Source organism: Clarias gariepinus, chromosome 17 (assembly GCF_024256425.1).
Source record: "Clarias gariepinus isolate MV-2021 ecotype Netherlands chromosome 17, CGAR_prim_01v2, whole genome shotgun sequence".
Lineage (NCBI taxonomy): Eukaryota > Metazoa > Chordata > Actinopteri > Siluriformes > Clariidae > Clarias > Clarias gariepinus.
This window is the reverse complement of record NC_071116.1, coordinates 3,689,590-3,819,897: the sequence shown is the minus strand read 5'-3', so window position 1 is coordinate 3,819,897 and position 130,308 is coordinate 3,689,590. Positions and strand designations below refer to the sequence as shown.

Genomic DNA, 130,308 nt, shown 5'->3' with positions numbered 1-130,308 from the left:
ATTATACTAGTGAGAGACGCGCACACTAAGACCCTTTGCGTTGGTCCATGTCATAAAATCCCAATAATCATTTAGTGTCTATTTGTGGTTGAAAAATGACAATGTGGAAAAGTTCAGGGGGTATGGATCCTTTTGCAAGGCACTGTAAAACTGTCTTGGCACTGTTTTTTCCTAAATTCCACCTTAAAGATTGGCTATAGTTTTCATTTAAGTAGGTTGGTGTTGGACACAGGGTATATAGTAGACTCTTCCTACTTGTGTTGGGGAGGACTATATAAAGTGGTTAGTAAGGTAGTCTGGTGTCTCGAGTCCCACCCCCTTTGTTTCCACCGACAGTTAATCTAAACATGGTATAAATGTAGAGAGCTGGTCAACTCGGCACCCATTCGAGTCAAGGCCTTCACTTTTACCGGGTCTCCAAAGAACCTCATTTTCTGAGACCATGGCTTTTATAAAGAGTAAGAAGAAACACTTTTCCCTGTTTGATGATATTTAAGTTATTTTACAATAAGATCCTAATGATGTACAACAGTTTGAAAAGATTTGACTTCTATCTTCTGTTGACTTATCAAAATAGTTGTAAATGTACTTCCTACTTTTAACTGATTGTTAAATTCATAGATATTTTTTATTACAGAGTAAGATTTCTTGTAGGATATTGTTACAAATTAACACAAGTTAACTAGGTAATTTATTTTGTCTCATAGATGTGTAGTAAAATGAAATTGTTGCAATTTCCGACGACTAGCTTGAAATTACAGCGCATAACTCTTCTTTACAAAGACCCATAGCAACTTCGAGACCTACGCGTGAGTTAAAAATAAAAGTATAAATACTCAATACTATAATGTAGTTTGTTTTGTTTTTTCTTTCTTTTGCCTATTTATATTTTTCATTTATTGCCTTTTTTAGAAATTGTACCAGAAGAGGAAGTCGATGACCGAGTACAGCGAAATAACCCTACCCCATATCCAGTATTTACAAACAACACGGGTATGAATTTGTTCTACCATACTAAACCACCTTTGACGAAAAGAATACTATGATTTTAACATTAAGCCGTCTAGTTTACTCGTAATATATTTTGTCCTAGTTATACCTCATAATTCCGTCTCCCTGAAAATATCTTCAAATTCGGTATCAAGTGTTTCAGGTGAGCTGCTATTACATATTTTGCTTTTATTTATAATGTCAGGTGTCCTTTGAGTGCAAAGATTTGAAATATTTAATTTTCTCTAACACTCTGTTAGGTGCGAACAGTGTCAGACATGCCAGTGATGTAGAAGAGGATTTTCAACCAGAAAACCACGCAGCTGAAGAAGGACGTGGACTTAATGCACTGGATGATTTTCGGCATCCAATGTATGTTATGAAATAACGTGGTTCATTATGGTTCACCTGCGAAGATTGTTTCATTGTTGTATAATCTTGAAACGTCGAATAGGTGTCAAGTATTGTAGATTTGTTAAGGAGATATAATTAGCTATGGCCGAGAAGCGTTCTAATAACACTTCTGACGTAAAAAATCTGAACTGATAGAGTACACAGCCCTGAACCCTTTCTTATCCGCTGTAATCAACCAGTTAAATGAAAATGTAACACCGGTGGTACGGGCATGTTATTCCACAAGTTCTGATGTGCATCTTTCTTATTGAACTGAATTACTCACGACTCGGACGTCCATGAATTCTTTCTCCGCATTTATTTTTTTAACGTCAAACGTTTAACACTTCTTACAGTTTTCTTGCATAAATCCACTATGGTTACAGCAACTTAATTGCTGTATCTTATTACTTTTTTTATTTTTTTTTAATTAAGTCCCAAGTCTGGATAAATGCAGAGGGTTGTCAGGAAGGGCATCCGACGTAAAACATTTGCCAAATCAATGATGCGAATCACGAATATAGATCCCATACCGGATTGGTCGTGGCCCGGGGTAACAATGACTGCCGCTGGTGTTGTTGACCTACAGGGTGCCGGTGGAAATTGGGCTACTGTTGGTCGAAGAAGGAGAGGAGGAAGGTGTGTTCGAAAGCAGAAAGAGAAGAGGAAAGGCAAGAGTTTGAGTAATGGTAGGTACTTTAAATGTTGGGACCATGACATGGAGGGGAAGAGAGTTGGTTGATATGATGCAGAGAAGAAAGGTGGATATACTGTGTCCAGGAGACCAGGTGGTAAGGTAGCAAGGCTAGAAGCTTAGGATCAGGGTTTAAATTGGTTTACCATGGTGTGGATAGGAAAAAAATGGAGTAGGAGTTATTCTAAAAGAGGAGTTTGTAAGGAATGTTCTAGAGGTGAAGAGAGTATCAGATAGGGTGATGAGTCTGAAGCTGGAAATTGAAGGGATAATTTCAATGTTGTTAGTGGTTATGCCCCACAGGTAGGATGTGAGTTAAAAGAGAAGGAGAAATTCTGGAGTGAGTTAGATGAAGTGATGCAGAGGATCCCCAGAGGTGAGAGTGGTGATTGGTGCAGACATTAATGGACATGTTGGGGAAGGGAACAGGGGTGATGAAAATGTGATGGGCAGGTTTGGTCTTCAGGACAGCAATGTAGAAGGACGGATGGTGGTGGATTTGCAAAGAGGATGGAAATGGCAGTAGTAAATACTTTCTTCCAGAAGAGACAGGAACATAGCATGACAAATAAGAGTGGAGGCAGAAGCACTCAGGTCGACTACATCTTGTGTCGACATTGTAATCTGAAAGAGATCAGTGACTGCAAAGTGTTGGTAGGGGAGAGTGCAGCCAGACAACACAGAATGGTGGTGTGTAAAATAACCCTGGTGGTGAGGAAGGTGAAGAGGAAAAAGGCAGAGTGGAGGACAAAGTGGTGGAAGCTGAGAAAGGAATGTTGTGTAGTCTTTAGGGAGAAGTTGAGGCAGGCCATGGGTGGTCAGGAGATGCTTTCAGTTGACTGGACAACTACAGCTAATGTGATCAGGGAGATGGGTAGGAGGGTACTTGGTGTATTATCAGGTAAGGGGAAAGTGGACAAGGCGACTTGGTGGTGGAATGGGGAAGTCCAGGAGTGTATACAGGGAAAGAGGCTAGCTAAGAAGTGGGACACTGAGAGGACTAAAGAGAGTAGACAGGAGTACAGGGAGATGCAGAGTAAGGAGAAGGTACAGTAGAGGCAAAGGCCAAACAAAGAGCATATGAGGACTTGTATGCTAGGCTAGACAGTAAGGAGGGGGAGGTGGATCTGTGCAGGTTGGCAAGGCAGAGAGATGGGAAGGATGTGCAGCAGGTTAGAGTGATTAAAGATAGAGATGGAAATGTACTGACAGATGCCACAAGGGTGATGGGAAGATGGAAGAAGTACTTTAAAGAGTAATGAATGAGAAAAACGAAAGAGAACAAAGAGTAGAAGAGGGGACTGTTGTGGAACAGGAAGTAGCAAATATTAGAAGTGAGGTGAGAAGGGTGTTGAAGAGGATTAAGAGTGGAAAGGCTGTTGGTCCTGATGACATACCTGTGGAGGTATGGAAGTGCTTAGGAGAGGTGGCAGTAGAGTTTTTGACTAGTTTAACAAGATTTTAGAAAATGAGAGGATTCCAGAGGAATGGAGAAGTGTATTGGTGCCAATTTTTAAGAGCAAGGGAGATGTGCAAAGCTGTGGCAATTATAGAGGTATAAAGCTAATGAGACAGACAAAGCTGTGGGAAAGAGTAGTGGAAGCTAGGTTAAGGGCAGAGGTGAGCATTTGTAAGTAGCAATATGGTTTTATGCCTAAAAAGAGTACGTCAGATGCAGTATTTGCTTTAAGGATGCTGGCGGAGAAGTACAGAGAAGGTTACAGGGAGTTGCATTGTGTCTTTGTAGATTTAGAGAAAGCGTATGACAGGGTGCCAAGAGAGGAGCTGTGGTATTGTATGAGTAGGTTTGGAGTGGCAGAGAAGTATGTTGAGAGCTGTAGGACAGTGGTAAGATGTGCTGTAGGTGTGACAAAGTTCAAGGTGGAGGTGGGTCTGCATCAAGGATCGGCTATAAGCCCCTGTTTGTTTTGATCTGGTGATGGACAGGATGACAGATGAGGTAAGACAGGAGTCTCCATGGACTATAATGTTTGCAGATGACATTGTGCTTTGTAGCTAGAGCAGGGAACAGGTGGAGGGATGCTCTGGATTTAATTGATCCCGTCAATCGTTTGAATGAAACCTTGACCTTACCTTCTCAATATCACATCAGTAACATTACATTTCCAGAAACATTTCAAGAACAATTACCTCCTCTAGATTTGTTTCATGATCTTAATCAAAGTCTAATGTTAAATGACTTAGTTACAGAGTTTTGTGAAATGTTGACCGGGATATCGATTAAGTTAACCAGATTATCAACACATCACTGAAATGTCAAACCCTCAAATGGATAATGTTGAGAGTGTACCATCACCTGTTGTTCAAAATGTGCCAATGGATGTCGAGGAGAATGTACCATCTCCCAGTGTTCAAAATGCACAATTCGGTAACTAGTTAGATCCTAATATTAGGATAATTAATCGTGACCGATTCAACAACACTGAGATAAGGAGAAGGGTGAATCTTTCCTCGATCGTTAATATTCACAGCTTTGCAGATTTTTATAATTTTAGAGATTTTAAACAGTTTGATAAATGTGGCAAATGAAATGATTTCGCCCAAGGATACGGTCACTGTTGAAATTAGAGGTGATGTGCTCAATTTGGCATCACGCATTCAATTAGTCGATGACTCCATCAATTTGCAGTCTTTTCTGTCCATGCTTGAAAATGCAATTCAAAGTAACCGTAAAATTTTTTTTGGAGGAATACCTGAGTGTAGGACAATACTCTTGAATTAGTAATCCAAATAGGTCGGGCACCTTGCGGTGGTACAGGTAATAGAAAAATGCGTTCGGTCTTTAGTTCAGAAGTTGTTCAGAAAAAAATGAAACATCTGTACCTTTTTTTTTTTTTTTTTTTTTTTTTGTCTTGCTTTATGCGTTACACAACTTTCGAATCCAGGAAAAAGTAGTTTGCAAATAGAAAAGATCGCTAAGCAAACCCAACACGATGTTGGGTTAACTGAAGACACAGCGGTAACCTTCGCTGATGTATAAAAATTTGGGATGTCTTTAAATTGTAATCATTTACTTTTCTAACAATAAGGCCGGATATATATATAATGAAAATACATTGTACTTGTCTTTGCACAACAACCACTATTATGGTGTTAAAAGCATCACAGGGCTTTTGGGGTTTAGTTACGTTTCTCGTTTCTGTCACGCAGGGTTTAAAGATTAATGGAAACATCAATGCGAATTTAACTAACATTTGTCGTAATTCGGATTGTTACAAACATGTCCAAAAGGTAATTAAATGCCCAGACTGTCAATTTTGTTTGGACGTACATGAAGCAAAGCTTCAGTCGAGTGAGGGTGAATATTCATTGTGTGAAATGGATTTCTACTGTAGTACAGTAACTGCAATAGTGTAAAAACACCAGAACTCTTTTAACCATAAACATGTCATGAGAGGATGTAAAAACTTGACACTGAACATGGCTGTTTTATACAACTGGTAAAGAAAGAATTGCCAAATAGCTAATACATATTTTATGATTTTGAAACGAGACAGGAAACAGGAACTCGTATAGCTAATTACTTATGCTGTATTAATTTTCATGAAAACGAGTGGATGTTCGAAGGAGACGGGTGTGTTGCTGAGTTTAAGACTTTTCGGTGTAACAAATACAAAGGCTATACCTTTTATAGCACATAATGCTAGAGGGTTTGATTCATACCTTTTTGTTTAATTTGGTAAAGGAGGGAATAACGCCAGATGTCCTTGCGCAAGGTGGTAAAATTCTATGCTTTAGCGATTCTGAGTTTCGTCAGTCTTGCATTGATAGCGTGTCTTTCTTACCCATGAAGCTGAGCAGCCTCCCTTAAGCCATGAGGTTTTCAGAAAAAAAGGTTATTTTTTTTATATATTTTTGAAACACCATAGAATACTGTGTAAATTATGTCGACATTTCAAGAAAGGGGTGCTTAGCTTTCAGGAATTAAATTCTCCAAAGTACAAAGGTTGACCCTTTTAAATGCATAACAATCGCTTCTGTCTGTATGAAAATCTTTAGGATCATGTTTCTTCCTAAAAAAAACGCCTTAGCTATTTCGCTGCTTGACAAATCAATGGGCAGAAATCTCTCAACATCAATTCAGTGGCTCAACTACATCTCGGTCATGCAAAATCTACCCATTCAGCATGCTTTGAACAAGGGAAGTCGGGTTCGGTAACTTTTTCGTTGATGGTTACTATGAAGCGGGTCAGACGCGAAAGGCTTGAGTTTCTTGGTTGTTTTTATCACAGGTGTGAAAAGTGTTTTCCTTCCATGACCCCGCATCCTCTTAGCTCATCTCACACTAGCTTCGGAGATGTCCGTCAAAAAACGATGGAAAAAAAATTAACTTGCAAGAAGTTAATAATTTACTAATAAGTCACAGTGATTTACATTGCGTTGCACAGCCGGGTGAGAGAATCGACTCTTTGAATCAAATACTTTGGTATTATTAGAGCAAATGTTTTACCACCTCAAGATCCATGGGCACCTGTTCTTCCCTTTCGGGTAAAAAGCAAACTCCCCTTTCCTTTATGCGCAATGTGCGCTGAGCACCAGCAGAAGCAGTGTAACCACTCAGATCAAGATAGAGCCCTTATTGGGACATGGGCGTCTATCAAAATTGCAAAAGCTGTGGACAAGGGGTACAAAATTTTAAGTCTTTGAAGTTTGGCAATACAGCCGACACTCTTTTTGCAGGCTACATTAAAATGTTCCTAAAGACAAAACAGAAAAAATCTGGTTATCCATCCTGGGTAATTGATTAAAGGACTAAACATGAATACATCAACAAATACCAGAAAAATTAGGATATCGAGTTGGATCCGGCGTGCATTTCTGTTAATGCAGCCAAAAGATCTGTGGCTAAACTAGCACTAAATTCACTGTTGGGAAAGATGTCAAAGACCTGACAGGTCGAACACCACTTTAATCAGTAACTCTCAATTTTTAGAGTTCATGTTTTCTGATATGTATAACGTGAATCGGTTCTCTTTTTTTTTTTTCTTTTTTTTTTTTGATGGTGTTGCAATTGTACAATGGCATCATGCAGATGAGAGACTGATACAACCTTGGAATGCTAATGTATTCATAGGCATTTTCACTACGCCATATGCGAGACTTGAGCTATACAATTTGATTGATTGATTACAGGAAAGGTGTTTATACACTGATGGTGTAATTTTTTTTAAGTAAGAAAGGTGACTGGATGCCCCCGTTGAGCGGTTATTTAGGTGGTTTACCGAGCAAATTAGATGACTAAGATCAAATGGTTGAATTCATAAGCGTCGTTCCTAAAAACAAAACTGAGGTAAAACAACAATGAAAGCTAAAGGTATCACTTTAAATTACAATAAAAATTTAATTGTGCGAGATAAAAAGGGCTTACATTTGAAAAACAAGCCACAGTTGAAAAGGATCAGGGTTGTGTACGATAAGCGCGTTTTACTGTCTGACTTTACAACTTACTCTTACAGCTATTAAGACTATGTGTGTGTATATATTATATATATATATGTGTGTGTGTATAAATGTATTTCTGATTTTTGCTTTTGTTGTAGTGTTTTAAAACTTGATCGAACATGGATGTTTCTGCTTTTGATGCAAGGATGTATGTGTGTATTTTTCATGTATTGTGTGCAGACCCAGTAATGGTGGAAAGTCTTATTTTATTAAAATGTTGTTGGAAAACTGTGAAGATGTAAAGTCACTAGTTCCTGAAAACATTGTATGGTGTTACACGTGTTGGCAACCTCTGTACGATGAATTGTTGGAGAATAAATATAACATTTCTTCAAGGAATCCCTGATTCTGTGTGATGAACTGTTTCCCCCTAGCAAAACAAACTTATTGGTAATCAACGACTTGATGGAATCTGCAAGTAAAAACGACTAAGTAGAAAAGGCATTTACTAAATACACGCATCATCGCAACTTATCGGTTATTTATTTGGTTCAGAATCTTTTTTTCAAGACGAGTAGAACGATCAACCTGAACACCAACTACATGGTTCTTTTTAAAAACCCTAGAGAAGTTACAGATCGGCATACTAGCGCATCAAATGTATCCCGGTAACAGCAAGTATTTTTATTTATTTATTTTTTTTAAAAAGAGTGTTTTCAAGATGCCACTTCTAGACCTTTTTATAGGTACAGTATTTATTTGTTGACCTGAAAGCACAAACACCAGAAGAACTCCATCTCCGGTCTGGGGTGTTTTCACAAGAGAATCCTGCCATGTATGTCGCAAAGAAAGTCTTTAAAGTATTGATGTCACTTCGCTTGAAAAAATCCCTACCGTTGTTAGTCATGATGTGTCTCAACCCCGAAAGAGGTCATTTTACGCGATGCATCGACCGAGCTTGTATTAAGTATATGTGAACTGGCTTTAAACGTTCTCGGAGGAAACACACCGCTGACAACCAAACAGTACCAGACTTTGAAAAAAATGTAAAAAATAAAAATAAAAAATCATAACGTTTTTTGCAGATAAAAGAGCATCTGTTGAAACAAAAAGGAGACCTATTAATCAGACTGGTGGATTTCTTCTGCCTCTGCTCAGCGTAGCGGTTTCATTAATAAGCAGTTTAATTGCATCCCGTAACAGTTCCTAAACATCAACTTGACAAACTTAAAAACATGACCGCAGAACATGAAAGTCGAAGAAAAACAGTTGAAAACAACTTGGATAAGACAATCCGGCACATTTTGTCAAGGACCGATCTGAACGAATATGAGAAGGCAAAGCTCTACACGGCGGCTCTGCAAAAATTTTTTAACTTGGTTAAGCTGGGTGATCAGGAAACCGCTCAACTAACCCGGTCACTACCAAATATACTGGAAAGTAAAGCAGAAGTACAGCCACTGAAGCTCCTCACCCCTAAAAAGATGGAATTTTACAAGAAGTGCTTGCTAACATTTCTGCAAGGAGCAAGAAAAATGCTTTGTACATTATGGATAAAATTTTACAATCCAGCAATGATGATGCTTTCACCCAGATGAGAATGGGTTCCCTGTTGAGTCTGGTTCCTCTCAAGGTTTCTTCCTATTACCATCTCCGGGAGTTTTTCCTTGCCACTGTCGCCGTCGTCCTCCGCTTGCTCATCAGGGACAATCATATCATTTTGATTCATACAAACTTAATTATTTTGATTGTGTAAAGCTGCTTTGTGACTATGTAAATTGTTAAAAGCACTATACAAATAAAATTGAATTGAATGCTTCGTGGAATGATAACGGTGAATTTGTTTTAAAAGGAAAAACTATTGAAGGATTTCACATGGTGGGTTTGATTAAGAGTCACCACCCCTCATAAAGTAACCGATGAATGAAGACCATTAGGGTGGAAAGAGTTATTACCCACCATAGCTAAATTAAACATAGCATTTTCAACAGTACCTAACGGAGATGTCCGACGTAAACTGTCTCACATAAAAAGATCTAAAGCTTCTTACCACCCATCACCTCCAACTTATTTTTTTTTTCCCATCTTCACACCCTAAAAGTGATGACGATTCATATAACCCTCATACCGTGTTTAAATCTACCCCTCTTAAACGATCTATCTGGGTAGATTTTTACATGACTCGCAAAGACTATGACTAATGTATTTTATCATATATTTTAATAAACTAATTAAAATTTTTAAAAATTGTAAAGCGTTTTCATTTTACATTTCACTACACATTCAAACATAAATTTTGTATAAACTAAAATGTTTTTATTTACTTAAGGGTACATAGACATAATATGATTAATCAAAAATACATACTTGACTAAACACAAAGTCGAGATAAATCTGAAGAGTTAAGACATTGTATACAAGCAACTGAACAATTTCTATTTACTCTGGGGTACATTTCTTAAACAAAAGACACAACATAATTGTCATTTCTGTTTACATCTTTGCTATACATGGACATATGATTAAATGAATAGCCTTTAGCTCTGTGACAGAAAAAAAAAAACAATGCAGCATACTGAAGTAAAGTTTTGGACTTGTACATGGTTATATTTTATATTGCAACAGTTCTTTTGTAGAAAATCATTAATCAAGTGAGGAAAGAGTTCATAGTCCGGTGGAGTTCCATACGAGTAAAAAAAAGAAACTCTGAGGTCGACTTATCATTAAGGTACAAAGCTAACCAGTGCTCGCCCAGCATGTGTCTCGGATGTGTATCCTCCACATCTTTTTAAAGAGTTGGCTCCCATTCTAGGTCCTATAGTCTTAAATATTATAAATAGCAGCTTGGGATCTGGGGTGGTACCCATACATTTTAAACATGCAGTTGTGCAGCCTTTGTTTATAAAAACCCTAATCTTGATCCGTCTGTGTTGTCTAATTACAGACCAATCTCTAAGCTACCATTTCTGTCTAAGATTCTGGAGAAAGTAATTTATACACAATAAGTTATCTTGATGAGCATGAAATGCTTGAGGTCTTTCAGTCTGGTTTCAAGGCTCTTCACATTACTGAAACAACTTTGTTACGAGTCTTAAACGAAATTTATCGTATTACAGATTCCAGTAACTCTGCGATTCTTCTGATGCTTAATTTAACAGCGGTCTTTGATACAGTAGACAATAAGATTTTTCTGTCACGCTTAGAACACTGGGTGGGAATTAGGGGGACAGCTCTAGACTGGTTTAGGTCCTATCTTATTGATAGAACTTTTTCTGTTAGCCTTGGAGATCTTGAGTCATCATCAGCTCCTCTTACATATGGGGTCCCACAGGGGTCTATCCTTGGACCCCTTCTTTTCTCGTATTTGTTGCCACTCGGCTATATTCTGAGAAATCATAGCGTCTCCTTTCACTGCTATGCAGATGACAGTCAAATTTATCTCCCGTTAAAACAAAAGGAAGGCTACTCTGTCAAGGCGCTGTTATCATGTCTAGATGATATAAAGGCATGGTTAGACCAAATATTTTTTTATTTTAATGATAAAAAGACAGATTTGGTCCTGGTGCCAGGGGTAAAGTTTCACCTTTGGATTTAGGAGATTTGGAGCAGTATGTGAAACCGTTACATTTGATCTTGGCCTTAAATTTGACAAACGGATTAGTGCTGTGGTTCGGTCCAGTTTCTTTCAGTTAAGGCAATTGACAAAACTTAAACCTGTTCTGTCCTTTAGGCTGTTCGAAATAGCCATCCACGCCTTCATCACCACTCGCATTGATTATTGTAATGCTCTGTATTTTGGGGTTTCTTAGACAGCATTACATCGGCTACAGCTTATCTAAAACTCTGCTGCTCGACTATTAACATCTACGCGTAAAAGAGAACATATCTCTCCAGTTCTGGCTTCTCTTCATTGGCTCCCGGTACAGTTCCGAATTAATTTTAAAATTCTCTTGGTCACGTTTAAATGTTTACATGGCCTTGCCCCTCCGTACCTCTCGGATCTTCTTCAGCCCTATGCCCCACCCCGGTCTCGCAGATCATTAGATAAACGTTTGCTGATGGTACCCAATCCGGGTATCATCAGCAACCCTGATTGGGTACCACCATTGTCTACCATTCCGAAAATGATAGTTTTAAGTAACGGACCGAGGAAAAGATTCTCCTGTGAACAAATGCGGCTCCCTGCCGCTAGACTGAAGGTCTTTATGCAAACTCTCTTGATAGGGTACTTGGCTGTAGCGGTAAGTAGCGCTTGTGCATGACCAAGTTTTACTGCTGGAGAAACAGATATTTTCTTCACAGAAAGAGATGCGCTGGTAATTTTCAGAATGAAATTGGCATTTCCTTCCTTCATCAAACAAAATTCATCTTTACTGCAAACCATTTTAATCCTTAAATCGACGCCGCTCAGTAAAAGTTTTCCTGAAAAATATATCTGAATGAGTGTGTCCAATCAAGTCAAAGGTGTTGCTTTTAGCGCTAAACTTGGACCTTTAAGACCTTTATTGCAACCTTCTGTATCAGTGGCATCCATATGCTCTGCTGTGTCTTTGTAGAACAGTCCGGAGGAAAATTGCGTTTCCAATGTATTTTTTCCATGGTTGAGAAGACATTCAAAGGCAGCCCGATATGGGTATGTCCTGCTAGATTGTGAAATCAGTTGGTCTCCGAGCATGACATCCACTTGTGAAAAAAGCGATGCTATAGGGTAATCAACTACCCCCACCTTTGCATCATTGGCTATGTTGGAGCCGTCAGGGTTAAATATTTTACAGGTGTGATGTAAAAATTTATTTTTGATGTCCAAATAAGATTCTGAGGTTTCTGTTATGTAGAATTCTAAAGGCGTGTTGTCTGACAGAGCGGAAAGCAGTGGATCTATAACATAAATGTAATTTTCAATACTTATTTGGGTATAAGGTAGTGTAAAAATATCCAATTTCGACTTTGTACACTCTGGGGACAGATTGTGTAAGAAAGCCATGATAAGAAAAAATGTTTAGTTGCTTCCTTTTGTGAGAGATTCGATGAGGCTTGCTACCTCTCTGCTTCTTTTTTACACTGGTCTTGATTTTAGTTACCTTGCGCCTTTTATTAAAAATCATGTGACGTTGCCCCATAGGTCTTTTAGATTGTTTACGCGCAATCATTGCAAGACCCAATCCGTCTTAATTCTAAAATTGCATCTTGGTCATGACGTTGCTCATTACATCATTAACAAAACCTTTGGCAGCTGTTTTTAAATGCGGTTTAGCGATAAAGAATCCTCTTTTGATAAACGTGACAGCAATTCGAAAAAGACCCTTGAACAGACCCGCCCCATACATGGTGGGAGTTCCATAGAACCCGGGCAATCCAGTTCCGGCCTGTTCGTGTAATATTCGATGTAGGCTTGCGGATCAATATAATCCCTATCTATCATTTTTACAGACGGAAAGAATGCTTAGCCGGTCGGAAGTGTAGTTTAGCTATAAACTTCCCGTAGCTAAACTGTATTTGTGTGTTCTGGTCTGATTTAACTTTAATTACTATATCAGTGATGTGGTTCTTGGTGAGTGGGACGTAATGTGGCTTGTCGTAAGTCATAGTGACTACTTTATTGTTTTTCCCTGTAATATGTATGCATCTCAGTAACGGGACAAATCTGTCACCAACTCTTTGATACTCAATAATGTTCAAATATACATACATTGTGTAAAAACCTGCATGAATATCAGCAAGATTTGGCGCTTCTTGATGACGATGTGTTAACGGTTTGTCCGGTATCAAACCAAGCATGTGGGCTAAGCCCCCACTGGTTTTAAAGTTAAACTGTTTCAAGGTCTCCATGTGTATTTCATTTTTCATAGGGTTATAAGATAACGCCATGTCAAGATTTACTGTTTTTATTGGTTTGTTAATTTTATCAACCATTTCTTTGATACTTTTATAGTACCCATGGCTGATATTAAAAAAAAATTTATGTACTTCATACCTTCATAGTCTTCATAGCAAGACTGATCTGACATAGAGAGTCTTGTTGTGATAATGAGTACCAACTATGGACATATTGAACCTCTGAAAGTGCTACCTCCCATTCGCCTTTTAAATCGATTGGTTATTTAGGGATAGCTAATTTAGTAGTATAGTAAGAAATCTTGTTATTAGGGTAAATTTCCCGCGATGCATTGCTTGAAAGGGTTAAATAGAATCCGCTCTCTTCCATGGTGTCATACACACCCGCTCCGCTACCGGCATTAGGACCCGGAAGTAGTACGGTCGCGGCACAGGAAGCATAAAAGGAGGCAAGATGTCGCATCACATCGCTCAGTCTTTGAGTTTCGCCCATGTTGGTCCAGATTGTCCGTCTGCCAAATCGTGAGTACTCACTTTTTTGGGTCTGCTTTCTGATTCGAGTGTGTGTTTATAGGATGCGGGTTAAATTTGTGTTTTTCCCTTGCCCCCCATGTGTGAGAGTCCTTAGACAAAATTGCGTGGTTATCCTGCCTACTCGCTTACTTCCGCGTTTGGGTTTACCATCCACGCTACAAAGGGCTAACTGCTAAGTGCTAAGTCTTCCGATCATCCCAGTTAGTTTGTGACACATGGTTAAACAGTTATAGATTTCTAATTTGTTCATGGCGGTCTTTTTTTAATCTCGGCTGACATGTTAACCACATCTTTGGCAGGAACATAGGAATTGAATTTATCAGGCCACCCCACCCACATCACCAGACAAACTTTGTCCGGTTTTGGATCTTGACAAGATTTTCTCCATTTTGAATGCGTTGTCTTTTCCAATGATAATCCTTGTAACTCGGGCTCATAAAACGCGCCCTCAATTTCTTGATTATCGTAATCACGTAGTTTATAGACCCGAGGATCTCTCGGAATCCACTCAGAAATTGTAAAATATTCATCATTAAAGTTTTGCTCATAGCCTTTTTCAACTGCCTTTTTAAACGAGAAATTCTTACAGTATTACCGACTTTAAACTTAAATTTTAGTTTCTTTACTTCTGGTGTCGATAGTCCATAGAGGGTTTTAAATTTGCGAAAAGAATTGGCTTTGTTTACCATCGTAGGTTTCATTTTATTGCAGGAATGGTGACTGGTATTGTAGGCATAAATCAAATCCTGTACTACGTCAGTGTATTTTCTTGTGTTAAAAGCTGTAAAATATTTCCACATCCTAGTCTTTAGGGTTCTGTTGAATCTTTCACACACCGAAGCCTTTTGACCCGTACCAGTGACAGTAAGTAATGTTGTTTCTTCATTAAAGTTTGAAACTTTTTGTTGAAATAATCGGTTTGCAGTTTTTTTAGGACCTTTCCTTCCTCCAGAATAGAGTCCAAAGCTTTAGTGACTTTGGATCCAGACTTGTTTTGTAACACCCGCACCCAGGCATACTTGGATAAAATATCTATACATGTTATAATAAGTCATTACTGCCTGACAAATTGCTCATATCAACTAAATCAGCTTGCCATTGTTCATCTATGTTTTTTACAAAAAACAGTTTTGTTTTTTTTTACTTCGTAGATACCGGTTTATGTAGAGTGTATGCATCCTGCTCCGCTAACCAATTTTTTATCTCCGTATCATTAACTCTTTTTCCTATTTTCTCAATGATGGCTCTTTGAAAACTTTCAACACCGCCCTCTGACCCTGGGTCTGACGGTGTGTAATATACATTATTCAACAAACGCTCAGTCATTTTGGGGTATCAGGACAAGAATGACCAAACATCGGTGTAGACTATGCGTTTATTCTCAGGCAACATATAATGTGGGTAAAGTTTACATTTTTGTGCATTAAATATTTAAACAGATAATCAAAAATATTAACAACAGTAATGTTTTCCTTTAGAAGTAATTTGGAAACACACATATCGGTTACATACAGTAGGTTAAGATACATAATACATGACTAGTTTTGCAGTCAAAAGGTTCAGCAAACATAGCAGATAGAACTCGGTGAACATAAGTGTGTAAAGGATATTCATTATTTATATTACGGTATTCATGAGCCTTTCTAGTCGATTAACCATGTCTTTATCAACAGGAAGTTGATTAGAAAAAATACTTTGGTCATGGACTCTCAGTTCAACGATTGTTGGAGAGCAGAGGTGAATTCTGTCTTCACATCTTTCTCTGAGTCAGAATTGATGTAGCACGTTTTGAAGTTTCCCATGTATGTGGCTGATCAAGGGGGTCCAGAGATAAGTGAAAGGTCCAGTAGTCCACGATGTCTTCATAGTGTCCTGTGGAGATGACTTGCTTGTCTATTTACGTTTGAAAGCCTCTGGTGAAAACACGTCCAATACTATGTAATATTCAAGGTCCTTACACCATTTACGAAACTTTTTCCAATTAGCCTGATCAACAGTCATTCTCTCTGTGGCTTTACTCCAGTGTATCTTTCCTGGTCCCGATAACTTAAACAATGTAACGTCTTCTTTTTTTTGTTGAAAATTAAGCCAGCGGTACATCCATTTGTCAATCCCTAATATTAAATCTTTTTATGCTCTGAAAATGTTTGAATTCTTGTCAAAGTAGACTTTGCGGTGCATCTGGACAAGCAGCTATAGTTAAACACACAAAAAAAATCAACATTATTCCTTACCCCAGAGCCACCATATTTAAAAGGAAACTGGGTGTAACGCGGTATCAGGTGATCTGATTGGTCAAAAAACTTAGAAGGCAGGGATGGTTGTAAACAACTGTTTAAATAATTAAGACACAACTACTTTAAATTACCCCTACCATATATTGACTTGAGCTGTGAAAATTATTTTGATGTTTTTATATCTCAGGTGGGAAAGAAGTAAAAAACTTTTACTTTCACGGGAAAGGAGACAACTACCCTTATTGGCCATTCCATACAGTATGTCACCTTTGACCTTTAGCTGTCAAATTTTTTTTGACGTTTTGTATACACCCAGATGGGAAACATTTACTTTCACAGGAAAAGAGACAACAATTTTCTTAATGACTAACACGTGTAAACTTTCACAGGAAAGACACAACTACTCTTAATGACTTAAACATGTGTAAACAGTTAAAACACAACTACTCCTAATTACCCTTCCTTATGACACCTTTGACCTTTAGCTGTCAAAAATTAAATATAGTAATCGTAATATATCAACTTTGACATGACCTCTGACCTTTAAGCAATCAATCAAAATTATTATACTTTTGACGTTTTCACCCAGGTATTCCTCTCTTATGTGGAACGAACGAGGGGAACGCAGTCTATTTAAGGACCCTTACTGTATTTTGACTGGTGGTGACATGTTTGTGGTGTCTGGGTTCTCTTTAACCTGGCGTGTCCCTTTTCATTCCCGGTTCCTGGTTATTAAAATAGGCTTTGATTTTGTTGACTGTGTAGCTAGGTGAATAGCTTAATGCTAATCGATACTATTTACTTGTTTAATTCGGCATGGACGTGTGGATTATTCGTGGCGGAGCGCACTTTTAGGTATGCCAGTATTTACAAAAAATTTTATCACTTTGGCAGTAAGCATATTTAGTGTTTTGTTATGGTGTCAGCGGCGCTAGCAGGCTGAGAATGCCGGCCGGAACTGCGGCATCGGCGGTGAGTACTCATGCAGCTTCTCGCGGGCAATTGTTTAATCCAAGTAAGTATACGTTTTGTGTTTTTCTTTCCATGTGGTCAATAGATTGAGGTTAATGTGTTTATTCTCCTCGTATTAGGAATGAGATGGAATAATATAATTCCCTCGCCTTAGTCCTAGTTGATAATGCTAGCGGCGACGCCATTGCTGTTTTGCTTATGAGTAGGAAAGACTGCTTGCTTGTGACTTGGCTGCTTTGTAGGCCGTTGGGCTGTAGCTATGGTGTGCATGCGGATTAATTCTTTGTTTTTTAAATATTTTTATTCTTGATTTACTTTTCTATTTAGTTTTTGTTTTGTGTGAATAAAATTGTCTTTACTGTATGATTGTTTTGCATGTCTGCTTTGTGTATTATGTTGTGACGGCGTGAGTGTTTTTGTTGTTGTTGTCTCTTTTTGGTTATGTTGATTTGGTGCGTTTAGGCACCGGTCTGAGTTGTATATAGGACTGGGAGACGACTTGGTGCCTTGCTCTATATGCTACTGTTTGTGAAATTGTTTATTTTCTTTTTTTCTCTTATATTTGATTAAATTATTGTTCAGTGTGGAGATCATTGTGTAGATTTTGTGTGATTACTGTACATGTTCTTTTTTTTTTTTCTTTATTGTTTTGACCAGGAGCCATGAGCGGTGCAGGACAGGGGAGGCTGGCTGCATGCTTTGGGTGTGTATTTAGAGTGCACGTGTACCAACACAATTCTTTCTTGTAGTGAGTGCAATTGGATGTGGATTAGGGTGGGTTTTGGATGATTTTCTGAGCTGCAGTTCCTTTATTTATTTCCCCCTCCCTGAGGAGTGTTTTATCAATTCATTTTTTAGTTTATTGCTTCAGTGTCTTTTTGGGAGCAAAGATTTGATGTTGCTTGTTTTAATAATAAAATATCCCTTTTGTATTAATACCCACATCTTTTTTATCTTTATCCTTGCTTTCGATAGGCAGAGCTTATCTGTGTGTATTTATTGGGAGTTTTCCCCTGGGACCCCACCAGGGTGGCGTAGTCGGATTAAGTTAATTAGCAAAGTCCCGCCTTTCTGTATTTTTCAGTTCAAATTTCAAATTCAAATTTTGTCACATACACAGTCATGTTGGCGCAGTAAAATATACAGTGAAATGCTTATACGACCGCCAGGGACCTTAAAAAGCGAATTAAAACTTATAATAAGAAATAAATATGAATAAAAGAAATAAAAAAAATACGATAGAAACCTAAATTTAACTAGGATAAAAATAGAGATTAAATTAGAAATAAACTGTACATTAAAATAGAAATATACTGTACATGAACATTTTCAAAAAAATTTAAACTTGGTGAAAGAAAGATGGTGTGCAAATGTGCATAAAAACTGACTTATTAAGTGCCTTATTAAAGTGTCTTTGTGAATGGTCCAGAATGTAAACATAAACATGTAAGTGTAGATGTGATTGTAGATGTGTGTGAATGTGTCTAGAGTGTCCATGGATGTTAAAGGATTGTACTAGATCTGCATGGTGATGTGGTTGAGAGACCTTATCGCCTGCGGGAAGAAGCTCCTCCTCAGTCTCTCTGTGTTGGTCTTCAGGGAGCGGAATCGCTTTCCTGACCTCAACAGAGAGAACAGTCCATTGTTGGGATGGCTGAGGTCCTTCACGACCTTCCTGGCTTTGGTCCAGCACCGCTTGGTGTAGATTGAATTCAGGTCAGGGAGCTCGGTGTGGATGATGCGCTCAGCTGATGGAACCACCCTCTGTAGAGCTCGTCTGTCCTGCATGGTGCTGTTCCCGAACCAGGTTGTGCTGTTTCCCATCAGGATGCTCTCTATGGTGCAGGAGTAGAAATTCCTGAGCACCTTGGAGGGCAGTCTAAAGTCTCTCAGTGTCTGTGGTGGTACAGATGCTGTGGGCCTTTTTTACCACGGTGTTGATGTGACAGGACCATGACAGGTCCTGCGTGATGTGTACACCAAGGTATCGAAAGCTGTCCACCATCTCCACTGGGCTTCTGTTGATGACTTGGGTCTGGTAGTTCCTCTCCTGCTTTGTACTGAAGTCCACTATCAGCTCCTTTGTCTTGCTGACGTTCAGGAGGAGATTGTTCCTCTGGCACCAGTTCTCCAGATTTCCAATCTCCTCCAGGTAGGCCGTCTCGTCGTTGTTTGTGATCAGGTTGACCACGACGATGTCGTCAGCAAACTTGAGCTGGTAGTGGCCACGCAGTCATAGGTGTACAAAGAGTACAGCAGGGGGCTCAGAACACAACCCTGGGGGGCTCCAGTGCTAAGAGTGAGTGGGGCTAAGACATGTTCGTCCATCCTTACTGCCTGTGGTCTGCCAGTTAGTCCCAGGTGCTCCAGCTTGGTGGTGAGTGTGGAGGGAATTATGGTATTAAATGCAGAGCTGTAGTCGATGCGTTTTACCATAATTCCCTTTCCTGGTGTCCAGGAGAGAAGATGAAGAGTGATGTGTGTAGGAGATGAGAGATTGCATCGTCTGTGAAGCGGTTTGGGCGATATGCCATCTGTAGAGGGTCCAGTGTGTTGGGCAGTGAAGAAATGAAGTCTCTGACAAGGCGCTCAAAGCACTTTATCAATACTGAGGTGAGGACTACAGAGCGATAATCGTTGAGAAAAGCAGGATGAGGTTTCTTCAGGACAGGAACAATGATGGACTCTTTGAAGCATGTGGGGATCACGGACTGAGATAAATAGATGTTGAATATCTCTGTGATCACAGGTGCTAGCTGGTCTGCGCAGGCTCTGAGAATATGGCCTGAGATGCCGTCTGGTCCTGCTGCTTTCCTGGTGTTCACTCTCTTGAAGGCTCTCCTCACGGACTTGATGATTAACGTGCTTCCGGTGCTGGCAGTGTCTTCCTGTCTGCAGCTGTTAGTGCCGCTAGCATTAGCATCGCTAGCGTCTTTAGCTGCAGCCCTGAAGCGAGCATAGAAAGTGTTCAGCTCGTCTGCCAGAGTCGCGTCTGCGTTCGTCATACTGGATGTGGGTGCTTTATAGTCTCTTATTGTCTTTAGTCCCTGCCACAGGCTCCTAGAGTTACTCTGTTGGACCTGCGACTCTAGTTTCCTCCTGTAGCGCTGCTTCGCCTCCTTTAACGCCCTCCGGGTGTTATACGACACAGCCTTGTATGGTTCCATGTCCCCCAACGCGAGTCTCGTGTTGAAGGCAGCGGTGCGAGATCTCAGAGCATCGCGGATGGTTTTATCCACCCACGGCTTCTGGTTGGGAAACGTTCTGATGCGTCCTGTAAGGCGGCCACCGATTGGTCCGTCCAGCGCGTGACCTCCCTCTGAACCGGAACTTCCTGTTTTAGCCTTTGTTTGTATTTAGGCGTGAGGAAGATGGTGGCGTGGTCGGATTTCCCGGTGGATGAGATTGTGCCTTGTAGCCGTCCTTGACCATAGTGTAACAATGGTCCAGTGTCTTTTCGCCCCTGGTGGGGCAGGTGATGTGTTGAAAAAGTTTAAAGGTGCTGCGCGTTTGAGGTTGGCACTATTAAAGTCCTCCGCCACAGTAAGCGCAGCGTCCTGCTGCTGTGTCTGATGCTGTGTGAATGCCTCATGCAGTTCGCAAAAGGCAGTGTCCATGTCCGCTTGTGGTGGAATATGAACGGTGCTGATTATGACCGATGTACACTCCCGAGGGAAATAAAAAGGATAACACATGATGGTCAGTAGTTCCAGGTTGGGTGTGCAGGAGCGTGTAAGAGGAACAATGCTCGCGCTGTTGCACCAGTTGCTGTTAACCATTAAACACATGCCGCCTCCCCTTGACTTCCCCAAGTCCCGTGTCGTGTCCATGCGGTGAACCGAGAAGAACTCGGACGGCTGGATGGCGTGGTCCGGCAACGCTGGGTTCAGCCATGTCTCGGTGAAGCAGAGGAGATTGCAGTCCAGAATGTCTCTCTGGAACTTTACCCTGGCCCTGAGGTCATTGAGCTTGTTTTCCAGTGACTGGACATTGGCGAGCAGGATGCTAGGCCGAGGTGTGTGGTGTGCACGGGCTCTCAGCCTGTTCCTGATGTCGGCTCGTTTTCCTCGGGGCCGCCACTTCGCGTCCTTTGTTCTCCCTCAGGATCTCAATCGGCCAGCTCGGATCCGGAGTTAAAAACATCGAATTATGATTAGAAACAAGAGTGTCTCTATCATACCTAATGTACTGTAATTAAATGGTGATAATTTGACTGGTTTTAAAACTCTAAAAAAACTGACTTAGAAAAGGGGATTCGGAGCAGTCGTGATGGCAGCCGACCTCACCAGCGCCTTCTTGGAATGTTCAGTTGCCACAATATGATTTGCGTGTTTTAGTGGTGCTTCTCCTGTGGTATTTAATTATACAGACTACTCGAAAATTAGAATGTAAATGGCGTCAAACTAAAGACTAGACTTTTATTTAATACCAGTAAAATTACCATGAAATAAGACCACTACAGAAATCTCCACAACAGCAACATACAGTAGTGAAATTTCATATATATTTTCAATAACTAAATTGTAAATATTAGGAACATAAAAAAACAGGGTCTGAAACCAGACAATGTATTTGAGGCTAACCATATCAGAGGAGAACCTAGAATTCTTTCTCCCCTGGAGGAGAATAAAATAATTTCACTTATCTGTTCTGCAAAATCATCAACCTGTGTATTAGATCCTATACTGACACATTTTATGAAGCAGATATTACCAGCAATAACAGAACCTGTTGAAAATAATTAATTCTTCATTCAGCAGTTATTAAACCACAAGAAACCTGACCTCGACCCCAGTCAGTTGTCCAATTATATGCTGATATCAAACGTTCCCTTTATCTCTAAGATTCTGAAAAAGATAGTAGCACAGCAGCTATATTCATATCTACATAGAAATAGCAAACATGAACTGTCAGAATCAATCAGGATATAGGCCTCATCACAGCAGTAAAAAATGCCCTCTTATTGGCCTTTGATGTCGGAAGGGGTCGACGAAGAGGTGGCGAGATAGATCCAGATGCAGAGTTGCAGGTGTGGTGGCGAGGTCAACAGGGCAGAAGCGTGATTTCCAAACCATGAGGTCAGTAAGCGAGTGTGTCGAGCAAAAATGTGAAGCAGATTCAAAGTCGAGGAAATGAGAGTGAGAGTTCAAAAACCATTAAATCAGAGAGAAGCAACAAATCCAAATCGAGATGGGAAACGGGTTCCCTGGCACCTCCCCTCCCAAGGGCTGACTATATTATCTCTCCTGCCCTGACATAGAAGCTATGGAACAATATATTAATGAGTCACTTGCAGCAGGGATCATTCGACCAACCTTCTCACCTGCAGGGGCAGGATTCTTTTTTTGTAGAGAAAAAAGAAAAAGTCCCTCAGGCCAGAGACTTTCTCAACGTCTCCGTGTTTGCATACCTCAGTGACATTTTAATCTTCTTGCACTCTAAAGAAAGGAACACAAGCTCCATGTTCGTCAAGCTACGTCTGCTAGAGACCAAGCTGTCAAGGCAGAAAAATGCGAATTTTACTGCACCTCCATCTCTTCCCTAGGTTATTTTATCTTACCGTCCGGCATCCAAATGGACCCCACCAAGGTGCAGTCCATCACTGACTGCCATCATCCAGACGTGAACTTCAATGCTTCCTGGGATTTGCCAACTTCCATCGTCACTTCCTTAAGAATTACAGCATGGTCCATCTCTCTCGCCTTTGACCACGAATAAGCCCTGCAAAACCAGCCACCAACCTGTGCGACTTAAGAACTCCATCATATGCCAAGCCTGTTTCAAGCTTTACTTCCCTGCACTTGGATCCATTACGACCTGCGTCTTCTAACAACAGAATGCAGTAATGAAAGTCATCACTAGAAACAGAGGATACAAGCACATCACCCCTATCTTATGTTTATTCCATTGGCTCCCTGTGAAATTTTCCATAGATTTTAAAATGCTACTTTTGATGTATAAAGTATTAAATGGTGTTGCGCCACAGTATCTGCGCAAACTGCTAGTGTCCGCCATGCCTACTTTGATCAAAGGATGCAGGCTTCTTGTCAGTACCACATATTATAAAAACTTCAGCAGGGAGCAGAGCTTTTCCTCACAAAGCCCTAAAGTTTTGGAATAGCCTTCCAATTAACGTTCAGAATTCAGACACGACCTAAGTGTTTAAGTTTAGACTGAAAACCCATTTATTTAGCCAAGCATTTTTGTTAATAGATTTGCCATAGGTAAATGAGCAGATCTGGGGGATTCATGGACATAGAGTATTATGGTGAACTGTATGTTTAAATGCTGTCTTCCCCACTCTCATTGATCACTCAGGTTTAATGATGGTGAAGTGACTGGTTGTTTTACATCCCAGAGAGCCCTCATATCCGTTTTCCATTGGCGCTCTATTTTAGTTAAGCTGTCTCCTGCTTGCACTCTGCACTAAATATACATTCACCTTATGCATTGAGACTGTGACCATACCTTACTGTTCTCTCTTCTCCTCTCTTCTCTCTCCATGTGATCCAGACCCCCGCTGCCATCTGGACCTTTCTGACTCGTCCTGGTGCCCAGCTTCTGGTGGTAGATCTTATATGGATGCCCCGTATAGTGACTGGCCATGATTTAGATTTTACCACAAATTATGTGGTTCAGCTTCGGCTGATGCAGACTGATATCAGAGGGCTTGTGACTGCAAAAGTCAGTTAGTTAGTTGGCTAGATATTTTTCGACACGTCTACCTGACTTTATTTACATATTAAATGAGGATGAGCTCCCTGTTGAGTCGCAAGGTTCTTGGGACTCAAGGTTTTTTCTTTTCAAGGTTTTTGCCTATTGCCACCTCAGGGAGTTTTTCCTTGCCCTCGGCTTGCTCATCAAGGACAATCTAATCATTTTGATTCATGTACATTCATGTTGTATCCAAAATTCCATAATTTCTTTTGATTGTGTAAAGGTGCTTTGTGACAATAACAATTGTTAAAGCACTATACAAATTTTTTTTATTGAATTTAATAATCTTAGTGTCAAACAAGACTGATTCAGCACGATGGATACAGGTGTTCGCCTGGCGTTACAGCCACATTTTGTCCCTCCGTTAAATTCCATTTCCCAGATAGACTCTACCAGAGTGGGTTCTTAGCTTTCCAGCACATGGTTTGTCTGCCCCACTGATTGGAACTTGGAGCTACGTCATACAGTATATGTTTTTTAATAATGTGTCGATGTTTTAATCCTTTTTATGTCAGCATTCGCTGTGGGTTGCTAATTTTGTTTTAAATGTAATTTTATTGCAGATGGATTAGTGGCATTGCTAAATATGATTTGCTTCCCTGTGAAGGTTGCTACGTGGGAATCATCATTGAAAGAAGCTGCTGTTTTGCTTTAAAGCTTCTCTGAGGTTGCATTATAGTGTGGATGCATACTGTTTTCGGTTACTAATATTTAATGTTATACAGTATTAGCATTGTTATCGGAGACACTATGCTTTAAAAATGTCACCTTCAAGTGGAATAAAATGACTGCAACAAAGTTCAAGGACAAAAGGAAGCAAAGAAACTCAATTAGCAAAGTTTGCTCTGTATCTTTTTAAGTGCATCACTTTGTGCCATTTTCTTTTTTGTTTCTAATCAATTTCATGTCTTACTGGAAACCTGATTCAAGAGATGGGTGACTTCTTTGAGTCAACTACAGAAAGATGCTGACCAATCACAGGGATATAGTATATTTTAAACATATGCCAGATGCTTAGCAGTCAACATCAAGATTAACCTAATTTACTGTTTATTTTTTTTATTTTTATTAAAGCTGTATTATGTGAAGTATCCAGAGGCCATGGTTTACTGCACAAACATGGCAAAATCCTTGTCATTCTGCTCACAAGTAAACACACTCATTTACTTTAATTTAAGCCACAGAATGGCTATGTAATGAGTGTAACATTTACATCATTTACATTTAGGCATTTGGCAGACGCTCTTATCCAGAGCGACCTACATTTTTATCTCATTATACATCTGAGCAGTTGAGGGTTGTGGGGTTTGAACCTAGGACCTTCCGAACCGTAGTCCAATGCCCTAACCACTGAGCTACCCCTGGCAACCCTTCTAGCACAGAACATCCCTTGCAGAGGAAAGTGTATGGGCCAGACTATTTTACATCTACGAAGAAAAGCCTTCTGAGCTGAAGCATGGAGTGGTGGAGTTTCTTAAACATCCAGACAACTGCCAAGAAGTGACTGGCAGGATCCTGTTCGATTGCTGATCGATGCATAGGGCCAGAACATAAGTTACACTGCTAGTAAAATAATGAGGAGTAAGAAAATTAATAAATAGTTGTTAATTTTTCCATTAGACTGTCTAATCAGGTTTATCTCCAAGTGCGTCACTCGACAAATTCTCCTTGTACTGTGCTACGCTGTAGAAGTTATGAATGAATGCACTTCAGATTTTATCATAAGTCACTGTAGAATACCTCAAATTCCAAACCATGTACTTCTGTTTCTACTAGTAAGTTTGTTTTTTATTTACAGGATTTTCATATATATTAATAATTTGACTGCTTGGTTTAGGCATGACTAGACAGAGGAGTGAACACTGCATAAGTTATTAGACAAAGGATATCGCAGTTAGAATGTTAAATAATTTGCAGCAGTGGTGAGATTTAGGGATAAAAAACTGTTAATAAGGGCTTTTGTATAATAATTTGGAGATATAACACATATCCTTCATTATTCAGTATTCACCAAAATTCTTGATTTTTCCCAAACCAAACCACAAATTGTCTTTTGAATTGAATTCAGACCTGTCTAAGCCAGGAAAGCCTGTGCTTGCTAAAAACAGTTTGCACTTTAAAAGATGTCTCATTTATTAAACAATTCATAATTTCAGTTTAATAAAAAATATATAAAATATAAAAATGTAAAACTTTAATTATATTAAAGTCACTAAAAAAATCACACTTAGCACTACTTGACTCTATAGTATGCAATGTTTCATCTCCCTTTCTACATTCACAGGAATTTAATTTAAGAGGCTACGCTTCAGACAAAGCAAGGCTTGTGAACAGATTTATACATTTTAGAGGGTTTGTTAAACCATAATACTGGTGGAGAATGTACACATTTGGCACAGTGGCCTGGATAAACAACACAGGCTCGCTATACAGGAAAGACCAGAAAACTCTTCCTTAAAGAAGCTCAGAACTTTCTCTGGAATTTGGTTAGTGAAATGTGTTTTACATATGAATATGAATTTTAGTTTGTGTATGTCTGTTGATTTTTGGGGGAGTAAAACAGGATTTTAAAAATAATAAAAGTTGATGTTAATAATGTAAACTGAGCATGCTAGTACAGATTTGTTTTCTGCAGAAATCTAAGAAATCTTTAGATTTTTAACAGTATGAAAGTATAAATTAATAATGAATAACTTGAACGATTATTGAGTTCTTTAAGGAACATAAATGGACGCACTGGCCAAGATGCCATGAATCATTGATAGCAACACGATTTGGCATTAATTAAATGAATGGTGAGTAGCATTGTAAGTGTACTTAATTACTTCTTTAGTTAAACGAGTTAGTACCACTGCTCCCCTGTATAATGCAAGTATTCTACAAAATTAAACATTCGCCTGCTGCAACCATGCAGAATACAATGAAGTTACAGTAAATGACCACTACATTATAAGCTTGTAATAAAAAAAATCGTCATGGTTATTTGCAGGAAACACAAGCCAAACTTGAACTAGAAGTTTACAACTCCTTAGTTGCCCAGTATGCTAAGATTAGAAGTGATATAGCTACTGTAACTATCTATCTTAATAAGTGCAACTGTCGAGATGCATGAAAACAAGCCAGAATAACACCCAGCCAGGAGACCAAGTGTGCCCAGATAACTACTTTGTATTCTGTGCTTTCATATTTATCTGCCAGTCATTACTGTAACTAGGATCTGTGGAATGGTTTTGTTCCTGTCCTTGTCATGTGGGGGATGACAGCTTATTCATGATAAGATTCTCTGTTTGAGTGACAGTATAAAACAAGGGTTATTTTTGACCCATTTTAGAAGTGCTCAAGGACCCCTTAATCTAATTCTAGCATCATTAAAAAAAAGAAAATTTATAATAATGCATCATGATTTTCCAAAATTATTTTAAGCGCTGTACAGTTACAGTTTAATCTGCTGAGAGATTCGACAAGTGGCATTGTTAGGTCTGATCATGATATATAGGGAACTGTTAGGTTTAAAAATGAAGAAGAAATGTGTCTGGGCTAAGTTTTATGCTAAGAGAAGAAGAGTTTTAGCTTGTTGTGTCCGCCACACCTTGATACACTTACCAGTCCAGGCCCGATCGACCGGAGGAGACAAACACACACACACACACACACACACACACACACTATGTCTGAAGATCTCTGTTTACTCTTAGCAAAGAGAGCACATTTAAACGGTGATACAGCCTAAACATCAAAAGAACCAGTCATTAACATGTCAGTCATAAGGGGACCCGGAGACAGACAGGTGAGAGGAGGTACATTTGCATTCAACAAAACAAAAGAGTACTAGCAGACGAGCCATTTGGATGTATCCTCGTCTGCGTACAGGATATAAAAGGTGTTACCACATGAAGCATTTGTCTGTTCTCAGAGCACTGGAATCTTCTTATTAGTCTACAGTGTCTTACTATATTATAAAACCTTACAGGACCGCTCAGTCTCGTTTTGACTTGAACGCCCCTCATATGTGTATGTAAGGTTCAAGTCAAACCAGAACTAAGTGTTCCCTTAATTTTTTTGTGTAGTATATATACGTATATATACAGTATCAGTTTCTTATTTTAAAAGAGTGTACAGTATGTGTACAAATGGCAAATAAAGCCTCTTGAATCTTGAATAATATATTGTATAACAAATAATAAACTGTATAATATTTATTAGCTACATTGTATATTAACACTATAATGTTTATTATATTAAACAATATAGTGTTCAACACAATAATGCAATCTTCCTCCAACCCGCCATCAAGCTAGAAAAAAAATTATGAATTGATATGGACCAACTGCATCTATATGTTTTATTAGTTAGAAATTCTCTATTTTGTTGTTCTCACAAATTCTTAACTTTTGGAGGAGAGAGAACAGTAGGGAGAGAGAGAGGGAGCAGGGTGAACACAACAGAAAGCGAGTAAAAGAGCAAGAAGAAGCAGGTACAGTGGAACTTCGGATTACGAGCATAATTCGTTCCGGAAGTAGGCTCGTATTCCAAAACACTCGTAAACCAAATTTAATTGCCCAATAAGAAATAATGGAAACTCGAATAATTTGTTCTACAGCCCAAAAAATAAATACATAAAAATAATTAATACAAAATATAAAGTGAAAATGAAATAAATTAACCTGCACTTTACCTTTAAAAAAAGTAAAAATAAATCCTGACAGATAAATGTTTCCGTTTATGTGCGCAGGCGCTGTGTGTGTGTGTGTGTGTGTGTGTGTGCACGCACATTACACACACATTAACGGAGAGACTGTTTTATTGGAAAAATTTGCAAGGAACATCAATAGTTACACTCGCGTGAGCGCATACTAACGGAATCCCTGCTGTACAGTAAAAAAAAAAAATTAAAAAAAAAAAGAGCCGGGGGTGGTAGGGGGTGGGCAGGATTGCCTAAAAAGTCAGCCTAAAAATACTATAGGTTTATTATTGAGAAAGGATTTGACGGGTTCTAGCACAGAGCAATAATTTCATATAAAAATTTAATTTACCACATTTGAAGAGGTTTGCAAGCTTTGTCAGAACATACCCCATACAAGGGTATTAGTTTTACCCCCAGGGCACGACAGGTGCCCAAATTTGCCCCAGTGATTTATAACGGGGGAATTTGGTGCATGACTAGTTCCATTCCGTTTATCGTAGATCTATTAAAGAGGTGTCATATCGTTGGGCTTATTCGGGAATGGGGAGCTTGAGATGACCAGCAGGGGGCAATTAACATACAACGGTAACTTCCACAGGAACTTTAAGAGTAAATTTAACTGTGGATCTCACTGTCGTAGAGACACAGGGGAGGGCTCATTTAACTCAGGCATTCTTTCAAATTTATCATGATGCTCACAAGCCCTGGCAACCTCATTAACATGCTGTTAGCATGATGCTAACATGATTAGCATGTCGCTAGGATTATGCTAACAATATTAGCATGTCGCTAGCATTATGCTTATTGTATTAGCATGACACTAGCATTATGCTAATGATATTAGCATTAGCTAGCATTATGCTAACAATATCAGCATTTCGTTAATAACATGATTGGCATGTCACTAACGTGATGCTAGTGCCATTTACCTGTTGCTAGCATGACGTTTAGCCGATTAGCATGTTGCTAGCATTATGCTAACTATATTATTATGTTGCTAGCAACATCATTATAATGTTGCTAACATGATGCCAGAGTACTTAGCATGTTGCTAGCATGACGTTTAGCTGATTAGCATGTTGCTAGCATTATGTTAACTTGCCACGGCAAGCATCACTCACATTTTCTTCAGAAAATGTCCATCTCTAGTTATAAAATAAAATAACTAATTATAGTAAGACATTAAAACTAAGACACTATACATGTCACATGCTCATTAGGGGCTGATCCCCCTAAATGTCTAATCCTCAAATCAAACCTAGTGTAAACACTTTAGATAAAAAAAATCATTTGTATAATTGTCAGCTAAAAAGTAATAAGTCTTGATTTACAATGTAGTGAGTAAAAATACAGTTTAGTCAGTAGAACATGTAACATGTACTGGCCACCTTTGAGTTTGGTGGAGATGTTGAGAGCCTTCATAAACCTTTGGATACTTATAATTTGTTCAACTTTGACACAAGCCCAATGTGGCAGTGTTGATTTCTGTGGTCTGGCTTCTGTTTAATACCTTATAGCCTGTTATGCACTGTAGGAAATGAGAAGGATTTAATGTGAGTGATGTACTGTTTTACTTTTACTACATTTAAGTATTTGGATGGCATGAATTTCATTGCAGCAACTTTGTCAGATTGTATTGTTAGTTAAATGAGATGGAATGCTATGTGGAAAATCCTGTCAAAAAACAGGTTTCTAAATTAAAGGTTGCACACATTGAAACTGGGTGGAGCTGCAGCTTTAAAAGATCTGCAATAAACTGCAACAAGTTGTGTGTCCAACGAAGAACATCTAGAAGGTAAGGTATCTGTTTCTCTCTCTCTCTCTCTCATCTGTGTGTGTGTGTGTGTGTGTGGCTGAAAAGTTGTAAGAATTAAAATCAGCTGGTTCAGTTAATGTATGAAACAAATATTTGGCAGGACTTTTACTTTCTGAGGCTGGGGTGTCCACTTCTGCATGAAAATATAGAAAATATTAGGAATTCTCAATTCTTTCGTGGCAAATTTCTGTACATCAGAGCTCTTCAACTCTGGTCCTGGTGGGCTAGTGTCCAACATAGTTTGGAGAAACCTTTGCTCAAAAAGAGATGATTCAATTAACCTGTTACCAGCTTCAGTAGATGTGTTTAGAGTTTGGAGAACTACCTTCAACCAGGACTGAAGTTGAAGGTCCATTCTGCACAGAGACTGAACGAGTCTGCAGACATCTTTTGACTATATGCTGAGCCGGATTCAGCAGATTTTGAAAAAAATAAATGACTTTATACTAAATATTGATTATTGTACTGCAATTCCAATGTATATAATATCAAATTATTCTGATTATATTGATTGTTATTATCTTAAAAAATTAAGAATGAAATGAAGACATCGAATTTCGTTTTTCTTTCAATATTTTTGGTCGCCACCGTAAGATATGTGGATATAATCTCTCCAGCATATCAATGTGTACGTTTTATATATATATATATATATATATATATATATATATATATATATATATTATTATTATTATTATTTTTAATAATAATAATTTTTGTAAAATACACCTGCTGTCAGGAATTATACATCCAAATAAAGAATGTCATATGTTTAACTTTTAAAATATAAAAATATTAATTCATAAACCTAGTGAGGGTGAGGCAGCAGCTCCTTTCAGTTTTCAGGTTTCAGTTTCTAATCTGATATGTGTTTTAACACCAGAATTCCATGCAATCATCAGTGACAGTTGCAATGTTCCTGTGTTTCAGAGAAATAGCTAAAGATGGAGAGCCAGTTGAATGACGATTCTGCCTACTTGCAGTCCTTTGAGTTGTTTTTGGAGAATTCCACGGAACATCAGAGCATTAAAAATTTCATCCATACGACGCTCCCAGACATCCTGGCCAGGTACACACTCACTACAACTGTATATACACAGAAACACACAGACACACACAAGAATTGATATTAATATATTGATACGGCTGACGACCAGCATGCCTTGCGGGGATGTCGGTGTGTTCACCATGTTGGGGAAGGGTGTTTGGGTTAGTGGCTTCGGCCCTGTTTGTGTGTGTGGGTGTGTGTGACGTGTGGAATGTGCTCCGGTTCATGCTGAGACTGAATTGGATGTAGGTTCCCGTGTGAATGTGCTGTTCATGCTGTTTGTTTTGTGCTGGAAGTGAAATAAAGTACTCGCAGCCATTCCATTGGGCAGCAAATAAGCTCACTCGTCTCTCCAACATTCTTTCCGGCGGAAAAACGTTACAATATCATATAATATAATATCTATATAACACTATAACAAAACTAGTACACTTTATAAAGTGCTATCGCAAACATTATTACAAACATTAGCTATGTTTGAGCTAGAGGTTCATTCAATGAACTCAATTTATGAATCAGTACTGAAGGCCAAAATATGCAATAATCTCTTTTAAACAGTTGATATTGAGATGTATATCTGCTACTCCTGCTCTGTAAAGCTTCATAACAGCTCTAATCTGAGGTGCTGGTTGTTAATTAGTGATTTCTGAGGCTGGTGGCTCTAAATGAACTTCTCCTCTGCAGCAGAGGTCAGTTTTGGTCTTGATTTCCTGAGAAGGTCTTCATGAGAGACAGTTTCATCATAGTGCTTGATGGGTTTGGCAAATGCACTCGACAATACTGTTCTTGCAAGAACTGGTCCCGAAAGGCTGACTTCTGTGCCTTAAAATACCTGATTGTTGTTGTTGTTACACAATTAACTGATTCCATGTGTGTTATTTCATGGTTTTGAAACCCCCAGTATTGTTGTAGAATGTAGAAAAAAAATCACTAAACAAAATCAAAGAAGTTTGCAATAGATTTCCAATCTTGTTCTTTTGAGCTTGTGCTTTATACACTATACATTTAACAGTTGCCCAATCTCCTCACATTATACACTTACTATCCCTATTACACTTTGTCAATTTTTATACATTTAACCATCTATGCCACTAATAATATACTTTTTTTTCTACATTCGACTACACTTTTTTTTAAAATTCTACATTCTTAGCTAATAAATAACAGAAATAACTGTTCAAAAGTATTGTGCTCCCATAACCCCCCCCGCCTTTTTCGTCAGATTTTGCTACCAAAGAGTCAGACGTCTTTGTAATTATTAATGTTGTCTTAAAGAATAGTTTTCTAGTCAACCTGAAGGACCTTTTGTATAAAACTTTTGGCAAAATTCTGTCTCTCATTTTTAGTCCCCATAACTAAGCAGTTTCAGAGGCATCTTGTTTGTTTTTTAAGCCACATAGTGACATATGAATCATTCAAGCATAAAAAAATAATTTAATGCATGAACCAGCAAAAAACTGGTGCAGATGATGACGAATGAGCAGGGCGGTGATTAGTATACTGGTGTTGCTGAATGCTTAGTAGTTCAAATGGACGAGAGGGGAAATGAGGTCGCAGCCGAGGTTGTTACATAAACAACCAGTTTTTAATTTCTTTATTTACTTTGCTTAGCCTGTCATGGTAAAAAAGAAAATCCCATTTCTCTCATTTAATCTATTAACAGTAAATTCATTTAATAGTAATAAATTGGGGGCTTAAGAGATTTGCACAGTACTGTGTGTTGTAATACCTTATTGTGTGTGATTATGAGAACTACAGTAATGCACTTCATTCCACATTTGTACTGTAATTTAAAATAACACAGTACACTATTTACTCTCACTTGTCATGAATAGGGGGTATAGGCGGATGTTGTCGCCACGAAGACACGAAGAGACGAGGGAGGCTCATAGCTAAACATGCACCTAGCCAAACACACACTTAGCTAAACTCAACCAACTAGCTTGGACACAATAACTAGCAACACACTGGGAAATAACAGGAGGACACAACCAACAGTACTTACATAAACATTAAACACACACCACACTTCACATGACCGAGTCAGCTCCACAACACTGAACATTAGACATAGCCAACACATCTTTTTTTATCTTAACAAAACAAAACTTAAATCAAAATACAAATTAAACTACACTAAAGAAATGCCCAGTAATCTTTAAACCATGCACGACCCAGTTTCCCAGACTAAACAGCTATTTATAGATGATCTAATGCGCTTCAGGTGTGCACCCACATCATCTAACCGAGGTGCCTTCTGGGAAACTAAGTCTAAAAACAGAAACTACAAAAAAAAAAAAAAGTTATCTCTAGTGGTGGTCCCTCACATCACTGTTTCTGCCTTGTACAGGATCGGAGCAGGAGAATCCACTCTGAATGTAATGGGAGTGGGAAGTGGATCAGGTAGATCTCTTTATTAGTCTATGCTGTTGTAAGTCTACAGTATATGTGTATCTGCATTATCTGTATTAAAAATAACTGGTATCTTTCTATAGGTGAGATTGATCTGGAAATTCTCAAATTGCTGCATGAAAAGCATCCGGACGCCAAAGTGGAGAATGAGGTGGTGGAGCCCAACAACGCCATGCTTAACAAATATAGAGGTAAAGTAAAAAAAAAGGTTTTTATTGTCTTTTAACTAGGGTATATACTGTACAGTATAATGCCATTGTAGCATGAAAAACTTTTTTAATATAGTCAAATTTAGTCTGCTTACATGACTAATCAAACTAGTACAATAGTAAGAAATAGGCTTTAGAGGCATGAATTTAGTTTAATGTAATTTTATAGGAAATTCCAGCTAAGGTAATTACAGTGTAATAATAGAAATTGTTCTAGTAGTTGACTGATATTCTAACATGCTTGCTACTGGAACCATTCCCTTGTGCTTTCAAAAATTTAAACCTGCATTAGTACAATGTTTTCATAAGCTCCACCTTAAAGCCTAGCTGTATGTGCATATGTGTTTAGGGCCTGTAGGGATTAAAGTAAACAATAATTATTGTTTAATCTGTGTGTTAGGTTGTAACGCTTAGGTCTTATTTTTAAGCTAATTACACTATTTCGGGGTCTTAAATCTAAATATGGGTTAATAGTACTCACCTCCAGTGTTGCGCAATCTTCACGGAGCAAGACAAGACACGCGACAACAAGTTCAAACCAAACCCAAAGTGTATTAAATTAAAAGGACAAACAAACTATTAAGGTGCACCAACCAAATAATATATACAAAATATATACAAATATAAACAATGTCAGTAGTGTATGCGTGTGTGTGAGTGCGTATGTGTGAATGTCCAAGTCTGTGTTATTGTGGGTGTGAAATAAGGTCTGACAGGTGGGAGCACCCAGATCTTCCCTCCTGTTGCCTGGGATGCGGGGCTAGGGGCGTGGCCGATCTTCGGTGGCCTCTGGTTTTCTTGACTCGGCTCCAGGTGCTCTGACAGACCTCGGCCTTGCATATGGTGGGCCACCAGGCGACGTCTAGGAGGCTCAGTAATGTTTTTGCCCCCCCCGGTGGCCACCCGCGGGCTTGTAGTAAAAATCGTGCAGGAACCTCTGGGTCAAAGATGGTGGGACGACCAGCTGGAATGCTCCTCCTTTCTTCCTTGGCACTCTACGATGTAGAGCCGCTTGTGGTGTTCGAAGGAGACCCCTTGGTTCAGGGACTCTCCGGGGACCACCACAGTGGCCAGTAGTAACATAAGTTAATATTGCAGTGTTTGTATAACATCAGTAAAATTAGACATCTGACAAATATCCACAACCCCGTCAAGTCTATCTGATATATATAATGAACTAAGCAACGCTGTAGGGTTACGCCGTGTAACAAAAGCATCTACGTCATCGGCTACATCATCCAGTATATCCCTATTAACAACAAAGTTGGCCCTCCCGGCACTACTAGCATTAGCATGCTTGTTAGCCTTAGTGCTAGCCATGTTAGCGTCTATATTGCTCAGCAAAGTCACACAACACCGGAAGATTACCCATACGAGCCACCACTATGTAACGCTTAGGTGTTATTTTTTAAGCTAATTACACTATCCAGGGTCTTAAATCTAAATATGGGTTAATAATACTCACTTCTGGTGTTGCACAATCTTCACAGAGAAAGACAAGACACGCGACAACAACAAGTTCAAACCAAACCCAATTAAATGAAAAGAACAAACAAACAAATAAGGTGCACCAACCAAACAATATATACAAAATATATTCAAATATAAACAATGTCAGTAGTGTATGCGTGTGTGTGAGTGCGTATGTATGAATGTCCAAGTTCGTGTTATCGTGAGTGTGAAATGGTGATCGGGAAAGATGGCTCGGCCTCACCGGTATATGATGGTTAATCCGGGAGCACGAGAAAACGGAAGGAGATGGGTATAGAGTGAGTCCTGGGAAAATTAATTCACTCAAACCACAAACAATCACTTTTTCTCTCATCCAACATTCATCTCCTCATCTCTCCACCCCGTGTTATGCCGGTTCTGGCTTTATACCGGCACACGTGACCCGATAGGTCATCGGGGCTCCCCCGCGTCACAACTGCGCAAACAGTCTTTTTGGGGAACAAAATAACCCATAGCAGGGTTGCTAATAAGACCCGGTAGTTTTATTTTTATTTACCATCTTATTTGGCCTTTAAAAACAACCCCCTTATGTGGCTGCGCTACAAGGTTTAGAGTTTATATTTAGGTTAGGTTTACTGTAGTGGGTTAGTGTTGTGTGTAGGGTATATGGTAAACCTGGACTGGGCTAATATTAAAGAATATTACAATAATTTGTTTAAATGCATTGAAATTAAATAAGAGCAAAAAAAATGCAGACTACTCATGCAGAAAAGTTTTCTTCTAGCGTTGTTATCAGAGACGCCAGCCCTTAAAGATGTCACCTTCACATGGAATAAAATGACTGCAGCAGAGTTCGAGGATGAATGGAAGAAAAGGAACTCTAATAAAAAGATGCACTTTATTAGCCTGATTCAGGTTTGTACACAAATAGTATTGCTTTGTGTCATTTTCTTTTTTGTTCCTAATCAGTTTTATGTCTTTTTGGTAATCTTCAAAGGCTTTCCCTTTTGTTTCCCATTCTTTTTGTGTCAACTACACATAACTTATCACAGGGATATAGTGTCCAACAGAAGAACATCAAGACTAACCTAATGTACTGTTTTTCATAGATGCTGTACTATGTGAAGGATCCAGAGGCCACAGTTTCCTTCTATCGGAGTTTACTGCACAAAGATGGCAAAATCCTTGTCATTCTGGTCACAAGTAAGCACACACTCATTTACTTTTTCCTAACACACACTGGAGGGGAATTCCTGAATGTGACAATTGCTAACACATAACACCCCCCACCCCCCACAGGTGAAAGTGCATGGGGCAGACTAATGTATGCCTTCGAAGATCAGCTGGCCCAGGAAGGAGCTACCCTGCATGTTACGACTACAGAAGTCAAGAGTTATCTGGATTTCAAAAAAATTCCCTACCAAAGCTATAAGTTCAAATCCCTGTTGGACATCACAGAGTGTTTCACACCTGAAGATAAAAAAGGAGAAGAAATACTGGACCTCCTCACTGAGGTGATCGACTTCAGTAAGACTGCTCCTCCAGAGCTGAAGGATGGAGTGGTGGAGTTTCTGAAAAATCCAATCAACAATCTTGAAGTGAATGGCAAGATCCTGTTTGATTGTAGCATGGAGGCCTTGCTGATTGATGCATAGGTCCAAAACATTCAGATGCACTGTGCAGAAAAATACTTGTCCAACTGCCATGAAAATGATGAGCAATAAGAAATGAACAAATAGTTCAGTGTAATTAATAATTCATACATCAGGCTGTGACATCATTTGTACTGTAAAATGAATGATATGCAAAATATAAAGTAGAAACAATACAGTGTATAAATACAAAATAAAAAGAACAAACATTAATAACAAATATTTATAGACATGAATGAATAAATGAATTAATGAATGAATATACTTATGATTTTATTAAGTAATTGTTGCATACCTCAACTTTCAAACATTGTCACTCATTGTTTCACAGGAATACAGTATCTTTACCACTACAGTATGTTTGTTTGTTGTACTCTGTCGTGATGATACCAAATATTATAACTGTAATTGAAAAAAAAGGGATTACATAAGTAGATCCAAATATACTTTAATAAAATCTATTTATTTTATGACCAAAAGTGACATGTTTGTGCTGTATTTAAAATATACTTTTGTAACGGGTTCGACCCACGTTGCACAGACAGCACCGGACCAAAAGCCGAAAAGGGTCATTTATTTAGGAAAAATTGGGAAGGAAATGGTTAAAGAAGGGAGGATGAAAAGTGAGGGATGGAGTTTTGTGCACATGCAGGTATGGTGGGCAGTGCCCCGCTGGCATGCAGGCACAGGCTGGTAAGTGGTGGGCAGCAGGAAGATTGACAGCGTGGGCCCGCGTTGACAGCAGCTCCTGCATAGTTCGCTTACGCTGACTCTCCTCTCTGGAGTTGGCCGGAATGGCCCCTTAGCAGCTCTCTCTGTGGGCGTGGCCTCAGACGGGAGTCCTCTCTGACGTCCGGCGGCTGGACAACTTTCCCTGGCTGGGAACAGGGGCCATGACGTGTACCTCCCCGCGCTTCCCGGTCCCCGCTCCACAAAGTCCAGTGTCCCAATAGACAGAGGGGTAATGGCCAGTATGACATCAGAAGAAAGTAGCAGTTCGTTATTGTGACCTCGTTTGGCCTTTTGTAATCAATCCATGGTCTGAGGGATATTTTTTTCTAAAAAGAAGAATCCTGCCCTCACTGGTGAAAATGATAAATGGATGATACACATGCTGTGGGTAATTCGTTAATGTACTGTTCCATGGCCTCTATCTCACGATGAGAGAGGGAGTAGAGTCGGCTCTTGGGTGGAGAGGTGTCAGGGAGGAGGTCAGTAGTGCAGTCATAGGGGAGGTGAGGTGGTGAGGACAACGTCTGTGACTTACTAAAAATTTCATAGGTCGTGATACTCAGTGGGCACCTTCAATGGGGATCTCCTCTCATGGCGTGAACGAGGCCTGACCCATGGAGGGGGAGTATAGACATGAAGAGAGGCAAATATGGCTCAGATCGAGGATGCTTCTTTTAACCCAAATCAATGTGAAGGTTATCCAGTCTTAACCAAGGGAGGTCCACAACATTGAGTGCATGGGCATTTTGAATGGTTAGGAACTTGATGATTTCGATGTGGTTGTCTGAAAACTGCAGGGTAATGGAGGTTGTGCGCTAAATAATGGGGGTGAACTGCTGCAGACAAGGCCCTGAACAATATAAGGTTTTAAGGGGTGTGAGAAGAATTTTGAAATTGGAAGCAGTAGAAGTAGTGCTAAAATTCTGGTCAGCTCATTGGACGCTCATTTCGTCAAATCTGCTTATTGGCTTCAATTCGGAGGGCTAGGTTAATCTATGGTGTAGACCGAAGCAGAACAAACTCTCTGGCCTAGCTGAAGCATTTGACTCACTGCCCCGTAAAGAAACGGTCAAAAACCATTCTCATTTCATCATTAAAGATCTTGCAGGTAAAACAGCATGGAACTTGGGCATCCCATAATGCTGTTCCCCTCTCTTTCACCTTTCCTGTAAGGAGGGTGATAATATTGACGACCTTGGAACATTCTGTGGGAAAGGAGGCAGTCTGCAGTTCCAAAACAAGGGAGCAATTAGAAAAAAAAAGAACAATGTGGCCGGGTCCCCATCATAGGTGGTTGGGGCAGGAAGGAGTCTCTTGAACAGATTTTCTGTGCATGAATAGTGCACAGGTGATCATGGTGGGACTGTGGCTTGGCGTGTTGTGACAGGTAGAGAGTTCTGCTTTACAGAAAGACAGACAGACATGTTCAGTATGTGGGCTTCAATCCAAAATAATAATATCATTGATTACTTTAAAGCTGATCAGTTTGTTTTAAGCTTTACTCTTTTAACTATTTCAAAATACTCCTTTTCCATCAATGACGGGTACTAACGCTAGTATTTTATATAACTTGTACTCATGCCTTGTACATGTAATGTAATGTGATGTGAGTGGGAAGTGGATCAAGTCTATATAGTATTATTCCATACATGTATCTGCATTATATGTATTCAAAACTGCTATCTTTATGTGAGTTTGATTAGGAAATTCTAAAAGTAGCACATGAAAAGCATCCGGACGCCAAAGAGGGGAATGTGGTGGTGGATCCCGAAAGCACCATGCTTAACTTAGGGGTAAAGATGGAAAAAAGTTGTCCTTTAACTAAAGTGGACAGTGCAAAAAAAAGGCACTAAATTGAGTCCTTTTTTCTAATGTCATCTCAGGGAGTTTTTACTTGCCGCAGATGCCTTCGCTTGCTTATCATACCTTTTTTAACTTTATTTCTCTAAAACTTTAATTCTGTTTTTATTATTATTATTTTTCTATTTTGATGTCATGGTCTGCTCTTGTGTGGTGGATCCAGAAGCAGAGCCCGTGTTGGAAAATGAGCTGGTTGCTTTGTGGTAACAAGAAGTAAGAAGTTGTATAGCAAGGTGAAGCATGAGCTCTTTGGATGATTTGCATGCAGAATAAAGAATACATTTTGGGGAAGTCACAGAGCATCCATATCCATATTAGTGGTCAAGGAACAAGGTCGGGGGTAGATATCCAGAAATCCAAATAAACAAATGTCTAAAAATGAGAAACGTGAGTATGATCCATATACAGTAGCAAAGTGCTGGTCAAGATTCAAAAAATGAAGCAGGTAAATTGCTGGAAATATGGGCATGAAGGTATACAATATTCTGGCTGCGAATGGTTGTTTGGGGGAGTGTTATATCTTCCCGAGACCCAGCAATTCACCATGCATGCAGTGTGTTTGTGTCCTAATGTACTGGAAAGAGTACATACTGGGCTGTCTATTGATGTCACACAAGTGGGGATGTGGCCAACAGATCACATGTTTTGTCTTTCTAAATTGGCGGCAATTGCAGCAAGCACATTCTATGGCACTAAGTGAACAAATTTTTAAATACAGTATGTAGTTATTATTTCCTATGATATTGTTTTTTTTTATTTGTAAAGGTTTTAACTACATTATATTACAATTTTATAAGGGCATGTAAATTTTAAGCCTTTAAAAATACACATTTTATTCCATGTCCTTTGGAGGGAAAAGTGGGCTTTGCTTTTTTTCCATTTTCAACCCTTGCCCTGTCTCAAATACTGTCTCAGTCGACAATTGAACAAGATCCTTTAAAGCTGGCAGAGATGAGCAAATTATTCCTTTTACAGGCCAGTGTTCTGTGCGTAAATGTGAGCCTGGGAAACCAAATCTCACAGATCGCAGGACCTTTGTGTTTGCCAGTCCAAGTGGTTTAGTGCTTAATTTTGAAGTCTACAGGGGTCAAAACACATTTCAAGACAAGCAGGAGGGGATTGAAAGAAATGCTGTTGTTTGCATGGCAGGGTCACTACCAGGAGGATTCCACCTAATTACACCGGAATTTCACCTCTATCAAAGTGCTGGATCGTTTCAAGGAAAACGCTCTCCTGGCAACAGGGAGTATTATGTATAATCGAATCTTCATTTTTTTATGTCTGTAAGTCTTAAATGTCCAGTGACAATGAGCTTAATGCAATAGGAGAGAGGCGCATCAGAGATGATAGTCAGGAAACCCTTAGAGATTGCTATTACAAAATGGCTGGACAACAAGAAAGGTCCTTTGGCATCTTCCTTCCATGGAATAGAGCCTCAGGATATCTGCCCAAGATGGTCAACATCTGGTGGTTGCTGCATCTATATCTGTTGTTGTAACAGAGTTTAATAAAAACCTGGGCACAAACAGTTGGATCCAGTACAGATCCGCCAGACCTCTGGGAAACTGGCAAAAGACCAGACTTTTTGTATACATATCAAGGGCATAGATTTGCTCTGGACATTAGTGGGGACCTATGATTAAATTATTGGTGGGGACATTTCAATGGTCGGAGGATATTTTCATCCACCCTAAATCTACGCCCCCGATACATATGTATCTTATTAGGTCCCAAGCACTATGACATCAGCACTATGTGGTCATAGTGTGTGAAGAGCCCTATTGTTTTTCTAAAAAAAAAATTTTCATCATTTTGGGATATTGGGTATATCAACATGCTTAAAAACTTTAAAAAAAAAAAATGGTAGTCATTGAAATATGCTCACACAAGATTTTGCTGCATGACTCATACACACTTGCACAAATGCACACAAAACCTGGTACACATTAACAGCTCATTGAGCTATACAAATTTCACATTGCATGTCATGTCTGCCAAAATGCACCCAAAGGGATTCAATACACTTTTCCTAGGGAATTATGCAATTGACAAAGAACCGAGCCTATGTGATCTAAAGACATTGTGGATGCAAAATTGCAGAGGGATTTTTGATATCTCAAACAGGTCAGCTGTGACGATGCCTTAAACATACACCAAAAAACGGTTAAGAACCTTTTGTGGAACATCATATTGAGAGACATCATGTTCAGTGACATCACATTGAGTGACATCACAGCTTTTTTACAACTATTTTACTTATTATATTATATAATAATTATATTACTTTATTATATATTACTACATATTTTATGTAGTAATATATAATAATTACTTTATTATATATTGTACATGCCTCTTCACCTCCTTTCCACACTCTTCATTGTGCTGGACTGTTGACCTTAAGTACCTAAAGTCCTGCACCTTCTTTACCCCTGCTTTCTTTAGCCTCACTGTTCCACTTGTGCCCTTCTCATTCGCACACATGTATCTTGTCTTAATATGGCTAACCTTCATTCCTCTTCTTTCCAGAGCAGACCTTCACCACTCTAGATTTTACTCCACCTGTTCCCTGCTCTCAATACAAAGCACAATGTCATCTGTAAACATCATAGTCCATGGAGACCCCTATCTAACCTTATCTGTCATCCTTTCTATCTCCAGAGCAAACAAGAAGGGGCTCAACATTAGTCTCATGCATAGTTACTTCTTATGCCATAAATTGAACAAATCTAACAAAAATTTTACAAAAATTTAAGCAGCTGTGTAAGAATCTGAAAATGAAAGTTATTGATGCCCATAATGCAAGAAAAGGCTACAAAAAGATAGCAAGCTTTGTCAGCTTGCAGTTTCCACAGTGAGAAATGTAATTGAAAGATGGCAGTTTAGGGGAACTTGGAGGTCAAGATGAGATCTGGAGGACAACTCTCGGAGGAAACTGCTTGTATGAGGTTCTGCAGGAAGATTTGGCAGACTCAGGAGTGATGGTGCACTGTTCCACAAGACCTTTTTGGAAGAGTCAGTAGAAGAAAACCTTACCTGCATCCCCATCATAAAATCCAATGTCAGAAGTATGCAGGAGAACATCTACAGAAGCCTGATGCGTTTTGGAAACAAGTGCATTTTTTTTATTTCTAAGAGAGACTGTGTTAACATCTGTTCAATTGAAAAAACCACCAAAATCTGTTATTTATCTAGGGGTGTCCATGCATAAGACAATTTCTTCATATACAAACATTATGTTCCCTTTTAAAAGCTACACTTGATGCTGTGTGAAAACACTATGGGAACATCTTTTTGTGTTACTGGTTGTGAAGCATGTGTGTATCAAACCTATACAGGTCAGGTGACATCATCTGATGAAGTCCACCAGCAGGTTATAAATAGGAGTGAACCGGAAACTTGTCTTCAGGACTCCATTGTGTTTGCGTGTGTGTGTGTGTGTAAGCGAGTTTTAAAGTGTTAACTTACCGATATGGTGAAGTTTGTTAGGAGATGCGCACCTCCATGTGATAGATCTTTTTCGAAGGGTGATCTCCACACTTTTTGTTTTGCACATTGCACAATGTCCCCCTTTACTACTCTCTGACTCCTCCAGCTCCCAAGGGTTTGGATGCGGTGGCCCATACATGGCCCGGATTACACCTTTATGAACACCGCCACAAATAAATAAATAAATAAATAAATAGAAAAAAAAAGTACTAGGGGTTACTAGGGGCAAGGGGTACTAGAGTTTCCAGACAAACCATCCATTTATTGTCTAAATTTGTGAGGTAATAAATATTAAACTAATGAATATGGTGTTTCTTCTCATATATTGTTAGTAATATCAAAATATCAAAAGGAACTTATTTCCCTCAACTTATTTCATTCAAATTCAGAGCAAATAGGAAAAGCACTCATGTAAATAACAATATCCCTAACTTATGGTGAGTAGTGTATATTTTATAATCCACAAAAATTATATTAGTCCCAAAAAACTCTTTCAGAATACTCTGATGGTGGAGAACTTTCTTCTAGCATTGTTATCAAAGACGCCAGCTCTTAAAGTGAAATAAAATGACTGCAACAGAGTTCGAGGACGAATAGAAGAAAACAAACTCTTAAAAGATGCACTTAATTAGCATGATTGGGGTTCGTACACACATTTCTGCGTTTCTGTTTTTGTCCTTTTTTATTGTTCCTGATCAATTTTAAGTCATATTGTAAACCTGTTTCATGAGATGGGCGACTTTCTCTTTTTTTTTCACTTCCTTGTGTCAACTACAGAAAGATCCTAGCCAATCACAGGGATATAGTATCTCAACCACTTCCTTTTAAAAAAGGTTTAAATTGCTTAGCAGTCAAAAGAGGAACATCAAGATTAACCTAATTTACTTTTTTCATAGATGCTGTACTATGTAAAGCGGTTCTGGACCACGGTTTCCTTCTACTGGAGTTTACTGCACAAAGATGGTAAAATCCTTGTCATTCTGCTCACAAGTAAGCACACACTCATTAACTTTATCCTAAGACACAAGGGTGACCTTTGCTGATGTCAAGAGTTATCTGGATTTCAAGAATATCCCCTTTCAAAGCTACAAGTTACAGTCACTGTTGGACATCATAGAGATAAAAAGGAGAGAAAATACTGGACCTCCTGATCGACTTCAGTAAGATTCCTCCTCCAGAGCTGAAGGATGGAGTGGTAGAGGTTCTTAAACAACCAATCAACAACAACCTAGAAGTGAACGGCAAGATTCTGTTCGATTGTAGAATGAAGGCCTTACTGATCGACGCATAGGTCCAGAACTTTAAGATGCAACTTGTCCAACCGGAAAAAATTATGACATATAATAATTTATACATCAGACTGTCTGACAATGTGACATATTATTTGTACTGTGCTAAACTGGAGGGGTTGGAATGAATGAATAAATGAACAAATGAATACACTTATAATTTTATTAAGTCATTGTTGCATACCTTACCTTTCAAATATTTGTCATTGTTTAACATGAGATATCTTTACCACTATGGTTGTATTCCCTGTACTCTTTCTTGATGACAGCAAACTTTTACCAAAAAATATATATATATATATATATATATATTTTTTTTTATTAATTACATGAGTTGGTCTAAATAAACTTTAATAAAATCCCTTTAATTTATCCCTAAAAGTGAAATACAACATTACAAGTGACATGTTTGTGCTGTATTGGAAATATAGTATGCAATAAACTAATCATTTAAATTTTATTCTTCACAACTTGTAATAAGAATCTGATTAAAAGAAAATCTAAACACCTAAAAAGCAGGGGAGATTTAGTGAGACCTGCTCGACCAGCCTGGGGCATGAATTCTGAAGTAACGTCATTAATTTTATGGTAATTTATTCAGCAAAATCAATTAAATTAAGGATGACGTGTCTGAAATCTGACTGTAAACGTAAAACCTTCCAGGTTCTAGTGCAGAACTTCAGCCCCTGACGAATCATTCAGATGAACTTATTATAACGAATACAAATACTGTACAATAAACGAAAAGTGGTTCTTCAGAGCAGAGATGATTCTCGGTTCCTGATGTAGTTCAGTAAGTTCACACTGACAGGGTTCGAGTTGTGTGTCATATTCGGTGTGTGTTGATCAGTCTTTCTTTTCGTCCACTCGTCCCATTTTCGTGCGCATGTTGCGGAACATGAAGAACCAAACAGTTGTCAGGGCACAGGTCACTTCCGCTACCCAAAAGGCTGTGTCCCAGCTGTAGCGCTTGGCGATGGTGCTAAATGGCAGGCCGGCGAGAAATGCCCCAACTGATAGACACACAAACACACAAATAGTTGAAGTGTTTATGGAACACTTCACAGCATGTACACTAAACAGACATATTTAACCATTCCAAAAGACATACAGTTCTTTTTTTTGTACAAACTTTGTTATACACTTAGTTAAAAATGATTAACAATTCCAGTAGTATTCCAGAAAAAAAACTTATTTCCATCTTACAGGAAAATAACTGTAGACCAGAAAAATATTACATACTGTAAAAGAGCACTTTTCAGACAAAAAAAAAAGCTTGTAGATTTGTGTCAAAGGCATATAAGACTCAAATCCGAGACTACCTGTCTTATTTATAAACTGTTTTTTATAACCATAAATAAACCTATATAAATATATAATTAATATTGTACCAAGATATAAAAACATGATAGTAACAGAACATAAGCAGCTTAGGTATCGTTATAATATTGGGCTGCAACAACGAATCAATTAAATCGATAAAAATCGATTACTAAAAGAGTTGACAACAAATTTTATAATCGATTCGTTGTGTCGCGCGACGCCGAGACATTTGATGGAGCAAAAAATAAATAAAACGAGCGGAGGTAGAGGAAAGATACATGGCGGAGGCAGAGAAATCCTAGCGACCCAGGTCATCCAAGGTGTGGGAGCATTTCATACTAAATAAACAGAAAAGGTGTGTTAACTGCAAAATATGCAAAAGCGGCATGGCATGGCACGGGAGCACCACAGCAATGATCCAGCAGCTAAAATGCAAGCATGTGTTTGATGAGGAGGAAGGGAGTTCAACAGCAGGGTAAGTCACTACAGAATCCTACTTTTGTTGCGTTTTGAAGTGAGGAACGTAATGTCCCTGGTGCTGGTGCATTCATTTTTTAATCTGTTGTCATGTATAGCTACACTGCAAAAAAAGCTTTTCTTACGTAGTACTGTAATTTTGTCTCGTTTCCAGTCCAAATATCTAAAAAGAAAAATCTTAAATTAAGATTATTAGACAAGAAAAAGGCATGAGAAAATTAAGTGATGCTTAAAGCTTCTGCTTGAGATTATATCTCATTAAGATAATTTTTTTTACCCCAATGGCAGTAAATTTTGCTTGTTTTAAGCAAACAGTCTTTATTTTGAGGTGTTTTTTCAAAAAACAAAACATAGTTTTTTGCTATTTCATGTGTCTAGTATATGTATCTTGATTTAAGATTTTTTAGACATTTGGACTGAAAACAGGACAAAACTACTAAGTTAGAAAAGCATTTATGGCTTTTTATCCGGTTCATCGATTAATCGGATAAAAAAAAAAAGCCAGATTAACCGATTACTAAAATAATTGTTAGTTGCAGCCCTATTATAATATCATATCAGCTGGTTCATGGTGCTTTCTGTCCCTACCAGCTACTGACTTTGTTTCATTAACTTCCATTTACCACTTTTAACAGTTTGCAAAAAACACTTTTAGCACAGTACTGGATTCACATTATAAAGGTGGAATTTAGGTCATTTTTTACTTTCTTTGTGATTTACAGGATAAAAAAATATATAAAAAAGTTATAAATATCGACTCTTACCTCTTACTCTAACACTTCTGACATCAATACTGTTTATTGTGCTATTACTGTATTGGCTCTAATGCTATGTTGTTACTGTATACTGTATTTATTCAAATTCGTCAACTGGACGCAAGACATACCGTTTGCCATAAGCGCGACGATTGCGTGCGATGTCCCGCAAAAATTCGAAGGGGCGCTTTCGCTAGCGATCACTCCAAACAGTGCGATCGGTCCGTAGGACGAGAATCCGAAAGCAGCACCGAGAGTTAATATCCAGAGCTAGGTGGAAGAAAAGACAGGGGTTTAATTTTTTTAAAAACAACTCTTTATAGACTGGATACTATGGCTGAAGAGGGGCGTGGCCTCTCATACAGCATATTGGGTTCCGTACAATTCTATATCATGTTGAATCAGTGGCTTCAATAGATTGCATCAAATTTAATGTACAGGCTAAATAAATAATATTAAATAGGAGATTAAATAATATTAAATAAGAAACCTCTTTCTCAGACAACCCAGTGAGGACAGAGACTGGATGAAGAGCAACAGCCCAGAGAGGAGCTTCCTGAAAGAAACAGGAGATACAGGATTCATTAATTAATATACAACATACAGAGATAAACATAAATCACAAACAAGCAAAGACAGACAAGGAGAAAGAAAGGAAATGATAAGAAGGTTTCTATCATACTAGTAATAATATATAAGGATTTAGGTTTTAAGAACTTTAAATTCTCCTAAAATATATAATAAATTGCAATGCAGACGCCATACTTCTGTGACATCTGGAGTGATGGTGACTCGGAAGAGATACATGGACACGGCCATGCCCGCCATCATGGTTATGAGCAGCGTATGCCGAGGGTTGCCATGTGTACCCAGTCCTTGCTGTTTAAACCACAATGAAAACACTGTGATAAGTTTACGCTGTTGAGCCATTACAGATTGGGCTCTAGTGAAAAGAAAACACAAAATGAACACACACACACGTACACCCACCCGTGCAACAGCTTTGTCAGAGATAAAGCCTGCTGCGATGCTCCCCACAAATCCGCCGACCTCCAGGGCACTCATATACGAACTGCCTGCAAGAAAGAAGCGAGGGCACGACTTTATATCTGATTATAGCTAATTAAATTTCCTAAAATTTTATTAAATGTCCTTCTAATGCGAAAAACAGTCATGTGTAAAAGTTTGTGGCCTCTCTTTGTCAGCATGAAAAAAATGTTTATTTGTTCTATGTTGTTGTTGTTTATCTTGGTACAAACTTTTACACATTACTGCAAACCTTTTACTATGTAAACATTACTGTACAGTATACAGTTACTACATAATATTGATATGTGAATATTTCTGTACAGTATATAGTTGTTATTTCTGTAAACTCTACTACTGTATGTGAACAGTTATTGTTGGATTGTGGTTGTGAAATGTCGCTGGAAATTTTTTTGGTCCATGGTGCTGCATCGTACCCATCATGACGGACTGGCCTTTCTCCTGCATGAGAAACAGCTGCCCCCAGTCGGTGCACGCGATCTTCACACCGAACACCACCAGATAACCGAAAGACAACACCCACAGGTATGGAGAGAGCACGAACTCCTTAAAGGTGCTCTCATCATTCGGGGCTTCAGGGAGCAAAAAGAGACAGAACAGGTTAAGGCAGGAAACTTTTTTTTAGAAAATCAATAAACGTACATAGAAAAAGTATATTATTATTTTTATTGTTAATATTATACAACATTTTACTTCATTAAAACACAATAAGATGCAGTTATCAGACTCCCACCTGACTGCACTATTGTTAACAGCTTATGATAGTATTTTGCCTAGCCTTAAACAATATTATATAATATTATTAAATATTATATACTGTATTGATTGCCTATACTAATATGTGTTTATGTTGCATTGAGACAAATAAAAAAATGCTGAAAAAAACATGGTTATCTGCCATCTTCAGGGACGTTTTTTTCCTTTGAGAGCCACCTGATAATAAATAAAGGATAAGCATTTATATATATTTTTTTTATACTTGTTTTTTCATACTTTTTTTTTTCACACAAAAAGATCAATTTTAGTCTGTCTATTTTTTCTTTGTGTGGTCTTTTGAGATAATCGACTTAAACACAACAATAACAAAAAAATCTTTTTTAAGAAATCTGTAGTTTCAAAATAAAAAAAATATATATAATAATTTATAATAATAAATAATAATAAATAATGGTTTAAATGTATCAATAATTAATAAATAGCTGGATTGCATCATGTAGCAGGTTAACTTGTAAGAGAATGACTGTAGAGTATCACTACGGAGACCTTACTTCCTTTCCTGCCTTTGCCCTTCTTGGTCCCAGGCTCGATGCTGGGCAGGCCCACGTCTCTGGGCTCGTTCTTCACCAGCAGCAGACAAATAAAAGCGAAGGACATGCAGATCACCCCAGAGCCGCAGATGATGCTTCTCCAGCTGTAGTACGCAGCCAGCAGTGTGGTGATGATGGGACCCAAACTCCCAGCCAGGTTCATGCTGCAGCACAGAATGGCCCACCACGTGCCAAACTGGGATGGCTCGAACCACTGTGAGGGGAAAAAAACACTGGAAAAATGTTATAGAGTCACTATTATTACTGGTATAAATACTTATATACAAATATACGTATGTACATATACTATTTACTATAGTACTAATTATAGTAAATATACGTGAACAGTACTGTATTCACATAAAAAAGATTTCACACATTTTTATGTACAAGGAATATAACATGAAATAACTGTCCATTTATTTATTTATTTATTTAGAAATTATTATATTATTTTTTTATTTTGAAACTACAGATTTCTTTAAAAAGATTTTATCGTTATTGTTGTGTTTAAGTTGTATTATCTCAAAAGACCACAGAAAGGAAGAATAGACAGATTATTTAAGAACTCATCGTAAATACAAATGCCTATCGTTTATTTATTATCCGACAGCGCTTAAAGGGAAAAAACAGTCCTTGAAGATGGCAGATAACCATTGTTGGGAAAAATTTTTCCCTTTGTCGAAGTAGAGACCAGGAGACGTTGGGATATCTTTCAAGCAGAAGTTACTCTTTATTAAGAACTCGCCGAGTGTGGCTGTGGTCATCCAAGTCTGACTAAAACTCAGCTCTGGAGAGTTTATATTTCTTGTTGTAGTTAAACCCAGACACAGTTATTTTACTACTAAACCGAAATCTCTGTGGAGATTTACAGTATATGGTTATAGGGTTCAAAACATTTCTCAGCAGCGTGTGTGTGTGTGTGTGTGTGTGTGTGTGTAAATAGCCCTCTTTGAAACCCAAGACATTCCAGAAGACTATTTATACTCTATCCTCACATACATACAGTGCTTTGCATAAGTATTTGCCCCCTGAATTTCTACACAGCATGTCATGGATGTATGCAAAACAGCACATAATATTAAAGGGGTGAATATCTATGTAGTCTACAGTTAATGCAAAATTCTTTACAAATAATAAGGATAAATGCTGTGGCTGCATATAGTAGATGTCATGTGATCTGTACATGTTCTAAACTACAACTTAAGCTGTAGTGTGCTGACTCTGAACAACAGGTGGACGGTGACCTTGTGTAATGGCAACCGTTCAGGGATAAGATCTAATTATGTCAAATGGTCTTGAGCTGTTGAATAATACCTTGGTTTAGTTCTGGTTCTGGTTCTGTCCAGACCGTACAATTAGTGAGAACCTCACCTTGCGCAGCACTTTGCCGCACGGTGGCCAACCAAATCCCTGGCCGAGGCCGTTCACAAACCAGAGGAATGTGAAAGCTGTGACGGATGAGGACTGAGCGAAGAGAACGTTGATGCCCCCGACGATGAGGAGGCCGGAGGAGAAGAGCCAGCGGGCACTGATCTGATCGGACAGCACCCCACTGATGAACTTACTGATGGCGTATGCCAGAGTCTGACTGCTCGTGATCAGACCTGAGACAGTCAAACAGCAAAAAAAGTTAATAACATGATCACCAGCACACCTTCTGACAAATCGTTTGACAAAATGTGGAAGCGCTCCACGGCTACAACTAGAGCTATCAAGACTCACCGAGTTCCTCCTTATCCAGCTCGATCTCCGCCATGACTGACGGCATCAAAAAGGAGAATGTCTTCCGGTTAAAGTAGTACAACAAGTACCCCATGAACATTGAGGCAAAAATGACCATGCGGTAATAGCCATAACCGCTAGCCCCCATGATTCCCACCGCTGAGATGAGGAATGATCTAAAGGAAAAAAATGCTGCAGAAGCCTTAAGAAAAAAAAAGGAAGAAGAAGAGCTTTCAGTAAACAGGTCGGCTCAGAGAATCATCTCTGCTATTCCGAGAGAAGCAGGTGGAGTTTGGAGAAGAATCAGAAGTTCCTTTAGCTTCTTTTGCTTGTTCTTATGCTTATCACAGATGGCTCATCTCTCTCTCTCTCTTTGTCTCTCTCCAAAGCACCTGAAACAAGGAAGACATCCACAAAGAAATAAAGGTTATCGTAGTATCAAGTGATCAATTTCTACCCGGTTCTTAGCAGATGTTGTAAAATCACACCTCAGTCAATGAGAATCCTGGAGGTTAATTACTATAGAAGCTTGTGATGAATCATATTAATTGAATTTGTCCTTTGAAGCCACAGCGAAAATGAGGCAGATGTTACTAGTGCTTAAACATGGCACCATCTGCACACGTATGACTCTTGACGGTAGTTCGAGTTACGTCTCGCTTTACACATTCGGGTGGGTCGTCTGGTGAATCAGATTTTGCTACTTGATTCATCTGATTCAACTCTCAAAGCAGGCATCAAGAAGTGAGTATTTCAAAGTGAAATGCGTAATTGTATACAAAAGTCTGGCCTAAAGCAGTGTGTAAACAAATGTAAATTTTCTTATTTATTAAGCAACTGAAGAGAGAGGGAGAGAGAGAGAGAGAGAGAGAGAGAGAGAATTATTTGCAATATATATAGTGCTTAAATGTTTTGGATCGAATTTCTGGCAACTGTCCGAAAAGAAAAACAGAGAGCTGCTGAACCACCCCAAAAACATTTTTCAATAGTTTTGCCTTAATTGTCAGTGCTGCACAAATATCTCATACAAGTCTGTCCTGTGTATTATATTTACCTGAAAATATGTAGGTTTTTTTTCCAAAAATTAATACAGGTAATCGTTTATTTATTAATATTTTTGACCTATTATATTTAACAGTAGCATTAGTGACAACATGCGAACTAGGACTATAGTTTCTACAAGGAAGTCGTCTCATTCACTCATTGTCTATACCACTTTATCCAGTATATAGGGGGCCTGGAGGGCATAAGGTGGGGTACAACCTATGCGGGGTGCCAATTCAATGCAGGGCACACATTAAACATGCTAACACATTAAACACGCTCAGGTTAACTGGCAATCCCAAATTGCACTACGAGCAATTTGGGAATGCCAATTAACCTAATCCGCATGTCTTTGGACTGGAGGAGGAGACCGGAGTACCAGGAGGAAACCCACCAAGCACAGGTAGAACATGAAACTCATGGACACAGACCCAGAGAGGGGAATCGAACCCAGAGGTGCAAGGGGACAGTGTCAACCACTAAGCCACCGTGCTGCCTTGTATAAGGAAGTAATAATAACCCTTGAAGATTTATTCAGACTATACATATACACAATGAATAAGAAGAATATCCATAAAAATGACAAGTAATATTGTTATTGTCTTGGCTTTGCACATCTATCTATAAGGTTTCATTTTTTCTTTTTTGAAAGTTGTTTGGTGCAGCCTGTATTTATTTGTATTATGCTAATTAGGCCCAACCTTCAGATCACTTGACCTAATATTACATTAGAATTTTCTTTAAAACAACCATCATGGCCGACACAGAGCCAACTTGCATTATTAAAAAAATAATAATAAATTTAAAAAAAGCTTTTTATAACAACCTGCCAGGAAAAATCTTCATTTGTCGGGGTTTCCAAAATCTTATTTGTTTTGACACCTTGTCACATGACTGTTCATTCGCATACTCATTAATATTCATTAGTGTCTGCCAAAAATGGGCGTGTACTCAGGATCAGTCCTGTCAGACACAAATTATTTAAATTATTCAATAGTGTTCAATTATTTCAGTGTGTATACAATACATTGTCTTTGCTATAGTGACTTTATTTTAGAATTTCTCTTCATTTTAACATACACTCCTACTCATTTAATATAATTTTTTTTTTTTTGGGGGGGGGAATAAAATAAATCAATAAATAAAATCAGTCAAGTTTGTTATACAGCATTTTTTTATCCAGTCACATTTCTTTACAATGAGAAAGTAAATCTATTATAATAAGAGAGTAAATTTTATACAGTGCAAACATATTTATTATATTGACTCATTAAATGGTACATATATGAGGGTAAAACCAAAAAAGAAAGAGCACAAGTGCCAAAGATTTGAGAATTGTGTTTTTTCTTCTTCCAGCTCGAGAATCGAATCGCCTGAATCGGTTCGCGTAAATGAATTATTCAAAAGAGTCGGTTCACTAATATGTTAGCCAGAATAAGGGTGTACATTGTTCATTACGAATTAAAGACGACTCGATTCTTGTTTACACAAAGAGCTATGTAATAGCGCATCGGAAAAAACTCCAAGTTTTATTTTCATTTTTTAAATATTTATACAAGTGAATCGGAATTGATTCTGTGAATCGTTGGACGGTTTGCAAACCGCTACGATATATACACTTATTATTATTTAAACACCGTTTTTTTCCACACAGGTTTATGTTTTCAACCGTCTTTAAATGCATTTCACCTATAATTGCTAAGATATATATATACATATAAAATGTACCTCCGTTTGCTGAGAACACGCTAGCTGAAAACCGCTTGTTCTTGCAGGAGCTCCCGCCTTAAAATCCCCGATCTGAAATCTGATTGGCTGCCGAGCTGTCAATCAACGCGCTGCCGCATGGTGCATCACGCGCGCGTGCATCATGCTATTGTTTTCTTTAGGAAGGCAACATTCTTTTCATGTTCTAAAGCAGATTTGAAGCATTAAAACATGATTGCATGGCCACTGCAATTTACACATGTATATAAGTTCATGGCACTGCAGAGCCAAGCTTAAAATAGAGCTGTGTATCTATTTCCAGTTGGCTGGTGCATTTGAATTTGAGCTCAGGTTATTTTAGTCCTGCTCCACTTCTTAAAGGGCATCAAGGCAGCAGTGCCATGGGGCCAAGATTCAGATTGCACAGAGACATGTTGTAGTGAGTGAAGGGTAACGGTTAGGGTGAAGGGTGTCGCTTTGCACTTCCAGGGCTGGGCTCGAGTCCCGTCTCTCTCTATGTGCAAGGAGTTTGAATGTTCTGCTCGTGTTTGGTGGGTTTCCTCCTGGTACACCAGTTTCCTCCCACAGTCCAAAGATATGCATATTATGCTAATTGGCATTCCCTTATTGCTTGTAGTGTGAGAATGAGTTTGTGAGTGTGTGTATGTGTGTGCCCTGCGATGGAATAGCACCCCGTCTGAGGTGTACCCTGCCTCGTGTTCTAAATCTCCTGGCATAGGCTCCAGGCCCCCCGTGACCATAAATACAGGATAAAGCAGTATAGACGACGATGATTATGACAACCACCCAGATTACGTGTATGTGTGCACAGGGAGTACAACCTGTCAAGGATGTACTCCCTGTGCACACATACAAACACAAATACCGTATAAACCGATCTGCAAATGGATTTAAACGGTCAGTCATTTAAACATAAATACACGCATGTGATTGTGATTGAGTCACCTGAATACAAAAATTTTTTTAATTGCAGTCAGAGAATGCAAAATAAAGGAGGCACGTGGTATAGTGGTTAGGACCGTGGCCTCGCGCCTCGAGTTTGCATGTACTCCCCGTGCTTGGTGGGTTTCCTCCGGGTACTTCGGTTTTCTTCCACAGTCCTGTGTGACGGATTGGAACCCTGTCGAAGATGTACCCCGCCTCATGCCCTAAGTCTCCTGGGTTAGGCTCCAAGCCCCTCGCAACCCTGTATACAGGATAAGCAGTATAGAAGCTGAATGAATAAATTAATGAATATGTGGATGGGTCTGAAGTCCTGGCATTGTCACAGGCATTGGAATGTCCATTTTGACGTTAAAAGACTATACAAGATTGTGTGAGTGTACGTTCTTTGAGTGTGAATGTGCTTGTATGTGTGAAGTATGTTTCTATGAGTGAATGTTTTTTTTTTTTTTTTTCCTTTTAGGTGGGTGATAGAGAGAGAGGAGCATCATCACTGTGTTTATGTGTAGGTTGTGAAGAAGAGTGTGTGCCCGTAGACTGTGAAAACTTTAAAACTTGCCTGCTGAATTGAGACAAGGCCGAGGATAGAATAGAAACAAACTGATTGCGAATGCCCTTGAGTGATAAGGTGAAGACGTCTGCTTCCTGAATGTGGAAACATCACGTACGGGACATTGATTATGTTATCAGAGAAGTTTGTGTATATAATGAAATGACTGAGAGAAAGTAATCACCTTTCTCAATGCTCCGATTTTTTGCTATATGAGACGGGTCCTTCTGCAGGATGTTTTTTTTTAAATAAACCTTTGTTACTTTGTTCTTAACCAGAGTCGTTATAGTGTTTTCAGGATTTCCACCACACAAGCCAACCCCAAATACACATCCTTCGCATAAATACCACCATCTTTGCACAGAATTGTCATGCAATTGTCAGGAAAATTAGTTTAATTAAACTTTTATTACATCAGCTTAAAGAAGCAAATTGGAGATGAGTAGAAAGTCTGAACCTGGCTAAATTACCTCAAAGCCTCGCAGGTAAATGATGTTAAAATATGTTATACAATTTTATTACCAGCATGGTGTTTAAACAATCAGAGTCTCTGCATGCAAATATATAAAAATATATTATATTATAGCGTCATATTGTATTGTATCAAAAGACCAAGCTTTACCCAGAAATACGTTAAGGTAAATCGATATTTGAATTTGGCTTGTAAACTAGCGCCTGAGGATCTTTGATCAGAATTGGGACACGACCACGTGGGTGTAAACACACCAGAGGTCTTTATATTGGGCCACCGTGACTGATGCCACGGGTTCTCGCATCAGTCACGGTTACATAAGCAGAGAGACAGAGAAAGAGAGAGAGAGAGGGACAAAGAGAGAGGCGGAGAGAAAGAGAGGGAGAGTTGTCTATCACCTAGATGTCTGCTTCCACATTTGGTCCCTAAGTTGCCATAGCAACAGCCATTAGTCATCACTTCATTCGGAAAACAGTCTGAGTTTGAGCTGTTTTTGGTAGAGAATGAAATCTTCAGGTCAAGAACAAGATGTTAAAATAATGCCAGATGCATGACAATTTCTGTGCAAAGATGTGAAGGATCTGTATTTGGGGTTAGCTTGTGTGGTGGAAATCCTGAAAACACTATAACGACTCTGGTTAAGAGCAAAGTAACAAAGGTTTATTAAGAAAAACTCTCATATAGCAAACAATTGGGGTATTGAGAAAGGTGATTTCTTTCTCCCAGTCATTTCATTATATACACAAACTTCTCTAATAACATGAATCTATGTCCCGTACATGATGTTTCCACATTCAGGAAGCAGACGTCTTCACCTTATCACTCAAGGGCATTCACAATCAGTTTGTTTCTATTCTATCCTCGGCCTTGTCTCAATTCAGCAGGCAAGTTTTAAAATTTCCACAGTCTACACACAATAAATACATTGTTAAAATGTTATTTTTCCATTAACCTTGTAAAAAAAAACTTTTAATCCTCTTGAAACCAATTGGTGCTTTGAACGTGATTTGAACCTCATTTTTGTTGCTCCACTGTAATCCTTGCCAGATGATGGAGAGTAATTACAAAACTTTATAGCACATGGTTTCTTTCTCAGTGATACCTTGTTCCTTGAACTCAAACACACCGGCCTGAAATTGAGATAATAAGGTGTTTGGTTTGAAGCAGAAGCCTTTTTTCTTCTTCTTTTGTAGAGCTCATGAATATTCAATATGGTGTTCGAGGCTGTGCCAATCAATAATGTGTGATCATTTATCTTAGCCAGTTATCTTTTGTTGGGAATGATGTTTGATGTTATTTATGACCTTCATTTACAGTGTGTGTGTGTGTGTGTGTGTGTGTGTGTGTGTGTGTGTGTTTGGGGCCGCCTGTGTCTTTATTGCCTAAATAAATAAAGAAAGCAATCCCAAGTGCAGTTTGTGCACCGATGTAGTCCTTCACATCCTCCCCACTGAAGCCGTCATGAATATTCATCATGTTACAGCTCTCATCCAGAAGCCCCCGCTCTCTTCTCTCTCCTGGCCACGTGATGTGAAAGACAAAAACGCACTCTCATATTTTCAAACACTTGACTGAGGAGATCTCGAGCCAGTTAGGTTGTATTTTCTTCTCTTTGTTACGCTTTGCCAGTCTCCATCAGCGGCCACAATCGGTGCCTTTGTTGCTCGGATGAGAGGGGACATTCTTCCAGAGGGATGATTTTTCTCGTCTCTGCAGGCGCTGGCACTGCACACGTCTTCCCCCGCACCGGTCTCGGTGCCAAGCTGGAGTCCCTCTCGAGCTGACAGATGCACACAAGCACTGCAAAGGGACAGGATGTGCGCATGGTGCGTGAGTATGTCTTTTTTGGTTTTTTTCTATAAACGTTTCTTAGATACTGATCTAGAATTCATTATCAAAAATAATTCGTGTTTGTTCCTTTATATTAATTAAATGCTTTATTTTGGTCATTGTTTCAGGAGGCTATCTAACACATAGATACACATTCATACCTAGGGACAATTACAATAACGAGTCGGTAATCTGATTACTGGTATTGGGAGGAAACTGGGAATCCTAGAGGGAAAACCCAAGTTTACATGGTGAGAACATCGAAAACTTAGTACAGATGGAAAGGCAAGCTCGGCATCGAACCAGAGACCCCTGAGCTATGAGTTGGCACTAGACTCTAATCCTGACCTGTTACTCCTCTGCATTGTGTGTTACAGATAAAATGGAAAAGCTAAACTGCTTACTCCAGCATTTCCTCCTCAACATGTGTGAGTTGATATTATATTTCTTTTTTATATATACTTTCAAAGTACCTTTTGTCATGTTCAATAGGTTTCATTTATATGCTTGTACTGCTCTTTAAATTCAGTCTCAAATTCACCTTAAATGTATCTTGGTTCATGTGCAGCATAGTGTATTGAATAGGGGGCCAAGCATTCACATTTTTCTCCACTTAAACAGAAAGCTTGACAATCTCTCTTCATAAAGACAATTTTTTAAAGCTATTTGAAGTATGTATGTGGGTGTAGATAAATGGTTTAAATTTGCAATTTGGATCCATCGCACAAGTGCCAAAGCACATTTTCTTCGCATGTTAACTGGGGGCTGGCTCCGATGTTTTATAAAAAATAAACATGTGCAGCTTGGTACAGAAAATGGTTTTGATCTCCATTTCCCATCAGTGACAACTGTATAAAGGTGAATTTTTCTGCAAGTCATCATTTACATAATTCTGCCATATTAAGCCATAAAATTATGTATATGTAAGAGTGTTGCCGAACTGAGTGACAGCTGCATAGCAGGTGTCAAACCGCTACCTGTTTGCTATGCACCAGTTTAGTTAACTGGACTTTACCAGTTACCACAAGAAATTCAATTTAATTCAATTCAATTTTATTTATATAGCGCTTTTAACAATGGTCATTGTCCCAAAGCAGCTTTACAAAAAAAAATTAAAGATTTTTTTTTTTTTTTTTAAGAAAAGAAAATATTTGGAAGTGTGTATGTGTGAGAAAAATGTGTCTAGATAATAATTAAATGAATGAATGATGAATGAAATGTCTCTGATGAGCAAGCCAAGGGTGACGGCGACAGTGGCAAGGAAAAACTCCCTGAGATGGCAATAGGAAGAAACCTTGAGAGGAACCAGACTCAACAGGGAACCCATCCTCATCTGGGTGATAACAGATAGAAATAACATCAAGTGTGTTGTGCAGGTGAAAGTTCAATATATCAGAAGTTGTGTAGATTCAGTTCAGCAGTAGGTGCAGAGGGCAGATGGGGTCAGATCACTGGAAGCACAGGAGCAGGATGGTAGCTCCAGCCATCATAAAGCAGAATCTAGCTGGAGCAGGTCCTTCTCAAGATGCCTTAGAAACCTTGCAGGGTTGGCCTTTGTCTACTGAAGCTGGCACAATTTCCAGATGTCTCAGGATGGGTAGAAAAATACAGAAAAGATGGAGAGAATTAGCGTAGTTGCCATTCAGGATAGGTGTACTGGAGTATGAGGTTATGGGATGAGTTACGCGTATGCCAGATTAAAGAGATGCGTCTTGAGTCTACTTTTGAATTGGGAAACCGTGTCTGCTCCCCGAACAGTGTCTGGAAGGCTATTCCAAAGCTTTGGAGCCAAATATGAAAATGCCCTACCCCCTTTTGTAGATTTTAAAATTCTGGGAATTACCAGAAGTCCGGGTTTTGTGATCTTAAGGGACGTGGTGGATTATAGCGTATCAAAAGACTGGTTAGGTATGAGGAAGCTAAACCATTTAAAGCCTTGTATGTAAGTAGTACTATTTTGTAATTAATTCTAAATTGAACAGGTAGCCAGTGCAGGGATGATAATATAGGTGTTATATGATCATATTTTCTGGATCTAGTGAGAACCCTGGCGGCTTCATTTTGGACTAACTGTAGCTTGTTTATTGAGGATGCAGGACAACCACCTAGTAATGCATTACAATAGTCCAGTCTGGAGGTCATGAATGCATGAACTAGCTTTTCTGCATCAGATACGGATAGGATACTCCTAAGTTTGGCAATATTTCTAAGATGGAAAAAGGCTGTTTTTGTGATATTGGAAATATGATTTTCAAAAGACAAGTTACTGTCTAATATCACGCCCAGGTCTTTTACTGTTGAGCTAGTAGTAACAGTACATCCTTCTAAACGCAGGCTGAATTGTGAAAGCTGTTGTGTGCTGGTTTTTGGGCCGATGAGCAATATCTCTGTCTTATCTGAATTTAGTAAAAGAAAGTTATTGGTCATCCAATCTTTTATGTCCTGGACACACTCTGTTAATCTAGACAACTTGGGTATTTCATCTGGTTTTGTTGAGATGTATAATTGGGTATCATCAGCATAACAATGGAAACTAATCCCATGCCTTCTAATGATGTTTCCCAGGGGAAGCATGTAAATTGAGAACAGGAGAGGTCCTAAAACTGACCCTTGTGGGACCCCATATTTCACTGGCATTACATCAGACGGTACTCCATTTAGATCTACAAAATGGTATCGATCAGACAGTGAAATGAAGGAGTTGTCACAGGACAATGTATAGGATATAATTGACGGAGTTCAATAAAATGCAAAATAACCTTAAGCTAAGCTAGCTAGTTTGTTGTAACGGAGTTACGTAGGCATGTTCTGACCCAACAGCCAGGCGCTGTTTGTTCTGCCCAATCGGCCATTTATTGATTAACCAGAGTTTAGGCGGAGTCAGAGCTCCCACAGTTGAGCTTCCAAACAGCTCTTCAGATAATGTTTAGGTGACATCACTGAGGGTCTGAGTTCTTTTTATACAGACAATTTAGCGCCACCCAATTAGATTTTTCTGCTACGTTGTCCGAAATGAAATTTTTGTCTCTACGACCACCTCAATATCTATTTACTAATTAAACAACATGGCTGCCACAGACCACTTAATTGTGGTCGTCAATATATTCTTCTGAAACTTGGTCAAAATTCTGACGGAATTGAGTTCATTTCAAACAAGTGTTTCTTAGGAACCCTAAATGAAAAAAAAAAATTAGTACAGTATATTCTGTCTTTGTGCCAATTCCTGAGTAGATCTTTGAAGATCACTTTGCTGCATAAAAACACCACAGAGCTGATAAACTAACAAGAACTGTTCAGTGATGGGATTGCTCTGGGGCTCAACAGGTGCTTATGCAGTTTATGGTTATACTGTATTCATAACATATAATTGTATGCAATACGGCCTCTATATTTCAACATAATACTGAGTGCGCCATGCTGTTTAATATTTCAGAAATAGGTAACATAGCTAAGAAATGTAATTGCACTTTTTCTTTTGTCTTTTTAACATATCCAGGCGATGACCGTATGCTGTTTATTATTAGCTGATGGCATGACGTAAGAGCAGGACCTGGACATGCCGAGGAGACGAGACGTCCTTGCGCTAGTGCTGATTGTGCTACCGTGGACTTTACTCATCAGCATGTGGCATCAGGGGCCTGTCACACCACAGCCTGTCTCACACAAAAGTAAACAGAGGTTTATAAAATTGTTATATAATGCTTCACAACGTATAATGTATCTGTAAATGCATAAAACTGATCTATAGTTCAGTTGAATGCTAAAAATTGTATTGTCAAATTGCTCTGGTGTAAGTGGAATAAAACACTTTGCGATGTGCTGTTATTGGACAGAAACACCGCTACATCACACAACCCCATCGTTGATTACTTTTCAGTAACATCACACCCTGTTGTGTTTTTCTCTTTACTTGTTAAATATCCTGGTTCTGACTTTAAGAAGTATATTACTGTATGTTCTGCTGATTTTCCACAGACGGCAGGCATGAGGTCATCAACATACGAAATAATCATCCCAAAGAGAAATGTGTCACAAGCAAAAGCACCCCCCGTGAACGTATGTTCGGGCATCCTCCGCCATGGTCTGATCTGCTGCCCACCATCCACGTCATCACGCCGACCTACACCCGAGCCGTGCAGAAAGCTGAGCTCACGCGTCTCACCAACACGCTCCTGCACGTCCGTAACCTGCACTGGATTGTAGTGGAAGATTCTCCACGCAGGACCCCACTCGTCTCCAGACTGCTGAGGAGCTCAGGGCTCAATCACACACACTTGAACATAGAGACTCCCCGCTTTCACCGGATGCGCAGGGAGGCGAGGGGTAGCCGTGTACCACGTGGAACAGTGCAGAGGAACCTCGGGCTCCGCTGGCTCAGAGAAAACCTTAGCCACAGATACCGGCATCAGGGAGTTGTGTATTTTGCTGATGATGACAACACATACAGCCTGGAGCTGTTTGAGGAGGTGAGGGATTTGTTATCGTGCCTAAGCACTAGAAGAGATAGCTGGATTAAAATACAGTACAGATGCCTGAAATTGGAATTTATTTAAACAGTAGGGCTTCAACAATATAATATCCAATGAGTACCATGAAAATTTTTGCTTCAGCGATCATGCTAATTTCTATTCAGTGGAAAGAAAATCATAACATACCCCCTGATTATCCATGTCTTTTTCCCGCTTTATTGTTTAGATGCGTTCGACCCAGAAGGTCTCGGTCTGGCCTGTCGCCTTCGTAGGTGGCCTGCGATACGAGTCGCCTAAAATCAACACCCTGGGGAAAGTGTACGGCTGGAGCACCGTGTTTGACCCTCATCGACCATTTGCAATCGATATGGCAGGGTTCGCCGTAAACCTCCAGCTTATCCTCAGTAAACCTCAGGCTTATTTTAAGCTGAATGGAGTTAAAGGAGGATACCAGGAGAGCAGTTTGCTGGGCGAGCTGGTCACTCTCAGTGAGCTGGAGCCCAAGGCTGATAACTGTACAAAGGTAAACTCTAGCACCTTTTCTGCTTTGATTGTGATATAAAACCAGCTTTATGAGTGTGTCCTGCTACACACTGAGTAACCTCTACTGGACATAAACAGTGTTCTCAGACAGTCTACCAGATTCTCAAAATGTTATGTGGTTAAGTCTACAAAAAATACTGCTTAGTTTAAGGAAATGACTACATTTATGGTTAAGATTTAATGATTTAAAACATTTGCCTTAAATCACAGTGACGTGATTTTTTTAAAGGCTCAACAGTGGCAACTTGGCAGTGCTTACCACACGGTAAACATTAAATAGTTCAAAATTAATAAGTTTCTGCTGGTTAGGACATTGTTTGGTTCTTTTTCTGCACAATTTGACTACTTTGGACCTTCCCAAGCGTGATGTTGTTGTATGTGGATTGATGGTTTAAGATTGTTCATACGTTAAATAAAACTAATAATATTTCAGTGTTGAATAACATTTCAAAATGGTCAATATATTGGCCTGAAACAAGCAAACAGAAATTACTCAAATTGGTTTCAAACCTGTATAAAGCGATATTAAAACCTGGAAGGATGGGGTGAACTGATAACTTGAATGAACGTTGGTGAAGCTGCATCATAAACTTTAACAGTTAAAGCCATAGTTATCTTCAATGATGAAAGTAAAAGCATTTCCTTACCCACAATGTGATGAGATCTCACAGGATTGGGACTAAACAGCTGTGAAAACCACTAGTAAAACTAATCAGAAAAAAAGTGTTCAGTTTGCTTGGGAGCATAAAGATTGGACTTTTGTGGGGTCTGATGAGTCCAGATTGACCCTAAGTGGCAACCTGAATGTACTAAATGACCAGGTTATCACTTTATGGAGTTTTACCTCCCCGATGACACAGGCATATTCCAGGACTCAAAAAAGGTTCTGGAAGCAGGAGGATTCCTTCTCACACATAAATTAGACAACAATTTGTGTTCTGTAATCAAAGGTATAAATGCAGTTGAACAAAATATTTGTGTGTGTAACATTTTTGTTAACAAGCAATATTTTATAAAGTTTATTTTTTCTTAGTAGATTCATTTAATATATTCAGGCTTCATTCTATACTCTCAAGTTTCGATTAATATACTTACATATTGTTTTACTTTTCAATTCAGTTTCCGTACAGAAATCTGTCAGAAAGTACCAGTCAGAAATCTGTACATACCTTTTAACTTGATTTTCTATAATCTTCTGTAGAACAGTACTTATTACATTAACACTATGAAATAACATATACGGATTACTATGTAATAAACAAAAGCAAAAGTTACTTTAAAACATGGAGGTCTGTCTATCTTCAAAACTGCAATAACTTTAAATGTCCAGTATCTAGTACAGTGTAGTCGCAAACCGCTCGGATGAAACTGCCCCTTATGAGGACCGTTTCAGGAACGGAAGACCAAGACCTACCTCTGCTGCAGAGGATAAGTTTATTGAAAGTTACCAGCCTCAGAAACCACCAAGTACATCGACAATGCACAGTTACTAACCTATTACTACTAATACTACTACTAATAATATTCAATTTAATAACATAGAAACAATTAACCTGTTGTTAGCTTGCAGTAAATGGAGTGTCATGTACTGTAGGTGACACCGCCTTCTGTACCTCTGCCCTCTGATGACATCCCCCCCCCCCCACCCACTCAGCCCACCACCCTGTTCATGTAAATATCTGCATAGTAAGATGCTTTGTAATGCAGTTGTCCCTTGAATGTCACTTTGTAAGTGATTTGTGTGATTCGGTTTTTTACAACTGCATATTTAAACATGCCTTAATGTGATTCCGCAGGTGCTGGTGTGGCACACTCGGACTGAAAGACCTGTGTTGGTGAACGAAGGGAAAAAGGGCTTCACTGACTTTAACGTGGAGATATGAATCCAGTGAGGTATTTAAATATCGATCCCTTAACAGTTTCCTCGCAGCATCACGGCACGTAACGTGGGACAATGCAATAATGTTTTAAGATTAAAAAAAACAAAAAAAAACATGCACTGCTCTGAATGGACATTGTTCAAATCCAAAGCCACGGAATAAACAGCTTACGAGCACTACTGAACTTGCACTAAGCTTTACGAGCATTTTCCAGCCGCCATTTGCTATCAAAGTGGATCTCAGTTTTCTGACACTGGGGGATCAGCGGCAGAAGAAAAAGCCCGTTGTTCGGCGTGAGTCAGCTCTGAGCAATAGTTTCATTATTACAGCGATTGTAAACGTCATCGTTATTTTAGACACACTGAGCCATTGAGGTTTAAATGACAAACACTTCTGTTTGGTGTTTTTTTTCTCGAAACTGTCCACTTCAACTGAACTATATTAGTCTTGGATTAAAAAAACCCATAGATAAAAATGATAGTTTTAATAAAATGTTTGGAATCCAGTTACGAGTGACATTAAAAGGCAGCGCGCACACAGAATTACTTCACACACGTTACACTGTTTGTGAGAAGCTCGGGCCAGTTATGGCTAAATGCAAAAGTTTGCACACCTCTATGACAAAATTAAGCATTTTTGCCAACATTTCACTAGGTTCTTTAGTTTTATCCATACACTGAAAATTTAAATTGTGCATTAGGTAGATATTTACTGCGGTATACAGCAGACCTAGAGACCAGGTCTCAAATATTTTTAAGCTGATTTTGTCATATGTTTTGCACAGGATCCACAGTGTTGTATTTTCGGTCACAAATTCAGTCACACATTTTATTTTGTTACATATTTAATTTATCACAAATGTATTTTTAAAATAAAATAAATTATGTTATAATGAGTAAAAACAATTACACTTATTGCACAATTTACAGGGGTGCAACCTTATAAGGCCATGACTATTTTTATTATCTCAAAATGTGATTTTTTAAATAGAATTAAGGGGGGAAAATCAATGGATAAAATTTATATATGAAAAATATATAAGAAGAAATAAACTAATATACTTTAAAAAAAAATTTAAGTGAACACAGTTCTGGTTTGACTTTAACCATAAAAACAGATAAGAGGGTGTTCAAGTCAAACCAGGACTTTTAGGTGTTCCCTTAAATTTTATTCATTTATTTTTCTATTTGTATTTATTTTTCCTTATTAAAAAAAACAGCCCTTTACTTCTATTGCATACACGTGGATAAAACTAATATTAAAATAGAGTTGGGTGGAGATACATCACATTTAAATCTTCAATAATTCTTTCTCAAAATACAGTGACAACGTCCTGCTGTGGATGTACTTTCCTCTGTACTTATTTTTGATTTCTACAGTATGTGAAACATTTGCATTTTTTTTTTTTTTTTACTGAAAATTTTACAAAAGATTTGGCAAAACTATACAGCTTTGTGGAAGTCCTTTAACTTATTTGACATGGCAGCGTTTTATTATTTATTTCCTTACAGTATGAATAACATTAGTGAAGAAACAATGACTGTCACAACTTCCTCCATCGCTGTTTGTTTAATAGAAAAGTCTTAATTTTGTCATTTCTAGTTGTCATGCCTTGCTATTTGTTCTAATGTTTTAACGTCTTTCTTTGGGAAATGATTCTGTGTATTGATTTTATTCATTTTATTTAAGACAGAAAAGAAAAAAAGGCAATAAAATCAACTGTACAACACCGGACGCGTTGTCGGAACTTTATTATCAAATCAGAAATATAAAAAGATTAATAAACAATTTATAAATATATATATAAAATTAACAAATAAAATAAACTTTTTAATCTTTGTATTGCTAAAAAAACAAACAAAATAAAAACACACAAATGTACTGAATGTAGTTGATGAGTCAGAACATTCGTTTTTCACATGAGGAGCTTGAGGTTTGAGAGACTTTTATAATAGTTAACAGTGATACCCACGCTGCGTCACTAAAATACATTGAGCACGGGAACATTGTTTGCGTTTCCTTGTTTCGACGTACGCTTTGGGGAAACCTGTATGAGTCCATCGTCACTGAATGTCGACAGTCATTCCCAGATCAGGAGAGGTTTCAAACTGGAGTTTAAAATCAGCTTCCTCTTCCTCAAACACAGTGACCTGAAATAAATCAAAGTCGAATTAATAATAATAATAATAATAAAAAAAAAATAATAATAACTTGTGTAGTGTAAGGGGCTTGTAAGGGCATGAAATATTGTTTTTATATTCTACAGTGTATGTTCAGGTTGACAATGTGAGATAGTTAATTCTTAAATCTGATGTTGATTTATTTCCACACACACTTACTTATCAATTTCTACACACTGTATACTTACACAGGACGACACTTTTTGAGCTCAGATTCCTATTTTATACTAATTTATATTTACATTTGTGCATTTTGGCATCTTATCCAGACATATTATCTTAGTTTTTACCTCTAAGCAATTGAGGGTTCAGGGCCTTGCTCAAGTGGAAACTTGGTGGTGCTGGGCTTTGAACCCAGGACCTTCCGATCAGTATTCCAATGCCTTAACCACTGAGCCTGTATTTAACCTTTAACCCTTAAACAACCATCCTGGGGACGACCACACCTAAAGTCGCTCTGCCTTTAACCCAGTGCCAGGATTCTCTATTTTTAAAAACATTTGGTGGTCCAAGGATCTAACATGGAGTACGAGATGTGTAAGATTCATGACCAAAGTTTATTGGACATGCAGACATTGTTCTGTTATCAAAAGATCTTGAGTTTAAATCTCCGTGATGCCCAAGTGATTTGTATCTGGGAGATGAGGGAAGAGAGTATAAGACAGGGACACTAGATGTTTGTGAGCATTTAAGAGCTCGCATATGCAGAAGTGGGCGGATAGCGATTTCCTCTATCACTGAAAAACCTGAAGAGAAGAATTAACTCAAAGAGTTTGAAGTGTCTCAATGTTTTAAAACTCATTTGTAGTTGATCGTAATTGTATATTGGGTTGAACACACACAAATTTAGGTTAAACTTTTACTAAGCATTGAATATTTTATGTTGTTGTGGAACCCGGAAAGTCCTTTTACACATACCCAGGCATGTCAAGGATCAGTGTGAGCCATGAGAGAGCTTCACTGGAGCAGATAGGATTAAGTGAACTAATGGTAGCTTGGCAGCATTGTGGCTTGAACCCTTGACCTTCTGATTAATAACTCAGAGCTTTAATTAATGAAGCACCTCTGTGCAACCTCCTGGTGTTTTTAGCCTTCACCACCAAACATGTTCACCACAAATTTGGTTGTAACTACTACATGAGGAAATGGTGAAGCTGTTTTGCTTATCAAGCCTGGATCTACAGCCTGAGGTAACCAGTGGGAAGTTGAATCAGGGCGATGACAAAAGAAAAAAGAAGTCTAACCTTATGACAGTACAGCTTGCTAAGATTGATTACGTAATGCATTTGTAATTGGGTTGTGATAACTGACTTGGTTGATTCCGCTGTTGAGGAAAGGCCCCGGGATGTAGAGCGCCTGCTGGGGGCCGACCTGCCAATAACGCCCGACGTTCTGGCTGTTGACGAAGATCACGCCTCTGCTCCAGCTCTGTAATCACACAAACACTTTCAAAGTATTTATTAACCTCAATCAGTCTTTTACAGTCGTAATGCTTATTTTAAAAAAATTATTACATCATTTATTTACCAAACAAAACTTCATATTTATTTAAATGTGATTTGTCTCTATCTCACTCTGTCTAACACATTTTTCTTCCTCACAGCTCTGGCAACCTCCTGTATCTGACTTTAAAACACATGGGCAAGTGTCTAGCACTCACGGGCAGCTTAACGAAGGTGTCGCTCGGATATCCATCCACGAACAGTCTTCCCTGGAGAAACGCCGGAAAGCTCGGCTTCTGAGGGAGAGACTTCCACGGAGCGCTGTATAAACTAAACACAGCGGTTTGATATGCTTAAACAAAACGATTACACAATCTCTTCTTTAATATACACTGGCTCAAATTGAGAAAAATATTTCATGAACCTGTCGATGAAGTTGCGTGTCATATCCAGGCTGTAAATTGTGAACTCTCTTAGAGGCATGTTGTTCAGCAAAATGTCTCCGACAATACCTGAAAGCAACAACAACGGTGCTCTAATAGTTGTGTTTTATAATATAATAGTAACGAGAAGTGATGTTATTAAGGGTAGTTAGTTATACGTCTTAGAACAGGTTGTATGCAGAAAACCCCTTAAACTGTGTAGGTACTTTATTTGGTCCGGTACCTTTGCGTTGATCGTCCATGGTGTGACCAAAGTGTACTCTTCCGCAGTTTTCCACCAGCAAACTCAACGTTCGAGCCTCCTACAAACACACACAACACAACAGAATCACCATGAAAGTTTTTATTTCTTGCTACTTCGTCCCCGACTTAAGAACATGTACATCAGATTTGTTCCTAAGTCTGACAAAATAAGCCTTGGACACCTTTGGCACAAATCTAAAATGTTAAGCACACCAATCTACTTGACTGATCTCTGTCCCCTTTTCCCACAATGCCATCAAGTGTCCAAAAACCATAACCGTACCTAGGGAAATGAATCTCACATTGACATGCTGTAACGGTGTCGTCTCTGCTCCTTTAAATCTCGAAGGGTTCCACTATATTGGACTGTAAACTCAGTTTAGTTGAGGATGTTATTAGGATTATTCACCATCAGGACAGCTTTACAGTTTATTACATTTATTAAAAATTTTTGCAGCGTCTATTTTTTTGTACAACACACGTGAGCTACTATGCATCTATGAATGTTCGTAAGTCGGGGACTGCCTGTAATTATTAGAACCCAACGCAACAGAATGACTGTGTGGTTATTTTAATAACAGAGCAAAGTTCAAGTTGTAATGTGATGTAATTAGGTCAAACACTACACACACCTAACTATATCTTACTTGTCACCATCCTCGACGAAAAAACACTTCTACATCAGTAAGAAGAAAATCCTCAATACCTTCCCCTCAGAGATGGCCAACTCCGTGTTCTTGTAGTCAAAAGTGCCAATGAAGCCTCTGTTCACAAACACCTGAAACAGCACACAACCACCAATAATGACACAGTAGTATCAGAAACTAACACATAGCTGTTGTCATTTTATTCTTATACAATCTGCTTAGGTTTACCTTTTAATAAAAAAAAATTATAAAATAAATATATATACAGTATATTACCAGTGCTCGGTCTCGGATGTTGTTTCCGGATTTTAAGAAGCCTCCGGTGGTGATGGTGGTCTCGTACAGCGTGTATCCGTATGCTTGTCCGTTTTTTTTGTTCACAGGAAGATTCTCCATATTAACAGGCGTTCTGGATTTAAAAGGCTTCAGAGACAAAGAAGCATATATTTTATATGATGCAAACAGAAGAGAGAGAGACAACAACAAAAGGCTTTATTAGTTTAGTGGTTGTTTATAAGTGGCTTAATGACTTGTTAGTTATTAAAAACACAGATACAAGTATGTGTTTGTATTATTTGGTTTAACTTATGTTAGCAAAGACGAAAAAAATAATAATGTTATTATCTGATAATACATGGGGCATTCAAGTCAAACTGGGACTTTTAATATATAGAGAAATAAAATACCTTTATTTCTTTACGTAATCCCTTGCTAGTCGGCACGGTGGCGTAGTGGTTAGCACTGAGGCCGCGCACATCAAGGGTTCAATTCCCACCTAGGGATTTGTATGTGTGGAGTTTGCATGTTCTCCCTGTGTTTGACGGATTTTTTCTAGGTACAGGATAAGAGGTATAGAAGATGAAAATGAATAAATGAATGAATGAATGATCACTAATGCCTCTGTCAATCAATCATGTCTCTGGGAAAACTTTCTACCTTGATGGTATTCAAACACTTTTAAAATGCTGGGATTAGTTAAGTGGAGCAGGGGATTAAATAGGGAAACAAAGGGAGTTTTTAACTCTCATAACTGTGTTATTCTGCACAATCAAAAGTCCCAGTTTGACTTGAACACACCTCCTACAATCACCTTGTCGGACAGATTTTATGTTAAGGTTCAGATATCCATTAGGAGTCTCTGTCACTCCGTTAGGGAAGGAAAACAATAAACACAACAATAAACGTCACACCTCATGTGTGAGGGGCAGAGCGTCCCATAAGGACAGGTGTCGGTACATGATGGCTGCCTCGTAGCTTTCCTTCCAGCGCAGAGCCGGCATATCCGGCTGAGGAGCTCCTGAAACACAATCAGCTCAAACTGAAACACACACACACAGGCAACACTGAAGTAAACTAGAAATAAATAAATAGTTTGGCCCAAATTTAAATGTGCAGAAAATTGTAAAGCTAGAGCTTCCAGATTAGCGAGAGCCAAAGACCCTTTGGCTGGTCTGTTAGGCAGACTAGAGCTATGAGGAATAATGAGTGTATTTTTTTTTTTTTTTGGCCAAACTGTTTATTTAGGGTGGGGGGTTAGGGCTTCTGTTACACACTACTGTATCGACTGAGGAGTTCTCTCAACAGGTGGTATTTTGGTGTATACTCGCCGGCCTCGGACAAAGGTGCATCATAGTCTAAAGACATAAAATAAGGCATGATAAATAATATATAATTCTATATTCATAATAATACAGTTTGCAGGACAATTCCTTAACACTCAGTTAAACCACCATTTGTTTTATGTGCTGCCACCTTGTGGTGATCTTTATTAATGCATGTACAAAAGTGATTGAGACCATTTTACTATCCCTTGAATTCAATTTATGGCTCAGTGCTGCCACCTTGTGGTGATCTTTAATGATGCATGTACAAAAGTGATTGAGACCATTTTACTATCCCTTGAATTCAATTTATGGCTCAATGCTGCAACCTAGTGGTGATCTTTCTTAATGCATTAACATAAATCATTAAAAGGGACCATTTCACTATCATTTACCTTTAATCATTTACATTTGGAAAGAAATACAACCTTAACCCTAAACTTTTTAAGCAAATGACCACAAATGGACATAATAAAATTTCTTCAACCCCAAACTCTGACCACTATACATATTTTTTTTTATTCCTGATCAGGACTTGTTAAATTATATTCAAGGAGAAACTTAAGGAGAATGGCTTGTTTGTGCCAACCGTGCTGAGGTAATTGACTACGTGGAGAGGATGACTTTCTCTCATGACCCCATTTGTGAGTCAAACAATCATATGACCTCTAGTTCTTTAGTGAACGTTTAAAACTGCAGTGCCTTTGCTTGTACCTGGTTTGTATTCTTGAAGAGGGGAAAAAAAGTACCTTTTTATCTGACAGTGCAATATGAAAAGATGACAAACCATAGCTCGGGATTAGAGCCTTGTATGAGGGCTTCGCCACAGCGCCAGTCATGAAGCCAAAGGTTGTTCCTCCGTGGAACATGTGCAGGTTGATGGACATGCCACGCCGCAACACCTCTCGAACCACTGCAACCATGTCTAAGCGGGAGGTTACAGCTGTTATATGCTACATACAGTATAGTACATTTTATATGGACATATGAAAAAAATATTTAAGGTATAGAAACCATAATGTGACCAAACCGTCTATAATTAATCCATACAATATAATTGTTTGATTGTCCTATTACTAACACGATTCTAAACCTTTAATAATGTTTCATTTAATAAGTTAAGATCAATATACCTTCTACTGGAAATATGTGATGCAGATCTCCCCATCCGTCAAAGCGTCCGGTCCAGTATTCCGTAATTAAAACAGGACTGTTTGGCTGTTGATCGTTTATGCAACATGTAAGAGATAAAACATTTGAGGTCATTCTGTTAAAGAAAAATCATCCAGCAGAGTTCATGTTCGCACCCCAAACAGAACTGTTTTTTATTATGCAGTCATGAGCAAAAGCACATAGATACACTAGGTAAAATATTACTCAAGTAAAAGTCCTCCATTTACAGGTGTACTTGAGTAAAAGTACAAAATACCTATCTTCGAATTGATTTAAATAACAAATATATATATTGAGGCTGTATTATCTCAGATGAGCCTTTATCAATGTTAAAAAAGTCTTTGTCTGTCTGTGTCTGTCTGTCTGTCTGTCTGTCTGTCTGTCTGTCTGTGACCATGGTGTTTCGTCAATGTCTGCTTTTGATTTCAAACATCTGCTGCATTGTGCAGTGTTTCACAGAGAGAATGCAAATCAGACAATTATGAATAATATTCAGCAGGTGGTTCAAATGGTACATTGTGGTTATGTAACACAACACCATGCAGAGATATGGTGAAGTAAAAAGCGCAGATATTTGCTCTAGGATGTAGTGGTGTAAAAGTAAAAAGTTTGCACTAATAAAATAATTGCCTTTTTTTTTAATTGGTAAATTGCTTATGGATCATACTTTTTATTCAATTGTGGCAAATAATTGTGTCGTATTTCCTGTTGGCATTTACATTACATTATCTAAGGACTATGAACACCCTAAAGACGTTTACATGACTATTAGAAGGTAGTGACACTTGAAACTCCAATGATCGTATGATTTAAATAACAACAGTTTGTAAATCTGTGTATTATTAGACGCTTTAGAGTTGTTACAGAACGTTACTCAACACCTTCAGTTCAATCAGAATCGAAAATTTATAATAGACTAAGACAAAAGTGATATGTTTGTTCCAGTATCGACATTTAACATCAGAATGATCAGACGATGTGATTATAGTTTCCGCTGACCTGCACATGATCCAGATACTTGATGTCTTCGTGATTTAGTTTCCGCAGATTCAGAGTCCTGAGGACTGAAACAACAGGAAATCTATTAACCCCAATTGAAACACTGTAAAAAATACAGAGTATGATTCTGGGATTTGGGACTGTTTTCGCATCTAAGTGCTTCACCTCCGTTCACTCCGCCACTCTTTAAGCCCTCATGGCTGTCTGATGTGAGGAGAAGCTCGCTGATGCCCCTCGACTCGAGAGCCTGAAGAGAAAACAGCATCGGCAGGGATGTTTGTTTTTCATTTAAGTAGAAATCAAAATTTTATTTCCCAACAAAGACAGGGTGTCCCAAAAACGTATATATAAATTTTCCAATAGAAAAGCATCAGCATACTTTGCTAATCAATATCACAGTATTCCAGTTCGTTTGTGCAAATTTCCCGTCTCGGTTCACGTCATGGGATGCACAGCACACCGAGCGCTGCTTGCTTTTGGTCGGCGTTTTCCACAACCTTTTGTGTGTCTTTATTGTGCCTTTGTCGTGTTTTTGGTCACCACCACTGTTTAACTCCTTGATCGTCTGCACCTATTTCGTGTCCCCTAATTATTTTAACCCTGGTGTTTCCATTGCGCAAAGTCTGGCCAACCATATTATGTATTTTTAAATGTGTGACTTGCTGTCGCTTGTGCTGAGGTGTTTGGCGTTCCCAGTCTGTGTTTTGGCACGCCGTCGACCAGAGGTGCTCTTCTAACCCGGCTCCCTTCCAGGGTGTGTGTTGTCAGCTTTGTTATTTATCCTCTACACAAACATGTGCCAGAGTTGATATGACAATAGGACAATTATTACAGATGGTTTATTAAAATGAGACCAGGTACGGCATGATCACGTGCTCACCATGGCCGATGAGATCGAATCGAGGTATTACTACGTCCAATTAGATCGCATCACGATTTGGTGCTTATTGCACGCACTTACTACAATGTCATCGTGTCCAGTGGGTTGGTATAAACACCACAGCAGGTGCAGTGTGAGGAACTGGATCCAGTAATTACACTAAACCTGCTGCATGTGCGGCATTAATGTGGTACTCACTAAAAGAATGTAATATGAGCTTAATGTGGTCTTCTACAACGTACCATGGTCACATGACGAGGCTGTTGTGAGAACTCCATTGATGGAGCAACAAAGCAGTGACAGCCCACCGTTTACACAAAGAAACTCCTGTCTGGAGGAAGGCTTGTGGTACCAAGGTGCAGAACAAAATGTTATACAAATTGTTATTACGGAGATTGACCTTCAGATTTTGAAGAAATTGAAGCTTCAGAATAACTGCACATGGACTATAGAAGTTCTGTTCACTCGTTCATTCATTCATTCATCTCCTTCCACTTATCCTGTACAGAGTTGTGGGTTCCTAGAGCCTATCCCAGGAGACCTTGGGCACAAGGTGGCCTACACCCTGTATATCGTGTCATTCTATCCCCGGCTACACATGCACATTTTGTACTAATAAAAACAAACAAACATCTAATGGTCCAATTTGTGCTTAATTGTAACAATTAGCAGCTTTGATCCATTTTGCTATAACTGCGCTTATACTGTAGTATAACTCTCCAAACCCATCCTGATGCAGAGCACAGAGGAAACTCACACACTCCATATCTAGAGCTCAGGATTGAACACCGGAAATGTAAGTCACACCCAGAGCATGCTCCACCAAAGCGTCTCCTTTCCCTCGTATCAAATTTCCACCCGCTTAGCCAAGTCTAGCCAAGACACATCCATGCTAATTCCGACACGCTTTCCCCAAACCTCAGCAACCAATCAATGGCCTCCATTCTTGAAGTATCACACCTCAGCTGCGGTGTCACACATGACCATATGATGGAAAATAGTGTGACTTTTTGAAAACAAAGCACCAGCTCATTTGTTAGTAAAAACACCTTCAGCAGCAACAAGGCCTGAAGTCTTGCAGATCACACGCTTTACCTGCAGCACTTAATGTATATACAGTACGTTATAGACTAACCTTCTGTATTATAACGGGATTGCTTTTCTTTTCCTGTTTGGAATTTTGTTCATTTTTATAATCAGAAATCCAAAAATAAATAGTTCTTGTTGTCTTTTCGATCCAATGCAACTGGACAGAATCCAATCCGCCCTGAATGATGTCTTGATTATAAAATAATTGTGATGTGTTTAGACAACGTGCTGATGATTTGTTGGTCGGTGCTGTACTTCGTTGTACTACATTATTCCTGAGAGATGTTAGCGGCATCATTTCCATTGAGCCTCATCTCATCATCGTTTTATTATGTATACAGGGTCATAGGGGGTCTGGAGCCTTTCCAGGCACGAGGTGGGGTCACTATCTATCGCACACATACACAAACTCACACACTCATTCACACACTGTGGGCAAATTGGGAACGCCCATTTAGTCTAATCTGCATGTTTTTGGATTGTGGGAGGAAACCGGAGTATTCGGGGGAAACCCACCAACGAGAACATGCAAACTCCATGCACACAGACCCCAAGGCAGAAATCGAACCCTCAACCCTGGACGTCCTGGGCATCAGTGCAACAAAAGACGTAGATAACTTAGAAAGCTTATCATCATGGATCATTCGGGTCAGCCTTGAAGAGATTTGAACCTACACCCTTCTTTAAGCACTGAACTACCACAGCACTTTCCCATACTGTACCTCTTTCAGAAACGCCATGTACTTCCTGTCCTCTGCGTACGACCCATATTCATGTTCCACTTGCACGGCGATGACCGGGCCGCCTTTCCTGAACTGCAAATCAAATCAGGAGGGGTTTTATTGCTTTTATCATAACCCTTAAAAATAGTGTGAGAAGTAATATGAACCCGACAAACCTGTAAAGGCACGATTTTGGGGATGAGCTTGTCCAGAAAAGCTTCGACGGCCTGCGTGAACCCGGAGTACGTCGTCCTAAGCTTCATATCCTTGTCTCGTAACAGCCAGCTGCGAGCGGAGATGATGTGCCAGGGCAGCAAAAACGCTTGTTTTAAAAGTAGCTTGCAAGTTTGATTGGGCAATTCAGTGATTTTTACATATTGATCCATAAAAAATGATCTTCTCAACAGAACAACATGAAATAATATTTATTCCTTTACTGAGATATTAGTACTAGGCTCTAAAAACTAGTATTTTAGCACTTAGTCATCCATGTTTGCTTTTCTCGTTTGTCTCCTATCTGGTGATCTGATTGGTTAATCGACCTTAGACTTGTAAAACTAAAGAATGAAATTAAAAGCAGTACATTGTGTTTACAACAACGGTGGCTCTGAGTGTACTATTTCTGATGCTGAGACGGAGTAATTCTCACCTGGGCAATCCTCCGAGGTCCAGCTCTGAGGAGATGTAGGGACCCGGGTGAAGGATAACCCAGAGCCCCAGATCAGCCGCCTGGAGAAGAAACGTCCTGAGCAACCATGGAGAGGTTGAGTTAAAATAAATAAAACACTATCCATTAACGTTCGTGGTGGATAAATGAACCTATTGTTATACATAAGTGGAGAATGTTCTGGCCATCCTTAGCAGGCATTCAGAGATAATGTCAGTGTCAACAGGTGTTATGTTACATACATTTGGGCTCGAGCACTCCGCTGGTCGTTATGGTGAAGCTTCAGTGGTTTAATTAGTTCTGATGTAATCGCTGTAGCGTTAATGACTCCTAAACCAGCCGGTTAATCTCCCGAGTGATTAAACCTGTCAGGGGAACGGTCACCCAAATCACTCGCGTGTTGTGCGCGGTAAGAGATGCTTAGCACGATGTTAAGTATTTTAATCCCAGATTGATGCAAATACGTTCAGGAGTAAAGTGCAGGTGTGTTAAGCACATAGCTCACTTCCTTCATAAACACAGTCAGGTTGGATTCATGCTCAGGTGTGAACAGCAGGACAAATAAATGGTGTGATAATCAGGCACTCATATAATGTTACAGGTTAGAGTCCAAAAGTTTGCATTATAAGACAAAAGTGTGGCTCTTCTATGTATCTCGTTAGTATATTTATATTTATTGCTAGACATTATATATCGATAGATAGGATAATATTATGATAATGATATGATAGTAGTATTTATATTACACTAATATAATCTACATCGTTTTTTTTCGTTCCCTGAAGTGTGTATGCATTCTTTTAACTGTTTATATGCACAGTAATGTGCAAAAGTCTTAGGCACCAAATTAAATGCTGTACCAATTTTGTAATATATGTTTATTATGTCTGCATAATTACATATATATATATATATATATATATATATATATATATACAGTATATATATATATATATATATATATATATATATATATATATATATATACATACACATGTATGTACATACACATATAAGTGCATTTAGAGATATAAAGAGCAGGAGTTTTTACTCTCAGAACTGTGTTCTGTTATGCTGTGCAAAAATCCCGGTTGTACATGAGTATTAAAATAATAAGTTATTCTCACCATTGCAAAATTTTACTGTATACTTCAATATAACAGCATGCCATGATGTGTTTAATTTCACCTTTTGCATCACAGCAATTTGCCAACAACTGCATTTTTTTATGTTTATTAATTTACCCACAAGACGTTGTGCTTTTTATCCACCTAATATCGTGGACAGTCCACAAAGCGTCTTCTGTTATGCGGCTATAAACAGTCTTTCCATCACTGACACTGGAGACTACTGTACTTCCTTCCATGTTAATTAAAAATCTCAGAAAAAAATGTGTTTGTTTCCATCCATCTATTATTATATTAATACTTAGATTATGTGTAGTGTTTTACAAGTCTATATAAACGAGCTATTGCTAAGCAACAGCTATGGCTATTACAATTATGCTATGTCTTGTTGGAGAAGCACACATTTAATTTTTTAAGCACGGAAAAATTCTAGTTCTATTTATCCTAATAAATCTATTCATCCCATTTAAACACCACAAGGTGCAAAAAAGTATAGGTTTACATTTGTATATATGTACTGTACTGTAGTGTGCGGCGTGTGTTGATGCTATTTGTTTAGCAAATCAGTTTACAAGTGTACACCTTGTCCTACTGGAATGTTTCTTCTTTCAGCCGTATTTCCACATATTTTCAAATAAACTATATTAAATATGACGAGACGCACTTTGTGATGTCATAACCTATACCTGCATATTATATTTTTGACAATAAACCTGTCATCACTGTATTCACTGGTGCAACCCCACACACAGGACATTTTCCTACATGCAAATGTTGTTTAAAGACAAACAGATGAGGATGGAAATGCTCTTACTCCAGATCCAGACCTTCACTGAACTGGAAGCTCCCTCGTTCAGGCTCGTGCAGGTTCCATGGAACGTATCTGAAACACAGCCACGGATCACATTACCTCACGTCTGAGTTTTAATTGCCGTCTCAGCGCGGGCAGTGATGCACTCCAGACTTACGTTGTTAGAGTGTTGAGGCCACAAGCCTTCATCTTCATCATGCGATCCTTCCAGTAGGCCCGAGGAACACGGAAATAGTGAAGGGAACCCCCGAGGATGCGGAACACCTCGCCACCCAGCATGAACTGGGAAGAGTTCAGCGCTAAGCCATGTTTCCTGTTGAGCTTCACCTTTTCTGGCTGTCCACTAAAGTAGAATAAAAGATAAAATCAGAGATGATACAAGAGTTAGCCCGATGGAATCTAATGCTTTCTTAATGAATCCAGATGCTCTATTCCAGGAAGCATTTATTTCATGTGTTTGTGCATCAGAAATCGGTCCCCAGAACCTTTCAAGAACCAAATTTTACTTTAGTTTCATTTATTTTGGGTTACATTGTTAGAAAATGTGTTCTTTGTATAGATACAGTAGCTAAGGGATCTTAGCTTTAAGCTTAATTAAGGAAGGTTTCTGTTGTTCCTTCAAATGCTCCTGTCGAGGGGTCGCCACAGCGAACTGTCCAATCTGCACTTTGACACTGGCCAGATATCCTTCCTGACGCAACCCTCTCATTTTCATCCAGACTTGGGACTGGCACTGCATCCAGTACTGGGGCTCGGCATTGGGTAGGAACCAAACCCGGGCATTCCACTTGGCAGGAATAAGAAAAACTCTGTTTCAAGCTTCTACAATAAACCAATAAAGGTTCCACCAAGAGAACAACCAAAGAAAATATGTTTTAATGCACCTATCATTTATCATGTTTCTTTAAAATCGCTTAGAATTCCTTTTAAACCATAGTGGGCCAACTTTAAATTTTCTCAAAGGTGCTACGATATGCTTCTCCTTCTTCTCCTCATCATCCTACTACTACTACTACTTATAATACTACTAATCATTTAATGTTTATATTTCCTACCACTTATCTTGTTTAGGATCACAGGGGACCTGGTGTCTAACCAGAGGACCTTTAGATAGGGTGCCAACCTGTCACAGGGCATAAGCACACACCCCAGACTCACATACTAGGACAAGACTGGAGTATTTGGAGGAAACCCATCAAATACAGGGAGAACCTGCAAAGTTTACACACAGAAACCATAACACCATAACACTCTCTCTCTCTCTCTCATGTCCATATTTGTCAACCAAAAGAGCTTTTTTGATTTTTTTGTCTGATTTTTTAAAAATATATTTCATACTGTATATTGTCTTTTCAACAGCCCAGAAATATTATTTTACTGATTGACTGAATGTGTTGTGCATGTTTGTGTTTGTGTCTGTGTTTTAACACTTGTGATAACAGAGAGAAAGAGAGAGAGTGTGAGTGTTAACATTTGTGATGTGTACGTGTGTAGAATTTTATGGTAAGACCTCCAAAAAGCCGCAGATGCTGAAAAAAAGCATTATGCTGTTACTCAAAGTGATGTCATTCAATATAATGCCACACAGTTATTAACCATTTTTCAGCCGACCCATTTGAGATATCAAAAATCCCTCTACAATTTTGCATCCTCGATGTCTTTAAATCACATCGGCATGGTTTAGTGATGATTGCATAAAATCTCTAGGAGGAGTATATCAAAATCCTATGGGTGCGTTTTGCGTTTTGTGTGCATACGTGCAAGTGTGTATGAGCTATGCTCGTGGGAGAGCCCCGTGCCAGACTCTCAGGAATCCTAATGGCAGCAGAGTCCAACCTGTCTGACAATTTTCATGAGTTTTTGAGTATGTTAAGACCTGCAAAAAGCCCCAAATGATGGGGAACAATCCTTAGAAGATCAAGAGTGTATCAAGAGTGAATAATAATAATAATAATAATAATAATAATAATAATAATAATACATTGAGCATAAAAACAATGCAGTAAATAAATTGATGAAGATTTATAAATACATATACTGTATAATCACATGTCTGTCATATTAACATGTAATAACGGGCAAACAAACAAAAATCATTAAATTCAAGATGCACATTAACAACTAAACATTCAACAATATTCAGCTTCAGGAGCAAATAATTAAAAAAACATATTTTCCCGCCCTCCAACTGTACATACTGTGCTATTTTTCCTCTTCTCACCTGAAGTGCCGGTAAATGATGATCCCGGTGATACTCAGGAACAGCAGCGCGAGCCGGCGCCGGTGCACGCTCCTGACGCTTAAAATCATCATGGGGCTGAAAGTCAGCAATTCTTTATGCACAGAAAATACTTTAATACTTTAGACGTTTGCTTATTTATTTATACACCCCCGAGAAATATCTTTTCATCTTCAATGCACAGCAAAATAATAATAAAAATAATAACAAAACCACAGGCATTAAATTGCGCTTGTTTCCTAGAGACCTTATTTCGCGTCGCCCAGGTAGCGCTCGGTGCGCGTGAACCGTGACTTGGGCGCTTCGCGCGCGTGCACGCGAGCCGCCGTGTTTTCTCGTCGCCCCTATGGCGCGCGCGACGCACGGGCGCGCGCACGCACGCACGCACTAGCTGTTTTTTTTTTTTTTTTTATAATAGCAACTGAAGCTAGCTCACTGTGTGAGTGAGTGAGTGTGTGTGTGTGAGAGAGAGAGCTGAGAATGAGTGTGTGGGGTTTTTGAAATAAGGCTTAACAATACAGAAGATATAAGAATATCGTGTATATGAGGTATGAAGGTTTTATATTTTAAATGTTTGTGGCTGTAGCGTGAAGTTGTGTTAATCTGTTTACTAGCTTAGCTTAGCTTAAATCACACAGCGGTGCTGCTGTTAGTGTTTTGTTTGTTTTCTGAGATCAAATATAACTATAGAAATAATTAATTGTAACATACAGTCAGGCTTTAATCAAGAACAGCGTAGAAATAAATATATCACCATAAATACAATAAACAGCACCAGCTAGTGATTGACAACAGCTGGCTGGCTGTTTACAAACAAACCAGCCAAACAAACAAACAGGAATCAATACTATTTTATTTCAGTTATTATTTTTATAACAACGTTTCGTTATGCTGTTTTATGTAATAATCTTTATTAATACGAGTTGTATTTAAAAATAATTATTGAGCTGTTTTTTCTTCTGCTCCTGAACCTTGGTCATGTTTTTGTATACTGTGCAGAAGTTTTCACCCCCCTGTAGCTTTCAAATGATTAAAAAAAATAATGATCTGCTTCTGTTTTTAATCTTTAAAGAACAACATTCCAATTTCTAGGTTAAATAACTTTATCATATTCTAAGATCAAGAAAGTCACAGAGAAAAGGCCTTGCACTTCTGTTTTCTTGGTTTTTGTCTTAAGGGTGTACACACTTTTGCACACAACTATACACATTAAGCTGGAGAACAAAAAGGAAGTGCTGATCTTTCTTGTTCCCATGCTTTTGTGTTCTTTGTAGCTTTTATATTTTACCTGGAAATGGTGTATATACCTTTTTAGGCACATGTTTGGACCATTTATTAAGTTTCTTTGTGATGTCACACTAACTTTACACTTTCATGTAAAGGGAAAATCTACAAAATATTTCAATATTTGTTTGCAGGTTTAAAAAAAAGAAAGCATAAGTACAACTTTTTTCATATAAAAAATACCAATCTTGTATTACATTTCTAAACAACAAATTTATTTTTTACAATGTCTACAGTGTTTTTAAAAAATCATATTGTCACATGTAGAGCTGCATATGGTTAATTGAAAATTCTAAGTAATTAAAAAATATTGATTCATTTTCTCATTCTCTTTACTGTTAAATTGGGAAAACCAATTTTTAATTAATTATTTTTTTATACAAGAGACTTTGTAGACAATATATATATATATATATATATATATATATATATATATATATATAAAGGAGAATCGTGATCGTCAGTTTCCATGGAGGAAAAAAGTGATTGCATTTTGGCAAGCCCTAGTCACATAAGTTATTTAAAAACATTATTATTAAAATTTATTAAAGGAATTATGAGTTACATTGCACACAGGACCACGCCTAAATCTCCTTCAAAGTAGGCATCTTGGGACTTCGCACACTTCTCCCAGTGCAAAATCCTTTGTTGGTATCGCCATCAGTTGCCTCGTCATATTTTCCTGAACTCCTTTGGTGCTTTGGAATCTCTTCCTTTTTAAAGTTTTGGGAAAAGCCAGAAGTCGCAGGGCGCCAAATCTGGGCTGTAGGTGATTTGATGTTTCAAAAAAAAAAAAAAAAAACGTACAGATAGTGGAATGTCATAATGCAAATAACAATTTTGGGAAACAAAGTTCCGTTTATAAAGAAAACATTCTTTGTCTTTACAGTTTACCGGGATTTCCTGCTCCTGTCATGAGATTACTTCCTGGCTCACCCTCCTTCTGCAGTTGATGATTCTCCAGCTGGTTTGGAGATGGCGGACAGCGTCAGGGCCTTTCTCCGCAATGTTGCGACGGTCAGCATAACTTCAATTCAGTTTTATTTAAATAGTGTTTTAAATTTTGTTGTTACAGAGCAGCTTTACAGAATAAAAAAAAAATTAGTTTGAAAGATGTGTGAAAATATTTATTAATTATGGATATAATTACATTGATCTATTTACAAATATATTTAATTTATCTATTTTATATATTATAATTATTAGATTGTCTAGAAAACTCCCTGAAATGACAATAGAAAGAGTCAGACATGTCCAGAGGGCGGAAGGGGTCCGGATCACTGGGAGCTCAGGAGCGGCATGTGTAGCTCGACAGACGAGAGAGACGGAGAGAGAGAGAGAGAGAGAGAGAGAGCAGTTTGGTATACCCACAGTTTCTTAATGTATAGGGTAAATTTATATTTAGTATAGAGTGCAAGCAGGGACTCTGGCAGGACTAACTACGACAGCATAACTAAAAATGAAAGAGCCAGAAGGAAACACAGACATGAGCGGGAACTGAAATATAAAAGCAACCACTCGAATCACTCGACTGTCAACAAACCTGAGTGATCAATAAGAGTTTGGAAGACAGTATCTAAACATACCAGTTCACCATTACATTCTGTCAATCTATAAAAAAAAATGCTTGGCTAAGTAAATAGATTTTTAGCCTAGACTTAAAAACTGAGAAACATTACATTTAGATCAGGCGCGATCGACTCGCAGGTTACGAGTCACAATCTCCTCTTTTGTTTCATTCGATTATTTTAGAAATTAATATAATGAATGATATAGTGTAGATTACAGTGTAGTTTAGATTAGTGTGTTTAGATACTGTCGTCCCCACTTTTTTTCTATTTTCAGTATTCCGACCCCCTTGCGTTATTGAAGTGCATTCATAAAAAATTAACAAATTTTGAAAAAGTGTAAGGGTGGTGAAATCTTGGGGTGGGTTTCACTAAGAGGTTATGAAACCCTATCGCAGATAAAGAACTTGTATTTAGGAATCTAGTATCAGTAAATATTTTTCGAGAATCGGATTCGGGCTTTTATGGAAGGGGTTCTGTGAAAACACTTTTCGGGGAGAAATGTGGAGGCAAAAAAACATTTCAGTTCTCTCCTGAAATGAAGTCTACATGTGTTTGGGATGCTGATAATTTTGGTGGGAGCATAATTTAACAACAATAACTGGAACTTTTAGTTGTTTCTTGAAATAAACAGATAAATTTGAAAATGTTTTAACCTTCAGGGGATGAAGGATTCTATTCTGGGGATCGCGACGATCACGAAGCTCGACGCTCGCATTCAGCAGAAAAGGGAAGAGCAGCGACGGCGACGAGCAAGCGGCCCGCTGGCACAGAGACGGGCGCAGAGTCAGGACCGTAAACATGAGAAGTAGGTGTGACGTGCATAAGCGTGCATGAGATACAGTCTTTCACTTTTGTGCCGTTTGTAACGTTCTCCTTGTTGTTGTGTTTTCAGTGAGCCCAAAGTAGCGAGTAGGATTTTTCAGTGTTGTGCCTGGAACGGAGGCGTGTTCTGGGTACGTATTCTCTCCCTCAGTAAATATTTATTTGTTCATTTTTGTATTCAGGCCTAAAAATATATATAGTATATATTTCTCCAGGTTCAAATCCCACCACCAAGTGGCCAGTGTTGGGCCCTTGAGCAAGACCCTTGATCTTCAACATATGTACAATGTAGCTTAAATTTACAATGAAATAAAAATGTAAGTCGTTCTGGATAAAGGTGTCTGCCAAATCCCATAATCAAACTAGTGACAGGATGATGGGCACCCAAGGCTCAACCAGTGGAAATAAACTGAAATGTAATATACAGTTGTGCCTAAAAGTTTTCATACCCTGAAAGAAAATGTTAAACATCACCATTTATTTGGAAAGTATGACTGATAATTCAAAATATATATTTTTTTCTTATTCAAGGGTTGGTGGTCAGGTGAAATGATTAATTATCACATTGTTTAGGGGTCGTCAACCTTAAACACTCAAAGAGCCACTTGGACCCCTTTTTCACAGAAAAGAAACCACTGGGAGCCACAAGACCCTTTTGAGATCTAAAGTAAAGATAACACTGCGTATATAATTTTTTACCTTTGTGCCGTGTATAAAAAAACTGTGGTTTGCTGCTTTTAAATGAACTGCTACAGAGAAAACAAAATTTTATATACAACAAAAATGTATTGTCGAAATAACGCATCCTTTTGTGAGCCCTTTTTATCGCGTGTACTGGAGCGTGCAGCCAGCTGTCAACCTGAATTTAAAAAAAAAGGACTATTTATATTAATGGTGTGCCGGCGGGTGTCGCACATCGGCGGTTGTGACGCATATTTTGAGCGACAAAAAATTAAACACATTTTATTTTAATCTTACAAGAACACCATAATTTTCAAATTAAGTATTGCATTTAAAAACTAACGAGCTAAAAGTAATACATTTTTAAGTTAAATACTCATTATTTCCAAAGCCACAGGGAGCTGCAGCAGAGGGATGAAAGAGCTAAAAAAGTTGTGATGTTTTAAGGCGGACAATAAAAAGGTACTTTAAAGTCATTAAGATTAATGAGATCCAAATTAAAGTCACAACGATAAACGCTATGTTACCCACCAATGGCTACAGCAGAAAAAGGGTGAAGGTTCTGGACCAGCCATCGAGTCTCCTAACCTCAATATCATTGAGCCAATTTTGCCAAGAAGAGTGAGCAGCTACACCACCTTTTTTATTTTTCCCTTTTCCGCATTTCCCCATGTATAGCATGTAGGATCATGGGATATATCCGGTCCTCCGAAGTGTAAAATGAACGCGCAGAAAACGAAATAGAAGCGGTTTCCTTGCGTTCGTTGGGTTTTGAACGGCAAGAAAAAACTGCATGCAACGTTTTTTTTAATGCCGTATAAACGTGCACCTGGACAAACGCACGTCACCAAAGCCCGTGTGAACACTCTCATTGACTTCTACGTGTAGAAAACACTCAACAATCTGGATTTAGGATCATTCACCATCAGGACTGATTCTGGTGAGGCCGACTCATTATTTTTATCGTCATGTTTTGTTTGATGATTGTGCCATTCTGTTATGCCTTACATATGAACTAGTCCTAGAAGAAAAAAAAACATTATTTTGCATTCTCAGCCATGTTTTTTTTAAAAAACAAACAACAACCAAAAAACGCATTCTTCCAAGGTATGCAAACTTTTGAGCACAACTGTATAGGGCATACTTTTCTAACTATCAGTACTAATGATTGATTGTTTTATTACTGTTACTAATGCAGACCAGTTACTGAGATTTAAAATTGTTGATGGTTTCTATAGAAGCTATAAATGTCTGTCATGTCTAATAACTAGTGAAATGATGCTTTAAGTGTCTTTAAGTTTCTAACTTGACTCATGAGTACATTCTGTTGTTTTTTTTCTCCCCTAACAGCTAAGTCTGTTTCTTTTCTACCGAGTGTTTATACCACTGCTCCAGACTCTCACTGCAAAAATCATCGGTATGTTCATCTCACCCTGGTGTTGTGTTCAACTTGCGAATCCATTAGCTAGCAAATAAAAAGTATTATTCTGTGGCATCTGTGATGTTCAGGTGATCCGTCACTGCATGGAAATGTATGGTCCTGGTTGGAGTTCATCCTTACGTCAGTGTTCAGTGCGCTTTGGGTCCTGCCTCTGTTTGTGCTCAGCAAGATCGTCAATGCCATCTGGTTCCAGGTCAGGCAGCATTAACTTTTTATATTTATCGCTTCTTGAGTTTTAAATTGCGTAGCTGTAGAGCATAGAGGAAGATAAGATGGTGGATGGTTTTTGTGTCCGACTACAATCAGCATAAAAGTGTGTGTTAACCTTTCCGCTTAGGACATTGCCGACCTGGCTTTCGAAGTATCCGGACGCAAAGCTCAGCCTTTTCCGAGTGTGAGCAAGATTATAGCAGACATGCTCTTCAACCTCCTCCTCCAGGCCCTCTTCCTCATTCAGGTACAGTAAATGTTTTTTTTTCTGTTTTTGTAGGTTAGTCAGCTGAACCAGACAACATTAAACAGGTAAACTCACAGGTATATATACATACATACATACATGCATACATACATACATATACAGTCATGGCCAAAACTTTTGAGAATTACATAAATATTGGAAATTGAAAACGTTGCTGCTTAAGTTTTCATAATAGCAATTTGTATATACTCCAGAATGTTATGAAGAGTGAGCATAGTCCTTCTTTGCCATGAAAATTAACTTAATCACAAAAAAACCTTTCCACTGCATTTCATTGCTGTCATTAAAGGACCTGCTGAGATTATTTCGGTAATCGTCTTGTTAACTCAGGTGAGAATGTTGACGAGCACAAGGCTGGAGATCATTCTGTCAGGCTGATTGGGTTAGAATGGCAGACATGTTAAATGGAGGGTGATGCTTGAAATCATTGTTCTTCCATTGTTAACCATGGTGACCTGCAAAGAAACGTGTGCACCCATCATTGCGTTGCATAAAAATGGCTTCACAGGCAAGGATATTGTGGCTACTAAGATTGCACCTAAATCAACAATTTATCGGATCATCAAGAACTTCAAGGAAAGAGGTTAAATTCTTGTTAAGAAGGCTTCAGGGCGTCCAAGAAATTCCAGCAAGCGCCAGGATCGTCTCCTAAAGAGGATTCAGATGCGGGATCGGAGTGCCACCAGTGCAGAGCTTGCTCAGGAGTGGCAGCAGGCAGGTGTGGCGAATACTTTTGGAAGATGGCCTGGTGTCATAAGGGCAGAAAAGAAGCCACTTCTCTCCAAAAAAAACATCAGGGACAGATTGATCGTCTGCAAAAAGTATGGTGAATGGACTGCTGAGGACTGGGGCAAAGTCATGTTTTCCGATGAAGCCTCTTTCCGATTGTTTGGGGCATCTGGAAAGAGGCTTGTCCAAAGAAGAAAAGGTGAAAAGGTGACACATCAGTCATGATGCATGCCAACAGTAAAGCATCCTGAGACCATTCATGTGTGAGGTTACTTCTCATCCAAGGGAGTGGGCTTACTCACAATTTTGCCCAACAACACAGCCATGAATAAAGAATGGTACCAAAACACCCTCCAGCAGCAACTTCTTCCAACAATCCAACAACAGTTTGGTGAAGAACAACGCATTTTCCAGCACAATGGAGCACCGCGCCATAAAGCAGAAGTGATAACTAAGTGGCTTGGGGACCAAAACGTTGAAATTTTGGGTTGATGGCCTGAAAACTCCCCAGATCCTAATCCCATTAAGAACTTGTGGTCAATCCTCAAGAGGCGGTGGACAAACAAAAACCCACTAATTCTGACTAACTCCAAGAAGTGATTATGAAAGAATGGGTTGCTATCAGTCAGGATTTGGCCCAGAAGTTGATTAAGAGCATGCCCAGTCGAATTGCAGAGGTCCTGAAAAAGAAGGTGCAAATACTGACTCTTTGCATAAATGTCATGTAATTGTCGATAAAAGCCTTTGAAACGAATGAAGTGCTTGTAATTATATTTCAGTACATCACAGAAACAACTGAAACAAAGATCTAAAAGCAGTTGAGCTATTAGTGAAAAATAATATTTGTGTCATTCTCAAAACTTTTATCCACGACTGTGTGTGTGTGTATATGTGTATGTATGTATATGTATGTATGTGTATATATGTGTGTGTGTGTGTGTGTATATATATATATATATATATATATATATATATATATATATATATATATATATATTTTTTTTTTTTTTTTTTTTTTTTTTTTTATATATTTTTTTTGTATACCTACACTGAACAAAAATATGAACACAACACTTTTATTTTTGCTCCTATTTTTAATAAACTGAAATCAAAGATCTGTAACATTTTCTACATACACAAGAGACCCATTGCTCTCAAATATTGTTCACAAATCTGTCTTAATCTGTGATAGTGAGCACTTCTCTTTTGCCAAGATAATCCATTCCACCTCACAGGTGTGGCATTTTAAGGTGCTGATTAGACAGCATGAATATTGCACAGGTGTGCATTAGATTGTCCACAATAAAAGGCCACTCTGAAATGTGCAGTGTGATCACACAGCACAATGCCACAGATGTCGCCACCATTTGCCTCACGCAGTGCAACACATCTCCGTCGCATAGAGTTGATCAGGTTGTTGATTGTGGGCAGTGGAATGTTGGTCCACTCCTCTTCAATAACTGTGCGAAGTTGCTGAATATTGGCAGGAAGTGGTACACACTGTCCTATACGCCGATCCAGAACATCCCAAACATGCTCAATGGGTGACATGTCCAGTGAGTATGCTGGCCATGCAAGAAGCAGGATGTTTTCAGCTTCCAGAAATTGTGTACAGATCCTTGCAACATGGGGCCGTGCATTATCTTGCTGAAACATGAAACATTCACAATGCCATCAATAAAATGCACCTGTGTTCGTTGTCCATAACAGATGCCTGCCCATACCATAACCCCACCACCACCATGGGTCACTCGATCCACAACATTGACATCAGCAAAGCGCTCACCCACACGATGCCACACACGCTGTCTGCCATCTGCCTTAAACAGTGAAAACAGGGACTCATCTGTGAACAGAACACTTCTCCAATGTGCGAGACATCATCAAATATGACCATTTGCCCACTCAAAACGGTTACGACAACAAACTGCATTCAGGTCCAGACCTCGATGAGGACGACGAGCATGCAGATGAGCTACCCTGAGACAGTTTGTGCAGAAATTCTTTGATCATGCAAACCGATTGTTGCGGCATCTCTTCGGGTGGCTGGTTTCAGACGATCATGGAGGTGAACAAGCTGGATGTGGAGGTCCTGGGCTGGTGTGGTTACACATGCCCTGCGGTTGTGAGCCTGGTTGGATGTACTGCCAAATTTTCTAAAATGCCTTTAAAGATGGCTTATGGTAGAGAAAACAATGTCATGAGCAGCTCTGGTAGACATTCCTGCAGTCAGCATGCCAATTGCACGCTCCCTCAAAGGTTGCGACATCTGTGGCATTATGCTGTGTGATCACACTGCACATTTCAGAGTGGCCTTTTATTGTGGACAGTCTAAGGCACACCTGTGCAATATTCATGCTGTGTAATCAGCACCTTAAAATGCCACACCTGTGAGGTGGGATGGATTATCTCGGCAAAGGAGAAGTGCTCACCAACACAGATTTAGACAGATTTGTAAACAATATTTAAGAGTAATCGGTAAAAAAATAAAAAGTGTTGCGTTTATATTTTTGTTCAGTGTAGTAATAACCATAAAGGAAAATAATATTTTAAAAAATGCAGTAAAATAGCAAATCAATATATTTATGCTTTTTCTATTTTATAGAAATGCATATTTTTTTAATCATTTATTTATATATTTAATTAAACAACATAAAAGAATAATGTTATTAAATATATAAAAGAGGGAAAAATAAATAAGATTTATCATTATTATTATTCTTAAATTCTTTTTTTTTTTTTTGCCAAAATTAGATGTTTAATTCTTTTGTGGGAATATAACGTTATTTAAAAACAATATTGCCATAAAGCAGTATTTTTAGAAAAAGCATTTTTTTAAAAAAAACTACTGTTTTTACAGTGTAAGTGTTAAGTTTTCAGATGTTTATGTTTCTTCCTTTTTCTTTCTGTGTGCATTTTTTTTCTCTCTCTTAGGGAATGATTGTGAGTCTGTTTCCCATCGACGCGATCGGACAGACGGTCAGCCTCCTTCACATGTCTCTGCTATATTCGCTCTATTGCTTTGAATATCGCTGGTTTAACCATGGTGAGCTCCTCCTTAGCTCTTGTCTGTCTGTAACAGTGTCTGTTTTTGTGTGAAAGCGCTGTTAGTGACGTGTCTGCTTTGTGGTTGGAAGGGATCGAGATGCACCAGAGGCTGTCGAACATTGAGAGGAACTGGCCATATTACTTTGGCTTCGGTCTGCCCATGGCCCTGCTGACTGCACTGCCATCTTCATACATCATCAGGTACGACATCTATTCCGGCTGGTAAATCTGGATGTCATGCGTACATCGTGTGACTCGCAGTGCATGAGCTGTTGCAATCAAATACGCCAATTGTATAAATGTTTTTAATCTATAATACACTTTAAAGTTTAATGTCCTTCAATGTTAAATGTCAAACGGAGGTGCATTGCTTCTGTATAATAAACAGTTTTACAGAATTCTTTTGCATTTTTTCAGTGTCTGCCTTATTTCTTTCAGTGGCTGTCTCTTCTCCATTCTGTTTCCGCTCTTCATTATCAGCGCCAACGAGGCCAAGACACCTGTGAAGCTCTAGTGAGTCTTAATAATGTGAAGACATTTTCATGCTTAATGCAAATCCTCTTACTTAGAAATGTCTCCTTTTATTATTGACATGATCTGATGCACTTCTCAAAACATCATTAGTCAATTTATTAATAAATTCATGCAAAAGTAGTAGCCTCTTATTAAATGCATGCAAATTTGGCGTTCTGACATGCACATAGGCCACGCCTTTTACTGTAAATAACATGCACTTAGGCCACGCATTTAATACAGACATGCACATAGACCACGCCTCTTTAATTCTAACTGGCCTGCAAATAAGCAACACCTCTCAGTCTAAATGATATTCACATAAGCTACGCCTCTTCTACTACGACCGACATGGTAGTCACAGGCACCAGTTCGTATATGCGGGCACGCCTCCTTCTTTTAGACTTCTTTTAAACCTGTTTCTTTCACCTGCAGTCATTTCCAGCTTCGCCTCTTCTCCCTTGTGGTCCTGATCAGCAACAAGCTCTTCCACAAGACGGTTCATCTGCAGACATCTCTGACCTCCTCGAGCTCCACAGAGAAACTAACGTCTCCTCACGCGTCCCCGATCCGCCACAAAGCTCCGCCTCATCAGTGACCTCAGGCGCTCTGCAGACAGGAATACGATATTGCATTCTTTGTGTTTTAAATGCATTTTAATGTCCTTGAGGAAAATTTATAAGGCTTTGTTTTAACTGTAAATGACAAGCGAGAGCTGTGTATCGACATCGGACTGATTTTTGTACCCGTCTTGTGCCATTCGGGTGATTTTATAGGAACTACAGCACAAAAACATGTTTTAGCCACATCGCACCTAGTCGCTGCCCTCACTGCTCTTTTTACCTGGCCTTGTCATTTCCTTTATTACCCCAGCTAATGGCTGCATCTGAGTCGTGTTTGTGTCGTTAACGATAGAGCAATGGAACAATTGAAAAGCCCTTTTAATTTACAAAATAATGCCTAGTTCATGCTTTACGTTTTTTGTTTTGTTGTAGCCTCTCAACCAGTCAGTCTCTGTTACACGTGATGAACTAAACAAGCTGCACTTTTTCTATAAGGATGGTCCTGTTCAATACGAAAAATATAGAGCTGAATGCGGAACTCCAATCAGATCTTACAGCAATCAAAAATGACAACGAGGCTTTACGCTGCTGCTGTTCATGGGTCATGTCCGGACCTGTTGTTAAGCTCGATAATGCCATGGCCAAGTCTAACCTTCAGTACAGTCACCGTCCTTCTCATGATATTCATGTATCAATCAATATTCATATAGATGTCATCTAGGAATCTTAACAGGTTAACGTTTATTAACGTTTGACCGAAGCACATACAGTACAAAGGCCCCGGCTCGCGTCAGCAAATCCACTCGGGGGAGAGAGATGTGTGGTGTACTTATTTTATTTTATTTTATTTTTTGTTTGTTTTGTTTTTTAACCTGTATGTCATTAACGTAAGAAGTGAATATAGTGTTACCAACGCAGGTTGGTGTTTGTGAGTGATTGTTTTTTGTAAAAAGTATTAAACCTTATTTCAATAAATTTGGTCTGTATATACAAGTTTATAGGTTTTATCGTCTTTTCTTCTTTTCTATTGTTATGACAGTAATTTGAAAAGTGCCTACAGCAGGGGTACAAACTTTGCAACCAAGGACTTGTTTCATTGTTAAATAAATAAATAATATGCTCAGAGAGCATAGATGTTGGTTATTAGTACTGTATTAGTTAAAATTCAAAATTCCAATTTTAATTGTCACATACACAGTACGATATGCAGTAAAAAGCTTATACGACCGCCCGTGACCATAAAATGGAACAACAACAACAAAATTTTTTTTTAAAAAGTATATCAAAAGAAATGTATAAGAAATATAAAATCCTATCAGTACAAAAGTCAAAATAGCAAGTTAAATCATATGTTGGTCTTGAAGCCATTTCATTTCATTGAAGTGATCAATTATTTAGACTGGTACTATACCAATTTTGAGTGTAAAGTTTTGCCCAAACTAATCTGTAAATTTGAATTATATTCAACTATTTTGGACAATTGTAGTATCCCAACAAAGATTCTCTACTGCTGCAGCACAACTCTAAAAGATTCAAGATTCAAAGAACCTTATTAATCCCAGAGGGAAATTGCTTTTATTTATTTATTTATTTATTTTTTGAACAAAGTGAGACAAGATAAAGTTGACGCCTTATTCGTTTGTACAACATCCAGAACAATATATAAGAGCTTAACTGTAAGGTGTGTTCAAGTCAGACTGGAACTTTTGATTGTGCAGAATAACAGAACACAGTCATGAGAGTCAAAACTCGCTTTATGTTTCTCTGTATAATTCCTAATGCACTGAATGATTGTGCGTACAGTTCCCACAGACAGATGCATCTCTTTCGCAAGTTGGTGACCAGTTATGTGTTGATTTTGCTGGATGTTCCTCTAGTTGCTCTGCAGTCTGCTCCAGGCCACTCAGGCGGGATTGTCATTTATGGCCTTCTTTAAAATGTTTGCACAGTTCTGATGTTTTCCCGTGGCTGAGAGTTTTAAGTCAGTTCATTAAACTATTTCTGCTGCTAGTTAATTTTGTAATAAGTGCATAACATATTTGAAGTTAAGCACAATAGTTTGCACTTATTGTTTTCTCCTTTTCTGTGTAAAGCTGCACATCTGTAAGGACACGTCAGATCTGAAGCACATAAGGAAAACGTAAACTCCGTCACGGCTTAAGTGACACCTGGGCAACCAATCAGAAAAAAGGAAACGTATACGTTGTTGCCGTTCAGCCAATAAGCGCGGGTTTTACGTGGCTGGGCGGGGCTCTGAGTGCTCAGAGAGTAGTGTGTGTGTGTTTAAGGGAAAGTGTGTAGCAGGAGCGGAGTGGAAGTGAACCGCCGATGAAAGAAATTGGTACTTTAATTATTTTTATAATTTGCTAAATAACCTTGAGATAAACCGAGATACTTTGCAATGTATACTGAGATCATTAGTTTAAGCAAAAATGTTTAGAATATTGTAGCAGGCTGTAGTGTTAGCATGCTAGCTAGCAAGCTTGTTCAGATTAGCAGGAGAAAATTAACCTCCTTTTAAAAGGTTTTAAAAGTTTTCCCTGCTTGATTTTTAAACATTGTTTATGTAAAGCTGAAAAGAATTGTAAATGTATTATGTGTGGGAAAATAAATCGAGCATTTTCTTGCATTTTGGCCCAGTTTAACAGGCAGCTAGTCAGCCCATGTTATCTAATCTAACGTGTTTTATGTCAGTTGACTGGTTCGTTCAATTATGTTTTGCGTATTTTTTTAATCTAAATGAATTTAATAAACTATATATATATTTTTGCATTTTAAAAACAACAACCTTGAATTATTTCCCTATCTGTGCTCCACAAAACCCGCCCCTTCATCACTGATTGGTTTACACCCACAATTTTTATGAACTTTGACAGTGAAATCAGCCAATCAGAACTCAGGAGATTGATCCTATAAACCAATCCTGGTGCAGGGAGGCGGGATTTGCGTGAATACAGTACTATACAGTTAGTACAGGTAAAAAAAAAAAAAAACAAGCCTACCTGGGTGGAATACCTTCACGCTTATAAGACTTGTCAGACTGGATATTTGGAAGAATACTGTCGCAGAGAATGTTACGTGTGTCAGTAAACACTGACCCGTGTGCCTTTCTTTCTTTTTTCTTAGGGATTGAGTGTTAGCAAACTAAAGATGACCAAGATGGGCTTTCTGCGGCTGTCCTATGAGAAACAGGACACGCTGCTCAAACTCCTCATCCTGTCCATGGCGGCCGTGCTCTGTGAGTGATTTCTATTTCTTGGTTCTAAAGCAAGGCTTTAGCTTACTGCATCACACTCATTCATTGCTGTCTCTCTCTCTCGTCCTGCACAGCGTTTTCCACTCGCCTGTTTTCCGTGTTGAGGTTCGAGAGCGTCATCCACGAGTTCGATCCGTGAGTATCTTTAAAGTGTAAAAGAAGCCCTGATGGAGACTTGCATGATGGTCCTGATCATGTCTCGCTTTGCTTCCAAAAGGTATTTCAATTACCGCACCACTCGATTCCTGGCGGAGGAGGGCTTTTACAAGTTTCATAACTGGTTCGATGACCGCGCGTGGTACCCGCTCGGCAGAATTATCGGAGGCACCATCTATCCCGGTACGCTGAGTGAACCCGAACACGGTGCTAGTGCATGCATGAATGAATTCGATCGGTCCATCCCTATACACAAATGAACTCGTTCTAGGTTCTCAGTATCGCTCTTGATTTTTTGTACAACCAATTGTACCTTCCAGTATGATTTGCATGTGAAGAGTTTAGACTCTTTTGTGACATCACTAAGAAGAACAGCTTCTCCCATGCAGGTTTAATGGTGACCTCGGCGGCTCTTTACCACATGCTGCACTTCTTTCACATTACTATCGACATCCGGAACGTGTGCGTGTTCCTTGCACCGCTCTTCTCCTCCTTCACCGCCATCGTCACCTACCACTTCACCAAGGAGCTCAAGGTTCGTCTTCTCTGTTCTGTTTTACTTGTATATAAAAGTCATAATGTAGGGTGTGTTTCATTTTTTTCATGTTTTTTCACCCCTCTTTCTGACAGGATGCTGGCGCTGGACTTCTTGCCGCTGCCATGATCGCCGTTGTACCGGGATACATCTCCCGATCTGTCGCAGGCTCCTACGATAACGAAGGTTTAAAGAAAAAATAATAATAATTCAATAGAAAATAGATTATTAATCCATTTTGTCATGTAACCATGACAACAGAAGTTGCCATGTCTATATGGATTTACAGTGTGTTTTTTCTTTTCTTTCCCTGGAAAGGAATCGCTATTTTCTGCATGCTGCTGACCTACTACATGTGGATCAAGGCGGTGAAGACCGGGTCGATTTACTGGTCGTCCAACTGCGCTCTGGCGTACTTCTACATGGTGAGCGTCATCCCACTTGGTAGTGTTGTAGTCTTTACACACTATATATACGTTATATACAAATCTCTCTCTCTTTCTCTGTATGTTTAAATGTCTGCAGGTGTCCTCATGGGGAGGCTACGTGTTCCTGATCAACCTGATCCCGCTGCACGTCCTGGTCCTGATGCTGACCGGGCGTTTCTCTCACCGCATCTACGTGGCGTACTGCACCGTTTACTGCCTGGGCACCATCCTGTCCATGCAGATCTCCTTTGTGGGATTTCAGGTGGATAAATCTCACACGCACGCGACACATTCTGCATGGTTGTTGCATCATATCAGTTACAGCTGAGCTCTAACAGTAAAAAAAACTTGAATTTGGTTTATAATGAACCAGTTCATACATATCGTCTATGGAATGTGAATTGTAAATCACATTCATTAAAAATAAACAAGTAAATAAATATTTATATGTAGATAGATTTTAAAACATTAAAATAATAAAGATTTCTTTTTTTAAATCAGCTTCTTTATTCTTATGAGTTCTAAACATAATTTTTTCGAACATTAATATCTTTAATATAATGTGTTTATAGACACGAGCAGTCCATTTCTGGTAATAAATACAAAAAAGAAAGAAAAACAATCTAATCTGGAATAAATAATTAATTAATTAATCAAATGAATCTTCAAACCTCCAAATCAAATCCAAGTACACAAACACGCTCAGGGGTTAAAGGTAGTTTAGTTTCAAAAAATAAATGAATATATGTTAAATGTGTTAAAAAATGACAAATTTTTTTATTTTTGCTAGATTGCAGCAGTAGTGTGTATCAAGTGCTAAAGGTTGTTTGTGGACGTGGTCTGTCTAGCACTTGTTTTTTAAATTTTGAATTTTTTTTCATCCGTTGCAGGAAAAACAGAAATGCATAACATAACTCATTAATCTGTGATGAAATCAGTGGTTTGGTTTATTTGTTGCACACCAGCATCATGATCTAAACTAGGGGTCGACCGATTAACCAGCCTAGTCAACGATCAGGACCGATATTTAGTATTTTTACAATTATCCGATAGCTTTAACTTTTGTTTCGGGTGAGTGCATCTTCAGTGAAGAGTTTCTGAAACTTTAGGCAACTGCTTTCTACATCACAATCTACACCATAAACCTGCTGGTTAAGACTCGTTTTTCAAAGTTCTACTGTATTAGTTCAGTTTAAATTTTACAATGATTTTTTAAAAAAAAGCTTACATTTATTTATAAATCTGCAGAAATTATTATTTATTTTTCTTTATTATCTTCTAAAACTAATAATAATAATGATAATAATAAATCAGTTACTGGATGCACCCTTTACTTTTATTTTTCAATAGCGTTAAAAAGGTCTTTTTTTATTATACACGTGCTTAAAGCCATTTTAACAATTTTTTTTTTTTTAATAGCCGTTTGTGTTATTCTAATTTTTGACACCAAGATTTTCATTTCTGTTTCAAACGCACATCTGATCATCACTTATAATCATCATCGGCATAAAAAAAAAAAAATCATATCAGTCAACCCTCTATTTTAGACTAAACGTATTAGCCATGTCTGCTTATCAGAGGTACCAGCCGTCTCTAGTTACTTCCTTCCAACCTTTGTTTTTCTTCATTTAACGAGACGCTGTGTATAACTAGAGTTATTCGATTCAATCGATCAGTGATATCGATACCTGAACTGAAATCACCTCACCTCATCCTGCTATCATCAACCTAATGTTAACCTAAAATAACTCAATCCAATCGTTCTTGTTTTTCTTTTAAAGCCAGTGCAATCATCGGAGCACATGGCTGCCTTCGGCGTGTTCGGCTTGTGTCAGATCCACGCCTTCGTCGACTACCTGCGCAGCAAACTCAACGCCCAGCAGTTCGAGATCCTCTTCAAGAGCGTCATTTCCCTTGTCGGCTTTGTGCTGCTCTCCGTCGGAGCCGTGCTCATGCTGACCGGTAAGGACACGACACGCCCTGTGTTCACATTTGCTCAGTGTGTTTATTTAAGATTGCAGCACAGGATGGAGACGTTAAATGTGGCAAACAAGTTTGTATTTAATTTAGTTTATTACTCTGGAGCTGAAACAGCTTACAGAAAAACAAAGATACACAAGATATACGTTTATTAATAAAACACAGTTTTAATAAAGTGAGGACATTGTGGCTATGATCTTGGAAAAGAAGTTACTTATTAACTTAATTTAACTCAACTCCAAAGTACCAATCTAGAGAAAACTCGTCTTTATTCTCTCCACACATCGGTGCTGTACACTTCCCTAACTGTAATGTTGAGTAAAACATCCTCACAAGACTCAAGGCTCGGGTTCGTTTATAAATGATTCTCACGATATCAAACAAATTTCCTCATTTATTTATTTATATTTTTTTTCCCCTTAAATTTTTCTTTAGAGATACATGAAACAAATAAAATAAAATATAATCTAAAATTTCAAAAATCACAGAAAACTGTGTGCCTCCGCTGTCTTCCCAAGAACGCACGCGCGCCCACAGACTACACAGACACGATTCCTAAAAAGCCAGGGACTCCTAGGAACAATCACAATGTTGTAAATTTAAGTCACCTCTTACAGTATAAGCAACAACAATATAAACACCTTAGTCAGCTCTTGATCATCTCTCTCTCTCTCTCTGTTTGTAATCAGGAAAGATTTCCCCATGGACCGGCCGTTTCTACTCTCTCCTCGACCCGTCCTACGCCAAAAACAACATCCCCATCATTGCCTCTGTGTCCGAGCACCAGCCCACCACCTGGTCCTCTTACTATTTTGACCTGCAGCTGCTGGTCTTCATGTTCCCTGGTAAAGAAAACTACTTTCTTTTTATTTATTTTTTTTTTATTTATTTTGTTGATGCTCAAAAACAGAGCATATCTGACATTTTATTAAAATTTTTTTTACAAAAATTTATTTCTAGTGGGTTTGTACTACTGCTTCAACAACTTGTCGGACGCTAGAATTTTCATCATCATGTATGGTGTGACCAGCATGTACTTCTCAGCTGTGATGGTAAGCTGCGTGTCCCAGACTAGTTATGAATTTCTGCTTATACGAACAAAACAAATCATGGTGCACAACATTCCAATATATATTGTGTGTATATATATATATATCATATACAATATTTTCAGTGTGTAAGTGAATGTATAAAATATCTAAAGTCTGGTACATTGTAGAAATTATTCTACATTATAGAATGCGAGTACGCTTTAAACAAGGTCAGCTGACCCTGCTGTGTCACCCTGCTGTGCCATTTTATTTAATCAATTAGTCCTTACATGGATTTCTTTAACAGCGTGAAACATTAATTTGGACACACAAATGTATTTGATCTAAATTATTTTATTTATATCTTCTGTATTTACTGCCATACAGGTGCAGTCTTATAATTATTGATGCATTAATATTCTTATACTTATAAATTTTTTTACATAAAAACTTGGAGCTGTTTTTCCTCCCCTTGCCGTAGGTGCGTCTGATGCTGGTTTTAGCTCCGGTCATGTGCATCCTCTCAGGAATCGGTGTCTCTCAGGTTCTCACTACGTACATGAAGAACCTAGACGTCAGCCGACCCGATAAGAAGACCAAAAAGCAGCAGGACTCCACCTACCCCATCAAGAATGAGGTAAAGCTTTAACTGATACAGTAAAACCTTGGATTGCGAGTAACGCGGTTTGCGAGTGTTCCGCAAGACAAGCAATTTTTTTTTAATAAATTTCGACTTGGGAAAACAAACAAGTCTTGTTTTTTTACGAGTACCGAGTATCATGTATTACGCATGCGCTCCTTGTTTTAAAGCCGAGCATCACGTGATCACAACTGAGTCAGCGGTTTTTCTCTTTTGCGCTGTGGAATTCTGGGTATTCGTCTCCCCTGCTCAGCTGACCTTAGTGGGTCTTAGTGCACGTCTCTCACTGGTATAATCAGCATGCGTGTACTGTTCACTATAACACTGTGACCACGTGTGTTTGTGTGTAAAAGATATTTTATTTTGTGTCTGTATGAGTGTGTGTTCAGCGTGTGGGTAAAGCAAAAGCAAGTCTCATTAGAGACGTTGAAAAGGTCCTTAACCCTAACTGCTCCAGGGGCGCCGTATCATGGCTGACCCTGCGCTCTGACCCCAGTTACTCTCGGATATGCGAAGAAGCAATTTCCCTCTGGGATTAATAAAGTTCTAATTATATTATTATAATTATATTATTATTATGTTTAGGTCAGTAGTGATAAAATGTTGCAGTTTCTCTATAATTCTACAGGTGGTGTGCTTTAATCCAAATCATCACATTTTGTTTAAACAGCACACCATCAAGTTTGTTTAAAACTGAAATTAATTTAATCGCAATATGAATTGAATCATTACCTGGGTATTGTGATTTTGGTAATGTATCAGCCGGTCCCGGTGATTCTCGTCCTTGCTGTTTGTCAAATGACCTCGGTGTTAATCAAGAGTCAAATGTTTCACACCAGACAGCCAACAAAAGCCTGTGTTATTTTATTCCTGATCAAACAGACTGTGCTGATTGTCTCATTGTGTTTTTTTTTTTTTTTTTTTTCCCTCCAGGTTGCCAGCGGAATGATCTTGGTCATGGCTTTCTTCCTGATCACGTACACCTTCCACTCGACCTGGGTGACGAGCGAGGCCTACTCCTCTCCCTCCATCGTGCTCTCGGCTCGCGGAGGAGACGGCAGTCGCATCATCTTTGACGATTTCAGAGAGGCTTATTACTGGCTCAGGCACAACACTCCCGAGGTTATTCAAGTCCTCTACGTTAACACAGGCTGATGACGTATATTATTGTGTGATCACAACTCTGTTTAGTCTGTTTTCTTCAGTAATTATACACTATTTATATGTTATGTATTATACATATTGGTGAGAATGCTGTACACATTACATAATTTTGTGTCAGATCAACCAGTCCTAACATAGAAAACAAGTGGTTTTCCCTCCTTGTGGAAGCTTTGTTCGCTCGTTCACCTTCACTTCCTGTTTCTCCACACACACCATTTTATTTCCTATAGGATGCGAAGGTGATGTCCTGGTGGGATTACGGCTATCAGATAACCGCCATGGCGAACCGGACCATTTTGGTTGACAACAACACCTGGAACAACACACACATCTCTCGAGTCGGCCAGGTGACCACAGCACTCTTTACGCTGGTTTTATTTACTACGTATAATCATCTTTTAAGCTGGAATGAGGATATATGTGTGTGTATGTGTGTGTGTAGGCGATGGCGTCTTCAGAGGAAAAGGCCTACGAGATCATGAGAGAGCTGGACGTCAGCTACGTGTTGGTGATCTTTGGAGGACTCACAGGATATTCATCAGACGGTACGGAGGAGTTAAAACGCCAAATAAAATTATTTTTATATTGAAATAGAAGATTGAAATGTAAATATTGTAATAATGAGAGTATAGTCCGATATGTCTAATTAAATAGTGATGGACTATCAGTCAATGGGTTTACCAAAAAAAAAAAAATAATTTAAAGCAGTTACTTTTTACTTTAACATTTATTTTTTATAAGGTATTTTTTTTTCCCAGCTTTTTTTTTTTCATTTTCTTTAAAAGTAATACATTTCAAAATTGTTGTGTGTCATGACTAGGAATTAAAATTAATTTTAAAAAATTGTAATTTTTTCTCCTTTTAATATTTTAAATGTCAGTCTTTTTTTTTTTTTCAATTTTTTTTATTTATATTTATATTTATTTCAGTCTAATTTTACTAGTTCCTTGCAACATTATTTTTTAAATTATTTAAAAATATTTCCATGGTTATCTTTTCCTTTTTATTAGGGATTATTTTCTTTTTTTAATGCATATATTTATTTATTTTGCCTTTCTTTTCTAAAACATTCTTGCATTCATTTCTATTTTATTAGTTTTGTTTTAGTTGCTTTTTTAAATTTTATTAATATTGGCATTTTATTCTTCATGTGAAATCCGGTCTGCTTTTAGTATCTTTCCATGAAGTAAATTTTTTACTGTAATAATTTATTTAAATGTTATGTTTTTATAGACATAAACAAGTTCTTGTGGATGGTACGTATTGGAGGAAGCACAGACACGGGGCGGCACATCAGGGAGCACGACTACTACACACCCACTGGCGAGTTCCGTGTGGACAGGGAAGGTTCTCCAGTTCTGCTCAACTGCTTAATGTACAAAATGTGCTACTACCGCTTCGGCCAGGTCTACACCGAGGCCAGTAAGTGTCTGTCCACGCTGGTTTAAAATTTAACTTCTACTGTTTTTTTTTTTTTTTTGAGAACTAACCCACATGCTGTTTGCAGAACGTCCTCCCGGTTACGACCGCGTCCGTAACGCTGAGATTGGCAACAAGGACTTCGAGCTGGATGTGCTCGAGGAGGCGTACACCACAGAGCACTGGCTCGTCAGGATATACAAGGTGAACCTCAAAACAGAACTACAGCTCATCTCTGTAAAGTCGAAAAAATATGCTGATAACTTTCTCTTTCTGTCTAACAGGTTAAAGATCTGGACAACCGAGGTCTCTCGCGAACGTAAAGCCCAGACACTCACAGTTCTCTCTCTCACACACACATACATATCGACACAAACACACAGCACTGAACACCTTCCCCTGTGACCTGGAGAGCAGTGTGAATATTTTTTATACTTCTGTTGTGATTGCAGGAAGAGATTCTATTTGTCTTTTTTATGATTTGCAATGTGGTGTTACTTTTTTGTTTTTGGTGGGGAATGAAGTGAGACTTCAAAACGTCCAGAAAACTCACTATGTATTTCTGCAATCAGTGACCAACCAAGCAAATGATTTGTCTACCAATGGGAAAATAAATGGAGTGAATGGGATATCTTTGTCGTTTTTTTCTTCTTTTTTTTATGGTCTAGAATAGGGGTACTGAATTAAAATTTAAGGTCCGGCCAATAAAATTTTCTTCAAGCCAAGGTCCAATTTTTATCTTTGAATTAGGATTCAGATCTCTATAAGCAGTCTATTCTAAGTCTATAAAAAATAAGCAATTTAAAATTTCAATAATATTTGACACATTTCAGTATCTATGTAAAATTGTGGACAGTTTGAACTTTAATGGCCGTGTGTATTTTCTTGCATACAAACAACAATCTTTAATCAGTCTTTAGTGAATCTTCATTTGCATGCTGCTGGGATGTTACTGAATGTAAAAGGACTCTGGTTGCTCCGTCGTACCAGTCTCTCTCCTCGGGTATTTTACACGCTCTCACCTTGGAGAGCTGCGGATACGTTTGTTCTAATGACCTGCGTTTTTTCTCATAGTGGCGCTTTAAAATACAGTTGTTTTTTTACGGTATTGTACAGATTTTAAACATATGAGACAAACTGGTTTTGAACATCCTGTAGGATAAATAAACATATTGATCTGTTCGTTCATCTTTGAAGGTCCAGTTTTCATAGTCTACTTTCCTTTTTTTGGATTAAGCCATGCTTTGTTGCGTTTTTGTTTGTTTCTTCCATGCACACTGTTGTACACCACTGTACATGGTAAACTATAACGTTTATTGGGTCTGGTGAGTAATGCCTATAGCCGCGGAAAGAAGCGCTAGATTTCTGATATATTATTTATTCTTATTTATCAGAAAAGCATCATGGTCCGGATAGAGCCGTCACACTGTCTGGGTCCAGACGCGGTCTGCCATTTAGTGATACCTGCTCTAAGGTGTATTAACAATTAACATTTTTGACTAATCTGTCTGAATCAGAAAAGTTTAACCACTCAGGAAATAACATGGGTGTTTAAGATTTGTATGTAATGAAATAAACTTGCATCAGTATTCACTAAATGCTTTTATTTAAAAGAAAAACAACGGCGATGAGAGGTTTCAGGTTTTGGTGATCCAGGGTTTTGACTTCACGCCCCATGTTTTTTGTGTATTGATTAATCTTCCATGTTAGAAATAAAAGACTCCTTGATATGATGTTCCAGGAAACTAATTAACTTGGTGTGGTGTGATGAAACAGTACTCAAAACAAACAAAAAAAAATTATTCCAACCCATTGCCTGAAATTGGATTGATTATCCATCAATCTAGAAACCGCTCCAGGCCAACTAGGGACAGTGGAGTAATTTTATTTCATTTTTTTTTAAGTGGAAATTTGAATTAATTTAATTGAATCCTTCTCAGTACTGTATGTGGCAAAATAGCTCTGCTAACACAAAGGGAACTCATTTTGGCTAAGAGCCGGAGGAGGAGGGGTCGTCTGAACCAATCAGAGCTCGCCGTCTCATCCGGGCTCTTTGCCTGTACGCCGTATAGCTAGCTAATACAAGTAAACGACGAGTTTATATATATATATTTATGATATATATATTTATATATTTTTTAGACATTGTTTAGGAAATATTTTTGTAAGATAATAGTTTTAGAGTCGTATGTCATGGCGTATTGACTTGCAAGCTAACAAAGATTTGCTACACGCCACGGTGGCTAGTGTGGAAGCCAGCGCTCATGGGAAATGTAGTTTTTAGTGATCTATTAGCCTCAGCGAAATATAGCCATTACGCGAAAATCGTAACACGAAATCCAAACGCAATTTTTTCATGTGTAATTACTATATATATATTTATATATATTTTTTCTTTTAATATGTTGTAAAAATATAAATATAAGCACGACTGAAATAAAATCAATGTCGACGGAAATAAATTCACTTCCGGGAGTGAGTGTGGTGTTACGTAGGCACGAAGGGGTGGAGCTACGTGTGCACGGTCGTGTGAAGGCTCAGAGTGTAAGAATCAGGTGAAGATCATGGCAGGCGCGAGTCCGCTCGGGTCAGCGATGTGCAGCGGGTACAGACTGGTGTTTAACCCGAGCCTGAGGTACAGAGCGCTCGGGTTATTAAAGTCCACCCGCTGCAGGCTCGCGGGAGGAGGCGGCCGGAGCTTCAGTGCGGGCAGACATGTGCGGAAAGACTTCATACAGGGTGAGTTCGAGCATCGGTGTGTGACTGATCCGTCAGAGGGACAGTTAAAGTGTCTCTGTCTCATCTCTCTGTGTCTCTATTAACACCAGCACTCCGACCCTCCTGTCTCCTTTATTATTAACCTCTATTATAATACAGAGCTCACCCGGTGTCTGTCTCTGTCCCGAATGTCTCTGTCCCTCTGTTCTGTGCGTTAAACCGACTTTATTATGTAATAAAACTGAGTTCTTCTTTAAGGAACTTTTGTTCTTCCTTTATTTCTTCCCTCTTCATTCATTTGTTTCCCTCCTTTTCTTTCAGTTATTTTACTTAACTTCTGTCCTTTCTTCCTCTGGTCCATCCATCATTTATTCATTCATTTATTCCTCTATTCTTTCCATCCTTGATTTATTCCTTATTACTTTGGAACTTCTTTCCTACCTGCTTCATTCTTCCGTCCTCTGCTTTTTTCAAAATTACATTCCTTCCTTCCTTTCAGACGTCCCTTAAAGTTCCTTCTTAATTTTATTTAGCATTTTTTTTTGTTCGTAACATCCATCCATTTTTTTTCTAGACCTCCTCTTTCTTGCTCTCTCAGCCTTTTCCCTTCCTTCCGATCCTTCTCCTGAGTTCTTTCTCCTTTTCCGTACTTCTGCAACATTTCCACACTCTGTTTTATTATTATTTTTAATTCTGAACCCAATGACTGAGTTTCTTTTCTTCCTCACATGCATATCTCCTTCAGTCTTTTACTCCTCTATTTCACAATCTAAACTTCCATCCACGCAAATGTTTTCCCTTATGTCGTTTTCCCTCCGAATGAAATTCCTTTCTTCCAGGTTTACTTCATTCTGAACGTCTTTACTTTCTCTCTTTATTTCTACTAAACACATTTCATTTCTTTTTTCAAACATCCTTTATTCTGTGCTTTACTTTGTCCTCCTGAATGAGGGGAGACTTTATTTTATATCAGTGTCTTTCCAGCTTGTGTAAAAGGTTAAAGATTAATGAAGTTTCTCTAGAGAAGGAATTATTATAATATTTTTATGGTTGTTTGTTTAATTAAATTTTAGCAATTTATTTATATAATTAAATATTTTCTAATATATAACTATATATATATAATATAACTTCTTTATTCACCTAATTGCCACTGATGAGTGTTGGTTTGATGGATTCGGATGGTACTATAATTTTTTTTCCTCTCATCTTATTTAAATGTAGATCTAGAGAACCAGTTTAAAGCGATTCGGGATAAACTGACCGCGGCGATGCCTGGCAGTGACTGGAGCCCGATCGAGGTGAACCGCGACCTTCCTCCTGAGCGCGCGGATGTCGTGATTGTCGGAGGAGGCGTGATCGGCTGGTCCATCGCTTACTGGCTGAAGAGGAAACTGATGTCCCGGGACGCGCTGAGAGTGCTGGTGGTGGAGAAAGATCCCACCGTGAGTCACTCACACACACACACACACACACACACACACACACACACACACACACACACACGCTTACCCAGGCCACATGTACAATAGTTTCTCTCTTTGCCTAGTTTTCTTATAGTTTGCTCTTGTTATTTTGTGTGTCCTCAGTACAGCCAGGCCTCGACAGTGCTCTCTGCAGGAGGCATTCGGCAGCAGTTCTCACTGAAGGAAAACATCCAGCTCTCTCTTGCCTCCGCTTACTTCATAAAGAACATCAATGTAATTCTTAATTGTTCGACTTATTAGTTTATTAGGAATACACAAGAAGTAATGCTCACGTTAAACACACCACAGTACTGATGGCGTTAATCGTTAAGAGTGATGAGTGTGAAAGTCTTTCAGTGATTAGATCTTCCCTCTGTGCAGGAACATCTCGGCATGGTGAGCGAGGATCCCGTTGACCTGCAGTTTAATCACTCGGGTTACCTTTTCCTGGCCAGTGAAGCCTCGGCGCACATTATGGAGGAGAACTACGCGATTCAGAAGTGAGCATCATTTACAGATTAAAGGTCTTAAAGGGTGTACTGTAAGTTCAGGTGTGATTGTGACGGTCAAACACGAGATTAACGATATCGCTTATCTAAGGGTCTCATTGTGTTTCTCACACTCGTTTTTCCATATGGTTTTACATATGTCCGTATCAATTGAATATATTTTTAATAAATATAAACTAGCATCAGTTTAATATTAAACTAGTGGATTTCTGGTGACCCCGATGTGATCCCCCGCGAGTCTTGCCAAGTCAAATTCCCTTCAACCTAAGTTGATTTTAAGCTAATAAGGCAAGTCAAAACTACTTGCGTCCCACTGAACCGCGTCCCAGAGGGATCGAGGAGTGACGTCTTCTGAGTCAAGCCCTAACAAATCGAGTCTGTTCTGATTGGAATCAAGTTTCACTCTGAGGCAAATCATGTTTCATGTATCGAGTCCTCACCCAATTTTAGAGTCATAAAGAAGATAAAATGCTTTTTAATTCAATTTGATGGTATTTTTAAATGCAGCACAATAATAAATAGTGAATAAATTAACAAAATTCTCACTCTCAATTTTTAAATAATCCATTATAATCACTAACAACAGCGCTGTCTAACAGTATAAATAAATGTAATGTATAACTGTGTATTAAAATGATGACATACTGTATAACAATAGAGTAATAAATCTAATAAAGCTTAGTGTTAGTTTAACCTGTATTGTATTCTGACTGTTTTGCGTTATTTGTTTTTCTTTTCCTTACTAGAGAATTCGGGGCTGAAGTCACCCTGCTTTCGCCCACACAGCTGAAGGAGAGGTTTCCCTGCCTGAACACAGACGGCGTCGCGCTCGCCTCGCTCGGTTAGTCTTTTCCTGATTGCGACATGTAGTGAATGACAAACTGACTTGACTTTTAAGCTACACAGTATTGCTTCATGCATCCTTGCTATTTTTAATCACATTTTAGCTGTTTTATTTTCAAAGCCCCTTATGTTTCCTTCAGATCAGATGACCTGGGTCTGGAACATTTTAAATCACTCATTAAATTAAACGTCTTATGTTCACCAGGACTCGAGAACGAAGGCTGGTTTGACCCTTGGATCCTCCTAAACGCCTTCAGACGCAAAGCCATGTCTATGGGAGTGTATCAGTGTTTCGGAGAAGTCACAGGTTTAGCTTTTTTTCAAAAAATCCTTTATTTATAACATATTAAACATTGTGACATCAGTCTTGGTGCTCGTGTGATGGCTGAAGCGGTTAACGCTTTCTTTTGTATTTTCTTTTCAGGATTTAATTGCTGGTCACAAAAGGCAGAAACCATGGCCGGAGATATCCTGAACATAAAGAGGATCAAATACGTTAACGTTAGTTTGATTCTTAAACTAAGAACCAAAAAAATGTATGTCTTTCTCTATTGGTGCACAACAGTTAGTCCCGTTATTATAATTAGACTCTCCAATAGTTTTAACATAGTTTTAACATACCTGGAATCCCTGGTAACGAGCAAGCAAACAAAACTGACAAAGAAAAAAAAAATCAAATGCTCTATACCTTTCACAGATTTTAAATGAATTTTAAATGTTTAAATAAAAAGTAAATGGTCAGTCAGAATAGGACCGATGTCTAAATAACAAACTACATGAGATAAATCCCGATTTTGGAACAATACATGCATTTCCTTTTAATAATCGTTGGGATAAAGCCGTTTATAAAAGATGCAGAATAGCATACTCAAAAGCTACATACACACTTTCTCTGCTATCAAGAGAAAATCATTATCATCATCATCATGCAAAACAATTCTGTCCATCCAAACATACTTATACATACATAATTTGACTGTCAAACTTTTACTTCTGTCAGGAACTTGTTTTATTCTGATAAAACATTTGAAAGTTTTAAAACAAAGAAATCCAACTTGGGTTTTAAATTTCTTAGAAAAATAAAAACTTAAACATTAAGATTATCTACATCTACTTATCTTATCTACTTCTTATACAATCTTATCTACTTTAATATAGAATTTAAAAAAACTGACTCTCTCTATGATTATGGCCGTAGAAGCTGGAAAAAAGAAAGAAAGTGCGGTTCCCATCTCTGACCGAGCACGACTGCAAACACTCAGTAGAAGTAAAGTGCTTGTTCAAACTGCCCATGACCTGAGTATTCAAATGAAACATATAATGAAACATATAATGAAACATATAAAATAAGAATAGAGAAAAAAAAGAATAATAGAGTATAAAAAACATTCAAATAAAGAATATACAACATGAAATGAGAATATAATAATAAAATAATACAAATACTCAAAACTTTTAGGTGTAAAATTTACACTATGTACAAGTAATAAAATAGAACTGGAATGAAATTAAAAATAGAAAAACAATGTCCAGTCCTAAGCAATACTATGTTCCAGGTGTGCAAAATGTAAACCATGTGTAAATGTGTATTAATGTACATAATGTGCAGAGTGGTGTATAAGTAGTATGGTAGCTGATCAGTGTTTAGTCCTGTGTGGTGTTCTAATTGATCGTCCAATCAGTGAGTGAGAGCCAAATATAAAAGCAGGGACGCCTCACAGAAATGTAAATAAATCGTTATGTACCATCATGTAATTAAATCATAATGTCACAGTTATCTAGTGTAAGGTGTGAGTTTTCCCTGTCACAGGTGAAGATGCCAAACAGTCTAGAGTATCAGCCTGTAGAGTGCGCTGTCGTTGTGAACGCGGCCGGTGCCAGTTCAGGGAAAATCGCCCACATGCTCGGGATCGGACACGGCCCAAAAACCAGCATGGCGTCCATTCCGGTTCCAGTGGAACCTAGAAAGAGGTAATATTAGGTATTACCTATTTAGGTAATAATAATAATCATAAAGATTCTGATTGATCAGTTTAGTTGTCTATAACAGCATGACGTACAATACAATAAACTGCAGGTACATTTACGTCGTGCATTGTCCTGATGGGCCGGGTCTGGAGTGTCCGTTTCTGATCGACTACTCGGGAGTCTATCTGCGGCGAGAAGGCCTTGGGGGAAATTACATCACGGGGAAGTCACCGGAGGAGGTGAGGCACAGCTCTGAGGATCTGTTTAGAGCTCTGATGAGTCTCTGTTCATGAGTTATACTTGTGTGTCATTAGTTATTAGAATGGTTTTATCAAGAAAATTTAGTAAAGTTCCTGTGGTTTTGTTTGTTTTGCTGCTACAGAGCGAGGAACCAGACTGCGGTCATTTAGATGTGGACCATGAGTTTTTTCAGGAGAAAGTCTGGCCACTTCTGGCCCACAGAATTCCTTCTTTTGAGAAACTAAAGGTGAGTGTTTCTAAACTTCTTAAAACTCATGTGGTACAGACACGTGCCGGCAGTACCTAACAGCCGATTTCTTATAAAACTGCACAAATCTGTGTCTAAAACTCCTGACTTTTTCACTCCACATATTCACTTTATTTTATTACTCTTTATTGCTCTTTATAGAAGTTTCTTTTATGCAGAAATGTTTTCAAAAGCATTGGAAATAAAATAAAAAAACCTTTGGAAATTATTCACTTCGGCCAGACATGATGCTGTGCTGCCTGTTGTTGTGTAAACAGTTAACAGTGACCCCTGTAGGATCATAGAGGAACTACACCAAACTTTTACCACCCTAAATGGTATATAAATAAAAAAAGAATAAAATAGAACAAGAAATTAATTTTGGAGGCAGTGTGGCGATATAATCACGATAAATCACAGAATAAATTTTCTCCATCTCTAATATTTATTACACCGGAGGAAATAAATAGAACTCTAATAAATATTACACTAACGAGTACCAGTTGTCTTTAGTAGTCACAAAACGTCCGTTTTGTAGTTGCTTTGACACTGGGTGCATTATGGGTAATCCAGTGAAATACCCAGGGCTTAGCATTTGTCCAACTGATGACAAGACATGTCCTGTGATTACTTTTTTTTTTTTGATCAGGTGTCAGGAGCATGGGCGGGGTTTTACGACTACAACACTTTCGACCAGAACTGCATTGTGGGTCTGCACCCGCTGGTCAACAACATGTACTTTGCAACGGGTTTCAGCGGGCACGGGCTGCAACATTCTCCCGCCGTGGGCCGCGCCGTGTCCGAGCTCATCCTGGACGGAGGGTTTAAGACCATCGACCTGAGCGCCTTCGACTTCAAACGCATCCTGTGCCAGGAGCCCATGCTGGAAAGGAACATCGTGTGAGCACGGAGGAGGAGAGATCCTAAAGCAGGATGTGTGGAACAAGTGATGTTATGAGATCTGGGGAAAATCAAGACATTTTGTACCAAAGATCATGTACTCTTCACTGTCCTGCATTCCCCATAACCCTGTGCATCAGTAGCCATGCACAGAGAGAAATTACTTACTCACGGGAGGTTAATTCTCATTTCCTTCTCAATATTTTATTCTGTCTCGTGATCATGGACTCTTGTGGTTTTGTGTGTGAATGAGTTTTATGAAAACTGACTTGCCTGTCAAAACAAGTAATTATGCAGCATTTTATACAGCATTTTGATCATGATTTAAAGAGTAACGTAAACTCTTTCAAGTTTTAGGCGAAGTTGTGGGATCACTGTGTGTAGTGTTTGTTTTATACCTGTAATTTGCCTGCTCTCTAATTTTGAAATTGACTAAGTGATCTAATGTCCAGTTCGCGTGCTGGAAAATCTATCTTGGATGTGTTTTAGCATCGTAATAAAATCCAAGAGGAAAACCTCTGCAAGAAAATGTTTGTGCCTCATTTATGAGTGGAGTGCAAAAGTTTGTACTCCCTTAGATAGAACGAGATTAAGATTGCAACCATGTCATACGATTTCATTACCTGATCTAATATGGCCAAACTGTGTGTGGGTGTGTGAGAAAGAGAAATCTGGAGATTCAACTGCAAAGTGTGTGAAGTAAAATTATTTGTTGTCATTAAACCGTGTATGTTTGTAATCAATTTAAGAAAATACTATCATGCCATGCCAATGTTTTCCACAAGATGGCGATAAAGTAAGTTTGACAGGAATCACAGGCTGAATGGTAAAAATTAGCACAAGACACATATCTACAATGCTGAAGATTGTTTTTTTTACCAAAAAAAGTTAACATTTATATTTTCATTGGTTTGTGAAGATATTCCTAGAGATATTAGAATATTAATTATTGTTATTTAATATTAAATTCACTTGGAATCAATTGTGTAATAACAAAAATGCCGTACCAATGTTAACCACAAGACGGCGACAAAGTCACTTTTGACACTTTTGAATCACAGGACGAATGGTAAAATAGCCTTCAAACTAAATTGAAAAAAATTAAACTGTTGCTGCAAACAATGTGAATAAATATTATATTTTTGTGTTGACCAATGAAATTAGCATTTATATTTGCCCCCCTTCCTTTTTTGTTTTTTTACTTCTTTACCTATATTGATAAGCGCAACGTCATTGGCTCATTCAGTCACGTGACCAAAATGGCGGCGTCTCCAAAAGGTGGTAGTTGCAGCCCCCACGGAGCACAAAAGCGGCCCAGATCCGATGAAGAAGAATCCGCAGCGGAGAGATCCGTGTCAGGATTTGAAGTTATACGGATCCTCCGGGAATCTGCCCGGGAGAAAAACATTTTCGTACAAGGAAAGGTACAAATAAAATAAAAACTTCGTGTGAGAACGAGCACCCAGTTAGCATGTTAGCTAACGTTAATGGAACGTTCTGGAATTTACTTCAGGATCAATAAGCCATCTATCTGTCTGTCTATCGGTCTATCCAGCTAGCTAGCTAAAGTTGGGTTATGCCTCAAACTGCGTTTCCTCTCCTTCATTAGTGCACTACTTGGTGTGTTGTCATGTGTTCTACACTCTTTGTAGTGCCCTATGTTTCTGATAAAGAGGTGTTTAGGATACAGCAAGGTTTACAGTTAAAGTGCATAGAACCTGTGGGGCAAAGTGTAGAATTAAAAAGTTATATCAGTGTTTCTCACTGAGGTGTGAAATATACCTGCAGAATGAGTCGGTGTTACCTTCCAGCACAAAATTGTTCAACTACATACAAAACAAAACATATCTATAATATAATATAATATAATATAATATAATATAATATAATATAATATAATATAATATAATATACATATTATATTATATACATATATATGTATATAATATAATATACAAACACAAAATATAAATAATTTTGTGGTAACAGTTTGTGGAAAGCCCTTTTTTCATTCCAACATGCACAAAGGCAAGGCACCTTTGGAATGAACTGGAACGGAGATTCTGAGCCAGGCCTTCCCATCCCACATCAGGTGCCTGACCTCTATAAATGCTTTACAAAATAAACGGGCACGAATGTCCACGGAAACACTCTAAAATCTTTAGGACAGCCCTCCAAGAAGAGTGGAAGCTGTTATAGCTGCAAAAGGGGGACCAACTCCATAGTGAAGTATTTGGAAATAATTTATTTTGCAAGTTCGGCCAAACCTGCAAAAGAAATATAGTGTGCATATGAATATTAACACGATATTTTGCTTCATTGTGCAAACCCTCCTGTCCATCTACCCATATGTGAAGAGTAAGACGAAGTAAAAACATTACCAACTAAACACTCTTTTGTGCACAAATATACTCTGTGTAGGACACATTCTAACAGGCTATTACATTATTTCTACAGCTTTGTGTTGTATTTTGCTTTTTTACACCATATTTTCTGTACTTTTCTCCTTTGCTTATTATTAGCTCGATGACCAGGACGCTGTTATCATCCTGGAGAAAACGCCGATCACACAAGATATCCTTACACGGATGTTAAAGAACAGCACACAGAAGCTGGAGGCGAGCAACGACATCTACAGCACCTACCAGCTCGAACCACCACCGGACCTCAACGGTAAGAAATGCAGACATCCAGTAGACGGACACATCCCCATCTGACGGTGGGTAACCTCTGGCTCTGTATTGGATTATTTTTTTTGTAATGTCATCTGATATGACCTAGATCTTACTGTTAGCTTACTGTTTTCTGTGTCACTGCAGCAATTAAGTCGACTCTGATCTGCCCAGCCACCGAGAAACACGTGCTGAAGTATCTGCGCCAAGAGACATTCCTCCTTGAAGAGACTGAGCAGGATTATCAGTCCATCACTCTTCCCTACATAAAAAGCCAGAGCTTCAGTGTGCAGGTACATCTCGCTCTGCTCATGTAAAGTGAAGCTCGATTTGAAAGAATTACCTGTAAATGTTTCTAGTAGAAAAATTAATTAAACTATATTGGCACACACCTAGGGAAGCCTCCTACTTTCACAGGTAGCGTTAGTTATTCTAAGGTCATATTATTAAGAGTCATGGAGATGATTTTTTTATTTTTTATTTTTTTAATATAATGTTAAAAACATTAAATAAATTGTTGCATTTCTCCTGCAGTGGGTTTACAACATTTTGGAAAAGAAAGCTGAGGCAGAGCGGATCGTTTTTGAAGATCCAGACCCGCAAATCGGTTTCATTCTGCTGCCAGATTTCAAATGGGACCAACAGCAGGTTTGTGAACATCAGGAGGAAGATTACGTGAATGAAAAGATTATTTAGCTAAATGCCAACACTGTGATTATATAACAATAAAATAGTTATCATTTTAATAACTATTATTTATAGGCAAATAACATGATTTTTCAGATATAAACTCTAAACCTTAAACAATCTAAAAAAAAAAAAAAGTCCCTAATTGCACTAATATCTAGGTTGAATGTCTGTCACTTTAATTATGGTGCACAATGTGGCAATAGTGTTCTCTAAGAACCATTCCTTTACAATCCAAGTCCTGGAATATGCGTTTATCTGGGAAGACAAACTAACATAGATGTGATACTCCAGTCATTCAGTACATTTAGGTCATCTGACTTCATTTTATTGCCACATGAAATTGTCTAGACCTAAGCAACTAAAGCAATCCCAGATCATAACAACGCCCCCTGATGCACCCATCGGTCTGGAGTAGGGTCAATCTGGACTCAAGACCACATGCACTATTTTTATTGCTCCAAAGGTTAAAAATTCTGCTCCCCAGCAAACTGAAGTTTTATTGTTTTGATTAGTTTTACTAACAATTGATTTTCTTATTGCCAATCTCGTGAGCATGGAAATGATCTTACTTTTACTGTTAAATATAGCTCTCAACTATTTTTACGATGGAACTTCATCAAATATTTATTCATGAGGCTTCTTCAGTTAATTTGATGGTTAGCACTTTCCTTTCAGGTATTAATAACACATCAGACCAGAACGTAACTCAGTTCTTGTAATTTTAATCTTTGCTTTATGTAGGTCAGTAATGTTAAACTCTTGAAATGCTGACTTTGTTTGTGTTTTTTGGCCAGGCAGAGAAATTTTAAGTTTTGGCGTAAAGGTGAGGATTATGGCTTTACTGAGACAAGGAAGAGTGATTAAAAGATTAAAGACAAAGACGTTTATTTGGTGAAATAGAAGAAATGCAATACAGTAGAACCATGGAGTGCGAGCATAATTCGTTCCGGAAGCGTGGTTGTAAATCAAAGTGAATTACCTGCATAAAAATTAAGAAAACCCAGATTATTCGTTCCACGAAAAAAAAAAAATTTATACAAAATATTACGTTAAAATAAAACAACCTGTAACCTGTACTTTATCTTAAAAAAAAGTAAAAAATGAATCACAACAGAGAAGTGTTTCCATGTGTGTGTGTGTGTATGTGTGTGTGTGTGTGTATGTGTGTGTGTGTGTGTATGTGTGTGTGTATGTGTGTGTGTGTGTGAAGCTCGAGTAAGACAGGGGAAGGAATGACCCTTTCCCGCCCTCCCTCCTCTTGTCCTACACAGTAGCCCTACCTCCCCTCTGATTTGAGAGGAGAAAGGGCTCCTGTGTGGGACGACTTTCACACACTTGTACATACGCACACAACGGAAACACCGTTTTCAATTGAAAAACTTCTTTAACAAGAAACATCTCTAATGACATTCAAATGTGCATGCACATTAACGGAATCACTGCTGTAAAGTAAAAATAAAACAAACTCGGCATCAAAACAAGAAGCGCATGCTTACATGATACTCAATGATAATCGGTACTAGTAAATCAAGACCCGCTTGTTTAACAGGGCAAAACTTATCATAAAAATTTTTACCCATCTTGCAGAACCTCGCAAAACGGGTTACTCGCAATCCGAGGTTCCACTGTAGAATGTAAATGTAAAGACTCAATTGTAAAGCTTTGTTTTCTCTATTTCAGCTCGACAACTTGTACCTGATTGCCATCGTACATCCAAGAGACATAAAGAGTTTGCGAGATCTCACAGCTGATCACCTTCCTTTGCTGAGAAACATCCAAAACAAAGGGCTGGTAAGTTTGAAAGAGATAATGAAGATAACAGATTTTGCTGTTAGTGTTAGAGCATAACACAACCCCCCACATTCCCTAATAGGACATCATCCGGCAGCGCTACGGCATCCCAGCATCTAAACTGAGAGTGATGCTGCACTACCAGCCATCCTACTACCACCTCCACGTGCACTTCATTTCGCTGGAATACGAAGCCCCGGGGTGTGGCGTCGAGAGAGCGCACCTGCTCAGTGACGTCATCCAGAACTTGCAGGACCAACCCGAGTACTACCGCAAACACACACTGACCTTCCCCATACGGGCCGATGACGCACTGCTGAAACACTTCCAGGAGGCAGGGAGGGTCTAGACGACTTTTTTTACATTGTGTGTGTCTTACTATAAACCTGACAAAGTCATCGTCTTCTTTAAAGCGATTTCTCAATTTTGTATTTTCTCACATGTACTGTATGTAATAAAACAATTTTTTTAACTAAATTTGTGTTTAAACTTGAACTCTGCTGCACAGTTTACAGAATGTACAGTTAACAATAGTTTCTTTTTTTTTCTCTTCTCTGTATTTTGTCCAAAATACATCACTCAGCAAGATCCTAGAAAAAAAGAAAAGATCTTTTGTAGTGTTGATGATTCATAGTTTATCAATCTTTCAGCACAGTGTCCCTGTAAGCTTGCTGTAAACTTTCATTTTGTTACTGAGTCAAATGGTTCCTTTGTCAAAGTTAAGGAGTGGTTTAAAAAGATTTGGTTCTAACTTATCACGTACTTTTACGAACCGATTTTTAGATTTCTGTAATCAGATCACTGTGTGTGGGTTTTAGCTCTATCTGTGTTTCTGTAAGTGTGTATGCAACATTATTTACATAAATGCAAATACATTGTGCTTTTTTTTCTGTTCAGTTAATAAAAAAGTTCAGCTGCATTTTAACAGTTCCTCTTTTACATGAAGCAATCAGTTTGTTTAATCGCGACCTTTTTCTGGTTTGAAAGGGCAAGTGTTTAATGGAATTTTGTATTTGTGAACAACAATGGACGTCATTTATCAGGGATTAGTTTTTCCTTATAATAATCTCATTGTCCTTAAAGCATTTTATCTAATATTTGCTTCTAATCCGCTTCAACAGTGCTGTTACTTAATGTCCGCTTAGGATAAGAAAGATTTTATACAAGGTGAAGTCCATTGCCAAAGAAAGAGGATCTGTCATACAAAATTTTAATTAATAGTGAGTTGTAATTTTTAAAGAAAAAAATATTTTTATTTCCAAACCTTTGGGTGCATTGGCTCGTGTTAATACTAGCACATCCAGACAAGGAGAAATTTAGGGATAAAAAAAAAAAAAATCTGCTTTAATGAAATTCTGAAATTTACTTGATTTATGCGAAAATTATAATCAGAATATTTGGTCAATACAAAGATAACGACTTTGCTGATTACAGAAATGTCTTGCATTTACTAAACTTTTATTTAGTAAAAGTTGATAAACTTCAAATGAATATACATTTAAACACAACTGGAAAAAGTAAAGAATATTTGACTTATAAATGAAATGAAGCTTAAAGCAAGGAACTTGTATTAAATGAGAACACTGATGTTCAAATGTTCCATATTTAGATCAAATCTTAAACAAGTCAGTACTCATTAAGTTAACATGAGGATGCATTTTCACTTTTTATATAGTGGACAAGGATAGTGGGAATAAAAAAATGACTATTCTAAATGGTAAAAAAAAAAAAAGCTACTAATTTTCACTCCTACTGGGAAAAAATGTGTTGTGAGCAGAGTATTTATATATCACGAGGGGCATTCATGTCAAACCAGGACTTGTGATAAAACTTTTGGTGATTAAAGCGATTGACATTCACAGGAGACTTCAAGCACAGTACGGTGATAAGACTCCTAGCCACAGCAAAACGCTGCATGGTGCAAACATTTTAAAGACGGCTGTACTGTATGTCCATGAATGACGATCCTGGTCGAGGTGGCTCGGAGAGACCACTGCACTTATTAAACTTTGTTCCATGCCAGTTCCATATGAATGGGCCACTTAAGGAAGCTTTAAATCTCCTGTGTTATTCTATACAATCAAAAGTCCCAGTGTAAGTTTATAGCTTGGCTGGAAGGGAACGATTTTGTTGTGTTGAATCTTTGGCTGAACTAAACATGCCATACTGTAGCTTGGTTAAGAGTGAGAGAGTCAAAGCACACAACTGTAAAGCAAATGGATGCATTTATAACACAGTTTGTGGTTTATAACACAGAACAGAAATATTACTGCAAAACGGCATGAGGTACAATAAGATTGACTTCAATTATCTTGTTTTCATAATAATTAGAAGCCAAAATTGTAAATGAAATTTTTTTTTAATGAATTGCAGAGCCCTAGTTCAGCCTGCCCAAGCTGCCGAAACAGTGATTCGTAGGAACTGATTCATCACAAACCTGTCATAGTTTTGGCATTGTCTTTTTGTGAATGATGGTAGTGTCGATCCAAAATAAAAAATCTTCTCAAATGAGTTGAGATCTGGTAAATGTATAGATTAACTTATAGCATATGACTGAATGATTTTCATTCTTATCAACACATTCAGTGAACCTTTGTGGTGCTGTGGATTAGGGGCGGAGTCATCCTGGGGGGTATCGGGGTGCAGACAATAATGGCTAGTGTGATTGAAGTGTTGCTTTGTGAGGTTTTAGGCCCCTCATGGGTAAATGTCCAAGCACCAGAGGGGCTCTTTGGGGGATTTTTTCCCCATCAGAGTTCCTTGTGGTAAAAGAAAAGTGAGTCCAAAAAGCCATCTATACCTAAAAAAAAAAAAAAGACAAATCAGATTTCAGCCATATCGAGGTGCCTTTATAGTCACAGGTGTTTTCTTTGCTTATGTACATGTGTAAAATGTTTTGATCAACTTGTCTGTAGCATGTGCCTGGGATTAGGGCATTTCAATGCGGATTACTTTTTTTTCGTGGCACCCTGATGGTGTTTTGTTAGACGGAGAAGTGGAAGTACAAAAGTTTCATCCTGCCTGTTGCATTTTCCTAAATGATTTAAAAAAAAAAAGTTTACTTAGTCCATTAACAGTGCTTCAGTAGATCTGTGGCTAACCTCTGCAACTGGAGGTAAGTTAGTTTTGTAGAAGTACTTTTATATATAATACTTTTATCATTTTAGTAAATTTTTCTAGGAGTTGTATGTCACTAATTGTACTAGTTGCTGATGCTAAGTGAATGGTCAGATCTCAGAAATGGATCACATTGGAATGAGAGTTATATTTGATTCAGGCATTAATGTTGGTAGAAAAAATAACTACCTTTAAGACATTATCAGAAAAACATGAAGAGCAGCTCTTAACAACACTTGCTTTTAATAATGTGTTACATAGCATCTATTACTGAATACAGCAAATATAGAACTATTAAATCATGGCAGAATGTTTCTACTTCATTTTATCTATATCAACATTATCATGTCCCCTTTTCCATGTTGATAAAGGAATGTTGCAGTTCATCCGTAAGGAGGTTCATGATCATGTAGCAGAACGCAGGATTCGACGGACGCGGCTCGTGAGCAAAGACGGCCACTGTAACATTGAATTTGGCAATGTTGCTTACCATAGCCATTTTGCTTACCTGATGGACTTCTGGACCACATTTGTTGAGATCCGATGGCGTTTTGTTATACTTTTTTTTGTCGCCGCTTTCACTGGGAGCTGGTTCGTCTTCGGGCTGCTGTGGTACTTCATTGCAAAAAGCAACGGGGACCTGGAGGAAGAGAATGTACCTGATGGTCATTTAAAGTGTATTGACAACATAAACAGTCTCACGGGTGCCTTTCTTTATTCCTTAGAGACACAGACCACCATTGGATATGGTGGACGAGCTTTGACAGGTCATTGTGCCGAAACAGTGGCCCTTCTTGTCATCCAGTCTCTTTTGGGAGCCATAATAAACTGCTTCATGTGCGGCTTGATCCTGGCCAAAATCTCCCTCCCGAAAAATCGTGCCAAGACTGTTACCTTTAGTGACACGGCTGTGATCTGTTTGAAGAATAAAAACCTGTGCTTGCAGATCAGAGTCGCAAACCTTCGGAAAACACTGCTCATTGGAAGTCATATTTATGGCAAGCTTTTGAAAACCAGTTTTACTCCAAATGGAGAACCCATAATCTTGGACCAGGTCAACGTAGACTTCCTGGTGGATGCCGGCAAGGACAACCTCTTCTTCGTTTGTCCTCTGACGCTGTACCATGTCATTGACAGTTCAAGTCCTTTTTCAGAGATGACTGCAGATACACTTCAGCAGCAGGACATTGAGTTGGTGGTATTCTTGGAGGGAATGGCTGAATCCACAAGTTCGTCATGCCAGGTTCGCACATCCTACATCCCACGTGAGATCCAATGGGGCTACTGCTTTCTGCCCATTATCTCCCGAACCAAAGGGGGAAAATACCGGGTTGACTTCTCTAATTTCTCCAAAACTATTCCAGTGGCCACGCCTCAATGCCCTAGCTGCTATCTAAATGAACCAAACAAAGATTTTGTACGTTGTCAGCATGGACAGCAAGGCATCGACAACCCTGGGTTTGAGGTAGTTACTACTGAAGATTTGGGGGACAGTGCGCAAAAGTGATGTAGATGGCTGGAGAACCTGGAAAACCCATTGTCCTGCACATTTTAGTGTCTTCCCAGCTCTAAGTTGAGTTGAGCTGAGCTGGTTGTGTAAGGGCAGGGGAAAATGCTAAAATGTTCTTAACAGGTCCTTTTCCAGGAGCAGGGTGGAAACCTCAAGAGAAAGAGGAAAGAAAGAGCTGCTTTGATCAAATAGAAATAACATAATTAATAGACATAGTTTAGGATAAATCTGACTAATCATTAGTTATTTATCACTATACAATATTTGTTTTAAGTATACAAACGAGAGTTCCTCAGGGTTCTGCAGTGGGTCCGTTACTGTTTCAGTAGGCATGCAATCCCTGGGATTTAGATGTATTATGAATTTGGGGCAGGGGTAGCTCAGTGATTAAGGCCTTTTACTACTGATCGGAAGGTCCCACATTTAAAGCCCACCACCACATTGCCGCTATTTGACCCATAAGCGAGGTCCTTAACCTTCAACTGCTCTGATATGTAATGAGATTAAAAATTTAAGTTGCTCTGGATAAGGGCTCTATAATACCCCCCACAAGTTAATTTCTTGAACAGGATATTTTATTAAGGCTTTTGCTTTTTTTGCTCTTTATCAAGCAACTAACGTTTATTCATTATGATTTGATTAGCTACACATAAACATTACACTTCTTCCCTGTAAGAACTGTTGAAGGCTACTAGGGTTGTAGTCTGTCCTGGTTTCCTCACGTCACATTATGAGTGCTTGTAATTAACATTCCTTTTTAATTTTCAACTTCAGATTTTACACACTCAAAAATCACTTTGGGTAGATGCTAACATGTGCTTAATCAACAATTAAATTGATTGAAATGAGTTAAAGGTGAGTTAGAGAAAGTGGATGGTGTGAGTACTAGGCCTTACTTACTAAGATTAACAATGACTGCCAAAGAAAAGAGAAAGGTTATCATTTAGCTTAGGCCAACCATGGGAGACACACAGTCAGCTATATGCAGCATATGCCGAGCCAAAATTGTGGTGAAGCATAAGGGAATAACACCTTTGCATGTACATGTTGCAAAAGATACTACAGGCTATGTGTAAAGTTAATTTCTCTCTGTTGGTCAGTTGCCTGTGTTAAGTTTTTTGTAAGTCAGCCCTAGAGACTACATCGAAAGTCTTTTCCTACGTGATCATTACTGATAGCAGTAATGCCTTCAAATAGTAATACTTGGGATATAAACCTGATGTCAATATTCTTTTCGTTGAGCTAGTTGTACAATTTCACAATTTTAAACAATGTAAAATGTAAAATAAACAGGCATTCATTTCAAAGTAAATTTGCAAAAAGTTGTATTATCTTTATTATAAATGTACAGGATTTTTTCAAGCTTTAAAATATTTATATATATGTGTGTGAAATTCCATTTCCTGGAAATCCAAACACAGATCTTTCCAAATGGCTAGAAAAGGGAGCAGCTTAGATTGTCCGTTTGGCGGCATCTAAGCAGCTTCAGAAACGTCTCCATTTTATGAGCATCCTTTTTGAAGCAGGATAACATGGTGTAGTCCCTCAGCACATGCTCCACCATGGCAGGAGCAACAACATGGCGTGTCATACTCTCGTTATTATCCAGCTCTAGACTTCCTTCATCCAATATCTGTGCACAAAAGCAAAACAGTTACAGAATGCAGGAATTCAGGTGGTTTGATTACATTTGGTTAAAGGGTACTTTGGAACATCAGGAAAAACATCCCCAGAATTCTTGATCCCCAAAATTTACCTTACTCATGAGGACAAGAACTCCCTGCTTAAGGTTCATCAGCTTGTTTGACATCCAACTGGTCTTGCTGAGGAGAGAGCTTGGGGCATTGTCGTAACCTTCGAGCGAGTCCTGCAGGTCAGCCAGGGGATCGATCCAGAACTGAACCAGAATCAAGATCGAGTGGAGGAGCCATTTGTCCTGCAACAAGGTTTAATCAGGTTTTTAAGTCCCTTAAAATGTTATTAATGCTGTCTGATTAATACAAACATCTCTCAGAGATGGGTTCTTGTGGAACTTACTGAGATTTGTTGAATTTCGATTTTGGATGTAGGAACACGCACAAGATTGGATGTGCAAGAATTGCCCGAATGGCCTTGATGAGCGGATATCGATAAAGGGATGTACATCTCCTCCTGTAAATTAGTAAGTTGTTGATACTTAATGCATATTTAGCAGCAACGTAGTAAAATGTAAGCAAAATTCTAGAGTTAAGAGTTTTTACCTGCTCAAGATATTTTTATACAAATTTTTACAAGAACTCTGGTACTACACTCTCAGCAAGGGTTCTTTACAGGGTTCTTTGAATATTCTACTTGGACTGTGAAAATGCTTAGTTCTGAGGTTACTACACAAGAATCATTAATAGATTTTGCATTTAAAGATTTGAAGAACCTTTCACAGACATTTAAATAATAATAAGAAAAAATCAGTAATTATGAAGAAATGAAGATGCTCCTCCTCCTCCTCCACACAAAGCTCCTTTACATCCTAGACCTCAGTTGAACCTCTGGTGTATTTACTCACAAACATAGTCCTGGCCTCATCTGAGATGCGGTAGATGAGCTCAGCGTGCTGGACGGCTCGATCCAGAAGTTTCTCCACAGAAATCGAACACCTTGCACCTGTAAGATCGCGATCTGAGCAGTCCAGAGACGAACCCAGTGACGAACCCAGTAAACTGTTTACAGAACAGAATAAGATCCCCATCCAAACCTGAAAAACTGCAGGACAAAGCCAGAAATATGATTTAAAACTGACACTGAAGACTCCTTCCATAAATGCCAATTAAACATCAATCAATTTGTAAATAATGTAATATAAACATATTTAGATCTCTATCTGATACTTCTCAATTAAAGTAGTATTCTCTATAGAGTATTACTCTATTTCATTCTAGTGAAAGAGTAAAGAGAAAAATATAGTATAGTTTAGTATAGTATAGTATAGTATAGTATAGTATAGTATAGAAAAATAGATACCTCTGCCCTTTATCATGATTGTAGAGTGTAAGAAGGTTTTTTTCAGAATTCTCCACTGTACCTGTGCCTGTGCCTTCGTGCAGCACCAACACCTTTTATACACTGTCTCCTTAATGCATAAACGCAAAGGTTTTTTCATTCTTACGTACTTGGTAAGGTGATAGTTTGGGTCGTGGATCAGTTGGGTTGATGATTTTATGCAGCATCTCTGACAGAAGGATGCGACTCCTGGAACATTGTGCAAGCTTGGATTCCCCCAAAAATAAGTAAATTGAATATAAAAATAATATAAATAATATAAAATGAGGAATTTTGTGCAGGTTAGCAAATGTAAAGATCAAATCAGGGTATAAATACTAACTGAATAAACTGGCAAGGAAGGGTGTTATGGGCCATGTTTCATAACAGGGAAATTGGCTTAAAAGATAAGAATAATGAAATTTTATGTTTGCACTTCTGTTATAAATTCAAATTTTTATACTAGGCTTTTATTGTGATATAAACTTAACTGATGCAGTATATTCATGTTTAATTAATGAGCTAGTCCCCTGAGCAAATAAAAGCGGCCAAGTAAAATGAGGCCTAGGTTTTGGACCAGAAAGTTTGGACACTGAAAGTTTTTTTTTTATGGCTGGTAAAAAAACAGCTGTGACACAATTAAAGTATGACATTACAGTATGCATGACGTCATTACCATACTTACCAGTGAGGTAACAAGAGACTGCAGTCAGTAACATGTGAGACTGGGAAACGCATCGGCTGCTGGACATCTCAGAGACACTGATTATATAAGACTAATTATAACTTGGATCTGTGTTATTTAATGTAATAATAAATGTTTAATTACTATAGTGCACAATAAGAGAAAGCACCAATAACTTATGCTACACTTGTTGTTTAAGTGCAGTTTCCGTGTACAAAAAATGTAACATGATGGCATGTATTACATGCTCAAACTTTCTTTAAACAGCTCATGAAATAGTACAGTATCTCACAAAAGTACTCCCTTACTTCATTATATGTTCTCAAGGGACAATACTATATAAATGAAAGTTGAATATACTGGATATAACGTTGGAGTAGTCAATGTGCAGCTTGTACAGATTTACTGTCCTCTAACAATAACTCAACATGCAGACTTTATTGCCTAAATAACGGTACACCCTAAGAGTACACCCCAAGTCAACATGTCAAAACTGTTGTGAATCTAGCATGGCCTAAATCCTCCTGGGCCTGGAATTCACCAGAGCTGCACATGTTGTTGCTGGGATCCTCTTCCACTCCTCCATAAGGATATCACGAAGCTGCTGGATCTTAGACACACGGCCCTTCGCCACCTTCCGTTTGTGGACGCGCCACAGGTGCTCAATAGGGTTCAGGTCTGGAGACAAACTCGGCCACTAACAAACAAAAATAGGACATGTGACTTGAAAGAGGTACAGCTGTTATCACTTAGGGTGTACTTACTTTTGTTGCCAGCTATTTTGACAATAACGGCTGTACTGTATGTTGAGTTATTTTCAGAGGACAGTAAATCTATACTGTCCTCTGAAAAGCTGCACATCGACTACGCTAAAATATATCCAAGCTTCATTTCTATAGTATTGTCCTTTGAGAAGATATACTAAAATATTTGCTGAAATTAGAGGGGTGTACTCACTTTTGTGTTACTGATGTGTTAAACTCATTTAAATTGTATTTTGTTGTTAACATTTGTTCACATTTCAGCAGAAGTAGTGATGTTTTTGTTTCTTTGTGGTTTTTCATTTAAGCTTATCGACCACATTAGTTGAATCCACTTTGAACGATGGTTGTGTAACCCGCCAAGCTGTAATACAAAAATTAAAAAAGTAATTCCGGATTTGATCCCTCCGGAATGCTGACATTTGCAGACAAATCCCCCCCCCATCCTCCTGGGATGATGAAAAATCTATAGTTTATATCACACAGATATTAAATATTTTTGTATCTCATCAGAGACAAAACCTTACAGCATGGATGGAGGACTTTCAGTGTTACACTGTCGCGTCGTTATGTTATTTTAATCATTCTGTAAAGTGCTAATTCATTTAAACAACTCTCTTTATGGACAGTGGAGAGAAATTATACTATTCACTACACTCGCTACACTTCGATCACTCGATACGAAGTTCAAGCCGTGGTGGATGAAGTGTGTCTGAATGTGATCTTGTGCTGACATCAGCGCTATGTTTCTTATTCATGCTGTGTCGTTACAGCTGGCTTTGTACCGGACAGTTGAACAGAGCAGTGTGTAGGTGACTTAAAAGATCAGGTTTCGCTGTTAGTCTGACCTTTGGGTTCCATTTGTCTTCTGACGTAAGTAAGGATTTACATTGAAATAATCAAATCAGAAGATCCACAAGTTACATAACATCTGACTCGTCTGCGCATGGAATGAATTTAAGGAATGACAAAAATGAACGAACATTTCTCAGAGAAGATACCGTGTGTTAAATACAGCCGTGTTATCTTTCTTTGTCCTCTTCTATAGACTTCCAGACTACTTTCTTTGATCTTTCTGTCCTACGGTAAACTTACTTTACTTGAAACATTAATTTTTATTAATCCATCATTGCATTGCTCTCTCTCTCTCTCTCTCTCTCTCTCTCTGTATCTCTATTTATTTACAGGAAAACAAAAATAAAAACTCATCTGTCCGAAAGACTTTACTGTGGAAACTTTATAAAGCACTGACACCTGAGACTCTTTTCAGAAATTAATGCATGAATAAATCTTACATTATGTGGAACATCTGTGTAAATGAGCTGTTACCATAGTAACAACACATCAAAATGAGCACGTTAATATGAACCTATAATTATGGTTACAATTGGAAGTACTGTGTGTGAATTTAGCTGTACTGTGGTGTGGTTTTACCCAGTTAACATGACGCCACCAAGCTGCCACTGTTGAGCTCTTGAGCAAAGCCCTTAACCCTATCTCTTCCAGGGGGCGCTGTATCCTGGCTGATCCTGCACACTGACCCCTGTTTCCTAACTGACATATGTGAAAAATATCATTTCACTGTCTGTAAGCTACATGTGAACTGAATCTTAGTTTTAATGAAAGCGAGGTGGTAAAGGTACCTTTTAAATAACTGCTTTTTAAACTCTCTTCGCAGCCTCGCACTCAGCTGGCAGCCGTAATAAAAGCGTTTCTGCGATATACACAGTTCGGCCGCTTCGCTTCATCTATTAGGCCGACGAAATAATAGTACTGAGGGTAAATCATGGGCGATCTGGTTAGCTCTGGTCAACTAAAGCATGCAATCACAATGCCAGTGGAGATTTATAAGTATTGAGAGATCTTCTGTGCACAAATAAATAAAACAAGAAAAACAGCTCTACAGAATAAAATCTACTATGAACGAAAAGACTGCTTTCCAAAAGTAAGTCAGATTGTGCCTAAACCTAAAACATGCACTGTTTATATATGCAGAGTTTAAATATGTCTCAGTTATACAGGGAGCCAGTACTTTTGAGGCTGTCTGTGCTGGATACTACAAAATCCTCACTCAATTAGCATCGTTCCTCCTCAGTGACTCACACAGACACTAGATGGCAGTAAAGCTCCAGCATTTTCGTGTATAACTGATATCAGTCGAGTCTTTATTGCGATGGCGACATCAGCTGATTCTCTCGTCTGTCCTCAGGGTGTGACAATCAGGATCACACACTGTAAAAGCTCAGGATTTGGATATCTAGCCTTTGTCCTGTAAATAGCTGAATCTTAAATAAAAACCTACAGTAAATGTAACTATGTGTCCAGTAACGTACAGTAAGTATTTTCTATGATCAAATGGTTAAAGCATCTACAGTATGTATTGTGTGGTCCTTTACATTATGTAAAGGTTTTGTAAGTTAACTTTTAAGGACTCTTTAAGAATTTTGAATCTCCCTCTGAGCTCATTTTGCATGAAATTGCATGAGCTATATCCAGGTTTATCAGTTTATCCATTATTTATCAAGAATGTTTACAGAGATCAGATATTAAAATAGTAGATTTGGCATGAAGATGGTGGCATTTAAAGACATTTCAACTATGAACATCACGCTGCAATGTTTCAGTTAATTAACAAACTTTTAAGCAGCTTTACACATCTAACACGAACACATACAGTAGGAAAGGGAATGACATACAGTATGCATGACCAAGACCATTAAAAAACATAATGGTAGAAACCCTCTCACATACTTCGCAGTAATTGGAATTTGAAAAAGGCACTTGCTGATTACACTAAGTGGCCCAACTTTGAGCTGCTGTATCTACAAAACGCCACACGCTAAGTGCACTATATTGCGCTATGGATGTCCTGAATTTAGTGGTGGGAAATAAATCCTGGTCCTTCCACAATGCAGGTGGGAATCTTACTGCTTAGACACCAAAGCCAAGGATATTAGTGTATATTAGAGTAAGCATCAAATGAACATCATTTCCACATCTAATCAGTTCCTCAAAGATTTATTACACCATGTCTGAAATCACTCTTTATTTGTCATTTAAACATTTAATGCACGGTGTAGACTATTCCATACACAGCACTCTACATATATACACAGTACAGTATGTCCCAGCAGTTGTTACAGGAAAACTTTCAGCTTAATACAATAATACAATATTAAATAGATTTTACATTAAGCTAAAAGCTTTTCTATATTTCTTATTTGTAAAACAAAAATGTCTTATTTTATACTTTATATTTTTATTGAAAACTTTTTTTTCTCATTTTTTACTTTTCAGCAGTCGTATAAGAATTTTACTTCATACTCTATAATACTGTGTGTTTGACTAATAAAATGTTTATTTGATTTGATTTTAATTTGTATATCGGTATATGCCTATGAATATGAAAACTTAATACATCACTTCAGTTGGTCTGTGCTTTAGGATTTGCTTTATTCCACTCTAAATACTCTAAGTTGCTTGTCTTCCACTGTTTGTGAACCACAGATTCCACTTTACGCTACTCGACTTACAAATCTACTTTCATTTTGTCAAGCTGAGCAAAAAAACATTTCACTTGTGACCCAAATCTAATTCAATTCAATGTCGGATCACTTAAGTCCACACCACTGCTAGTAGATTTTCTGTCTTCTATATATGTATAAAAAGCGGCTGCTCCGGTATGTATTCTTATAAATATGTTTAGAGCCGAAAGAAATTGCAGTGAGTGTGGCAATTACAGTAAATAGTGTGTAAGTACTCCAGATTTACAGTGCACTCTGGCTGACATCTTCAGGACACACTCTGGTCTGTAGAAAATCATGGAATGTCTAGACAGCTGAAAAATAATCTCACTGATCTACACCATGTGGATCTGCCTGGCAAAAATAATCAATAGTTAGATAAGTAAGGAATAAAATATAAGAATAAACCACCTGGAGGCATGCTATTACAGAAAAATAATCAATTAACATGAGTGTGAACAGTTACCATCTGTGATCTGCAGCTGTACTGATCAATCAGAATCAAGCGCTGGGGCAAATGTAATGTAATGTACAGGACAAACACGAGGTCTTTCGCCTAGAAGGAACAAGTAACATAAAATGCGGCGACACATGATTTAATGAAACAAAGCAGCTCTAAATGCCAGCTTCGCCTCCAAACCGTGGAAGCCTGATTATTGTCCTCCCACATGCTCTTGCTTGGAAGAATTCCCAGTTTCTGATGACTCTTTGTTTCTCCACCTGTTACAGTCTCTGCTCCGCCCCGACAGCGCAACGTCGCCTCCAATCATCTGGGCTTTTCTGCCTTTCTCAGCACATGCCTCTTTTATCAGTGACAGCTCGATCCTGCCTGAATGCGGCTCACCACACCTCCTCGGCCCCGAAAACAAGAAGATGAGAAAGTACATCAAAGTTTATTTATAGCCCAGAAATAAGTTTCCCGAGAGAAAGAGAGAGAGCGAGAGACAAACTCTGTCTTTCATGATTCATAAACCTGATTGTGTAAACAGTAATTATATAGAGGTAATGTAACATCCAGGCCAGGTGTGTGGTGGCGTATACGACTCTGTATGCTCATCAGAAGTGTGTGTAATAAAGTCCTTCAGGTGGATCATTCCATCACTTCTGACAGCTGCACTGTACCTCACTGCCAATGCGCCA

The 130,308-nt window shown here is 38.4% G+C and overlaps 10 protein-coding genes and 1 pseudogene across 12 annotated transcripts; 8 read left to right on the top strand and 3 right to left on the bottom strand.

Annotated features, from left to right (window-relative positions):
* Nucleotides 1-30,196: 30,196 nt before the first annotated feature.
* Nucleotides 30,197-37,511, top strand: LOC128505597 (histamine N-methyltransferase-like). Its single transcript, XM_053476112.1, has 7 exons — nucleotides 30,197-30,254; nucleotides 31,206-31,344; nucleotides 33,674-33,726; nucleotides 33,819-33,926; nucleotides 36,181-36,311; nucleotides 36,506-36,599; nucleotides 36,696-37,511. The coding sequence occupies exons 2-7, from the start codon at nucleotides 31,220-31,222 to the stop codon at nucleotides 37,049-37,051; spliced, it is 867 nt and encodes a 288-aa protein (XP_053332087.1). The 5' UTR covers nucleotides 30,197-30,254; nucleotides 31,206-31,219; the 3' UTR covers nucleotides 37,052-37,511.
* A 6,185-nt stretch (nucleotides 37,512-43,696) lies between these two features.
* LOC128545527 (histamine N-methyltransferase-like) lies at nucleotides 43,697-44,420 on the top strand (annotated as a pseudogene).
* A 168-nt stretch (nucleotides 44,421-44,588) lies between these two features.
* Nucleotides 44,589-54,073, bottom strand: slc37a4b (solute carrier family 37 member 4b). 2 transcript variants are annotated; one of them, XM_053475862.1, is made up of 10 exons: nucleotides 53,825-54,073; nucleotides 51,053-51,444; nucleotides 50,702-50,934; nucleotides 49,289-49,541; nucleotides 48,437-48,592; nucleotides 47,964-48,049; nucleotides 47,739-47,852; nucleotides 47,464-47,529; nucleotides 47,105-47,243; nucleotides 44,589-45,431 (listed from the first exon to the last, which is right to left on the bottom strand). In XM_053475862.1, exons 2-10 carry the CDS (start codon nucleotides 51,198-51,200, stop codon nucleotides 45,265-45,267), a joined length of 1,362 nt encoding a protein of 453 aa, XP_053331837.1. In that variant the 5' UTR covers nucleotides 51,201-51,444; nucleotides 53,825-54,073; the 3' UTR covers nucleotides 44,589-45,264. The 2 variants fall into 2 exon arrangements, with proteins under 2 accessions (XP_053331837.1, XP_053331835.1); XM_053475860.1 differs by lacking the exon at nucleotides 53,825-54,073 and adding an exon at nucleotides 51,541-51,652.
* Nucleotides 54,074-57,256: 3,183 nt separating this feature from the next.
* b3gat1b (beta-1,3-glucuronyltransferase 1 (glucuronosyltransferase P) b) lies at nucleotides 57,257-66,212 on the top strand. 2 transcript variants are annotated; one of them, XM_053515585.1, is made up of 6 exons: nucleotides 57,257-57,614; nucleotides 57,996-58,046; nucleotides 61,115-61,286; nucleotides 61,594-62,084; nucleotides 62,314-62,610; nucleotides 64,427-66,212. In XM_053515585.1, the coding sequence occupies exons 3-6, from the start codon at nucleotides 61,175-61,177 to the stop codon at nucleotides 64,511-64,513; spliced, it is 987 nt and encodes a 328-aa protein (XP_053371560.1). In that variant the 5' UTR covers nucleotides 57,257-57,614; nucleotides 57,996-58,046; nucleotides 61,115-61,174; the 3' UTR covers nucleotides 64,514-66,212. The 2 variants fall into 2 exon arrangements, with proteins under 2 accessions (XP_053371560.1, XP_053371561.1); XM_053515586.1 differs by having other exon boundaries at nucleotides 57,257-57,618.
* A 196-nt stretch (nucleotides 66,213-66,408) lies between these two features.
* Nucleotides 66,409-81,019, bottom strand: LOC128505513 (beta-galactosidase-1-like protein 2). Its single transcript, XM_053475980.1, has 19 exons — nucleotides 80,756-81,019; nucleotides 78,692-78,877; nucleotides 78,538-78,606; nucleotides 76,579-76,674; nucleotides 76,106-76,214; nucleotides 75,930-76,022; nucleotides 73,404-73,485; nucleotides 73,239-73,303; nucleotides 72,200-72,284; nucleotides 71,854-71,991; nucleotides 71,019-71,099; nucleotides 70,656-70,762; nucleotides 69,742-69,888; nucleotides 69,525-69,596; nucleotides 68,799-68,877; nucleotides 68,557-68,644; nucleotides 68,351-68,462; nucleotides 68,002-68,118; nucleotides 66,409-66,660 (listed from the first exon to the last, which is right to left on the bottom strand). Exons 1-19 carry the CDS (start codon nucleotides 80,845-80,847, stop codon nucleotides 66,574-66,576), a joined length of 1,905 nt encoding a protein of 634 aa, XP_053331955.1. The 5' UTR covers nucleotides 80,848-81,019; the 3' UTR covers nucleotides 66,409-66,573.
* A 163-nt stretch (nucleotides 81,020-81,182) lies between these two features.
* Nucleotides 81,183-92,896, top strand: ei24 (EI24 autophagy associated transmembrane protein). The gene is made up of 11 exons (XM_053515629.1): nucleotides 81,183-81,321; nucleotides 82,947-83,074; nucleotides 84,288-84,433; nucleotides 84,521-84,581; nucleotides 86,482-86,548; nucleotides 86,641-86,765; nucleotides 86,910-87,029; nucleotides 90,714-90,825; nucleotides 90,917-91,028; nucleotides 91,266-91,340; nucleotides 91,776-92,896. The coding sequence occupies exons 2-11, from the start codon at nucleotides 83,033-83,035 to the stop codon at nucleotides 91,936-91,938; spliced, it is 1,023 nt and encodes a 340-aa protein (XP_053371604.1). The 5' UTR covers nucleotides 81,183-81,321; nucleotides 82,947-83,032; the 3' UTR covers nucleotides 91,939-92,896.
* Nucleotides 92,897-94,150: 1,254 nt separating this feature from the next.
* stt3a (STT3 oligosaccharyltransferase complex catalytic subunit A) lies at nucleotides 94,151-103,141 on the top strand. Its single transcript, XM_053516487.1, has 18 exons — nucleotides 94,151-94,244; nucleotides 95,030-95,141; nucleotides 95,234-95,294; nucleotides 95,377-95,498; nucleotides 95,705-95,850; nucleotides 95,946-96,036; nucleotides 96,169-96,275; nucleotides 96,376-96,540; nucleotides 98,060-98,240; nucleotides 98,948-99,103; nucleotides 99,219-99,310; nucleotides 99,771-99,926; nucleotides 100,863-101,051; nucleotides 101,324-101,440; nucleotides 101,536-101,638; nucleotides 102,327-102,515; nucleotides 102,601-102,716; nucleotides 102,797-103,141. The coding sequence occupies exons 2-18, from the start codon at nucleotides 95,054-95,056 to the stop codon at nucleotides 102,833-102,835; spliced, it is 2,118 nt and encodes a 705-aa protein (XP_053372462.1). The 5' UTR covers nucleotides 94,151-94,244; nucleotides 95,030-95,053; the 3' UTR covers nucleotides 102,836-103,141.
* A 1,881-nt stretch (nucleotides 103,142-105,022) lies between these two features.
* On the top strand, nucleotides 105,023-111,816 carry foxred1 (FAD-dependent oxidoreductase domain containing 1). The gene is made up of 11 exons (XM_053516488.1): nucleotides 105,023-105,251; nucleotides 106,455-106,675; nucleotides 106,820-106,930; nucleotides 107,078-107,196; nucleotides 107,952-108,046; nucleotides 108,254-108,355; nucleotides 108,473-108,549; nucleotides 109,859-110,019; nucleotides 110,126-110,255; nucleotides 110,399-110,503; nucleotides 111,153-111,816. The coding sequence occupies exons 1-11, from the start codon at nucleotides 105,077-105,079 to the stop codon at nucleotides 111,405-111,407; spliced, it is 1,551 nt and encodes a 516-aa protein (XP_053372463.1). The 5' UTR covers nucleotides 105,023-105,076; the 3' UTR covers nucleotides 111,408-111,816.
* An 844-nt stretch (nucleotides 111,817-112,660) lies between these two features.
* Nucleotides 112,661-117,475, top strand: dcps (decapping enzyme, scavenger). The gene is made up of 6 exons (XM_053475870.1): nucleotides 112,661-112,827; nucleotides 113,926-114,076; nucleotides 114,223-114,368; nucleotides 114,610-114,723; nucleotides 116,446-116,556; nucleotides 116,639-117,475. The coding sequence occupies exons 1-6, from the start codon at nucleotides 112,663-112,665 to the stop codon at nucleotides 116,903-116,905; spliced, it is 954 nt and encodes a 317-aa protein (XP_053331845.1). The 5' UTR covers nucleotides 112,661-112,662; the 3' UTR covers nucleotides 116,906-117,475.
* Nucleotides 117,476-120,046: 2,571 nt separating this feature from the next.
* kcnj1b (potassium inwardly rectifying channel subfamily J member 1b) lies at nucleotides 120,047-121,180 on the top strand. The gene has a single exon (XM_053476058.1). It carries the CDS (start codon nucleotides 120,047-120,049, stop codon nucleotides 121,178-121,180), a length of 1,134 nt encoding a protein of 377 aa, XP_053332033.1.
* A 1,432-nt stretch (nucleotides 121,181-122,612) lies between these two features.
* smtlb (somatolactin beta) lies at nucleotides 122,613-124,228 on the bottom strand. The gene is made up of 5 exons (XM_053475820.1): nucleotides 124,181-124,228; nucleotides 123,726-123,922; nucleotides 123,221-123,334; nucleotides 122,940-123,119; nucleotides 122,613-122,816 (listed from the first exon to the last, which is right to left on the bottom strand). The coding sequence occupies exons 1-5, from the start codon at nucleotides 124,194-124,196 to the stop codon at nucleotides 122,619-122,621; spliced, it is 705 nt and encodes a 234-aa protein (XP_053331795.1). The 5' UTR covers nucleotides 124,197-124,228; the 3' UTR covers nucleotides 122,613-122,618.
* Nucleotides 124,229-130,308: the final 6,080 nt, after the last annotated feature.

What these genes read in the sequence shown, in the direction of transcription:
- LOC128505597 (XM_053476112.1), top strand. Translation starts at nt 31,220, where the DNA reads ATGGAGAGCCAGTTGAATGACGATTCTGCCTACTTGCAGTCCTTTGAG. An exon ending in CATGCTTAACAAATATAGAG is followed by an intron (nt 33,927 to 36,180) that starts GTAAAGTAAAAA and finishes GTTTTCTTCTAG; the next exon opens with CGTTGTTATCAGAGACGCCA. An exon ending in ACTTTATTAGCCTGATTCAG is followed by an intron (nt 36,312 to 36,505) that starts GTTTGTACACAA and finishes TGTTTTTCATAG; the next exon opens with ATGCTGTACTATGTGAAGGA.
- slc37a4b (XM_053475862.1), bottom strand. Translation starts at nt 51,200, where the DNA reads ATGGGGGCTAGCGGTTATGGCTATTACCGCATGGTCATTTTTGCCTCA. An exon ending in GCTGGATAAGGAGGAACTCG is followed by an intron (nt 50,935 to 51,052) that starts GTGAGTCTTGAT and finishes TGACTGTCTCAG; the next exon opens with GTCTGATCACGAGCAGTCAG. An exon ending in AGGCCAGTCCGTCATGATGG is followed by an intron (nt 48,050 to 48,436) that starts GTACGATGCAGC and finishes TCTTTCTTGCAG; the next exon opens with GCAGTTCGTATATGAGTGCC.
- b3gat1b (XM_053515585.1), top strand. Translation starts at nt 61,175, where the DNA reads ATGCCGAGGAGACGAGACGTCCTTGCGCTAGTGCTGATTGTGCTACCG. An exon ending in ACAGCCTGTCTCACACAAAA is followed by an intron (nt 61,287 to 61,593) that starts GTAAACAGAGGT and finishes GATTTTCCACAG; the next exon opens with ACGGCAGGCATGAGGTCATC. An exon ending in GCCTGGAGCTGTTTGAGGAG is followed by an intron (nt 62,085 to 62,313) that starts GTGAGGGATTTG and finishes TTTATTGTTTAG; the next exon opens with ATGCGTTCGACCCAGAAGGT.
- LOC128505513 (XM_053475980.1), bottom strand. Translation starts at nt 80,847, where the DNA reads ATGATGATTTTAAGCGTCAGGAGCGTGCACCGGCGCCGGCTCGCGCTG. An exon ending in AGTGAAGGTCTGGATCTGGA is followed by an intron (nt 76,675 to 78,537) that starts GTAAGAGCATTT and finishes ATGGTTGCTCAG; the next exon opens with GACGTTTCTTCTCCAGGCGG. An exon ending in CTCTGCCCCTCACACATGAG is followed by an intron (nt 69,889 to 70,655) that starts GTGTGACGTTTA and finishes TTGTCTCTGAAG; the next exon opens with CCTTTTAAATCCAGAACGCC.
- ei24 (XM_053515629.1), top strand. Translation starts at nt 83,033, where the DNA reads ATGGCGGACAGCGTCAGGGCCTTTCTCCGCAATGTTGCGACG. An exon ending in TTCTCCGCAATGTTGCGACG is followed by an intron (nt 83,075 to 84,287) that starts GTCAGCATAACT and finishes TTTAACCTTCAG; the next exon opens with GGGATGAAGGATTCTATTCT. An exon ending in TCAATGCCATCTGGTTCCAG is followed by an intron (nt 86,766 to 86,909) that starts GTCAGGCAGCAT and finishes CTTTCCGCTTAG; the next exon opens with GACATTGCCGACCTGGCTTT.
- stt3a (XM_053516487.1), top strand. Translation starts at nt 95,054, where the DNA reads ATGACCAAGATGGGCTTTCTGCGGCTGTCCTATGAGAAACAGGACACG. An exon ending in GTCATCCACGAGTTCGATCC is followed by an intron (nt 95,295 to 95,376) that starts GTGAGTATCTTT and finishes TGCTTCCAAAAG; the next exon opens with GTATTTCAATTACCGCACCA. An exon ending in CACAGGATATTCATCAGACG is followed by an intron (nt 101,639 to 102,326) that starts GTACGGAGGAGT and finishes ATGTTTTTATAG; the next exon opens with ACATAAACAAGTTCTTGTGG.
- foxred1 (XM_053516488.1), top strand. Translation starts at nt 105,077, where the DNA reads ATGGCAGGCGCGAGTCCGCTCGGGTCAGCGATGTGCAGCGGGTACAGA. An exon ending in GAGAACTACGCGATTCAGAA is followed by an intron (nt 107,197 to 107,951) that starts GTGAGCATCATT and finishes TTTCCTTACTAG; the next exon opens with AGAATTCGGGGCTGAAGTCA. An exon ending in CTTCTTTTGAGAAACTAAAG is followed by an intron (nt 110,504 to 111,152) that starts GTGAGTGTTTCT and finishes TTTTTTGATCAG; the next exon opens with GTGTCAGGAGCATGGGCGGG.
- dcps (XM_053475870.1), top strand. Translation starts at nt 112,663, where the DNA reads ATGGCGGCGTCTCCAAAAGGTGGTAGTTGCAGCCCCCACGGAGCACAA. An exon ending in GCCAGAGCTTCAGTGTGCAG is followed by an intron (nt 114,369 to 114,609) that starts GTACATCTCGCT and finishes TTTCTCCTGCAG; the next exon opens with TGGGTTTACAACATTTTGGA. An exon ending in ACATCCAAAACAAAGGGCTG is followed by an intron (nt 116,557 to 116,638) that starts GTAAGTTTGAAA and finishes ATTCCCTAATAG; the next exon opens with GACATCATCCGGCAGCGCTA.
- kcnj1b (XM_053476058.1), top strand. Translation starts at nt 120,047, where the DNA reads ATGTTGCAGTTCATCCGTAAGGAGGTTCATGATCATGTAGCAGAACGC.
- smtlb (XM_053475820.1), bottom strand. An exon ending in TCGAAATTCAACAAATCTCA is followed by an intron (nt 123,120 to 123,220) that starts GTAAGTTCCACA and finishes ACCTTGTTGCAG; the next exon opens with GACAAATGGCTCCTCCACTC. An exon ending in TTCTTGTCCTCATGAGTAAG is followed by an intron (nt 122,817 to 122,939) that starts GTAAATTTTGGG and finishes TTTTGTGCACAG; the next exon opens with ATATTGGATGAAGGAAGTCT.